Consider the following 136897-nt stretch of genomic DNA (forward strand, 5'->3'; position numbering starts at 1 on the left):
AGAGCCTTTTCGCAACCAACCAGGCTCTTCCTCTTTTAGCCTTGACCGTGACTAGGTCTTTCTGACCTTGACATCACAGGGAGCACAGGGAAGGGGGGAGGGTGGAAAAGGCCTTGATCTTCCGGTGGCCAGAGAAGGGGAGGGCCACTCGCCCCCTTGACGCGTCATCCCCCTTCCCGCCAGAGCCCGCCGCCTCTGTTTACACACAGAGGTGTCGTCTCCAGTCTAGACAGGGGCGCTAATAACGCCCATAAAAGGCGGCCTCTCCAGAGATGCTCTGCAACTCGGCTCCCGCGCGCCTACCGCTGGCGGCAGCCTCCGCCTCCTCCGCCCCGCCCTCCTCAGATACCTCGGCTGGGCTTGCGGGCCGCCTTGGGAGGGGGGACCCAGAGGGTTTCTAGAGGCTGAGAACCCCCGCCCCGCACCCTTCTGAACCTCTTCCGTCTCCAAAGGTAAGTGGACCCCCGCTCTTCCAGCCCAGCCAGCCTCGGGGATAGCGCATCCTCCCACCCCCACCAGCCTCCCCGGGCCCGTTGCCCTTACCCCAATCCGCCCGTGCCCAGCGCCACACCCGCCCCCGCCCCGAACTGGAGGCTTGGATTTGGGTAGCAGTTGGGTAGCTGGGCAGATCAGACCCCAGGCAGAACTCAGCCCCTCCTCAGAGCTAGGCCTGGTCAGAGGCCATGGTCACAGAGAGCGGCTGGCTGTGGGGCAGAGGGCACTCTGGGTAGTTCTCACCCCATACTGAGTTTCGAGGTCCACGGAGACCAGGCCCTGGGCTCCCCATACTTTGCTGGTGACTGTAGGTGTGGCGTTTGTGGAGAAGGTGCTTTTTTTTTTTTTTTTTTTTAATAACTCCCCACACCTTTCCTGACACTCAGTAATTCACTAGGTGGAGGAGATCCTCTGCTGGCGAGGGGGAAAATGTCAGAACCCCGAAATTATTTAACTATTAGTGCGCCGAAAGGACAGTGAAAATGAGGGAAGATGGCTCACTTAGGGATGCTCAGGTGAGGGGTGGAGGGATGGTCTCCCAGATATTCCTGCCTGGGACCACCCCCATCCCTTCCGCATTTCCTGAGTGGCAATCGGGCTGGTATCTTGTGGTGGGAGGGGGCCAAGTGGAGCCACTGAATGTTTGGAGGAGGTTAGGACGCTGCTGACCCCAGGCTGCTTGTGTGAGCCTGAAAGCCTGACTGGGCCCCTCACCCAAGGTCCCTCTCACACCCCGCTCCTCCAGGCTGCAGAGCCCTGGAAGGCAGCACAGGGGAAGGGGCCTCCTAATTTTCTCCTTAAGTCCTAGGCGCCCGTAAGGGGGCCTGGGAGCCAGGTGGGCTCGGACCCCTGGATGAGCTGGTGAAGCGAAGAAAGAGGAGTCTGAGCCCCCCTACCTCCACCCGTCAGCCTTGGCTGAACCCGACAAAATCCTGCCCCAAGCCTAAAATGCCCTAAAGGGGCGACATAGCGAGCCGAGGGATCGGGCTGGGTCCCAGACCTTCCCCACCCGCCGCTTTTCATCTCCCCGCTCCCGCCCAGCCCAGCTCCTGCTCACCTCCCTTCAGAGACCCAGACCCTGCCTCATGTGCATACGCGGCAGAACCGTTTTGTGCAAACTAGGCAGTGACCTTGAACTGGGCCGCCTTGTCCTCTCGACTGATCCGGGAGAAGGCAGCACCGCGCGGTACAATTTCGACCTCGGTTTGTCTGGGGAGCCCGAACCCTGCGGCTCACAGCCACTCCGCGGTGGCCTAAGCCTCCCGCAGCTGCTCTGCCCCTGCCACCAGAGCCGGCGTAGATTTTATAATAACTCCTTTCACCTGGCTCGGCGGTGGTGGGGACTCGAGGACCAGCGCAGAGCCCGCGAAGATGCAGGAGGGACAGAGGCTTAAACAGAGTCGGTGCGGGAGAGGCGGCGACGCATCCAGCTGGTGGATGCGAGGAAGCAAGAGGGCTGCCGCGGGTCTTCAAGGAAAGCCTTGGACCACATCCTGGCCTTCAGTTTTAGTTAACCCCTGAGTTAATGAGCGGGGCATGGTTGAGCCAGGCCAGCTGCAGCAGGAACCTGTGGTCCAGGGGCCAGCAGGCAGTCCACCTCTTCTAATCTCGTAATTTGATGAATGTGCGGAAGAGTGGGCGCGGAGATCGCTCCGCGGGTCCAGAGCCTTGCCAGGCCATTACAGTTTTCCATGTGAGCTGCGAAGTGCCGGCGGATTAAACCCAGCTAGAAGCCGCTGCCCAGCGCCTTGGGCTGCTGCGAGTCCTAAGCATTCTCCTCACCAAGTCCCCCGTCGGCTCCTGGAGAGCAGCTCTCGCCGAGGCTGGATTTAGATCTGAAGCTTTGCACCCGAGCCTCCCGCCGGTCCCGGGGACCCAGGCTGGGAGCGGAGCTCTGCAGCCTGTTAGTCCGAGTAGGGTTAAGAAAGGGGCGCCTGAGCTGCGTGTGCGGCGGGGAGCCTTAAAGGCACACAGAACCGCGGTGGTGCACGAGGAGGCTGGGCGCCTAGATTGCCTGGGTCCTCGCCGGGGTCCTGATAACCCCTAGGTTCCTAGTGAGCCTCGAGTAGCAGGGCACTGGGGATGTGAATTTTGCTGATGGTCCTCGGCAGCTCTCCCCTAGAGGAATCAGGTCGGCTGCACGGAAGGAAGAGGGGGAAGGAAGAGGGGTTTGTGCGTGTGCCAGTGCCCAGGGTCCGAAACCTGGGGGAAATGGTCTTTTTTGATGGGGCCAAATCGGACTGGGAGAAACTGCGTGTCTGGAAGAAGGAAGTCCTCACTCCATCTTCATTTCCCCGGCATTGCATCTGCCGCCCTGCGGCCGCCGCTCTGCGTGCTCAGCGGCCTGGCCGGGAGGGCAGCGAGCACAGCTCCGGGCCTGAGATTTTCGAGCTGGCGAGGGATGCGAAGAGGCTAAGACCTTCCTCCTGGCGTCCCCCTTCTAGGAGATTGGAGTCATCTGGGAGGGAAAAAGAGAATGGGGAGAAACCTCCACCGCACAAGGACTAGTGATTATCTCGCAAAGCTCAACTCGGCCTCCCCCACACCAACAATAGCGGCTGAGCGCGAGGCCTGGAGGCCTGGAGACCTCGCCGCCGGCACAATGTTCTGATTGAAAACAGCAACGATATTAAAGTCACACCCTGTTTATCTTTATGACCAAAAATAACCCCCAAATAAATTTTTTTTAATTAAATATTCAGTAGCGCTCATTAATGCATCTTGAAAAGAGGGCATAAATAAGATGTTGGAGATGCTGTGACGTGCATTTTGCAGCCGAAGGATGCTCCTCTGTGCAGCCGCGCAGCCCCTTAATCAATTAGGCACGAAAAAGGCCAATTCAGGCTGTCTGTCTCCTGCCCGCTCCTCGGCGCCCCGGCTCTCGTGGTTCTGACCGAAGGTGACTGCGCGGGGCTGGCATCCCACCGCTTGGCTTCGGTTCTGGCAAGTGGGCCCGGCGCGGGGCGGGCTCCTGGGGGGGGGCGGGAGGGACCTTGGCCGGCCAGGGCAGGGAAGGGGAAGCAGGGCGAGGGGCGGGTGCTGAGCTGCGAGCTGTGCCGGGCAGGGCGACGCCCGCGCGGACACATTTCTGTCCCAGCTTTGGTTTGGGATATGAAATCGCCCGGGGAGCTGTGGAATTCGAAGAATCTGCGTTTCTCTCTGCCATGTCCTGCAGAAGAGAGAAAAAGAGGGAGATGAGAATCTTCTGCTTCGGTCTGCTTTTGTAGCTTCCGCTCATTCTCAGATATTTAACTTTCACCCACATGGGTTTCTTTCTCCCATATTCTCTCAGACTCACGTCTCTCTAATTTTCTCTAAATCTTCTGGTGTTCTCTCATATTTAGACTTTTGCTGAACTATTGATCTCACCTGGTATTACTTAAAGCCACACTTTTGCTAGGAGCCCGAAGTAATCACATAGAAATCTGAGTATTTTGTCTACTAGACCCCAATAGAATACACCTAGTTTTGAAGGGTTTGTTTCCTTTTTCATTTTAATCTGTTTGGCTGTGTCTGTGGACTTGGTTGAGATCGGATTGTGGTTTCCAGATGTCGATTAATTTCGCCTGTGGCCAGCGTTGGGTTCTCAGCCTTCTGCGGAAGGAGCTGCTGAGGTTAGCACCATAAAAATAATTTTAACCCCCCAACAAGATAATTCTCTGGCATTCTTTCCCTTACTCCCAGCACACCTATTGGGCTGGGCACTGTTATCTGATGGTCCCAGTGGTATGCTAGGCTGGTTCTGGGGTGTGAGTGTCTCCTCCACAGTGGGAATCAGTAGCCTCTTGGGCCAGCCAAGCCCTGCTGGGAGCCCAGAGCCTCTTGCTGCAAAGTCTCCAAGAGACCCCCCCCGCAGAAGCCCCCCTGACCCACAGAAGTCATGGGGAAGAGTAGTTCAGCCCCCAGATTTTCAGGAGCAGGCAGGCAAGTCCTCATGGAGCTGGGCGCTTCCTTTTTCTGCTGCTTCTGCCTCTCTTCTGCATCCATCCTCTGACGGTGAGTGAAGGTGTGTGGCTGGGTGGCTCCCAGCTGGAGAATGGGGAAGACTCAGCGTTAGTAACCCTCCCTGAGCCCTTCCTGGAGGAGAGGACCCCAGGTGTCTCCCTAAATTCCTGGGGAGAAAGAGCTGAGGAAAAGGAGCGCAGCAGCGGCAGGGCTGGGAGAGACAGCGGCAGGGAAACCTGTCTTTACCCCCACTTCGCCTCTACTGTAAATAAACCCCGAGCCAAAGGGCTCATCCGTCTCCTTAAACAGCCAGTAAACTTTATATGACACAATATCTAATAGTAATTTATTGGGGAGATATTGTAAATTCCAACGGTTTTAGTTAATAAAGGAGCTAATTAAAGAGGGACGGGCTGTGCTTGGCCAGCTGTTGGTGAGAAGATAATATATCTCGGGGGGGGGGGGGGGTGCAGGGTGCAGAAGCGTGTATGTGCGGGTATTTTTGGTGTGGCTTTTTTCCTCTTGCCCCGTGTCGGGCGATTGCCTCGATCTCTGCGTTAGGTTTTATATGATTTTTTAAAAACCAGAAGCCAGCGAATAAATCTGCCCCCGCGGTTCGTTCCCTCCGCCCCCCCCCCCATTGGGGAAGGGGGAAGTTGGAGTTGGTGCGGGGTGGGGGGATTCTCTGTCCCCACCCATCCCCCTGGCGGCGGCGCCCACGTGAGCTGGACGGCCAATGGGTGGCCGGTGCAGGTTTAACTATGTTTAATGTCAGATAGCAATAAAGTAGAAGCTGCCGGTCGGGCCCCGCGGAAATGGGCGAGCATAATCTCCTGAATCCCGGGTTTGTGGGGCCGCTGGTGAACATCCACACGGGAGATACCTTCTACTTCCCCAACTTCCGCGCGTCCGGGGCGCAGCTGCCCGGGCTGCCTTCGCTGTCCTACCCGCGCCGCGACAACGTGTGCTCGCTGCCCTGGCCGTCGGCGGAGCCGTGCAATGGCTACCCGCAGCCCTATCTCGGCAGCCCGGTGTCGCTCAACCCGCCGTTCGGCCGCACGTGCGAGCTGGCGCGCGTGGAGGACAGCAAGGGTTATTACCGCGAGCCGTGCGCCGAGGGCGGCGGCGGGGGCCTGAAGCGTGAGGAGCGCGGGCGCGACCCCGGCCCAGGAGTCGGGCCCGGGGCAGCGCTGCTGCAGCTGGAGCCGTCGGGGCCGCCTGCGCTCGGTTTCAAGTACGACTACGCGGCGGGCGGCGGCGGTGGCGACGGTGGCGCGGGACCCCCGCACGACCCGCCCTCGTGCCAGTCGCTGGAATCCGACTCCAGTTCGTCCCTGCTTAACGAGGGCAACAAGGGCGCCGGCGCGGGCGACCCCGGCAGCTTGGTATCGCCTTTAAACCCCGGCGGCGGCCTCGCGGCCAGCGGTAAGGACCCCGGCCCATTCGCGAGGCTACTCTGGACGGGACGTCTGACCCGGGGGGCGGGCAGTGTAGGACTGAGCTAGGGCTTCCTGGGGTGACAGACTGTGTGGTGAGGAAGCGCTTCTTTTAAAAAAAGGAGTTGGGGGGGAAAGCCCTATAAACATGTAAATATCCCCGCAAAAGAACTAGAGATTCCCTTTTTCCTCAGCCTGCAGCTGGAGGGGGCAGGGAGCTCCGGAGAAAGGGGATTCTGACAGACTTCCCCAGGCCTGGGGGGGGTGGGGACCCAGAGCCTGGTCCCCGCCCTCCCAGGGCCTCTCTTTCCACCTTCCCACAGGCCCCCATTACCTACTTTTTTTTTTTTTTTTAAGAAAGACCAGTGGTTGACTCTTGTCACTCGCTCATGTCTGTTCTAACTAATCAGGACCCCATCCTGGAGGATGTGAGAGGAAGGGGCCAGGATATCCTGGAGAAGAAGAGGTTTGGGGAGAAGTGAGAGGATAGGAATTTAGAAGGTTCTGGGATACTGCAGTGAGAAGTAGGGGAGGCAAGGAGAAAGAGTGAAAGGGGAAAAAGAGATTGATGAAGGCAGAGGAGTTGTAGGGATGGGAGTCTTCCTAAGAGAGGAGAGGAAGAGCCTGGGGTCGGGTGTTAGGCCGAGGTGAAAGGGGCTGGGGAAGGACCGACGGTACTGGGCTTGTCACCTCTTGGTCCCCTGGCCAACCCTGCTGGTTCGTCTCCACCCAGGCGCGCCCTGGTACCCGATCCACAGCCGCTCACGGAAGAAGCGCAAACCCTATTCGAAGTTGCAGCTGGCGGAGCTGGAGGGCGAGTTCCTGGTGAACGAGTTCATCACAAGGCAGCGCCGGAGGGAACTCTCAGACCGCTTGAATCTTAGTGACCAGCAGGTCAAGATCTGGTTTCAGAACCGCAGAATGAAAAAGAAAAGACTTCTGTTGAGGGAGCAAGCTCTCTCCTTCTTTTAGGGGGCAAGACACGGGCACCAGCCCCAGACTGAGCCTGTCTCTGGCAGAGAGCAAGAGGGGGCACTGCCTGGGACACAGTCCCCGCTTAGAACGCCAGGAGTCTCTGGCAGGTCCTCCTGGGACGTCCTCTTGTCTGTTTTGTTCGTGGTTCCCTCCCACACACCCCCAGCAGACCCTGCCAGGTCCCAGAGAGAAGGGAAGAACCCAGCCAGGGAGAGAGGAAGCCCACAGCTGCAGGCAGGGGGTAGGGGCAGGGAAGGCTGAGGCGCTGGGGAGGGGCTAGTCTGACGTGGGACTGGGGCGTTGGGCCTCCGTCTGAAGATCTGGAGGAAAGGTGACTCAGGCGTCCCCTCCCACCACTTTCCTTCCGTGGTCTTAGGTCTGTCTGCCTGCAGGAGTAGGCGAGGGTGGGGACAGTGGGACCAAGGCTCTCAGAACTTGCAGTTATTGGGGTTAGGAGAGGCTGAGAGGAGGGAGCAAGAGTGGAGGATGGGCAGAGAGCAGGGAAGGGGTCAGGGTAGCTCTGGGAGGGCAGAAGGAAGTGGGGGAACCTAGGAGGAAGTGTGGTTTGGGAGAACAGAATGATCAGCAATGTCCAAGTCCGCTGGGGTCTGGGTCCTCCAGGCCTGGCTGCAGAGCAGGCCGAGGCATAAGCATTTGGCAGACTCGGCTGTGGACAAGGTGATGATCAGGCTTTTGTCCCCTCTAGGGCAGGCTACCCGAACCGTCTCCTGGTCCCCAGCCCTCTCCCGAGCCCCCTGCGCCCATTCGCTCACAGGTGTGCTGCCATCCACTCTTCCTGCCGCTGAGGCGGCTGCGGACCGGAAGCCGCAAGCGGGGAATTGAGAGCTGAGCGGACGCAGCCTCAGGTTCAGTAGCCACCCCAGGGACCCCCACCTGGCCCTCCGGGAAGCCCAGGAAGCTGTAAAAGGAGCTGCGAAGCGCGGCATTGATTGGCCGAGAGAGTTTCTGGCAGCCGCTGCAGATTCTCCCTTCGCCGCTGGCGTTCACGGTCACGGCCGGCCGGAGGCTGGCCCGGCGTAATTTACGAGGCGGGAGGAGGATCCGCCCCTAAAAGGGGCTACCGGCCGCGGAGGCCCCCGCTCAGCCCGGGTTTCCCAGGCTGGTGACAATGAAGGAGGGGGCGCTGCAGCCCCCCACCCAACTCCTTTCTCTCTTTTACCCACCCCTACTCCACCTGCTCCCCAACGGCGCCCTTTGTCTCAGGATCCGCTGTCTCCGCCCCCAGGCCAGGGAACCGCAGATTAGGAGGACCAGAGCAGAGGGAAGGGCACATCCCAAAAACCCATTGGAGGCCAGAAAGTGGCTTCTCCAGCCGAGGGCCTTTTATTCATAGCCCCCTTCAGGCCTCAGCCCCAGCCCAGTAGATCCCAGGCTGGCTTCCGAAAGAGAAGCTGTGAAGGAGCCCCCCTGCCTTCTTGCACTCTGTTTTTATTCCCCTTGGTGAGAGTCCCCCAACCTCCCATCTGCTGACCCACCCTTGCCAGGAGCAAGAGGGCGAGAAGCAGGGGAATGATGGGAGTTAAGCCCAGCCTGGACAGTGTGAAACTGGCCTGCCAGCTTGGAGTTCTTCCCACCTGGGGAGAGTCTCTCCTTCCACACCCTGGAAAGGCAATCCACTCTCCCACCAGCTTCAAGTCCCTGTGAAAGATTGTGCAGAGGCATGGGCAAACATATAGGCACAGCAGCCCAGTACAGCACTCGGCCCACACCACTCTCCTGACTCTACTTGCAAACAGGCAGCCTCATATCCCCAAATACAGCCCTGCAGAGTAGCCGTACAATCACATACCCTCATCCCCCACTGGGCACCTGACACACTTCCCCACCCACATTAACCTATGTACAAGTTTGCAGAAATCACCACCATTCCAGCTGTCTGCACACTCCCCTGTGGGCTGGCGCTGGGTATGAGGCACTCCCCTCTTTGCCTGGTCACCCATGTACCCCTTCATACAGCCCTGACCTCTTGGTCTCTGGGGTGCTGGATTTGAGTTTCACCACTCCAGCCTGACCCTCCCAGCTTAATAAAGGAGACCAAAACACGCCAAAAGGGGTGGGGCGACAAAGATATGCAATATTCTCTTCCTGTCGCTTTAAACTTGATTTCCATGAGCTTCTCTGTCAATCTGTGTCCTGTTCTCTGTGTCTGTTGCTAGTACCTAGTGTGATCCCTATGGGTAGATGCCCTCCTTTCCTCCCTCCCCGGCTCTCTGTAGTGTGCCCTCCTATGCAAACGTCTGTCTCTAGCACGTTTTCCCTTTATATAGTCCTTGTACAGAGTTGCTTCATCATATTAATATTAATAATAATAATTAAAACATGATGGTATGATGATGTGATTTTTTTGAGAGAAAAATTTTAAACTGGCTCCATACACATGGTCTCCTATGCCCAGAAAGAATGGGATCCCCAACCTCCTAGCTGTTCCCCAACTTTATTTTTTCCAGCCCAGGTGAATAATAAAAATAATAAACGTATAATAATAAAGGAAGAGCGGTTGCAGGGGCAACAAAAATATACAAGCAACCAAGATCTGTTGATGAGCTACCATCTCTAGTCCCAAGCAATTACTAGCAGAGAGAAAATTGGGGGATGGTAGATTAGGGGGGAGGAGAGGGATATCTGAGGAGTCGTGGGGTTGTAAAAATAATGTGGACAGCCCGGAGGAGGCTGAAACTACCTTCAGGACCACAAAAAGGAAGTCTGAGCTGCAAGATCTCCAAGAAGTGAAGCCAGGGTAGGGGCAAGAGCTGGTTGGAGCTGGGATGGTGAGAGTGCCACGGGGTAGGGGCAGGGGTTGGTGGGACCACACTTCACCCTGATGGTTCTAACCCTGTGGCTTCACTCTGAGAGCACATTTTGTGCACTGCAAGATGACTGGAGAAGGTACTAAAGACCCCTTGAAGCTGGTGAAATAGGCTCCGCCTCTGTCAGCTGAGGCCCCTCCAGGCCATGACAGAGAGAGGCCCAGGTCCAGGCCAGAGTCTAGTCCCAGCTGAGCCCATGAGTCCTCTGCACCTCCACCTCACTCCTTCCTTATGGATGGGATGCCCTCCCTCTGCCTCCACCCGTGAGCCTCTGATCCCCCAGTTTCCCTTTCTCACAGCCAGCCTCCAATCACGGAGTCTCCTCCAAATTCCCCCTCCACCCTCCTGGGCCTGCTCCAGAATAACAAGAGCCCCCCACAGAGCCCAGCCTCCCGAGCCACGCCTCCTGCCCTGAAATCTTTCTTTCTCTTTCTCCCCTCCTTTCTTTACTCCTGCAACTAGGAAAAGTAGCAGATTTAGACCAAATCCCATCCTCCCTTTGCCCCAGTCCCCTGCTGAGTGTGCATCTGAAGGATTCAGGCAGGAAGGAGATCTCAAGCTTTGGGAGTCCTCCTATAAAGGGCCCACAGAGTTCAGGGGAGGCTGGGGACTGGATAGCTTCTGGCAGCCTTGAGCTGGTGGTGTAGGGGAGGGACTGAGTGGCTGCCCTTGAGTCTGAATAAAGGTGGGGGGAGGTCTGAATCCCAGTGAATCCAGGCAAGAGACTACCCTCTCCTTAAGCCACATCTATACAGGAAGAGTTAACAGTGAAGGCATTTCTGGCTAAATAGGAAAGAGGGAATTTAGAGAGGTCAGGAATAACTGGCCTTTAATTTATTCCCTTGATTTATTCCCAGAGACACTGCAGATCTGAGAGAGAAGGTTCCTTGTTGGGTTTTGTCTATGCAGGCCCTGAGACTCAATAACTGGGGAAGCTGTCAGAGAAGGAAAAACACTATAACCTCCTCCCAATGGCTGAATAACAAGTCCTTGGGTCTCCTGGCCAAAGAGAAGGTCATGGCTGGAGCCACAACCCAAATACCCAGGACGTGGCTGAGCTCTGGATCTGGGCAAAGATTGCATCTATTTTGCAAGTATTTGGCTTAAGCCCTCGAACTACAATTTACTCCACTGATTTAAGACAAAGCACCCTGTGTCTCTAACTGGGTCTTGAGGAACAAGAAAAGGAGAGAGTTATCTGGATAATTCAGGTAGAAAAATAATTTCACTGTTGTGTATGTGTAAGCTTATGCCGTTCAAATGAGTTGTGTATTTGGCCCTGATTAGCACCCAGTTCTACTCCACTCTGAGCTGCGTAGACGCAGCTAGGGTATTTAAAGCCACTATCGAGAGGGCGGGAGATGGGCCCGGCAGCCCGGGTTCTGTGGATGCTAATGCAGCCGGAAACCGGGCGCGATTGATGGCTCAGACCCAGAGCAGAGCAGGGACCGCCGGCCCCGATCTTCGAAAAATCAAGCCCCCGGGACCTTGGGTCCCGGACCGGCCGGAGCTCCCGCCCATCCTCCCCGCCATTACCAGGAAAGTAGGAGCGTTTTTTAGGCCCCCGATCCGTGCGGGAAACGCACCCCGGAGCCCCCAACCCTCTCTGCGCGGCGGGCACAGGGAGGCGCCGAAGGTCCCGGTGTAATTCAGCGCGAGGTGGGCTGCAGGCCTGGGATCCCGCAGCCGCGTATAAGCCGAGCATTAGGCCCGAGCGGCCGCCCTTCGGTATCTGCCTCCGTCGTGACGGAGCTGCCGGTTTTCCGCGGAGAAGCGTGCGTCCCGGACGCCCAGCACCGCGGCAGCCGGGGGCCGAGCTCGCGATCGCCGCTCAGGGGAGGCCCCGAGACAAAGGCCCGCCGGTCGCTGGTGGCCGACGCGGGCGCCTGGCCGCTCGCTCCCCGCCCCGCGCCCGGAGCGCTCCGTGCCCCGGCCCGGCGGACAGGGTTCCGGGGCCTCAGTCCAGTTCCCCGCCCGCCTGGCCCGGCCTCGGCTCCGGTGTGCCCGGGGTCCCGGGGAGAGGAAACCCGGCGCGCCTCCCAGCCCCGGCCCCGCCGCCCGAACAGCGCCGGCAGCTCCGGTCGCTGCGCGAGGGCCGCCGGCTCCCGCGAAGGACCGGATGACCCCTGCTGGCCAGATCCGCGGAGGCCGCGAAGACCCGGACCCGCCCAGCCGCTCGGCCCTGAGCCCCAGCCCGGGGGCGGGCGGACGCTCCGTGGGTTTGTGGGTGACCTCGAAGAACAGCCCGAGTCCGAGGCGCTGCCGGGCTGCGGGAACCAGGCCTTTCTCCCAAGTGCCCTCCCTCTGCTGGGCACGCGGCGTCCCCACAGCGGCGGCCCGCCCTCCCGCCGGGTTCGTCACCGCCGGCGGCTCTGCCCCAGGCTCCGAAAGCCTGTGCCGCCCGAGAGAGCCTGGCACCGGAGCCGAGGAACTGGACTTGGATGAGACCAAACGCAGCGGACCTTTAGCCAGTGTGACCCAGCCGGTTGCCTGGGGGTGATTTCTCCTCTCTGAGCCGGAGCCGCTTCCTGGGGACTCCGAGATAAGCCTTCCGTTTGTCAGTTTCCCTGACCGGAGTGGAGAACTTCCTTCAAGGACCGGTCTGTGCGGAACTCACCGGCAGTTGTTGCTAGAAAAGCTCCCTGTGAAAGACGCATAGTCCACATTCGGAGCGTGGAAAAGATGTTCCACAAAATGCACGCTTGGCCATACTGCCGACATAACCGATATACTGAAACAGTCTAAAATGCACAGAGATCTATATTACATGTACATTCTGGGCATGGAAAATATATTTCTCTAGAAAATATACATATGGAGGCACTCTTTTCTATTGTATAGGAAAACAACCTCCTGGGAAAAGATTACATATAGCATGTATACCCATCACATGTAAAAATTCATTTACATAGATTAAACAGTACACTTGCACATATCCTGCGCAGGGAAGGTACAGTCCTACATCTATTTAGCTACATGGATGTAGGCATATAAAGGGCATATAAAATCTGTACATGGACAATGCATCCAGATATTAATATATCCACGTTAAAAAACTGCATGGAAAATATACATCATGTTATTATATATACACAAAGTGCCTATCAACCCAGTGTATGAAAAATATATTCTGTGAATTATGTTTGCATACATGGTGTATGTGTACCAAACACATTGAAGTACATACTTTGATTTCACATATTACTGTATTTATAATACACATTTCTCTGGCAATCTTAAAAGCAGTAGCAGGAGGAAGCTCAGGCATCGGCAATGACATTCTCTATCAGCTGAGCCTCTTTTCTGTCCTGTATTTCTATTATTTCTGTCTTTTACAAACCCCCTTCTGTGTCTACATGGATTATTTATATGAGTGGTCTTCTATCTCTATTTAACTGTTGCTTCTCTTGTCTGAGGTCAGGGTCTATATTTAGAGCCCTAGGTCCTGTTTGCGGCAGAGTCTGACTGCATAATCAGTCCTGTATGAAATTAGCATTGTATAATTACGTTACCCCTTCTGTCTCAGGATGTGTTCCTCTAGATCTAATATAAATATAGTTACTCTGAGCTGCCAGTTAGGAAAGGGGGAAAGAAGGCAGCCCAGCAACCAGGTGAAGTGTGCGACAGGCAGGCTCCGGCTGTGTGCTGGGCATGCAAGGGCTTCTTGAAAGCTAAGGTTTGTTTAACTTTTATAAAATTTACTTTAAAAGCTCAAGTCCAGGGAGCAGTATGAAGTAAAGGCTGGACCTTGTCTTCTATGCTCCTCTCAAATCTGAGAGCAGCCCCACTCCGTCCCAGACGACCGGGAAGAGGACTCCGGCCTGCCCTACTCCTCGACTCCAGTTCCCATCCTTAACCTTGGCCGGGTCTACACAAGCAACTGGGAAAGGTTATCCAATAACCCAAGTTTTTCTCAACAAAACCCATTCCCAACGCCTTTTCAGAGGCAGTCATAACTTAAAGTATTTTCTGGAGCTGAGCTAACTCCGATCTGGCCCCCTAAAAATGAGTCCCACTTGGGTCTCTCTTTAGCAGCTAAAAATCCTGGGCTACATGACACAGGCCTATGGAAAAATTCTTTGAGAGACAATACACTCACACCCAACAGAGATATTGTTTATGAGTCGATAGGTTCCATGTAGATGCGGCCATACTTTACTGTCCAAAGAAATCAATTAATTAGTGCCTCACCAGTCCCCCCCCCCACCGCCCCCACCGGCCGCTGCTTGGCTGAGCTCGAGCGGCAGAGATAGATGTGCGTGGCCAGCTCGCTGGTCTTGTTAACAAGCCTCGTCATAAAGATGGAATGATAAGGAGAGCAAGGAAGCCCTGGTGGCCGCGAGGGGGGGCTTCAATGGCCCAGCCCAACGGGCTGTGGGACGGCGGCGGCAAATCGGAACCAGAGCGAGCCCAGTGCAGCTCCTGCTCCAGCACCAGCACCGAGGATCACCAAGGATCTGGTGTATCCAGTGTTCTCCCCTTCTGGGGTGGTCACGCTGTGACTCGAATAATTCCCTCTCCCCTCCCCTTTCCTGAGTTGTCCCTTTTCTTCATGGAGCCCCGAATTAAAAAAAAAAATTTAATAAAAATACATAAACCTCTGTCCATGAGTGCCTGTCTTGCCCTCTGCCACGTTTGTTCCGGAACCTGCCGCCTCCTTCTTTCCCTGCATTTCTCCGCGTGGTTCCTTTTCATCTCCATCTGGCGCTCTCTTCCCTCCTTTGGCTCTCTCTCTGGCTTCATGGTTGCTTTTTCTACCAGGTTGGTACTGGCTCAGGCCCCAATGAGCTTGTAAAAATAATACAAATACCCCCTGGTTATCTCTCGGCAGAGTAAACACATCCAGATAAGCCCAATGGAAAACAAAAAAACAAATAACAACAACGAAACACTCCCCCCCCAAAAAACCCTTGGATATAATCGCTGGTTTGGGTTGCAGCACTTAATTCTGTTTATTCTCACCAATGTGCATACTTAACAGAGAGATATTGATATTAAAAGGCAGGGGGGAATTAATTTTACTTTTATAGTCATCTATTAAGAGCAGAGGATGATCTGGGTCTCCTTTAAAGGGACCGGAAAAAGGGAGGAGGGAGAGAGAGAGAGAAAGGGAGGGGGAAGGGAGAAATATGACTGAAAGGGAACAAAGATCTTTGCCTGAAGAAACAATGTAACACTAGACAGAACTATAAAGTATGGGAATGTAAGAACACAGGACTCTCTCAGCTTCCCCCATTTGGAATCCTGTCCCGTGCACTTCCTGCTGAAATCTCAACCCTGACTACACAGCAATATTCAAGGAAGAATTCATGCAATTATCTGGATAATTGTAGGGGGAGAGAGAAAGAATTTCCCTTTGATTGTCTGATCCTCTCTGGTGTCTGTGCAAAGGAGGAGGAGAAGTGAGATGTAAGGGGGAAAAGGAAGTGGTAGGGTCTCCCAATATGACCCTATCCCCTACAAGATGGCTACTCCTAAATCAAGGAGGTCCTAGGCAGGCTTACAGATTCTGGAACATACTCAAGAATGGACACAGATTCACTTTCATTTTCCAGGATATTTGCTTGGCTTTACATTGTCTGCATAGATCTGCCTCATCCAGTATTGTAATTATCACAAGTAAGTGAATAATAGATAATTATAGGGGTGTCCATAATATCATTTATTTTATAGCCACACAAGATATGATTAGAGTTAATGTCGGAGGCTTTGTTGGAGCCTGGGAGGCAACAAGAGGCAAAGCAGAGAGGCCTGCATAATCTGACTGTTTCCTATTTTCATGTGTGTGGGAATCTCCAGAAATCCCTAATTCTCTAAATTCCTGCCCCAAATGTCTTAAGTGAAATCTCTAGGATTTTAGGGGCTGGAAGCTGAGAGAAGGGCAAACAACAATTTGGTCCTAAGTCTCCCCCTTAGTCTCAAGAGCAGTGGTCTCTGCTCTCCCCATACCGCCACAAACAAGGGCTGCGTCCTCCATTCAAGACCACTAGGGTCACAGAGACTTGGCGGGTGAGGCCAGTGAGAGGAAGACAGAGTCTTACCAAAACCAAATTCACTGCCATCCTCAAGTGGGCACTGGGCCCAGAGTGAAGCCCCTATAACCCCAAATTGGCCTTCTTTCCTGGACCCTCTTCCCCAGGGATACCTGGATGGGGGCAGAGGTCAGGCTAGGGCTGTGAAGGTCACTTGGGGTGGGGATGGGAGAGTATTGAAAATATTTATTCTTGTTTCCGGGATTCAAAAGATCAGGAGAGAGAGAGAGAGAGAGATTGCAATAGAGAGCCGGGCAAGAGAGAATCAAGGGAAACCATGAAACCAGCAGCCAAGAATAAAAGGAATGAGTGAAGGGAAAGGGGCAGGAAGAAGAAAAGCAGGAGAAAAAGAGAAGGAAGGGAATAAAAAAGAAAAGGTAGGAAAAAGGGAAGAAAAGGACAAAAGAGAAAAAGAGGAAGTGGAAAAAAAGGAAAGAAGAGAGAGATTTGACAGAGAAAAAGAAGTAGGGAGGCAGAGGCCAGGGTCGCCTGGGCTCTGCCTGGCTGCCTGCAGCGGTCTGGGTGGGCGGGGGGGCGCCCTGACAAAGTGAAGGTCAAGTTAGCATCGTACCTTATAAGGAAGGCGTCAGTCCTCCATTTCAGCCTTCCTTTCTGCCAGGACGTGGCCGTGGCATTTCTGGTCTTGCAAACACTGGACTCTTTCGGGCCTTAAAAAAAAAAAAATAAAGACCCCCCTCCTTCCTTTATTGGGGGTGAGCTCGGCCGGCTGGGGGAAGCAGTGGACAGAGAAGTCAACTAATGAAGACTCCGGGAAACTTTTCTCTCCTTTTCTCTCTCTCTGGCTCCGCTCCCGCCAGCTGGGGCCCCCTCCCTCCCTCTCTCCCTCCCTCCCACTCCCTCCCTCCTCTCCCCACCCCAATGCCTCTTTTTCTCTCCGTATCTCTCCGTCTTCCGTATCTCTCGCCACCGTCTGTAACTCTGGGCTCCATCTCTCCACTCCCCCCCTTCCCATACGCAGACTTCTAAATCCATTCCATTCCACCGCGAAGCGGAGCAGGACGTAAGAATTGGAGAGAAAATTAGCCGTCACAAAGAAAAAAAATGTTCATTTACAACTTAGATGTCTGACTATTAAGATTTTCTTCGAAAACAAGGCGGTACACTCGGTAAGGAGGAGGGGAAGTGAGGCAGCAGGAGTGGGGAGGGCTGATGAGGCAGGAGCCTTGGGTTTATTTATTTCTCATATCCAGAGGCGGAAAGAATGGGGGAAGAAGCGGCAAAGCGAGAGAGAAGCTGTTGAACCCGGCAACTAGCAAAGTAGGAGGCTGCAGCCGAGGGACGGGGAGCGAAGCGCGCCGTGCTAGGACCCTGTAACGCGGCTGCGATCCCCTAGCGTTGAGCCGGCTCAGCCTAGGCCTTGGGTGCGGAGAGACAAGTATATTAGATATCTGTTGGTCTGAGAAGTGGGGGAAAGGCAGGGATGGAGGGAGGCAGGGAGAGAGGCGGAGTAAGGCGACGCCGCAGCCTGCCCGCTGGAGGGAAAGAGAGTTCTGGAGTGGAGGCGGCGGCGGGCTGGGCTGCGGGAAGCGGGCAGCGGGCAGCGGGCAGCTGGCGGCCTCAGGCGAAGGAAGGCAGCCGAAGAAAGGAGCCTGAAGTGGAATCATTGGCCCTCTCCCTCCAGGGTACCAGGGTAGCACTACGGGAGAGAGAGGGAGAGAGAGGGAATGAATATGACGTGGAGGTGTCTGTGAAGGGCTCACCTCTTTCCAGGACCTCACAGCTTGTTTTCGCCTGCTCTGCGCTCACTCAGCCCTTTTTAGGCCTAATCATTGCTTTTGAAATGGGAATTCTAATGGCAAGGGAAGGGAGGGATGCACTGATGGGGGGCTTCTGGTTAAATCTGATGCCCTACAAACCCCTGCTGGTTGTCACCTACACCCTTCTCAACTGGAAAACCGGAGTCTGGAATCAGTCCCCTCTCACTTGACCTACCTGGTTGAGGGTGCCTAAGAGCTATCTGGGACCTGAAGTGGGGTCTGGGGCCCAGGTGGGAGCTGCCAGGAGCGGTGGGGGCTGCCAGGGAGCTCCCAGGCCTGTATGCCTGGAGCCCTGCCACCCTGTGTTCTGATCATGAAAAACAAAGGGGGAGGATTTGATTATCTCTGCTGGTGTTAAAGGAGCCTGGCTTTCAAAAACAGCCTCTGACCCTGAGATCTAAGGTGATAAGTGTCTCTCCCACTGACGTTTAATCTGGGCAAACGTCCTACTGCCTGGGCTCAAGTGGCTGAGTGGGTGGCCGGGTGAGGACAGTTGCTGCCAGGAAGCCCCAGGGAGGGAGTGGCAGGCCCTCTCTGGCATTATCTGGAGTTCTCTGGAGAGTATCTTTAAAGGTCAGAGTGGACTGGGGAAGCCCTTTCTGATGTCCCCCTCAGCCCAGAGAAGGGGAGCCCCAAGAAGGGAGGGAGTTTACTACGAGCTGGGACATTTTCCCCTAGTGAGGGAAAGGCAAAGATAGCCAGACCTCATCCTGCAAAAATGTATTTTGTGTCTGTGACAGAAAATTGGTAGTCACTTGGGAGATGTAGGGACTTGCAGTGAGTGGAGCAAGGCAAGACGTTGTGGCGAAGGCAGAGGCTGAGGTGTGATTTAGGGTGGTGCAGGAATCTGAGGGAACGAGACTGGAAAGGTATCACCCAAACCCATTTTCTCAGAGAAGCCAAACACACACACACAATGGGCCCAATACTGAAAAACACCAGATGATCTGCTTCCAAGGGACATAACAGGCCAAGCGGATACAGGTTAATAAAACCCGCAAAAGCCCAGACAGGAACACTTAAAATGCCCGAGAAACAAAACATACCGTGACAAATTCTCACCCAACACACAAGTACATGCACCAGAATGTTCCTTCTGGGGAAGGCACAGACAGACCTTCCCCATTTTGAGCCCTCACCCTTGGACACTCAGGTATACCTGCCCAGCTCCAAGGGCACACACACACACTTGCGAACCCTCCTAAACCTACCCACAGAAACCCCTGGGGGCAAGGGGGCAAGCACTCAGCTGCACACACCCCCCACAGAGCCAGGCCCGTGTCTCCTGAGCCTCAATAATGCACGATCCATACCCGGAGATAAAAGTCTAGACAATAGACGGTTGTTTATGACAACGAGGCTCTCCAAGTTTGGGGCCAGGCGATAAATCTCTGGCGAATCTTCTTGGAACTCAACTTCTGGCTGTAGTGACGGGAGAACCACGGAGACCGCAGAGAGGAGAGCAGCAAAATGGGAGAGATTTTTGAATCGTGAGCAGAAGACGACTTCCCCGCTGGGGCAAGGGAGTGCAGGCGGCCACATTCTGCCCCACGTGGCAGGTCCACACTGTGGAAGCTTTCGGATCAGGCTTCAGAACCAGGCGAGTCAGGCTTCCTGGCTCCCGAAACTGGGGAGAAATGGCAGGGCCTGGAGGCTGGGACTGACCCACAGACAATTCTTGCTGCAGGCAAAGGGTCTCTTTTGTGGGTGACTGGAGTCTTCTTGCTATGTGTCACCTGAATTTTTTCACCCCACGCCTGCGCCCTCTGTCTCTCTCTCTCCTTTTCCTTTTTGGGTTGATGGGCTGTTCCCTTTTGCATTTTCGACCCAGGCATCTGATCACAAGTAAAGAGCCACTGAAGTTGATCTCATAAAAATGCCGCCAGCTCACTTTGATCTGTGCGGACTGGGTCCGAGCCTAAGTAGGCGCTGAAGCCGGGGAATGGCGGCTCCGGCCAACCCGGCCTCCACTGGGCCAAGAGTTCGGAGATCCGCGTGGCTCAGCACTGCAGTTCTGCCCAGAAAAGGCATTTTTTGTGTGTGTGTGCTGTTGCAGCTGAGTTTGGAGACCAAGGTCCAATGGTAGTGGCTCCATTTCCAGACTGCTTTTAAGACATTTCCTTGATTTTAGAGCATTTGGTGAGGGGCCAGTGAAACTGGCTCGTAAAATGGGACTTTTATTGGGAGAAACGGGGTCGCGTTGCTAGCCTCCTGGGACAACCCCTCCGCCGAGGAGGAAAGGGGGTGGGGCTGCGGGCGCAGAGGGGCTGCCCTTCTCCCTCCTCCTATCCTGTCCAGGGGCCGGAGGAACCTTGGAGCACCGTCCTCTTAGGTGACCTGACTTGGGGCCTTGGGCTTGGGGCAATGGCCAGGGCTGAGGAGAGATGGGAGTCTGAGAACTGGCGGTCCCTTTCCCTTCTAGTTCCCTGGCTGGGGGTGGGAGGTGTCACGGGGGTGCAGGATAAACCGCTGGCCTGAAAACCCCCAAGCACATTAAAGGGATTATTAAACTCAGTGGCACTGCAAGGGAGAGAGATTTGTGCAAAAGGATTCAATCCTCGCTGGCCCAGCCTCGGATCCACTGAGGGGTGTCCATGCGCTGATTGCCTATCTCTTTATTGACCCCACAGAGACTGAACTTACAGACCAGAGAGCTCTAAGGGCCCCCTTTCTCCAAACTGGGGTTTCCTCCCAGTTCTTGGTCTGTGGGGTGGGCCCCTTTCCCTACCGCAGTCTGCTCTCTCCAGAGCAGCAGCAGGAGGTGGACAAGCTCCGAGGGGGCCCAGTACTGTGTGTGGGGTGCTGGGCTGGGACCTGGAGATACTGCCCCCTTCTGAAGCCACCTCTGGTGTCTGTGTGTGAAAAGGAAGTGTACTAGAGTCTGTCGTGGCCCTGGCCAGAGTACCGAGGCAGCTGCCCAGACCGCAGCTGCCTGCTAGCCGCCGGGCAGGCAGGCGGTGCTGAATGAGGCCACCCAGAGCCAGTGGGGCGGGCAGGATGGCCCTGCTGAGGAGGATTTCAGGTGAAAGCTGGGACTCCAGTAGGTGGAGAGGCTGCAGGCACCCATGAGATGAGGGGGGGAAAGCCGCCTCCTCTCCGCGGCGTGGGGCTTGCCAGGGCTCCTGGGAATCAATTTGGGAACCGATTTTGGATTTTGGGTCTCACGTCGGGGGAGGCAGTGATGCCCAGGGATGCCGGCTGAGGCAGGCAGCTCAGCCTATGCTTCAGGGTGGCCTGGACCTAGGACTGGGCAGGGAGGTCACTCGCCCACACCGTAGGCACTTTTGCCAATCAATGTCTCCCTGACTTCAGCAGCCAAGGCCTTCTCTCCTTGACCCCAGCAGCAACCTCCAGTTGTTGGGATTTTTTTAAGTTGTTAAAAAATTAAAAGTCAGACCAAAACTAGAAAAAAATTTTTTTGAAATTTGTGCCTTAATTTTAGGGGGAAAAATATTAATGTTCAGAAGCCTCTATTGGGAGACCCTAGAATTTCCTGAACATCGACTCCTTTGACATTCTTTCTTGCCTTTCTTTTTTGTTTCAAGGAAATAGAGCCGCCAGCAGCTCCTTGTAGCAGCCTGGCTCACTTTTATGGTGGCCCTGGAATAAACTTTGGTGGTCAAATTCAAGTGCTCAGGCCCACAGCTGTCTCCTCACAGGAAGCGAACCCCCTCCCCACTGTCGGCCCTGGCGGTGCAGAATTTGCCTTGGGGGCTTGGGCCCCACAAGGCCCAGGAGGCCAGGACTGAGGGGGAAGCAGGGCCCTGGGGGGAAGTGGGGAAAGCCAGAGCGGAGACTCTGAACGCTCATCCACACCTCTGCAAGGGATAGGGGTACCTCTCAGCTCCCTCTTACCAGTTCCTATCACTGCTTGGGGAGCATTTTGCCTCCAATAAACTCGAGTTTAATGAGGAGAGCACGAACCCCATAAAAGCCATAGTCCATAGTTCCCCATCATTATAATTAAAAATGCCGGCCCCAGTACACCCTATAAAAAGAGGTAGGGGAAAGAGGAAAAGCAACAGATTTTTTTTTCTTGCAGCCTTCTCATTAGCAAAGCCCTAATCTAGTTCCTTTTTGCCCTTAGTTAAGATCTGGCCCTTAGTTAAGATCTGGCCAGGGCTAAAGGAGAGCTCGGGAAGCAGTGCCCAGCAATGAACGTGTAGAGGGATGCCAGAGACCTATCCCTGGGTATGCCAGAGCCTCCCCGAGAATGGGACCCATGGCCAAGGCTGTTCCAACCCAGGTGTTGCTCTAAAGCAAATTTGAGGAGACAGGAGGGTTGGGAAAGAATGATTTGGGGAGGGGTTGTATTTGGGGTCAAGGTACCATTTTTTGTGTCTTCCCCATCTAGTATTGGGGCCTCAGTACCTTGTCAAGTTCAACAAGGAAAATCAAATACAAATAATATTTTTAAAGTGGAAACCAATTTTAAACAAGAGTTAGGGGTTAAAAGAGGGTTTGGGCCATTTCTGGCTTTTCCTAAGGGTGCGGTGGACTGCGTCCCTGGGGGCTTCAGTTCCTCCTGCTGATCTGAACAGAACAGATCATGCCCTGCTGGCTCCTCCTTGGATGCAAGGTTGCTTTCTGCTTGTGGGAAGTTGCTGTAGTACCTAGTCTAGAACCTTTCAATAAACTGATTTTCAGCTGCCCAGATGTGTCCTGTGGGAAGGAAGGCAAGGGAGTTCAGAACCACTGAGCCCACCTCTGGGGTCACAGCCATCCAGGAGGCTGGCAGGGAAGGGCAGGACTGAGAAACAGGAAAGTGGCACCCACCAGGGCCTGGCTGCAGCCCCCGGGGAGCGGGGAGCGGGGCTGGGGGTTTCCACTAGAGAGTGAGCCCTGGCCCTGCCCAGCCCACCCAGGGTCCTCAGTTCCCTTCCACTGCCCTGCTGGTCTACTCCAGAGACCTGTACCTGGCCCCACCGTCCACCTCACAGCCCCCAAATCGTCCAAGGATAGGAGCCCCAAACCCAGTCCCCCCACCATATCCTTCCTAGAGCCGACACTGGGCTTCTTTTCAGTGAAGAAGCTGAGACTGAGCCCCCAACCCAAAGGGCCCCTGACAGAGAAGACACAGGACTCTCATTCCAACCTTTTTCTTGCGGGTTTGAGACTTAAAAATCCACAGTGGATGTAGCTTTCTGTGCATTGATTGACAATAAAGTCAGGCATGAAATATTCACCCAGGGCCACTCTGTCGTACTAAATATTTAACACAACATTAGAGAAGGTTTTTCCCAGACTTCGCCAGGCACCGGCTGGGCGGCTGGCTCACTGCTTACCACTGTTTATGACTAATCTGAGTCCCTAGCCGCCAGCAGCACAGCAAGCCAGACAAAGTTGGGACACTGGCTTGCTGCTGGGCCGCCTCACCTTTGGGAAACTTCAGATACACTTCCAGGGAGTCTCTCCAAAGGGGAAAGGGAGCCTTGATACCCAGCCCTGGCCAGGAAAAGAATCGACTTCTTCAAACTCTTGTAAACAGGCGCTGTGACCCTCTTCAGGTTGGTGGGGTAAGAGTCCCTGAGACTTGGGGGAAAAGAGTCACATCTCTGGCAGAATCAGGCAGTGGGGAATGAGGTCCTCATCCCTAGCCCTGTCTTGGGCTGATCACGGGGAGGAGGCAAGACCCCCCCCCCCATACGTGAGAACCCTCCTCCTTCTCCCAATTTCGGGGGGGGGGGGAAGAGCAGCAGCTAGAAAAAAATACAATTACCCCCTCCTAGCCCCCGCCCCCGTCCATCCCACCGCCCACCCCCACCCCACCCCACCCCAACCCTCTCTCTCTCCTCCTTTGCTCGCTCTGTGGAATGGAGAGGAGGGGAGTGTCAAGAGAAAAACGAATACAAATCTGCAATTGATTTTCATAATGTTTCTGCGGTGTTTGCAAACCAATCGCCTGAACGTCCCCATCTTACCTAAGAGAGAACCCCTCCTACGACTGCGAAGTGCTCCGAACTGATATATGACAATATCTACTTTGGATCACGTGCTCGGGGAGAGAGACTAAGACGGATAACGGCGTCATCTCGCCTTCCCAAATTTTCCCCCCTCGCTAGATCAGGTCCAAAACCTCCATCTGGAGCCGGCAGGAGAAGAGAACGATGTTTAACTCGGTCAACCTGGGCAACTTCTGCTCGCCGTCGCGCAAGGAGAGGGGCGCTGATTTCGGCGAGCGAGGGAGCTGCGCCTCCAACCTCTATCTGCCCAGTTGCACTTACTACGTGCCCGAGTTCTCCACGGTCTCCTCCTTCCTGCCCCAGGCCCCCTCTCGTCAGATCTCCTATCCCTACCCGGCCCAAGTGCCCCCGGTCCGGGAGGTCTCCTACGGCCTGGAGCCCTCCGGCAAGTGGCACCACCGGAACAGCTATTCCTCTTGCTATGCGGCGGCCGACGAGCTCATGCACCGGGAGTGCCTGCCTCCTTCCACCGTCACCGAGATCCTCATGAAAAACGAAGGCTCCTACGGCGGCCACCACCACCCCAGCGCCCCGCACGCCGCCCCCGCCGGCTTCTACTCCTCAGTCAACAAGAACAGCGTCCTGCCCCAAGCCTTCGACCGTTTCTTCGACAACGCCTACTGCGGTGGCGGCGACGCGTCCGCCGAGCCCCCCTGCCCGGGCAAGGGTGAGGCCAAGGGGGAGCCCGAGGCGCCCCCGGCCTCGGGACTGGCGTCCCGGGCTGAGGCGGGGCCCGAGGCCGAGGCCGAGGAGGAAAACACGAATCCCAGCTCGTCCGGTTCAGCCCACTCGGCGGCCAAGGAGCCGGCCAAGGGAGCCGCCCCCAGTAGGTAGCAGCGGCCGGGAAACAGGCGGGCAGGAGGGAGGGAGCCAGAGAGGGAGGGCGAGAGTAGGGGGGAGGCGAGGGGAGCGGGGACGGCCTCGTGTTTTGGGTCAGTCCGATTTTATGTGGAGTTTTATAAGCATTCAAAGGATTTTATTATAACCTACAAAGCCCTCTCTCCCAACGACTCGACTTTTTACGATGGAGAAGGGGTGGGGCGGGAGGGAAAAGGGCTCTTTGGAAAAGCCGGGTGAACCCCCTCCCCGTTATCTCCCTCGGTCTGTGAAATTTTTAAAAGCGCCACCATCGCGGGCTATATTAACTTTGATCGTGAACTTAGAGGAGCATTTAAGGAAGGATGGGGAGCCCGGCTGCCGGGGGGCGGGAGGGAGGGGAGGGGTGGAGGGGGAGAAAGGGGAGGGCAAGGGAAAGACAGGGAGAAACTCAGAGAGGGGGAGTGGTGGGGGAGAGAGGCAATGGAGCAGAACCTGAGACCGGGGAGGCCAGCCAGGGCCGCTCTGCTTCTTTCAAAAACTATTTTCCAAATGTTCAAACTGTGTTCGCGTGTCCCTGAGCAGAACCCGGAGCAAGCCGGGGGTCAGCGACGACAGGGGGGTGGGGACGAGGCGGCTCAGGGCTCCACTCTGCTCCAGGCCTGGGGCTCAGCGTTTCTCTGGGGCCCGCGGCCTCTGCGCTGGCGTAGCCTGGCCGCAGGGAAGGCGCGGCCCGCCGGGCGTCCCGGGGCGCCAGGGCCCCCGGAAGCAACTCTCGGCTGTCTCTGGTGCCTGCTCGCTCGCTTCTTCCCCGCCTCCCCACGACTCTCGCCCGGTCTAACTTCTTCGCGCCTGTTCTCCGCGGTTCCCCCAGATTTCTGGGGGAGGGGGGGGCGGTGGGTTTTCAGAGTCACTAGGAGGGCAGCGCAGGAAGGGGCAGAGGAGCCCGGCTGAGCAGAAGTCGGGGGGGCGGGTTCCACGGGGACGCACTTGGCCCCGGCTGGCTTCCTTCTCCCCCAGACTCCGCCAGCCCCGGCCGTCGTCCGAGGGGAGGGGACGCGGGTCCCACGGTGGCCCGGGATGGGGGGAAGAGCTCGCCCTGCCAGGGGTCTCGGCTCGGCCCAGCGCTGCGCCCGCGGGAGGGCTGCCCGGCGGTGGGGCTGGGGTCGCCCGGGTCTCACGTGTCTCTCTCCCCCTCTCCTCGCACTTGCCCCCTCCCCTCCCCTCCCCTCCAGACGCCCCCCGCACCCGCAAGAAGCGCTGCCCTTATTCGAAATTCCAGATCCGGGAACTGGAGCGAGAGTTTTTCTTCAACGTGTATATCAACAAAGAGAAGCGGCTGCAGCTGTCCCGGATGCTGAACCTGACGGACCGACAAGTGAAAATTTGGTTTCAGAACAGAAGGATGAAAGAAAAAAAACTAAGCAGAGACCGGCTGCAGTATTTCTCGGGAAATCCTCTTCTGTAACCGCAGACCGGGCCCTTTGGGGGGAGGGGGGAAAGGGGGAGATTATTTTATTTTATTTTTATTTTTATTTTTTATTTTCTAACTCGCCTTCTTTCCGCGGGTGGAAAACTGGACTGTGGCCAGGGCTGGCCCCCACTGCCGTTGCCCGCACTTCTTTCCGGAACCTCCTTCACCTTGGTCTGACTCAGTGTGGGACAGGGACCGGGCCTGCAAAGGGAGGTGAAGGAAAGTGTCTGATCCACGGCGAGTGGACACCGTTGGCGCCGAGGCCAAGAATCTTTATTTAAAAGAAAACACACCTCGCGACAATGTCTTGCTGCTCGGATTGGGTGGGGGGAGGGGCGTGAGTAGTGGGCGCCTGAGCCGAACAATCCTTGAACTGAAAGCCTTCCCTTGCCCATGTGAGAAGATCTGCTAGGACACCGTGTCTGGGAGGGGAGACCTCCCGGGCGGGCTCCCCGTCCCTACCCCACCACGCCCCACTGCTGGGGGGCAGCTAAATGTGATCCTGCCTTGCTGTGAAATTTCTGTTCCTTTGACCTGGTGTTAGGTGTGCAAAGTCGTGTCCTACCTCTGTCTGTGCCCAGGCCCTGCCCAAGCCTAGTTGTTCTCCCCCTTGAACGTGTAGAGCCCTCCTTTGAAATTTCTTAACTGGTGCGTTGAGGTTTCCTAACCTTTTTCCAAGCTGTGCCCCACTCCGCAAATTTATAGCTATAGTCTATGCATTTGTTACCTTCTTTTTTTTAAAAAAAAAAAAGATCGGGGTGGAAGAAGCAGTAGGGAGATGGGATTGGACGCCTCCCCCATGCTGAGGCCTGAATTTTTGTAAATAAATTTCACAAGCATTTCTTTCTACCCGGAGGGGATATGGGGAGGACTCGCCTGGAATGAGATTTGAATCACCCATCTCCTTGTGCGTGAGTGCGTGTGTACGTGTGCAATCCCCACCCGGCTCCTGTCCCAGAGGGATTGCTGTGAATTTTTTTTTTTTGGTGGCAAATAAAGATATTTCATTCTGTTCAATATTATGATTTTATTTGACCCTTTTATTAGCCCCTCTCCTCTTAAAACCCTCAATGCTCCCAAGGCGGAGGAGGTGGAAGCAGGCAGGCAGAGCCCAGCAGAGGAGGACAGGCGTGCGAAGGTGAGGTAGGCTGGAGCTGGCGGGCCTGCACCGGTCTCTCCACGGGCAGGGGCAAGAGTATGGCGGTAGCTTCCTCCTGCTCTCAAGTTGAGGACCTTCCACTGTGACTCCTAAAGCTCTCATTTCTCACGTGCAGCTCGAGCTGCGTCCAAACGCCCAGCAACGCTTTCCGTTTAAGCACACGTTTGTTGTGGAGTTAATTGTAACCATCATCGAATTTAAATTTATAGGAATTTTCTTGGCTCCACCACCCTCCCACCAGATGTCTCCGTCTGTGGCAGTTAAATGTGTAGGGTTGAGGGTAGGGCTTTCGTTTTTTCTTTTCTTCTTTTTCCCTCTATGAGAAGACTGTATTGGAATTTTTATATACAGTTTTGAGGGAAGGAAGGGAGAGGGGGAGAAACCAGCCCCCTCCCTTTCCTCACCGCGCCAGCCCCGGAGGGTGGGAGGGTAGGGCTGGGCCCCTTCCCCTCAAGCACAAATGGCCAGGCTCCTCCAGACACAACAAGACCCTAGGCTGGGGCCACCCTGATGTTTATACATAGGTCTCCCAGCGTAGAAAGCCCCAGAGATTTGTTTTGTAAGAGGTTGGCTTGGGGTGGGGCGCTGGGGAAGGAGGTGACCCATGAGGATGGTCACCACACCCATATATATATTTGGTGCATGTTTCTTCTGCATAAAGATAACCATAGTCCTTTCAGCGCATTCGTTGAGGGCACTCTGGCGGTCTCTGTTCCAAATTCGTTATTTGGGGGCAGAGGTTTAGGACCAATTCTCTCATCTTTCCCTTTTCTTTGGAACTGCTCTTCTGTAATTCGAAGAAAATGTTTTCGTCAATATAATTCTGTTGAGTGAAAGAAAAAAGCACCATGACTATGGACTATTGCATCTAGGTTCCGTCGTTTCTGATGACAGGGGTATCTGAATCTCCAATTTGTAAATGTAGGTCTTGAGACAAAATTTGCAAGCTGGGGTGTATATACAACCCCACAATTGCCTCATGTGCCCACACACAAATATTTGTCAGATGCCTATGGGTGCACATGAAAAGGAATATTAATGTGTACGCTTTTGCCTATAGTATGGAGTAAAACTGACCACATGCACATCTAGGGCTTGTGTCCTCTGAGGTGTGTAACCACTGTCAGTGTGTAGTGAGTGTCAGAAGGAATGCAGCTGAGGATCGCCTGTGTGTGTGTGTGTGCATGCACATTTGCATGCGTGTGCACTTGTGCACGAGAGAGATATCTCTAGGTATGATGTTTATCCACTAGTCATAACAAGGGATATTGGCCTGCCAGCCGTGTTTCCAATAAAATAGGATGGAGATAACTATATAGAATGAACCTGTTTATAAAGCAAAATACTGATCTCTAAATGGCTCTTGATTTTGGAGAAAAATATTTAAAATCCAAAGCTACCACTTTCCCTGCAATATGCAGCCCAGAAAAGATCCTCAGCTCTAGAAGGGATTTCTGAAGGAAGGCGGGGTGTCATGGTGAAAGAAAAATAAAAGCTTTCTATGATCCAAGCCCAGGAAGCTGCCAGTCCTCGGTGACCTTCTAAAAATTAGAAAAAAGAGGTCTCTGTCCCCCCCCCAACAAACCCACCTTCGGGCCCCCGGGATGTCCGACCCCCCTTGGCGGTCAGGGGCACTCTGGGCTCAACCTCTTCGGGTAATCCCCTCCAGCCGTGCTCTGCCCGGGAACAAAAGAGCCTCGTCTAGACGCCGCCATAAAGTGCCCCCACCCCACCCCGCGCCTCTAAACGCAGTTTCATTTCGCCCTTAACGACCCAATCTGGCCTGTGTTAGAAAATGCTTCCGCCCTAAATAGTAAACAAATCTGCAGTGGACAGTCTTGGCTCCCCCAACACACCCCATACCCCCACTCCATTACCCCCTTGCCCGCAACCTCCTTCCCCCCCTCTTCTCCTCCAGCCTTTCTCAGCTCCCAGTCCCCCAATCCCCCCCCCCCCACCAGTAAATAAACCCGAGGCCGAGTTCAAAGTTTCCCGGAGCTAAGGAGGAATGTTGGTTGTAAAAATCCAAGTTTATAGCGCACGTGGGAGTTTACAAGGGTATTAAGTGGTGTGGGCTGAGAGAGCACTCTGGGCCCCTCCCCCTCCCACTATGGGCTTTGGGGGTGCAGGGGGAACCTGGGGGACTTGAAAGGAGAAGTGGGTTTGGTGTTTCTTTGTCACGCAGACCCCCAGGTTGCTGGGGGATGGCGATGCGAGGGCGCCTTGAAAGACGGTTCACAGAGCCCAGCCAAGCGCCTCTGAGAGAAAGCCCGCAGGTTCTAGGTGTCCCAGATGGGGAAGATGGGGAGCTCTGCTTTAGGCAAGCAAGAAAGTTACAGACTAGGTGTCTGAAAGGTGAATGGAGTTGGGGAATACCTGGAGCCGTTTCTCAATCGGAGGAGGAGAAACTACCTGGGGAATAATTTCTCGAGTGGATTGAAGGCAGAGAGGGTTTTTCTCACCAGGACAAAGAACTTTGAACTTCAAGGGAGTCAAGGGCGCCACCCCTTCCCTCTCCCCGCCCCTCTCCGGAATCTGTAGGGCAATTCGTTTCTGGGCCAATATTCCCTCAAGGGGGCAGCCCCTGGGGTTTCCTGTTGCCCTAAGGCTGGATAATGCTGTTTGCTGAACCCTCCCAGCTCAGAGCCCGCCAGAACTGTGTGCACGCGACTGCACTCTTTATTATTCATATAAACCTTTGGAAAAGGCAACGCCCGGGAAGTTTTTATAACTTTGTTTGGCATAAAAGTTTTACAAGATTCCTCCTCTCTTTTTAAAAAACTTAAAGTTTTGGTCTTGCCATGGAACGAAGTCTCAGGGTCTCTGGGAGGTTGGGGAGAGAGAGGTTCTGGGGTCCTGGTGGGAGGCGGGTGTCTGGAGCTGTATCTCTAACTAAGGCAAAACAAGGCTTAAAGGTTGGGATTAATCCTTCCTGAGGCCCACCTTGGATCCAGCTTTGGGGGCTGCTAGGAAAGTCTCAGCCACTCTGCTGTTGAGACACACCCTTACAGAACCCCAAAGTTCGGACAATGTCAATTGGACCAGGTCTTCCCCATCACATCCTCTTGTTAGCCTGTAGGCATCTCTCTTTCTCTCTCTCTCTCTCTCTCTCTCTCTCACACACACACACACACGCACACACACACACACACACACACAGCCCTGCACACACCCTCAACCCACTGCACAAAGTGGAGACCCATAACCTTGACTCAGACTGTTAAGTTTGGGAGAGTCTCTGCACACACAGCCCTGCAACCCTGCCTCCTGCAAAGTCCACAAAAGGTTTGATGGAAGACAGAATTCAAAACGACAAGAAATGCCTGCCCAGAGGTTGCAGTGACTCTAGGACCGACCGAGAGAGAAGGCAGGCCAGGGGGCTGCAGTCCAGAAGCTCGAAGAACAAAGTTGCCTGTATAGGGACGTGGCCTTGGACTGCTAAGCCTGCGAGTGACCCCCTTGGATCTGCCCCTCACCTGGGACCGACGGACCTCACTCCTTCATTTCCCCTAGCTCCAGCCTTGGGGTATCAAGTGGGCTCAAACAGGGACTATTTTAATGTTCATCTCTGGAAGTCAGGACAAAGATGCAGCAACTTCTCCAAAGACGGGCCTGGTGGATGAGGCTTCTTCGGGGTGATGGACTTGAGGATACCTAAGCCCTGGAGCTGAGCACTTCAGGGAGCCAGCGGAGTTGGTCAGGATGTGCCCCAGCGCCTGCTCTTCCTTCCCTCTAATAGTGACTGCTGAGGCCTGGCTGCCAGCGGCTGACAGCCCTACACTTCGCCTTGTGAGGAGCCGAGTTAAGGCTGAAGGCGGGCGAAGGTCAACTCCAAGCTTGAGCAGTGGGGCTGGGAAGGGTTGCTACTAAGCCTGGCGCGCTCCCCCTCACGGTGCCCAGCGCAACAGAGAAAAACAAGAAGAGCTAGGGGAGAAAGTCAAGGGGAAGGAAAGCATTTAGGAGGAAAGAAAAGAGTAAAGAATAAATTGTATAACAAAGAAAGAAAGAAGGGAGAACTAAGGAAGACAAGAAAGAGAAAGAATCAGAAAAAGAGAGGGAAACAAATGAATTGGAGAGAAAAAGAGAAAGAAGCAAATAAATAGAAAGGAGGAAGATGGAAAAAGAAAGAAAGAGGGGGGAAAAAGATGGAAAACAAAGATCTTCGAAAAGGAAGTTAGCCGCTAAGGGAGGAGTGCGATTTTCTCCGAAGTAAGCCGGCAGACCACAGCCCTGACTCCGGCTGGAAACACGACCCACTGGGCAACTTGGGCGCAAACCATAAAGTGGGGAGCAAGGCTTCCCCCCTCCCGCCCGCCAAAGACATCATCCCATCCGTCCTCCTCCCAAAGCTTCTACTGGATGTGTTTGCTGTCTGGTTTCAATTCAGGAGGCAAAGTTAAATAACTGGTTGGCTTCGGCAGGGCAAGAAAGCAGTTGTGCTGGCTATCAGACTTCGGGATGCGGGGATCGTAGGGAGTACATTTTTTGGGTAAAAGTGAATATTTGTGGCCCTGTACATACAATCAAGCTCCAAGTCAGTTACGTGTCTAGGCGGTAACCTCCATAGCATCTGGGTGCAAACGTGTACAACGTCCAGATGTGAGAGCAACTCTGATGGCCAGGCTGCCGCCAGGGTGGCACTGAAATCCGGAGTAGACCAGAGGCCCCTCCAAGCGTCCTCAGCCTCCCACTTTCCTCTTGTACCTGTTTGAAAATCCGTTTGGGGGGCTTCGGTGCATTCTGTCTTTTGCCTGGGATTTTTCTGCTCCCAATTCAGCCGGAGCAGAGCCCGGTGTTAGCGAAGAAAAAGAAAGCAAATCTTTCCTTCAAGTTTTGAGAAGAGAATGATTTATTTGGGCCTCCGAAACAAGAGGGAAAAACCCTGCAATTTTAACCACTGGTGTGATTTTGTTTTCCATTTCACTTGAGATTTCAACACACACACACACACACACACACACACACACACACAGTATAATTATTTTATTTTATTATTTTATCCCAAAGGGAAAGACACTCTTTCTTCTTTTCGCCTCACCTTTGGAATTTCCTAGATGACGTCCTTAGCTTTGTGGGGAAGCTCCACTAATTTTCCTTGGAGAAATCAGGGTGCCTCTGGGGTGCTTTGAGGGCTAGAGCCTGGAAAGCAGCCGAGGTTCCTTTCTGTTCATCGAGCACTAGATTCTCCTTCTTCTGTTTTCACATGGGGACCCCTAGCGCCCCAGTCCTCAGCCTGCCGTCTGGAACCCGCTGACCACCCTGAAGTCTGCGAGGCGCACCCTCCACCTCTCCCTTGGTCACAGTCCCACTGGCGGCAGGAGGCCCAGCTGCTCATCCCTGCTGCACTTCCAGGGTCTAGGTACCGGGAAGAAGGGCACAGGGGGCCAGAGCTCTCGGGGTAGGGGGGGTTGGTCAAAAGGTAGGTGCAGCCTGAGCCCGCTCTGGCCTGAAGCCCCTGGATTTTCACATCCCCCAAGTTGAGGCAAGAAGAGGGAGCCTCTGAGTCAGGCATAGATGCAGCACTCCCGGAAAGTTGGGGAAATGGCTTAACAGGGTGATTTTAGCAACATAGAGTTCTTCTGGACCCCAATCCAATTCCCTTGGGGTGCAGGCCTGAGGGTCTTGGCCCGGTGGGGCTTGGCCGGTAGGCGCCCAGCAGTGGCGGCAGGCGGCAAGTGGGATGGCCGTGGCAGCCTGAATGCCTTTGAACACCAGGCCTGGACAATAGGACGGAAACAGCCTTTGCTCGTGCCTCGGGAAAGACGGAGCCCAAGGGGGCAGGGCTGGGACCCACACCTGACTGTACTTTCCCAGACCCGCACAAATGCTCCCCTCTCCCCGTCCTCACCCTCACGTCTTCCTTCCTTTCGTCTCCACTGGTGCAGAATCCCAAGTCTGCAAAAACCCAACAAGTTATTCAAGTCGGCGTCTTCGGGTTCTTGTTTAACAGCTCCGGGTTTGCGTTTATCCTGCGTAATTAAAGGCAAACATTTGTCCCACCGGGGGTCCCACTTAGGCTGATGAATTTGATTTCTTTTTTCATTAATGGGCCATGTTTATCATACTTCTAATTATTTCAACTTTAAACACTATTCGTTCTTGTGAGGAGATGGGAGTGGAGGCGCGAGGCTCCTTCTCCCAGGGGGATTATTTCCATTAATAATAGCAAGGATTCTGAAAGCGACTCCATCCCCACCCAGGGCTGAGGTAAGGAGTGAGTTTGGGATGGGGGTCGGGCTGGTAGGGGAGACAGGTCTCAAAGCCGAGTGACTCTGCTTCTCTCCCGCTGGTTCCCCAGGTTAAGCTGTGGGGCATGATGTTTTTGAGAGGTTATCTGGAGTTTGTCTCCTTCACTCTGCCGCCTCCCTCACCCCCTCCCGGGCTGGGCTCAGACCCTTCCCCTTCGAGGCTCTTGGAAACCTTCCACAGCCCCAGCCGATCCCAGCCTGGCCTGGGCAGAGAGGCTCAGGGAGTGCTGTCCCGGCCCCCAGCTACTAACACCGAGAGAAAGACGAGGAAAAGCTGAGGTGGTCAACCGGCACCTGGGTCTGGGGGAGAGGGCCCAGCAGACCCCAAGATAGGGGGCAAGGGCAGGAGACTGGGATGCCAAACTCCAGGGACAGGGACACCAGGCAGGAAAATAAAGGAGATGTGAAAGCGGGGGGAGGGAACCCCCCCAAAAGCCATATAATTCTCAATTGCTTTGGTCTTTAATTTCATCGCCCCATAAATGAGGAAATATCAGTTCCCATACTAAATTTTTATCCTCGGCTGATAAATATGATGGGGAATTTTCGTTGGGTCCTCGTAAAAGCGAACAGTTTCGATCAAACTGGCGGGGAAAGACTTACGCAGATAATACAAACAGAGTGGCCATAAAGTCTGCGCGTTTCCCGCGGGGTGGGACAAATGGCTCCCTGGATTGACTGCCACCGGGGCCGTCCCAAGTCTCATCTGGGGCCTAAACAGGCTAACCTTGCCGGGGCCAACCCCTTGTGCCGAGCCCATGGCGACCTCTGTAAATGAAAACACGAAAGCATTTCAAATCTCCCCTGGCTGGCCCTGCCAGCAAGTCACACATTACACATTTTCTTCCAGTTTTCCCGGGGTTCGGGGACCCCTGCGCCTTGTCTCTCACTCTCTGGATGACAGATTTCGGCGGATTTCTTTCCGAAGTCGTCTTCTAGCAGCCGCGGGCTTGGGCCTCCCTAGAAGTGATCCAGCCTCCTCACTCCTCCGCGCCAGGGTGTCTGGAGCTCCGGTCTTTTCCTGGCCAGGCTTCAGCCCTTCGGAAAGTCGAAACCCATGGCTCGGTCCAGGGGAAAATGTGGGGCGACCTGAAAGACAAGTTATACTCCAGATTCCGTTTCCTGAGGAAAGGGTGGAGAGTTTAGTTCGCTTTGTGAGAAAGGAGATGAAGAAACGGAAATAACTATTTGAAACATACCTTGTCCCTTATTTCTCGCTTCCCTTTATTAAAAAAATAACCACAAAAATAGACTGGTCCGTCTTCTCCTCTCAAAAACGCCCCCAGCTCATTCGCTCTGTTAAAGGACACTTCTCTGGGTCGGATTTTGTCGCGTCCGTTGCCCTGGTTTCCCGGTTGATACGTGACTCCCCCAAACCGCCTGAGGCCCCGCGGGTTCCCTCTTTCTCTCTGGGAATGCTCCCTGTTTTCGTGGGGGCAAGGTCAACTGGAAAGCGAGGGCCGCCAGGGCCTGGAGCAAAGCAGCCGAACCGGCTCCAAGGCCAAAGCCTTCCTGCCCCTGAGTTGATAACCCAGGAGCCACCCACCCAGCCAGGCCCAGGCCGCACACCCTGGTCGGGGAGCCGGTGCCTTTGGTTGCCGGCTTCCTCCTCCCGCGACCCCTAAATCCCCTCGGAATCCCCCTCTCCCAAGCAGCCCTTAAGTCATCTTGACCTCCTCCCTGGCCTGCCCCAGACACTGGAGAGTCCCCGTCAATCCCCACAGGGAACTTGCAACTCAACCAACTTCCGTGACGGGAGGTCCCGAGCTGAGCTCCCAGCCCCAAGGGACGAGCGCGACGAAGGAGGACGCAGGAGAGGAGAAACTTTAGTCCCGTTTGGGATTCCTTAACTTTTTCTCTCCCTTTCTCGGCCCGCAGGATCCCTCCCCCAAACCTCACCCCACTCCCATCCCAGGGGAAGAAGTGGGGGCGGGGGCCAAGGCGAGGAAAAGAGGAGGTGAGGAGGGGAAGAAGTACCTGAATCGTGTCTTGACCTTTTAGTTTGAATGTGACTGTTTTGAGCCCCGAGTTGCCTCGCTCTCTCATTCTGTCCCGCATTTTCCCCCTCTCCGCTCCCCTCTCCCCAAGAGTTACAGGCTGCTTCCCGGGTAAACAAACCCCATTCTCCCTAGAACCCCTTCATCCCCCCTCCACCCAACTCCTGCCCCAGTCGCCCCGGGGGCCCTTCCTTTGTTCGCGGGGAAGGGCTCCGGCGCCCCTACCTCGAGGAGGCTGCTAGGTGGCGCTGTTACTCCACGCTGCGCGCTCCGCCTGCAGACAACTTGACCCCGCTGACGTCACGGCCGTCTGAATCATCAAGGCCATTTTCAAATCCCATTGGTCTAGCCGTCACATGGTGAGGGCCGAATGCGCGGATAATTATGGAGCTGATATTTCCCCCCCTCCCCTTCTTTTCCCTCCCGCCCCTCCAACCGCCCCCCCTTCCGGATGGGGAAAAAAAAGATGTCAGCTCCTCCGCAGTAGTATTGCTCCTTAAAAACCCCTGTCTCTGAAAATGACATGCCCTCGCAATGTAACTCCGAACTCGTACGCGGAGCCCTTGGTTGCGCCGGGCGGAGGAGAGCGCTATAGCCGGAGCGCAGGCATGTATATGCAATCTGGGAGTGACTTCAACTGCGGGGTGATGAGGGGCTGCGGGCTCGCGCCCTCGATCTCCAAGAGGGACGAGGGCAGCAGCCCCAACCTCGCCCTCAACACCTACCCGTCCTACCTCTCGCAGCTGGACTCCTGGGGCGACCCCAAAGCCGCCTACCGCCTGGAACAACCTGTTGGCAGGCCGCTATCCTCCTGCTCCTACCCACCTAGTGTCAAGGAGGAGAATGTCTGCTGCATGTACAGCGCAGAGAAGCGGGCGAAAAGTGGCCCCGAGGCAGCTCTCTACTCCCACCCCCTGCAGGAGTCCTGCCTCGGGGAGCACGAGGTGCCGGTGCCCAGCTACTACCGCGCCAGCCCGAGCTACTCCGCGCTGGACAAGCCTCCCCACTGTGCCGGGGCCAACGACTTCGAAGCCCCTTTCGAGCAGCGGGCCAGTCTCAACCCGCGCGCCGAACATCTGGAGTCTCCCCAGCTCCGGGGTAAAGTGAGTTTCCCTGAGACCCCCAAGTCCGACAGCCAGACCCCCAGCCCCAATGAGATCAAGACCGAGCAGAGCCTGGCGGGCCCAAAAGGCAGCCCCTTGGAGAGCGAAAAGGATCGGGCCAAAACCGCCGACTCCAGCCCAGACACCTCGGATAACGAAGCGAAAGGTAAGGCCGCCTGGGCCGTGGCCCGGGTGGGACGCTCGGGCACTTGGTCTTCGTGGCCGGGGCGGGGGCAGGGAGAGGGTTGGGCCGAGGAGGCCCTGGACGGTCTTGGGAATGCGACCCTGGCTTGAGACTCGTGCCTGCTGAGCGCCAAGCTGGTGGCGCCTCATTTGGCTAGGGAAGGTAAGCGGCGAAGTGGAGGTGCCGGCCGGCAGCGGCCGTGGGCGCCGAGACCGGGGTGGTGCGCACGGCGGGCAGCCTGCAGCGTCTTGTGTTGCCCAGGGCGGGGGACCGATCCCCGGCGCGTGCTGGCTTTGGTTTGCTTGCTCTGCGTTGGTGTCCTGGGAGGCTGATGCCCCCCTCCCCACCCCTCCACCCCCACCCCCGCTCAGGTCAGAAGCATGCAAAAAGCTTAAAATGGCGATCTTGGGCCAGGGACTAGGTAAGGCTTGGGAGAAGGGGCATTTCGCTTTACTGCGTTTTCCCAGTTGAAAATTGTTTCCTTCGAGGCGCGATTTGTTGTTTGTGGGTCTGATTTGTGCGTGTGGCTTGGGCTCCTGAGGTTTTTGGCTCGGCCGGGGGCCTCTGGCAGCCGCGCTGGGGCCGGAAGAGGTGGAGGTGAAGGGCTGCCCGCCACGTCCCTCCCTCCCCCAGACGCCCAGGCTGCGTATGGCGTTGGAACAGGGCATTTGGAATGTTTAAGTTTTTTGTCTCCCCTTTGAAAATTTTTTTCCTTTTTTTTTATAGTTACGTTAAAAAAAATTTTCCCCGTTGGTTTCCAAAAGCAGCTTACACATGAGTGGTCGGGAAATTTCTGTGTGCATGGTAAGCGGTTTTCTTCTGAAAGGGAGTGAGGCTTTAGTTGGATTTTATTGTAATTTTGGTGGCGAGGGAAAGCCTAGCCAGAGTTCAAGCTCGGGGTTCAAGATTCATTTCTGCTGCAGGTACTGGGGGCCTTCAGGACCATTCTCTGACACCTGGAGAAAGTGTGGAGGAAACGGGAGCAGTGGAGGGAGGCTGAGGGGACTTTCCCTGAAAAGTTGGAGCAAAAAGCATCAGAAAAGGCCCAACTGGCGGGGTGGGGGTGGGGGGTGCGGGCAGGGGATAAACCTGCTCCCCACAGCACTGGCTACTGGAGGCTGTGTGTAAGAAGGGCTCTTTGGGTACAGAGGCAGATGAAACAGTGAAAACTGAGCAGACTGGGGGCAGCCTGGGTCTTATGGTGCTTTGTATATGGATGCGGTCCACACGTATGCCCGGAGGTGACCTGTGTCACACTCACACACACTCACACATGCCCTCTCATACATGCATACGCACTCTTTTGGCGGGTGAGGGCAGACCCTCGCCCTCTTGGGTCTCCTCTGCAAATCAAAGGTGGCCTTGGCAAATCAGCCCATGGAGACCCTAGCCAGAAGGTGGGCACGGGTGTGTTCATGAGGGGGAGGGGGAGAGAGGCACGCATACCCACGAAGCCTTGGTGGTGGCACATGTGCAGCACAAAAGTTTAATTTTATACCATCTCCCCACACCCCGAGCTTGGTTGGGGTGCAGATTTAGGGTTAGGAAAAGCTGCGTTCTAGCCCCACCAAAAGAAAAGTCAAGGTTAACAAGCCTACCTCCTAGCTCAAACTGCCCCCGTTCCGGTAGGCTCCCCTTTCTCTCCTGCCATCCCCATACCATCTAAACCCTCCCACCCCAACTAATCCCTCTGACTCTGCCTGCTCCCTTCTTGCCTGCCCCCTTCATTTTGGTGCCTCCACCAGGCCAGAGGCAAGAGGGCTTTGGGCCAGACTCCCCATTTGTAATTTCTCCCCTTCCCCCAGACCCCAACAACCCCAATAAAAAATAAATGGCACAGAGTTAGATGTGGAGAGCCTTTAAACAATTTGGCAGGAGGCTGCAGGTGCAGAGGTGGGAACAGAATTAAGGACATTCAAGTGTTTTAAACTGCAGCCTCAAGTTTGCATTTTCTGATGCCTCCTGGTTCCCCTAGGACCCCCACCCCACTCCCCATCAAGCTAAGATCCAGGAACCTGGCAGTTTCATTTGGCATAGAAGGGGAGATAGAGCACAGAGCCAACAGCAGAGTCCTTTGCTGGGTGCCCCTCTCGGGTCTCTGGACTCTGGGTTTTTCCCTAGAAAAGATGGCCAAGGTCTCTTCTGCTGCTTGAGGAGCAAGGCTGGTTCATTTCAGCAAGAATTTGTGCTGGGGGGAGAAGCTGTAGATAAGGGAAAGGGAAATACACACCACACTTATAGCATCTCCTGATATAAATAGACACATGTACATATCCCTGTGTGTATGTACATATGTGTAGGAGTGTGTATCTCTGCAGAAATACACATGAACATGCACGCATACATATCTACATAGACTAGGCAGGAGATTTCCAGGAGGCTGCATTTCCTCAGGATCTCTCTCTCCCTTGACCTTAGGTCTCTGGCCAGGGCAGTTGTCTGAGGACTCCTCAGCATGCCCCAGAGCTGTTGCCCCTGACCTCTGCTGCCTGCACAAGCTCCCTGCCTCAGTTACTCCTGGGGGAAATGGCCGGGATAGGAAAAGCTGGCAATGGGAGATCCAATGGGGTAGAGTCGCTCTGTGGCACTTCAGGTGGGAGCCAGGGCTGGGGATCTGATGCAGAGAGGGCTGCAATGGCCTCTGGCTGCAGAGTCTGGGGCGACATCCCTCCACTGCGTTGAAAGAGGTCAAAGCTCTCTGGAAATTGCTCTGGGCAGCGAGGTGGCCTCTGCCACCCGGTCTGAGGCCTGGAAAACACTTTTCCTTCTGGTTGGATTTTTACAGAGCTGGAAAGGAACAGAGAGGAGGCGGGGTCTGGTGAGGCTTAGAGTGCACACCAGGGTCAGCAAGCCAAGGGAGAGCAGGAGTACTCAGAACATGCTAGGTCAAGGTGGATTGGGTGATTAAATTTAATAGACGCGTTGGAGGCAGTACTTTCTGTCTTTCTCCCCTGTAAGTCTAGACCCCAAAGAAATTCTAAGAGCCTTGAGGCCAAGAGGACCCCACCAGCCAGGCCTGTGGGGGGAGAACAGCTCCTCTGTGCTCCCTCAGCTGCCCCCACTGCAAGCTGGCCAAGGCTGCAGTGCTGCGAGGGTTGCCTCTTCGAGGGATACTTATGTAAACAATGTTATTTTTAACAGAGGAGATAAAGGCAGAAAACACCACAGGAAATTGGCTGACAGCAAAGAGCGGAAGGAAGAAGAGGTGTCCCTATACTAAACACCAGACGCTGGAATTGGAGAAAGAATTTCTGTTCAATATGTATTTGACACGAGAGCGCCGCCTGGAGATTAGCAAGACCATTAACCTTACAGACAGACAAGTCAAAATCTGGTTTCAAAATCGCAGAATGAAACTCAAGAAAATGAACCGAGAGAATCGAATCCGGGAATTGACCTCCAATTTTAATTTCACCTGAGCGAGGGGCCTCCCCTCCCACTCCCCCTCTTCCCCCCTTCCTTCCTTTTCCCCGCCCCTCCTCCCTTTGTGCCTGGTGGTATATATATTTTTTCCTCCCTGAGTATCAATGCAACACGCCTGCAAAAAAGGCAAAGACCTCAGACACTCCTTTCAATGGACCCATGGTTCGTGCTGCGAAGATGTGTCCACCTAAAGCATGAGAAATGGGGTGCTGGGTTGTGGGGTGTGGTGTGCCTGCATAGACGAGGGTGGGAGTGTGGCTGGTGTGTGTGTCAACCCCTCACTCACCCACGCACTCACACATAGCACCCCATTCTTCAGGCAAAGTTAAGGTCGAATCCACCCAATTATAGGGAAAAAAAGGGAAAAAAATCAACCAGAGAAGGTCTGTAATCTCGAAGAGCACAGTCAGAATCGCTCCTTCCTTGCTGTATTTCCTCCTTAGAATAATAGACGTTTTGGAAAGTTCGGCTAGTGTTTGTGTGTTTGTCGTAGCGTCCAGCGCCTGCACCAAACCCTCTCTGTGTCTTCACCTCCCAATCGCTCTGAGAATCTGCTTGAAGTCTCGTATTTGTACTGCTTTCTGCTTTTCTCCCATTCTCCCAGCACCCCTACATCCCCCATGCACTGCCATCTCAGAAATTCCATCCAGAGGAGCAAAAAAATTTTTTTTAATTTAAAATAGAACATAGTGAAGCAAAGACAGAGTGCCCCTCCCCCAAATATCGCCCTGTCCCTGTCTGGGAGTTGTGTTATTTAAAGATATTCTGTATGTTGTATCTTTTGCATGTAGCTTCCTTAATGGAGAAAAAAATCCTAATAAATTTCCAGACTCATAATCCTCAAATGGGTGGTTTTTTGTTTTTAGCGTTTTTTTAGCGACACCCTCCCCCCCAAAGAGGCTGAGTGTGTGGATGTGTGTTTTGTGTTTGAGTCATCTCCTAGAGCCTTTCTAGAACGTCTCTTGGCGGGTTTAATGTAAGTGAGAGACCATAACGTTGATTTAAATATTATCCAGGTGACCACAATAAGTCAAGGTCATAAAACAGTAATGTCAGGACGGTCTTGGTGCGCGCGAGAGGTGGATTTTATGATCTGCAAATATAATGTGGTGCTGCAGTAAAAGATGCATTTAAAGGTGACTGGAGGAGGGAAAGAGGCAGAGAGCAAACTGCAATCTTGAGGAGCAGACGGATCTGATTGCCTGGGGTGCTGGGCCAGGCGCACCCCATCGCTGCTCGGGGGAACCCCAAGAGCCCCCCACCTATCCAAGGAAAGGAATAAACTTAACTGACGGAGGGGGACAAGGAGCTCAGCCACCCCCCCTCGACAGCAGCAGCAGAAGCACGGGCAGCGGCAAGAGGAGGAGGAGGAGGACGAGGCAGCGACAAGGTAAGAGAAGCGGTTTCTTGTTCTTCTCTTGGCGGTGGCGTGGGGACTAGCGGCGTCCCCAGGTGCCCAGCGCGCAGTGGGCAGAGCAGGGTGGAAGGTGTTTCGCGCATCCGCGCTTGCTGAGAGCCCAGGCTTGCCTTGTGGCGGCTCGCAGTGGAGGGCAGTGGCCGTGAGCTCCCCGTCCCCAGCCCGTTGCCGTGGGGTTCGGCGGTCAAAGGGGTAAACTGGTGGTTTGTGGCTTCTTTCTTTACTTGGTCACTTAGGGTCGCCTTGAGTTCGACACATGGGTCTAGATGTCTCTCATTCTGGTCGTCTGCTGGGGGAAGCAGAGGGAGGGTGGGCTAGAGAGTGTTGGAGCTTGAAGCTTAGGTTTTCCTGCTTTCTGCTGGTTTGGACGTGAGCCTTAGCCAGGCTCTCGGTCCCCACTCTGCCTGGCCGTGGGGCTTTGCCAGGCAAGTGGCCTGATTGGAAGAGGCTCTGGAGTGGTTCAGCCACACATAGACGAAGGGAAGCCAGAGCCCAGCTGAGAGACGGAGAAGATCAGAGGGAATCTAGGAGGAGAGCACAGGAGAGCCAGAAGGGCAAGACAGGGGACCCAGCTGGAGAGTGGAAGGACACTCCAGCTTCCCCCAGGGCCAGGGCCAGAGGCAGGGGGGTAGCTCCACTGCGGTGCTGGGGGCGGGGCGGGGGTTTGGCAGCTGGAGGTCCCATTTCACCAGTCTCTCTGAGCGATTTGTTTAGACTAGCAGCTGATGAGGCAGTCAGATCCCCTACCCACCCAGCCACCCAAAGTCTACTCTCTAGTCCTTAGGGAGGTCGTGAGGGCGGAAAGGGGGACGGGGCTGAATTTCTTCCTTCCCCAACCCCCTTCCCTTCTCCTCCTGATAGATGCAAAGCTGAATCTCCCGCCCTGTTTGCTCAGCTGATCTGTGGCTTAGGTAGTTTCATGTTGTTGGGATTGAGTTTTGAACTCGGCAACAAGAAACTGCCTGAGTTACATCAGTCGGTTATCGTCGAGGGCCCCCAACCCACCTATCCTGCTCCTACCCTCCCCAGTGGGACTGCCCCCAGCCCCCCTCCTAGATAGGGCAAAGTGGGTACAGACTGAGGCGGGCTAGCTGTGAGTGGGGCTACACCACAAGTCTGGAGAACCCCGCTTTATCCTGTCCATTCCTCAGCCTGTCCCCATCCCCGTGATTGAGGGAGAGGAGTTTTTCCTGCAGCTATTGTTTCCTGGGCCCACCTGATGGAGACAGACAAAGAAGGTCTAACCAATTCCAAGGAAATTCAGGAATTTGAGTAAGAGGTGGCCTGGCGGGCCAGCTCAGTTGGGTAGCAGGGTGGGGCAGGATGATTAGGAGAGAGAAGACCACAGAAAGAGAAAGGAGTCTCTGGAAGGGTTAGCTTCTCCTACTTTCCACCTCCAAGGAAAAAAATCTGCCTCCAGTCGGCTGGGGCTGGAGCTTCTCCTTAGAAGAGTGGGGTGCCTGGGGTCCTAAGAGTTGGGAAACTCTGAGCACCAGCTCAGCCACCTCGCCTTCCCCTTCTATATCTCCATCGCCAGGAGACGGGCATATTTAGGGTGTTAGTAGGCTGGAGGAAAGCCATCCAGTCCAAGTAGAAACCCCCCACACCTACCCTACTGGGAAACATCAGGGCAAGAATCTGGCTCTGGTCTCTTTTTAGCTGTCTGTTGCCCGTAGGCCTTGGTGTGTTGTGTCTGTGCCTGTCAGGCAGCTGCTTGTCTTTGCGCTGTGTGGAAATGTCTGGGTGAAAGGAGGCTACCAGCGCCCACCATTACCATATTGCTGGGGAAGTTGTTGGCTGATGCCAGGGGGAGGAGGGGAGGGTCTGGGTTAGGGAGAATCCAAGCAATGTGCAACTTTGCAAAGCTTCTTCCCCTCCTTGGCCCCTCTGGTTGCTCAATTCTGGTCCTGGTTACTAGAGAGAGGGCTCTCCAGCGAGGTTTCTCTGCCTGCAGAGAAAACTGAGGAGGCCCAGGGAGAATGGGGAGATACACCCCCGTTCTCAGAGAGACTGGGAAAGAGAAAGCCAGGTTCTTGGTTCTCTTACTTTGGAATTATTATGATTATTAAAACATTATAAACTTTCAGACAAGGGAACAAAATCACGTCCCCAGAACACAATATGTACATGGAGTTCTGTATTCACGCAGTTGTCTGCTGGGGGCTTATATGTAACCTTGGATGAGTGTGGTTCTCTGTTTCTATATCTCTGTCTCCTCCAGGCTCTCTCAGATCCCCTGTATATATTTTTGTGCACACTCGTGTAGTTTTCCCTGTCTCCTGTACGAAGAGACCCCATGGAGACTAGAGGAGAAAATGGGAATAGGGCCTTCCTTCTCCCCAGCTGAAATTGTCAGTCTGTCTTTCTGTCTGTCCCCCAGCCCTTGGTAGGGGAAAAAAAATCTCTTCCCTTGGAAGGAAGTGCTCAAATCGCCCTATGGATCCTGGGGAAATGGGGAGGTTTTCAGAGAGGAAGGCCAGCTGGTGCGAGGCAGGCAAGGGCTTCCCCAGTTTGGGAGCCCCTAGCAGTCTCTGAGTTTTCAGGCTGTCAGAAGCCCGGGGCCAGCTGGAGTGAAGGGAGTCCCAGGCAGGGGCTGGGTGCTCAGGAGTGCCTGGCTTGGAGACAACATCCCTGATGGGCCGAAATTCACCAATGAACGACTTCTGTGCTTTGGGTCTCTCTGCCCCAATATCTGTTTCAGAGCTGGTGGGCTTATGGGGTGGGTGGCCACAGAGCTATGGGTCTGGGTGCCCCCCCATATCCTGGGGAATGGGGTACATTCTCACAGGGCCAAGGTGAGGGCCAGTCTGGTGGCCAGAGTCCACCAAGGGGCCCTGGGGCCGTGGATCATGGCTAAAGCAATGGTGATTATTTATTCGCTTCGCTGGAAGGGAGTCTTCAAAAGAAACAGCGTGAAGAGGAGGGAAAAAATTATCTCTCGTCTGCGGATATTAAGATGGATTTTTATTTCTTAAAGGACCCTCCCCGCCGAGAGTGCATAAGCGTAAACTTAATATATGCTCCGCAGCCCAACTCCAGAAATCGCAATAAAAGTTAAAACCTCCCCTACTGGTTTTTTTTAATTATGATATGGGAAAGAGGAGCAGGATTTATAGAGCTGAACTCTCGGCGTGTGAGTGTTTAAGACTTGCAGGAGAAGGAGGAAAAGGCAAGAGCTCGACAAGGAGAGCCTTGGTCTCTGAGATCTCTCGCCCGCCTGCGGGGGCTCCGGCTTAGCCGGCCGAGCCTCTGTGGCCTCCCTGGGACCTCGGCTCCCCAGCACCCTCCGCCCGGGCCCACCGGCCTGCCTCGGCTCGCCCGGAGATGCAGCCCTTCTCAGGAACAGGTGCAGGGCAGCGGGGCCAGGGACAGGGGGCTGCGGGTGGAAGCGTCAGGACACTGGGCTTTGTGTGGGTCCCGTGCAGGGGAGGAGGTTTGCAGCCCCGGGCAAGGCCGCGGCCCGAGGGTGGCCAGTGGGCGCCTCGGCTAGGAAGGGTGTCCGGCCGGGCGCGAGAGCACGAACAAGGTGGATTGTGTGTGGACTTTGGCCGCAGACGGAGCGGAGCGGGCTCCCGGGGAGAGGCCAGCGGCGAGGCGGGCAACCGGAGGTTGAGTCTGTAGCAAGGACCTTGAGGTCTGTTTGGTGTTTGGGCCTCGGGGGCGGCGGCCCAGAGTGTGCAGCGCACAGTGCGCGGAGCGCGGCGGCCAGCGTGGGCGAGGCGGCAGGCACCGCACACCTCTGCAGCTGCAGGGCCGGGCCCAGGACGTCTGAACTGAGGCCCACCAAGGGTCAGAGCGTGAAAAATAAATGCAGTTAAAGGTCTTTCTTTCTTTCTTTTCCACGTAAGAGGTCCTTTCTTTTTTGTCTCTTTCGGAGATACCTGGATTTGGTCCAGAACAGGTTGCCCGCGGGAGGGCCCCGCGAGCGGCAGCGCGCGAGGGAGGGAGAGAGGGAGGGAGGGCGAGGAAGAGGGAGGGAGGGAAGGAGGGCGGGCAGCGGCAGCTGCGGTGGCCGGGGCTTCCCTCCCCCGGCGGAGGCGGCTTCCCTGCATCTGTGGCCGTGGGGAGCCGAGGAGCAGGTAACGAAGGCGCTTCCCGAGGCGGGATTGGACCAAGCCAGAGGGACCGAGTCTTCCGGGTCTCTGCCCAACGCCCTGGAGGGGAGAGAAGGTAGGGAGATCGGCGCTCATCCGGCCCGGCACAGAGGCCTGGGGAATGTTGAACCTGTATTTGATTTCAGGCTCACACTCATGTTGTGAGTCTGTCTGCCTCCGGAGATGCGGTTTGCCTGCCTGTCTGTCTGTCCGTCCGTCTGAGACGTTCCAAACCCTAGGCTGTCCTTCCAAAGGCTGGAAAAAATCGGGCAAATTCGTCGGAACGTACACTTTCATTCACTGGATTCTCTGCAACTCAGCGGACCTGGTTGGTGCGTGCCCAAGTTGGAGGGAGCTTTCCTCCTGCTTTCTGGCTGCCGGATCCTCTGGTTCCCTCCACCATGGGCTGAGTTTCCGGCTCCAGGTTCGCGGCTTGCCCTGAGGTTTGAGGCCAGACAGCTCCTAGTCTGGCAGGGAAGGCGGGGGAGAGCCTGGCTCTGGCCCCTTAATTGTACTTCGGACCCTTATTGTCTCTCCTTTCGCCACCTCGGCTTGCCTCAGTCTGGGCTCCAAAGTCACTGCAAATTTCCTTGCGACACACACATCACACAAAGATCGGGTAACCAGGCGCCCAAGGCCATGGGGGCTCCAAGCGCAGAGCACCCCTAGCTCTGGGGCCGCTCCCCCTCCAGCCACTCCACAGGCGGGGAAACCGGACCGGGTTGGGGGAGCCGGAAATAGCCCCGTTCGCTGTGGGGCGGCTGGGCAGGGGCCGGTGGGAACGTAGGCCGTGGCGTTGAGAGGGCCACGTTCACAGCCCCTGGGGGTTGCACTCCTGCTGGGTTTAGCGGCTGGACTCCTAGTGTGTAGGGATCGCGGGTACCCACCTGGGGTGGGTGCAGGACGCTGGTCTCCTCGCGGCAGGCCAGGAGATTTCAGTTTCTGCTTCCAGCGCAGGCCTGAGCTAGGAGGAGTTGTGTGTGTGGGTGTGTTTTTCCCAACAAAGAGGGATCAGGAGAGAAAAGGGGGGAAAGTAGAGGGGAACCAAGGAGGGGGCGGGGAGGAGGAGAGGGCAGCGGAGAGGTGAACTGAGCCCATTTCAGGGGGAGAAGGAAAATGAAAGCAAATGGAGTACACACAGCCTCCTCCGCGCTGACGAGCCGGGAGCGGGCGCCCTGCCTGCGGGCGTGGGGATGACCCGCTGGGGGACTGGGAAAAGCCTGTTTTAAATTTAATCCGAACTTGGCGGTGTGGATTGAACCGGAGGGAATTTAAATCACTAAAAGGGAGATGCAGGGCAAGGGGAGGGGATGAGTATAAACTGCCTGTCTTTCTGTCTGTCTGTCCTTCCCACGGTGGTGCTAGCTTGATGGTGGTCCCAGCTGTCCAGGTCTGAGGTGATGCAGTAAGGGTGCTCCTCCCCCTGCGGGGCCTCTCCTGTGCCCAGTGCCGTCTTTTGGGGTCAGAAGAGAGCTCTAAGAACTAGAGTGGATGCACAGCTGCTAGCTAAAGCTGGGGTCCCCCCGCCCGTCCCCAACAGGGACTCCCAGTGGCCTCCAGTCCCTTGGGTTCCCCATCGGTGATGAGGAGAATTGAAGGGAGTGGTGGGGGTGAGAGGGAGGCTGGGAACCGGGCAGGAGATTCAGCAGGCATAACTGAACCTGGGAAGACAAACCCCTCCTTCTTGGTTCTCCCACATCCTTTGTGCCCCGACACCTACAGGCCTGGATTTGGGGGGAGCCTGAAGGTCTGCTTCAGAGCCCTGACCTGCCACCCCATCTCCAAATGCAGAGAAGAGGGGTACTACCCACATGCAGTTGCGGAACCCGAGGGACCTCGGCCTGGTGGCCTGGTGAACTCAGGGACTCCCAGCCTCTTCCAGCCCCCCTCCACCTGGCTGCCTCTCTCAGCAAGGCCTAGGCAAAATGGGGCGTTGGTGGGGAGGGGGCTGTGGGCGAGGCCTGCTTCCTGATCCACAGCTGTGTCTGTGCCTGAGTGAGGAGGGTCTGAGTTCACTCTCCAAAATGAAGGCGCGACAATCTCCCCTCAGTTTGACAGGGAACTTGACGGCAGCGGAGAGCGTGGGCCTGGTGATCCAGGCTGCCCCACTGCTGCTGCCTCTGCTGGGTGGGCAGGCTGCTCAAGAGTTGAAAAGAAAGCGGTGACCGAAGTGGGTAGCAGAGAAAGGGGCATCTGTTTACAGCCAGTATGTCTGGGGGGCTCTCCCAAATAGTAGAGGCTCACAGGAGAGGGGCTGTAGGGGCATCTTTCTTCTAAGAAGACTGAGGTTGGGACAGATGGGCTCTGTTCCCTGGCGAAGATGCAAAGAAGGAGCGGGTGTGAAACCTTCTCCTTCCTCATGTCTTCTTTGCTCCTTGACGAGACCGTGGCTCAGCTCCCAGCTGCCTGGGCGGCTGCCTGGGCCGAGTTAGGGTTCTATATCCCAGAGGCCTGGTGTACCCACCTCAGCAGGTCGCCCGGGAGAGGCAGGAGAGGAGGCCTCTTCCTCCTTTGTGTCCAGACAGAAGTGGCCGCAGCGCCCGGAGCTGGTCCCGCGGCAAAGGCCCGGCCAGCCAGCGGGCTGCACAATGCCACGGCTGCTCGGCCAGCCCGCGCCCTGCCCGGTCCTGCCTTCCTGTCGCCGCCCTTCCTCCGGCTCGCTCTCTGCATGCCTTCCTTTCCCTGCTCTCCCCCTCTTTTCATCCTGCCTCCCCTCTTTTCTGTAATTCTCCCCTCTTTCTTTCTTTTATCCTAATCTGTTTTCTTTTTTCCTTCCCTCCTTCCTTTCTCCCTTCCTCTCTATGGGCCTGGTGCCGTGCTTCAGTCTTGTTGTCTCAGGCTGTCTCGGGCTCAGTCTGTCTCAGGCTCTGTCCTCTGATGTCCTCTTGGTCGCAGTCTGGCCCCAGGCCCTCTGAAGGCTACACAGCTCTGCTCAGCATTGCCAGCAGTCACCCAAGAGCCAGGCAGGGTCCCCAGCCGCCTGGGCTGGGGGAGGTGCTGATGGCGCTGGGGATTTGGAGGAAGCCTAGGCAGGGGAACGGGAATCTCCTGTCTTTTCCTTGAACTAGTGAGGGAGAATTTTTGATTGACAGCTAACCCAACTCCATCAAGGCCAAAGAGGTATGCTGTTTCTTGGTGTAATTTGGATTTCCCAGACCGGTCCAGTCCGGGGCAGGAGAAGATAATCAGAGCCGAGGGTAAAGAGGCTGAGGTCCCGGGTCGTCTCTCCCCAGCCCGGTACTTCTCACGTCACGCCCCCACCATGCGTCAAAATCCCAGCCCTGCTGGACCGAAAAGGACAGAACCGGGGTTGGGGGTGTGTGGGGGGGGAAGTAGGGACTGGGGAGGGGGCCCGGCAGGCTGGGGTCAGTGCTTCGGGCTGCAGATCTATCCTTCCCCCTCAACTTCCCCCCACCCCAAACACACATATTACACTCTCTGGGACACCTATCTCTAGCCCTTCTCCTCCCCAGAGGAGACAGGTCGACAGAGATGTGGGGTGGGGGGGAAGCAGCCTCTGCCCCCCACCCCTGGCATTTGGTCCTTTCCTGGGAACACGAGGGGTAAGAAGGGCAGGCGTCTCGGATCTGGGAAAACTCGTCCTTCCCTGCTGCCTCAGAGCCTGTGTCTTAGCCTCAGCTCCTGCCTATTTCCCCTAGCGCAAACTGGACTCTTTCCTGCTGACCCTGAAATTGTACCCCTCCTTCAAACTCACTCTGCCCTGCCTAGGGTGCCTCTGTCTCTGGGGACATCACCTGCTCTTCTCCCCCGCCCCCAGCCAACTTCCCTGCCCCCTCTCTTGCACCCACATTGAGAATTTCCTGCTTGCCTAAAGCCCACTTTTGCTAAACCACCATGGGACAGTGTGATGGAAAGCAGAGGGCTGGGCAATGAACCCCAGATTCAAGGAGGAGGGTAGCGACCAACTTATTTCGGGGGGGGGAATCCAAGTTGTGTGATCTTCCCTACAATCACACTACCCCTCCAGAATTCCTGTGTCTGACTCCAAAGAAATTGCTTTCTCCCATTCCTCTGTAGCTTTTTTCCCGTTCCAAAAACAGCCTACAATTTTATTTAATGAAAGACACATTTATGAACAATCAAATGATCCTCATAAAATTTTTATTGAAGGACGTAAAAACAAGCTACTTGCCCACGACCGAGGTCGCTCTCTTGCCTTGCCCGCTCTCACCCTGGCTCTCTGCAGACAGAGCCCTGGAGTGACTTCTTTTCGGGGGGCGGGGGAGGGCAGGATGCCTCAGAGATGGAGTTGGGGGCAAAGGAGGGCGAGCAGGAAGACGGGATGGGGACACCCCACTGAAGTTGTGTAGGTCTCTCCTCCACTTCTTCAGGCTGGCAAAGAAAGATAAATAGATACAGACAATAAATTTAAAATAAAGGCGTTTGCATATCTGTGCCAAAGCCAAGAGAGGACTTCTGGTGACAAAGGTGTACGAGGTCCCGAGGTCCTACCCCTCCCACCCGCAGACCACCTTCCCCAAGCTTCCCTTGCCCCAAATTTGGGGGGCTGAGTTGGCCAGTGGCAGAAGGACGCTCCCCTTCCCCTCCTTCCCTCCCTCCACCCCAGCTTCCCCAGTCCCCTCCCACTCTCCCTCCCTCGCTGCTGCTGCTCCTGAAAGAAATACATACATACACACTGTTTAAAAACGTATTTTTAAAAGCCACGTTCGGAACTGACAATCGCTGATCTAGGCTCGCGCAGAGACTGCGGGAGCGTCGGGGCCGACAGAGACGGATTACGTCAAGAAATAGTTCCTCCACCTACCTCGGCCGGCCTCTCCGCCCCTGCGGGGCTCCCGCGCCCAGCTCGGCCCCGGGGGTCCGGAAACCCTGGCTTCGGGGAGTGGCACTTGCACACCATTAAGAAATCCTCCCGGGGGTGGGGGCGGAGGCCATCTGCTTAGGAGTGGACACGAGCCAGGGGCTTCTCTGCTGAGATGCGAGTTGTCCTGAGGGGGTGGCCGGGTCCTTGGGTCCAGAGTTGCGAACCCCCAGGAAAACGCAGGTCGCGGGGATCAGCAGAGAGAAGGGGGTGGGAGAAGGTTAAAAAAAAAAAAAAAGCCAGGAAAAAAAGCCCCTGCGCATTGATCCGCGCCGTATTTTTGGGTAAATACGATCACGTGGGGGCCGGGGAGCCAATGAGCTGCGGGGAAAAGGCTGGAAAAATAATTACCTGCCTTGATTGTTCTGTGAGCAGATAAAAAGTACATATACAGTTCATACAATAATCTTATGTATGTAAAACCCTGTTACGATGTCGGCGACGGGGCCCATCAGTAACTATTACGTGGACTCGCTCATCTCTCACGACAATGAAGACCTCCTAGCGTCCAGGTTTCCGGCCACGGGGGCTCACCCCGCCGCCGCCAGACCCAGCGGTTTGGTGCCGGACTGTAGCGATTTTCCGTCCTGTAGCTTCGCGCCCAAGCCGGCCGTGTTCAGCACGTCGTGGGCGCCCGTGCCCTCGCAGTCGTCCGTGGTCTACCACCCGTACGGCCCCCAGCCCCACCTCGGCGCCGACACGCGCTACATGCGGACTTGGCTCGAGCCGCTGTCCGGCGCCGTCTCCTTTCCCAGCTTCCCGGCCGGGGGCCGTCACTACGCCCTCAAGCCGGACGCCTACCCCGGGCGCCGCGCCGACTGCGGCCCGGGCGACGGCCGCAGCTACCCGGACTACATGTACGGCTCGCCCGGGGAACTGCGCGACCGCGCCCCGCAGACCCTGCCCTCGCCCGAGGCGGACGCCCTCGCCGGCAGCAAGCACAAAGAGGAGAAGGCCGACCTGGACCCCAGTAAGTTGGGAGCAATTTTCCTTTACAACCCGAGCGGGCGGGGAGGGGAGGCCGGGCGGGGGGAGCCGGATTACAGCCCCTCCGAGCGGCGCAGGGAGCGCGGGAGAGGGGGTGAGGACTCAATAAAAGCGAATTACCTTGGGGAGCTTTCAGGGGCAGGAAGGTCTGAGAAGGGGGCCCAGGGAGCAAGGTTGGGAGAAGGCTGATGGGGGCTCCTCTCCCAGGAGCTGGCTTTGATGAGACCCCCGCCCTCACACCCCCGGCCCAGACTTTTTGGCTCAGTCGCTACTTTCAAAGAAATGCAGACAGGGCCAGGGGATGGGGTGGGGGCAAGGTTCATTTTATGGTTTGGGGTGGGATGGGGGAGAGATGGGGAGGACACTGGGGGCAGAGAGGAAATAACCCCAAGGAGAAAAGCCACCCCCTACCTCCCAGGCAGTGTAGGGGTCCTCATCCCACTAGAGATTCATAAAACAGAGGGTCCATGGGCTTCTCCCCCAGGAACCCTGGGTGAGGGGTCTGGGGGCTTTCCCAGCCTGGGAACTTGGAGAGATCAGGACTTCCAGAGTTGGGGGAGAGAAGTGGGGTCCCAGTCTCCTTAAACTTGAGAGCCCTCTTCTGAGCGTCTGCAGGAGAGAGGGGTGGGAATGGGGGTCAGGGATGAGGAGTGGGGAGCGGGAAGCGGTATCTCCCCAGATTAGAGAATTGTACACACACAACACACACACACACACACACACACACACACACACACTCCAATCAGGGAAACAGGAGCCTTCTAAGTATTGCAAAGAAAGGCAGGGGTAGGTGAGGTGGGGTGGGGGGACAGGTGAGAGCTGCAGGTCCAGAGAAAGAGGAAAGAAGGGGAAACAGCAGGGTAAGGGGTGCAGCCCCTGGGTGTGAGGAAGTGTCTGGGGGAGTCCCAGGAGGGGGTTGCAGGAAATCCTTTCCTGAAGCCCCATAAGGGGCCAGGGCCTAATTATACCCCTCTGAAGGCTTCCCTCCTTGCCCTCAGCTACTCCCATAAACCTGAAATTGGAGGCTTGGCTCCTGCAGAGCCTGTCCTGGGGCTGGCAGGAGGAGGGGGCACTGGAAGCCAAACAGGGAAGCTGAGATATAGGGGAGCCTGTCCCCAAGGCCAGCAGCTCCCTGGGGAGAGGAGAAAGGCTTTTCCCATCCCAGCATCACTCTGAGAATTCGCCTCATCAGGGTTGAATTCTGAGAGAGCGGAGATGGGGCGCTGGAGAGGGTAGTGAGGGGCTTGGGGACTCTCAGGGTCAGGAAGCAGAACTGCTGAAATTTCAGGACTTGGTCGTGGGCTGGGAGGATGGGAGGGGGCGGAGGAGGAGGGAAGTGGGGAGGAGAGAGACCTCGCTATAAAAATAAAAAACAAGAGAGAGAAGTGTTTATGGGCCTATGAAACGGTTGGGAATTTGGACTTTTTATGGAGATATTCTCGAATTACTACTCTTGAAGCTGAGGACCAGACTGTAGAGGCTTTGATAGCTTCGATTTCCTATCGTTTTAGGTGCTGGAAACCGAAGAGGGGGAAGATGAGGAGGGGGGAGAACGCAAAAGGAGTAAGGGGGGAAATTCCTCAAGCAAAACGTGTCCAAATTCAGGTTCAATTATTGGGTTTGGGGAGCCTGGCTGAGGCTGGGGGTGGGGTGGCAGGCGTCCTGGACTGGAAGGGGGCTCCACTGACCCCTGCCTGTGTTTGGCCCTCCAGGCAACCCCGTGGCCAACTGGATTCACGCCCGCTCCACAAGGAAGAAGCGCTGCCCCTATACCAAGTACCAGACGCTGGAACTGGAGAAGGAGTTTCTCTTCAATATGTATTTAACCAGGGACCGTCGGTACGAGGTGGCCCGGGTTCTCAACCTCACCGAGCGGCAGGTCAAAATCTGGTTTCAGAACCGGAGAATGAAGATGAAAAAGATGAATAAAGAGAAAACCGACAAGGAGCAATCCTAAACCCTGCCCCAGCCTGCTGCCTCGGCACAGCCAAGGGAAAAACAAAAAACCCACAAAAATACCCCAACCCAGGCGGGAGACAGCACGAAAAAGAAAAGGAAAGAGCAAGATAGAGAAAAGCCAATCGGCTTAAAAAGAAAAAAAAGGGAAGGGGAGAAGGAAAACTCTTGCGATTTGGGAGGGTTCAGTGTTGAGAAATTGGTGTTTTAGTTAGTTCTACCCAGCAAGGAGGAGGAGGCCGGGAGAGAAACCGCGTTCTCTTCTCCCAGCGCAACTGAAATAAATGACACACACAAATGTGATTTTTTTTTCTCCTTTCTTCAGAGAAGCCAGTACTTGAATTCGCTATATTTCTATTTTTTTTTCTCCTGTGTTGTATTTGGTCCGGGCCATCCTTCCCCAGGCCTGGGGTGCTCTGCGTGCAGATTTTGTACAAAAAAAAAGACACACACATATAGACAAGAATGCTTCCCAGCCCAGGAGCTGAGGGGCGACGGCCAGGGACCATGCCGCAGGCTGGGTCCAGCGGCTCAGGCCAGCGCCTCTGGCGTGTACATAGCAGTGTCTCCTCATCCCCAGAGTCCGTCCTGTAACGTGCTTCTGTTTGTTATGGTAGAACAGCTCTGTGTTAATATATCGAAGTCACTTAAAAAACCAGAAACCCAACCGTATCCAGTTCTCGTTATTTCTCCTCCCTGTGGCTCCCAGGCTTCTGGCGTGGAGGAAGCAAGTGCTTAGATCCTTTGGGGGAGGCGGGAGCCAGGCAAGGGGCTCCCTCTGCTTCAGAAGGGCAAGTCCCCGCTGCTTCTCCAGGCAGGGTGCGATGGGGCTGAGGGCTGCCGGGGTGCAGTGGAGGCTGCCGAGGCCCGGGTCCAGCTTGTGCCTGCCCAGGCTGGCTGCCTGTGAGTCTCCTGGTAGCTCGATGGAGTCCCTGGGGGTGGGGGCACGGCATGAATGGTTTTCCCTGGCTGTAATTAATTGTAATAATTTATGAGTACATGAGATCGGAGGAAAGAGATAGGTAAAGATGAAAGTTGGGTGCTGGGTGAGGGCCCGGGCTGGATTCTTGCCCGGCTGCATCGGTGCTTCGAGGGATGGCTTGGGGTGGGGGGGTGGGCAGTGCTAGGGAGGGTGTGTGGCGAATGGTGAGGAGGAAGGCCCAGCAGGCCTCAGGGAGCTGGACAGGCACTGGGCATTGAGAGTAAAAGAAGGAAGATGCAGAGAGAGAGTAGGGAGAGAAGAAAAGGAGGAAGGAAGGAAAGAAGGAAGGGGGGCAAGGGAGGGAGGAAAGAGAAAGAAAAAGAGGGAACGAAAGAAAAGGAAGGAAGGGAGAGAGGGAGGAAGGAGAAGGATGGCAAAACCAGAATCAGAATTAGATTTAGTTTCTACTTCTCAATGTATTCTCAGCTCCTCTCTCTCTCTCTCTCCACCTCCTAGTTCTCTCTTTTCTAATCAATCTCTCTCTCTGGTGCTTAGTTTGAATGTTGATCTGGGGGTGACAGGGTTATGCTGAGCGGCTGCAGCATTCCTGGGAGATGGCGCAGCTAGGGCCCAAGGATGGTCAGGGATTAGCCAGGAGTGGAGGGTTCTCTGGTGGCTGTGGGACCCAAGGGGCAAGGATGTGGGGATGTGTGTGTAACAGCCCAATGGGGCTGGTTGGCTGCATAGCACCCCAGAGCGCCTTCCCCAGAACCGGCAGTTTTAATCTGCTAATCAGAAGCAGACTCAAGCTGCCGGGTATGACTCGGCCCGGCGCCCCCATTCTCGGAAATCCCCCAATCTGGAAACTATTAAACTCAGACTGCTTGAAATATAGCCCTTTAATATCTCGGGCTGCCCATTCTGGGGAGGGTGCAGAGTGTTGCTCTGAATACTTGGGGAATACCACCGTAGAAGAAAATAATTGGGGACCCCAGTCCCTGTGCAGCTCCCTCCATGGCATCACCTTACAGGACTGGTGAGGCACTTGTAGGGACCAGCCCCTTCCCCATCATTTGAATCTCCTACCCCCTCCTTCTACTAAATTCTCCAATTTCGGGGGCTGGAAGAAGGTGGGAAGAGGTGAACATTTTGTTTTGATAATATTTCCTCTCGTCTTCCCCGCTTAAGGAGAGACCTCCCCAAATTCCAGAAGCGATTGTTTTCTCAGTCCTTTTGAAAGGTGCTTTGCCTGTAGTTTTCTCTCTTTTCTCGCTTCCTCGCTCCTCCCCTGGGCCATTTTGGTGTTCCGGGACCCTGGCCTCAGTTCCGCACCGGGCGGAGGACAAGGCACCCGTCTCCCTCGATCCTGACCGCCGGGACTCAGGCTTCTCTCCGGCCCGAGCTCGGCGGCGTTTCCGGGCCTCCACCCCGCCCCTGCTCCAAGGCCCTGTCGCCTCCCCTCGTCCGTCCGTCAGCGCGCGGCCTGCTTCCTGCGGCCCGCCTGAGCCGGCCTTGCTCCGGGCAGGAAGGAGGGCCCTGACCAGAGCGTGGGATCCAGAGCAGGCCCACCCGGTCCAGCCCACTGTTCAGTACCAGCTCAGCCTCCAGCCTGCAGGTCAGGATTGGATTCTATTTTTATTTATTGTCATTTGTGAGCTCAAACCACAACAACACAACACACATCTGGGGAAAGAAACGAAAGCTGGGGAGGAAAGAGGGGCTTGCAAACGCCCCCCTGCCCTAATCTTCTCCTCCCACCTCTCCTCTGCTCCTTTGTCAGAATCACAAAACCCTAAAGGTTGTTCCACTTGGGAAGGCAGAGGATAGGTACATTTCCGCGGCCCCGAAATGCCTCTTTTATGGCGCTGTTTGTCTCCCTGCGCTGGATTCTGAATGGGGCCGAACAAAACAGCAGCGCGGAGCTGGCTAGACGTCTGGGCTTGTTTTATGGTTTAAATAAGGTGGACACTCTTTCCTTTGAAATCGGATTATAGGAATGTTTTGTCTATGGTCCACGGAGAACAGGACCTCACTGGCTGGGAGGGAGAGGTGGAGAGAGCGCGCGCGTGAGAGAGAGGGATGGGCTACAAACCAGGGGCAAAGAGCCGGGAGAAGTCAGAATCCCACCCCAAAGTCCTGCAGGCGGCAGCGGAATAGGCGGTGCGGAGCCAGCGGCAGGGTAAGAGGAGCGAGGAGTTTAGGGTGCGCGCCGCGGGCAGGCGGTCGCGGGAGCTTCGGGGCGTACATCTGCGTGCGCGGAGGTGTTCCGAGGCCAGAAATGAGCCTGAACGCGGGTGAAATCGCGGCAGTTCCATTGCACAGTGTCTCTTAATGCGGGAAGGGAGGATGACAGAAAGAGAAAATAGTGTGAAACATTTGACAAGGTTTATTTCGAGAATTTAGAAAACAAAAGAGCAGCAGTCCGGAGGGAAATCCCTTCCGGGGACCCCTCTCACGCGCACCCATTTGGAAACTCCTTCCTCCCTCCTCCCACCTCCCACCTTTGGGTCAAGCCTGGGGACCTGCTTGCTCTAGCTGTTGGCTTTTTCCCGGCCGGACTGCGTTGGAGCAAGTGGACGCGAGGTGGCGCTGTTGCTCAATGTTAGAGGCGGCGGCGGTGCCCCGGGCCGGCCTGGCCGCACTGACGTTTGAGGCCCGGCCCCGAGGAGCAGCAACGAGAAGGCCCGGCGCCCCGGCCCAGCCCGGCCCCTCTGGCTCTGAGCAAATCAATCCTCTCACCTGTGAGGTGTAAATAAATCGCGAGTGGCGGCGGGAGATGGGCCCTCGCTCTGGCAGCAGACTTGGGAATCTCAGGAGGGCGGGCGCCGAAAATAATCGCTTTGCGTAGGAGATAAGCACGAAGCAGGCAGCGCGTAATTATCACGAAAAGGCAGAATGACCCGGACAAACGAACATAAATCCGTGGTACCTAGTAGGGCGGTGCAGGCCTCGGGGCGAGGGACAGAGACGCCCCAGCAAGGATGGCTGCTTGCGGTTTCTTTATTTCCAGGCTCCTGGAGCGAAATCAACCAGATACGTGTAAAAGAAAAAAAACAATCAAATGAACGAAAGAAAGAAAAGGCGAGGGACGCCCCCCCCTCCACCCCGAAAGGGGAAACCAAGTCCAACCCGGGATTTCGGGACTGGTGGGCTCTCGGAGCAGACGGTGCTGGCAGCACACTCGGGACAGTCGCATTCCAAGACACAAAGGCCCGGAAGAATAGCTCTGTGGCAGGGTTTTTGCTGGACCATAAAGTGTCGAGATATCCCCCCAGCCCCTAAAAGATAAGGCGCAGGCCCCAGAGCGGATCCGGCCTGCCCAGCCTCCTCTTTCCAGGAGGGGAAGAGAAAGTATTTATGACAGTCCCCAGTGACCTAGAAGGTGGGAGCCCAGAGTCTGTCTCGTTCAGCTCAGTAGCCACAGAACAGGCTCAGAAAAGGCAGGGCCAGAACCAAGGCTGCAGCGTGCTCTGGTAGTGGAGGAGACCTCTGTCATGTCCTCTACTGCCCTGGACCCTGGGGAGGCCTGCAGCCCTGGCACGGCCCTCCGCTGACCCTCCCCTCCTGCTGCTCCAGGGCCAGAGTTCTGGGTGTCACAGAGTTTGGGTGGTCCCTAAGTCAGATGGGGGTAGGTTCTTCCAAATTCAGGGGATCCTGGAAGCGTCTCTTGCTGGGCCACCAGTGACTCTCCTTTGGGAATTTGGCCGAGAGTGGCCATTTCCTCAGCAATTATTTAGATACAAAAGGGGGAAGCTCATTCTCTCTACACCATCCTCCCCTGCACTTTCATTTCTTCCTCCATCCCCGGAGCTGGGCTCCGGATGGGGAAGAAAAAGATCTGGTTTTCTAACCGCCTCCTTCCTCATCCAACCCTGAAACCCCAGGATGTGGAAGGAAAATAGGTAGCAATTTTTTTCATGATGCAAAGAGCTAAAGATGCATGTGTGTTTATCAGGTCTTATTTTCATATGTGCCTGGATGTGCATGTGTGTGCACAGTGTCTGTGAGGTGACAGGGGTGCTTCCCGGCATGCGTGATAGCTGAGTGAGCATGCATTTGATGTTCTTCAGAATGGAAGGTAGCACATACAGTATGTGTGGATCCCGAGTATGGCCCCGCGTTGCCCTGTGTATGACAACCTCACACACTGTGGAGGGGGAGGACCGGAAAAATCATTCTTATTGCTCGTCTTCATTCGCCTGCACACAGCACACATATCCACAGCTCTCTGACTTTCTCCCTTTTCTCTCTGTCTGGGTTAAGTCCACATAATTGTACATGTTTATGGCCAGGAAACGGTGCTGATGGAATAAGGTTCCTTTATCCATTAGAATTAACTTGAATTTACCCAGTCTTGGGGATGGGGGAAGCCCCCCAGAGAAAGTGTGGGTAAATATTTAAAGAGTGTCTGTTGACAGTTCCCATCCACATCCTGGCCTGGGCAGCCTGCCTGGGGAAGTGTAGGGGGGGGTGCGGTGAGGCCAGGGGGCCCCTCCTAGCCGAACTGGCATTTCCTATGGGGTTAGGGTATGTGGGGACAGCTAAGAGGCCTGCTTTAGTCTCCTCCAACCCAGATACAAGGGGTCTCCTGAGAAGAAACCTCCTGGATCAGCCCAGCCAGAAGCCAGGGACCCACCAGCTGCCCTCTCCTTCTCTGTCCCCACCAGCAGCTTTGCTCTCCAGCAAGCTCGTGGCTATTGCCCGGGCTTCCTGCCTCAGGCGGGAGCTGGTGTCTGAAGGGTCAGTGCAGCCCTGACTGGGTATATGGAGTGCCCCCTGCCTCTGGCCCTCTCCACTACCCACAGCAGGCAGGCAGGCAAGAGAATCTTAAGGATCTAGGGAAGACAGGGCAGCTTCCCACCCTGGGGAGGGGCAAGAGTCATGGAGGGTTCTGAGGCCTGAAGTGTTTGGGGATATGATGCGCTTGTTCCTCCTCAGAGTCCCCAGACTTAAGGACCTCCCTGGGGAGCCCATCTTTGGGGGTTAGGGGAGCAACTGTTTCTTGTTGGCATTCAACCCCTCGGGGTCTTATACCTGTTGAGGTAACCTGAGTTGACCTGCTGGCTCAGGTATCTCTCTCTGTCTCTGAGAGGAAGGAAAAGAGAAGGGGGGAGAGGCACCTTCAAATCTGAATGCGCACCTTGGAAAAGCTGGCCCTAGTCATTAGCTAGGGCTGGCTCACCACCCCCCGACATACCACACCCCCATCCCTCCCCCTTCCTCCCCTGCCCTTCTTCCAGGTCCCCCCCCAGCCCTGAACCCCTCTACCACCCGCCCGCCATCCCTCCCTTTCTTCTCTCTCTCTCTCTCTCTCCCTCTCTCCCTCTCGCCTGTCTTCATGTCGTGGATTGATGAACGCGAATCGCGTGTAAGCGCCGCCACCGCCGGGGAGTCTGAGGAATTCGCCTGGGCTGTTAAAGGAAAGAGCTAAGTGCGAGAGCGCGAGCTCTACCTACCGACAGTGAAGAGAGCCGCCGCCGCCGGCGCCGCCGCCCGCTCGCCCGCCGCCGCCCGCGCCCAGCCCGGGAGCTGCGCCGCCCCGCCGGCACCCAGGCGCCCCCCACCTGCCCAGCCCGGCCCGCCGCCCCGGGGAGCCGGCCGGCCTGGGGATCGCTCCCGGGGGGGAGGGCAGTTTCGGGGTCCCGGGCGGGGGAGTCGGGAGCCAGAGGGGAGAGGGCGGCGGGTTTTCATGTGCCCAGCATGAGCTCCTACTTCGTCAACCCCCTGTTCTCCAAGTACAAAGGCGGCGAGTCCCTGGAGCCGGCCTATTACGACTGCCGCTTCCCGCAGAGCGTGGGCCGGAGCCATGCGCTGGTGTACGGGCCCGGCGGCTCGGCGCCCGGCTTCCAGCACGCCTCGCACCACGTCCAAGACTTCTTCCACCACGGCACCTCGGGCATCTCCAACTCGGGCTACCAGCAGAACCCGTGCTCGCTGAGCTGCCACGGAGACGCCTCCAAATTCTATGGCTACGAGGCGCTCCCCAGACAGTCCCTTTATGGGGCTCAGCAAGAGGCGAGCGTGGTGCAATATCCCGACTGTAAATCCTCCGCCAACACTAACAGTAGCGAAGGACAAGGCCACTTAAATCAAAACTCGTCTCCCAGCCTCATGTTTCCATGGATGAGACCCCACGGTGAGAAGCCTTTTCTCTTTCCCCCTTGGTCTCCCGCGCTCCGGGGTCTTCCCCCACCCCTTGCCTCCTTTTTGTCTGCCCTCGCTTTACGTCCTGGCTTGGGGCTCTCTCGGGCCCCACCCCCGGGCATGAGTGGGTTGCTGGAGGTTGGGAGGTTCAGCTGGGGGTGGGGCACGGAGTTCGCCTGGGAGATTTGGGGGATTGGGGTGAAGGTGGGGGAAAAGGTGGTGTCTGGGTGCAAAGGGTTAAAAAAAACGTTTTCTCCACTTCTGTCAGTCAGTCAGTCTGTCTGTCTCTCTCTCCCCTCCACCCCTCTGTCTCTCCCTCTCACCATCTCTAGTCAAAGTTGGGGAGGTGGCTGGGAAGGGGCCGGGGACCCTGAGGTTATCAGCCTTTGGAGCAAGCCAGTTTCTCCATAAGGCAGACAGCCTCAGTCCAGGATAGTGGCCAGGCTGTCTTGGGGTGAAGGGAGACCCCTGCTTCCCTCCCCTAGCTGGGTCAGAGGGTGGCGGGACCCCAAGGACAGGTGCTCTGCCTGTCTGGGGCCCCCACCACCTCCTCTCAGAGCGCTAGCCTTAGGGCCACTACCCCAACTTTGCTTTACTTCCCTCAGTTGGAGAGAAGAGAGAGCCAGAGAGGAGAAAAAAATGTCCCGGAAAGGATGGAGGCCATGCAGATTAGTGAGCTCTGAGGTCCGGGGGACCCTCGCCAAGCTGTCCCCAATCAAAGGCTTGCGGGGTCTCCCTGAGACCCTCAGGGCAGCTCAGGTCATGAGCCCCTCCAAGGGTGGCCCCTCAGAGCCCAGTTTCGAAGTAAAAGGGGACGCGAGAAGTCGACAAGTTCCAGCGGGGATGGCGCGTGATTTATTTGCTGGTTTCCAGTTAGCAATCAGGCCAAGCAGTGATACATTCCAGGAGATCAATTCTTTTTCTTCTGGAAAAGCATTAGGCAGAGAGATCCGAGGAAGGGCAGTGAACAGAGCCCCACTTCTTCACCCCCAGCCCTTATGCCTTCCTTTTGGAAACAGACTCTGTCCCCATCCCTGCTCACCCAGTGCCCCTCTGCACTTGTGAACAAAGCTGCAAGGGCCAGTTTTCTGGGACTGCAGGCCTGGGGGGACTCTACAGTGCTCCCCTGGCCTCTGCCAGCCCCTACTTTCCAGACAGACCCCAGCCCCTGCCCCCCCCACCTCCCAAGGTGAAGCCAGACCAAAACAAACCCCCAAACTTTCCTGCCCTTGCCTGATTTCCACTCTTGCCTTTTCTGCAGGAGGGAGGGGAACTGGGGAGACCACAGGGGGGACTTCAGGGGAGGAAGAGTGACAGGGGAAAGCCAGGCCCCCACCCAAACATAACCAGACTGGGCTTCTGTTCTGTCCAGCTCCGGGGCGGCGCAGCGGAAGGCAAACTTACAGCCGGTATCAGACCTTGGAACTAGAAAAGGAGTTTCTCTTTAATCCTTATTTGACACGAAAGCGCCGGATTGAAGTCTCTCACGCCCTGGGACTGACTGAGAGACAAGTGAAGATCTGGTTCCAGAACCGAAGGATGAAGTGGAAAAAGGAGAACAACAAGGATAAACTGCCGGGAGCCCGAGACGAGGAGAAGGTGGAGGAAGAAGGAAATGAGGAAGAGGAGAAAGAAGAGGAGGAAAAGGAAGAAAACAAGGACTGAGCAAAAGAGAGAGACATCCTCCCCCCTTTAGCAACTCCCTTGAAGTTTCGTTTTATGGTAGCGGATAAATTGAGAAGTTTACGACTGTCATTTGCTTTTATAGAGAATAGAATGACACTCAAAACCCCAACTACCTGTCAGATACTTGCAGCTCGGGTTTTATTACCTTTGGACTTCCCCCGATCTTTATTTGTTTGGAGACTGGAGGGGGGAGGCTGAGACACAGCGAAAAGTTCCAAGTCTCTGTCTCAGTCGTTGCCCCAACACACACACTTGTCCATCCCCCCACCCTTCTTAGTCCTGCCTGGATTTTAAGGTCTGAGACCTGGCGTCTTTGCCCCTTCTCCCGGCCCTGTCTTGCCACCCTGCCACCTCCCTGCTTCTCTGGTATTTATTTTAGAGGGGAACCCCCTCAAACTGCAGAAGAAGACTCGTGGCTTTGTTTTCAAGCTAGGATTAGTGTATTAGATTGACTTTTTTTTTTTTTCCCAAAGGACAGAAAATTGAAGGAAGGAAGGAAAAGAAAGGGAAGATGTTCAAAGACATTTTTTAAATGATAGCGAGGAATATCCCCTCTCCCTCCCTGGGGCTCCCCGCTTAGAAAGACTCCCTTGACTTTCTCTAGGAACCTGATGGAAACCTGAAGCAGATGGGGGTCTCCCCCTCCCCCCTCCCTTTCCACGGGATAGATAGGAGCCTGCAGTCACCCGCTAAGATCCTACCTAGCCATCCCATGGTCACTCGGGCCCATGCCTTCCTCCCCTTTCCTGTCTAATTTCTGTTGTTGGGCCCAGCTTCCTCTGAGCTGCGTTGGTGTGAGCGCTCAGAAATCACCATAATCATGAAAATAATAATAATACTGATAATAATAATAATACCAATGATAATAAATCTTTAACATACTACCTAAAGGGAACCTGCAATAATCTTGAAAAAAATAAAAAAGAGAGAAATTTTTAAAAATCCTAATATGGGAGAAAAAAAGAGAAAAAATTTAAAATAAAAAAAAAGAAAGAAACCTCCAACGTATTTTATCACTACCTATAGGAAGAAATCCCGCTTTGAGAGTATTTGTAATGCGGATTTGTTGTCGTTTGTTGCTGCTTATTTCAATAAGAAAAACCCAACAACTGAGACTGCCTAGCCCGACGGTCCTGTGCGCTTTTATTGTGCTTCTAACCCCAGTAGAGTAGAACTAAATTGCACTGAATGTATAGTTAACTCTGTCTTGAATTCTCTGTTTATGCAATGTGCTCGAAAGAAAAAAAAACGTTTAAAATATATCTATAATAATAATTTTTCGTCATTTGTCTTTATGTCCAGCTATGAATGTAGATTTTGTGTCCCAGCAGCCTTGTTTCTGGTCCAAGTACTTTGTATTGTATACGTGAGTCATAATAAAAAAAAAAAAAGAGGAGAAAAACAGTTGAAGCTGCAATGACTGACTTGTTTTTTCCCAGCACACACCCCCCCCCCCGTTCTCTACCCCCTCCCCTCCTTATCCTTCTTTTTCAACACTCTGGTAAAGGTTTCCTCCACTGATTTGACTTGGGGTTGGGAGCACTCACGTGGAGAAGGGCAGGAGAGTTGAGAGGGCAGGCTGGACTGGGAGGGCAGGTGAAAGGGGGGAGGTGAAGAAGAGGAGGAGGAGGAGGAAGAGGAAGAGGAAGATGCTCTTGGGAGAACCTTGGCTCCAAACAAAGTGGGTTTCTGGATGCCAGGATCCCAATGGGAAGAAAGCATCTTCTCCCCACTTATCCCTCTTCTTCCTCCTCGTCCTGGGCTGGGCCCAGACCAAAAATCTGCCCCTGTGCCCCTCTGGCAACTAGGCCTTTTTCTTCCAGGGGCTGAGGATGAGGATGAGGCAATGGGGTGCTTTCTGATCTCCACATGCTCCTCATGGCCAACCCTTGGTACTCAGCACCCAGCACTAGACCATGAACAGGGTGGGAAGGATGTGAGGCTCAAGGCAGTCTGGAGGGCTTGGCTGGAAGAAGCCTGAGTGTGGGGGGGCTAGGAAGCTTAAGCCCAGGGGAGAGGAGAGGAGAAGGTGAGTGGACTGGCATGCCAAGCACCATGGGCCCACAGTCTGAACTGCGAATGCGGCCAGCACAGGGCCATCGCTGTCACCTAGCCTGCTTGCACTTACTCCAGCCTCTGTTCTGGCTGTTTCAAGCCCGCTCCTGGCTTCACCTTGGCAGTTGGGCAGCCTGCCCTGGCCTTACAATGTGGGTCAATTGGCCTGGGTTGGGGGGTGCTACTGAGTGTACAGTCCCCCACCCCAGCCACAGCAGGGTAAGGACAGTCTTCATTGGACTCCTCATTCCCCAAAATAAAGGGTCAAAGGCTAAGGGACTCGGGGCAAGGTGTCTCTCACTCCTCCCTGGAGGGTCCTAGACAGAGAAATCTGTTTATGCCAGTAAGATCCTGGTCAAATAATACCAAATTCCAGAGATACAAGTCGTCTGATTCAGTCATGAGAGGGGGAGAGGGGAGGGGAAGGGATCTTCTGGTCTTAAAAACCAGACCCCCAAAGACTGAAATATTTTTGAGGCCAGATCCCTCTCTCTGTCTCTCTCTATCTCTCTCTCTCTCTCTCTGTTCCCTGGTCAATGATTTTCCCAGACTTAGGCCCAGGTCGACTCTAGTTTTGTGTAATTTCACCCGCATCTGGGTGCCTGGCTCCCACTCAAAGTGGTCCTGAACACAGGATTGGATCAGGCGTCATTAATGGGGGACTCCTGCGGCCCCAGCGAGGCTGCCGATTGGAAGCGCAGGCTGCCGGCAGCCGGGAACAGCTTTGAGCAGCTCTGGGGGAAATGTTTCTCGGAACCTGGGGTCCCTGCTGCCAGCCGCGGGGCATCCAGGTAACCCCGTCTGCTGCGGGAAACACCGGCAACCAGCCGGGGAGGCATTTCGCTCCGACGTCAGGCCTTCCCACAGGCGTCCAGACTCCGAGGGCCGGCGAGGGCCGTTTCATTTTTAAATGTGGACTTCTGATTGCTATTAATACAAATCGCTGGCCCGGTAGCCGAGTGGGTTGACCCTACACTAAGTGGCTTCGAAGAACCTCGCCGAATTTTCCCCACACCCAATGCCCCATTCAACCCCGGCCGTGCAGTGCCGGTGGCCCCAAGCCCGGCGTCGGAGGGCTGGGTGCGTCTGGCACCGGGCATCGCTTGAGATGCGAAGCATCGGGTGGGCAAGACCAAGAGAGCTCCAGCCGCCCCCTCTTGCAGCACCCGACCCCCCACCCCTGGTGCCCACCGCCTCTGTTTTCTCGTTTGGAGAGAAAAAGAGGCAAAACCCGTTTTATGGGGGAACTTAATTGCGAGCGGCTTGTACTCTCTTTAGAAACGCGTCCTCCCAAATGCTCCCGCCGTCCCATTACCGGAATGGGGACCATTCGGCTGCAGCAGATAGGACTTTCTCCCATTCTTTACTTGTTTATTAGCCAATCAAAGTGGCTTCCGAAAGCTATTTGTGATTTGTGAAAAATAGTATCTTTCAAACTGCTGAGTTGAAGCATCTCGCTCATTTCGCCTTGCATTTATTATTCTAATCCCAACCGTAGAGAAGGGATAATGCAGCTATTAAGTTGGGGGGCAAATTCGTTTCTCTGGCATTTTTGAAAATTCTCGGCATTTTCTCTCCCTCCCCACTTCACTGCAGAGGCCAAGGGAGTAGCGGGCCTGCAGGGGATCTGGGGGGTGAGGGAGGCAGTGAGTGCCCTAAAGGGTTCCTTGGAAGAGATGGGAGAGTGGATTGGCCTCCCCAGCCTCAGCTTCCCTAAATGAGATGCCCCAGCGGCCGCGTGTTGGCTAGAGAGAGTCACCCCGCCCCAGTTAAAGCGAACTCAGGACAGGTTATGCCACAGACTAGAAGTAAAATTTCCGGTGAACTGCCCGCAGTGCTGCCCCATTCTCCCCTCGGCCCATTGTGAAAAGCTGGGCCAGCGCTTCCTTGTCGTAATTTTTAACTACCTGTTATAAAATTTATGGGTGGGTTTGTAAAAGGAACGAGGTCTCTGCATCCGGCTGAGGGAACTGCTTCTCTTACTGTGGAGGAAGTTTGGGGAGGGGATGAGGGACCCCCTGTTGGTTGGGGTGGGGGCACCCAGCCACGGAAGTCCCCATGCCAGCTTAATTTGGGACCAAGGGAAGAACTTTGCGCCTTCAGATCTCCAGCTGGTGGGGAAAGTGGCTGGGTTGCGATTGGTTGGCAAATAGTCTCTATGGGGGAATTTATTCTGGGCTCCCCCACGCTGGATTCATTGCCAAAATCAGGGGTCTGGAGTCTCGGGTGCTCGGTGTTTAGCATGGAAGGTGGAATTTAGGGAAGAATTGGTTCTTTTTTCAGAGCCTTCCAAGGTGTGTCCCAGCTGCCCAGATACTAGAATTTTTCCGAAAAAGGCAGGCGGCTGTGGGCCACCCGATAAGACAGAAAAGGCTTCACACGACCATGCACTCAAAGGAAAAAGAAGTGGGAGCCAAGATTGTGGGCCTTTATTTTTAATTCTAGAAAGATTAGGAGGAAGCTGCCGTCTGAACCTAGGAACTGAGGAGACCTGACACTAGGGATGGTCTTGGGGGAAAATGTCATTCGTTTTCTCTGAGAAAGGAACCTGGGGATGACGGGCGCTTTGGGGGTTCTAGAGGCTTCCCCCCCTTCCCATCCCTCCTGCTGCCTCCTCAGGACTGCCCAGGACCGGTCTCAACCCTCTCTGCTCTTCAGACCGTGGCCAGGTCAGGCTTGGTTATTAGGCCTCCAGCCGCCTGCCCCTCCCGTTCCCAGCTGGGGTGAAGTGGGGGGGGGGGCTTCCCGGACGCCCCATTGGGAAGGATGTTGTTCTCTTCCTAGAAAAAACAGGGGTAGGGAGGGAGCAGGGGTAGGGAGTGAATCCCTTCTCAGTCCCTTCACGCCGCCACCGGCACTGCCCCAATGCCACAAACCTTTGCAAAGCTTTGGTTCCGCCAGAGCCAGCCTTAATACCCCATTTATTAAGGAAAATATGTAAAATTCGGTATGGCAAAGGGAGGCAGCTGACTGAGCAGCCAGAATCCTTCCTTCTCTCCTGTCACGTCCTCCCGTTGCCCTTTCCGCGCTACCCAGGAGCAGCCCGGCCCGTGGGGAGTGGGCGGTGGGTGGGGGTGGGGTGGGGGTCTGGGGATGCTCCCTCTGCGAGAGAATTGGGTAAACATGGCGACCGTGGCGCCCATTTGCACACGCTACACAAATGCATCGCATTCCCGGTTGTTTGCAGAAAATTTACAGCTGAGTAATAAAAGTTTACGATCGACTCACAAGTTGGATTGGCCACAAGAAGTCATGTGGATTCCATCCATGAACGTGAACTTTTTATTGTGGTTTGTCCGTTCGGAGCGCTCCGCAGAACAGTCCTCCCTGTAAGAGCCTAACCATTGCCAGGGAAACCTGCGCTGGGCGCTCCCTTCATTACCAGTATTTTTTTTTAATTAATCTGATTAATAATTATTTTCTCCCCTCATTTAATTTCTTTCCTCCCAGATGGAGTTGCTGGAAGCTGGAAGCACCTGGGGAGCGGGGTGGGGGGAGAGGCAGGAGTAGAGGGCACCCCTCTCTCCCTTCCCGACCCTCTAGCCCCCCAAGGGGCAGGAGGAATGCGGGAGCAGGAGTTGAGATAGGGAGCTGCAGATGCCTCCGCCCCTCCCCTCTCCCAGGCTCTCCCTCCTGCCTCCTTCTCGCAACTCTGCTTAAAATTTATTTGGCTTTTTGATTATTGGGACTACTCTTTTTTATTTTTAAATTTATATAAAGTATATATATGTATGTGGAGCTGAAACAGTCTCGGCAGCGGCACAGAATGAGGGAAGACGAGAAAGAGAGAGTGGGAGAGAGAGAGGCAGAGAGAGAGAGAGGGAGAGGGAGAGTGACAGCAGCGCCCGGTAAGTGTTTCCTTATTGGTTCAAATATGTAACTAATGGTCCGTAACTGGGTGGCGGTTTCAAGATAAGGACAGCAGCGGCTTGTCTTGGTTAGAGAGGAGAGGGGGCTGGCGAGAGGGTGAGAGGGTGGGCGCGTGGGCAGTTATGCGGGGGGAGGGGAGGGAGGAGAAGAAATTGGGTTAAATTGGAATATGGTAGTGGGGGAAGTGTGTTGTCCTTATGTCACTGTGCGCTGAAATTGGGGGTCAGGGGGGCAGAGGACTGCACCGGTGGGGCTCAAGGCCTGGGTCTAGTGCGCGGACCATGTCCCTACGTTTTACAGATCTGCGGCCTCTTGGCTAATGGGACTGGGACAGAGGGGGCCCGGAGCTCAAACTCCAGGGCAGGTGAGAAAACCTGTAGGCTGTAACCATTGCTCCCTGAGCAGAGTCAGCCCCCCAACCCCCAAACAAACTTTCCAGCGCCCCCTCCCTGCTCCGCGGCCCCCTCCCTGTCTCCGGGAGACCGCGACCGCTAGAGCTCACACATGCGCAGTGCGAGCCCAGGGCCGGGCAGCTGAGCAGGAAGAGAGCGCAGCTAGGCGGGCGGCTGGGCCTGTTAATTGGCAATTAGGGTGGAGGCTGGTGGCTGGTGCGCGTCGGCGGAGGGGAGAGCGTCTGCCCACCCCTGCTCCCACCCCCACTCGAGCGGATGGAAAGATGGGAGGTGCTCTGCGCTGCGGGTGGACGGGTGGGGGTGGGGCTGGGGGACTCGGTACTCGGTACTCAAAAGCCATCTTGTGCTTGGAGAAAGGGGGCTAATCTGCCTTCTCTCCCCGCGGCCCGGAGTCCCCCACCCCCAGCCGCCGCCACCCCACCCAGGATACCCACTGGGCTGCTTCACCCGCGTCGCCTGGCTGCTCTGGGCTGGGATCTGCCCTGTCTGGGGCGGAGGTGGGAATTGGGGAGGCCCCTGGATGGGTGGGGACAGGACCAGGCCTCGCTGGCGGGGCCTCCTGGGTGAGCGGAGACAGTGAGGACTCAAGGCACGGCTGGCTCATGGGGTAGGGACGTCAGAATTGGGCGGCCTGGAGGGTCCCGGGCGCTCGGGAGCTTCTTAATAATTGGTGCTAATGGCGTGTTGTATAGTCTTAACCCAACACACATGGTTGCATAACACAGTGGCTTAATTTCTTCCAAATGTACGTAGCCCTGAATGTGTTGCAGCTTGATATATGACCCCGCCCTGCTCCCTGGCCTGGGTCCGAGGCGGCACCTATATGTGTGAGCTTCTGTTTATAAAGGGCGGTGATGCACATACAATCGCTTACACACCCAGGCAGACACACCCCAGAGCTGGGGGAGGGGGGTGCATATTCCTGGAGAGATCCAAGAGTCTGGGGGCCAGAGTCCCCTCCAGTCCGAGCCAAGAGCACCCCCCCCATCTTCCTCCAACCGTGCGACTGGGCTTCTCCGCCAAGCCCGAGTGGGGGAGGGGATCACTCCTCGATTTCCTGTTTAAACCCCGACCGGTCGCCTGGGGGGGGGGGGATGGAGGGGGTGGATAACCTGTTTTTATCAAATTCTTAAAAATATAATTCGACTGCATTCAAATCAAACCCCTTGGGCCCGAGTTGACGGTGAATCTTCCCTCCCCTACCCCCACAATCCCCTTCCCTTCCTCTCCTGCCCCCCCAAAATTCCCCTTTCGCAGCCCACATAAAGGCCTCGGAGGTATTCTCCCGGGGAAAGAAATGGCATTTTCTCTACCCCTTCCACCCCCCCACCCCCAGTAGGACTTGTGTGTATCGGCAGAGGCGTCTGCCGAGGGGCTAATTTCGCGTTCCTTGTTTACGATCGAGAACAGCGCTTGGCTCTTCCCAAATGGGCTCAGCCCGCCGCCTGCTCGGGCGGCCGCGCGCTCTCCCGCCGCTCCGGCGCGGCCCAGGGGCTGACGCCCCGGGGAGCCAGGCTGTGGCCGCCGAGGCCCCGAGTCCGTGCAACCTGCAAGGGGCAAGGGGAGTACAGTGGGCCAGTGGAGGGGCCCCAGAAGCCTGAAAATGGGAGCCTTTCTCCTGGCGTACTGTGGGAACCGCCGATCGGTGAGGCCTCTATTTCTCTTTCGCTGTATTTTGTCTGCCCCCACGCCTGCAGATGGCCTTACTGATTTGCGGGGGGGACGGGGGTGGGGTGGGGAGTACGGACAAGTCTCCTTTGTTCACCCCTGAGGACAACAGTTTCCGGAGAAGGCCTCTCAGGCCAGTAGGGCTTCACCTGGAATACTAGAGGGGCCCCCTTCCTTTGGAGGGGTGGGCCTGGGCAAGGCTGGGGTATTCCCCTCGGCCTACAGGGATCTAACCGAACGTGGCTGGTGAGACTTAAGCGTGCTAGGGTTCGTGGTTGTCGGGTTAACAGCACCGTCCTGAAACGTCCTTATATAATATTTTTATCAGTTGATTTTCTGTCCCTTCCTGGCTAGGGTCCTGCAGGCCCTCACTCCCTTCACCCCTAGACTCCTCCTCAGGACACAGAGAGATGCAGAGACAGCATAGCAACAGTGACTGGCCCTGGTTTTCTGTGTTCTAGTCTGGCCAGGGAAAAAACCCAGCCCCAAATGCCAGCCCCTTCCTTCCCTCCTTACTTTCGATTTTCTTTCCCTTCTCTCTTTCCCTTGATGGTGCTCAAACTGAAACACAAGAGGGGCCACCCTTGGCAACCCTCAGCCTCCTTGCAGGCCAGATTCCCTGTAGACAAGGTCCTTAGAGAGGGAGAGCACTGCTGTGATTGTCTAATAATAGCCAGGGCAGCTGAGAATAGCATCAGGCTCAAGGACTCTGCACACCCAGAACTAAGGCTGGGCAGAAGCCCTGAATCCGTGGGTCAGGGTCTGGTGACACTCCCTGGAGCCCAGGGCCCCCAGCAGTCTCCTCTGAGCCCACTCTTTTGGGCACCTCAGGCCTGCCTCTTACGGGGCTTTGTCAGTCCTGCCACGGGCTGTATTTCATGCGCCAGCTCCTAGCTAAGGAGAAGTGGGCAAAGCAAACCCTTTCTCTCCCTGGTCTGACAGTTGTGATCCCCACGAAGAACGAGACCTTGTTTGGAGAAGGCGGCCTTGTTGGGTTGGCTGTTGTGTTCCGAAACCAGGCTTAGTAGCTTTATACATTTATTAGATAGAGGCTGAAATGTACAGGCGCAGACTTATGCATGAATATATACAGACTCATATTTCTTCAGTGGTTAATTGTATATAACCATACCTATATTCGCTCAAACACCGTTTTATGTGCGTGTGAAATTTTGTTAGCCCTCACTAGATGGGCATGGGCTCAAGGAGGCACTGGGTGCCCTCTGTGCGTGCTCTGCTGAAAACGTGTTCGTGCTGGAATCGGAGTATGCGGGTGTCAGTAACCAAGGGATGCCACAAAGGCTTTCTCAGACCTTATTGCCTTCGCTGTCCAAGTAGACGGGCTGGGGAAAGACTGACTCCCTTCTGCTTTCTCTCCACACCTCCCTGCAATCTTCCCCAGCTCAGGACTGTTTTAGCAGGGGAACCCCGTTGTGTTGAAAGTGAGTTCGGTGGGAAACTTTCATGGGTGAGGTAGGCCTGTGAGCAGTTTTGAGCAGTCGCTGGGCCCTGGTGCTTGAAGCCTTGCTGAGGTGGCAGAGGGGATTGGAGTGGTTAAGATGGTGGCCTCTGGGCGGTGGTCTGGGGCGGCTGCCAGCTAGGGTGCCTGGAGAGGCCTCTGGGGAAAGCCAGCCAGACGGGTAGGGGTGCGGTGAACATCTCTCCCCCGCCCCTGCTCGCCCTGGCCGCTCACGGGGCCCCAGCTTTGCCTGTGTCATCTGTAGGGCAGATTAGGGGCTCTCTAAGTTCCCCAAATACCCAGATCTGGTTACCGGTGGGACTTTATTTTAATCCTCTCTGCTACCTACGCCGGGGAGATGGCTGATGGGCAGAAGAAGCTGGGTCTGACCGCCTGCAGGCTTAAAGCACTGAGTGTGGGCCAGGGCTGGGAATTAACCAGCCTTCTTTCTCTCTTCTGGGCCCAGGGAAAGACAGAGCTGGTGGGGGGAGTATAAATGTCCATTAAAATGCCCAGGAAAGAAAGTAAGGACGGGAGAGGGGCTCGTGGGTGTTTTTCCTCCACTCCCTAGGTGATCAAGTTCCTCCCAAGAATCTCCTGTCCAGACTTGCCGTGGGTCCCAAGGCGTGCAGCTCTCTCCCACCTTCTCTCCACCGGCACCAAGGGCGGCCTTGAGCTTTTAGGCCTGGGCGGCCCCCGGGTGCCAGGGTGACATTACCCCCAAAGTGTGCTCCTCACCCGGACCCAGGCCTCTGCCACGGCGCCGCAGCCGCCCCTGTTTATTGTGTCTGTGAGTTGTTTACTTGTTTTGTCTGCTGCCACCCTGCGTCAGAAACCCGCCAAACCAGCAAACTCACCCAGGAGAACAAAGTACAGCGCTATCCTGAACTCCCTCCCCTTTCCGGCACCCTGCTCCCGCCATTACCATCTCCCTCACTCTCCCTTTCCGAGGGGAGGAAGCAGAAATCGTCCTAAAATAAGGCAGCTGTTTATAGGGTGGGGGGAATTATGGGGACACCATAAACCTCCGGGTGTCCTGGTGGTGGAGAGACAGAGCAGCCTCCAGCTTTTCTTCCTTCCCCCTGGCAACTGCTTGGTTAAGGGGGCCACACTCATTGAGAAAGTGGAGTCCCCCTCACCCCACTCCTTTCTGCAGTTTTCCCTGAGACATAGGTTGTTGGGGTTTTAAATCAGGGTAATGTTGGCGGATTCATAAAGCTAGATAAAGCATGTCGCTCTCCCCTCACCCTCCCATCTCCTCAGCCCCCAAAATAGCAGTGAATTTAAGCAAATCCTACAAAATTAAATTGCCCCTTCACTAAAGATCCTATAAATCTCCAATCCCACCAGGTGTAGAGTCGGAGAGGCCGCTGTTTGCCTCTAATTTTGCTCCTGGCTATCAAATCTGAAAGAGTATCATTGAAGTAAGTAATATTCTAGTTTCTGAAATTAATTTCCCCCCTGCCCATCTCTCTCCCTCTTTTCGCCAGCGCAGATTAAATGGTTCTTTCAGGTCTGCAAACAATAAAGGATAAAATTATTTATAGGGAAATGAGGATGATGTTTCATTGTTGGCTTATTGTTCTAGAACATAATATTTTATTTTCAAGTGGGAAAACTTAGACCAGGGGAAGAAAGGGAAAGCGAGGGAGAAAGTGAGGGGAGGCAGGGAACCACACACAGAACCTAGTCGTACATAACTTTTATGACATTTACAATTTCCTCATGACAACTCGGTGTGACGTCATAAATGCCTTGTTCTTGAATTTTACAATTTTCATAAACCTCCAAAAGGGGTCCAAACAGTGCTCGGTGCGGAGGGGTATAAGAGAAGCCAGGAAGTTGGGGATCCTTTGTCCTTATTCTGGGGGCCAAAAATATCCTGAATATTCTGGATTTTCATTTTCCCTCCTGGGCCAAGCATGGCTACTTGCTTTCCCTCCCTGAAATGTCACTCAGGGTCTGAGCTCCCTCCCCATTCCCAGTGGGGATGAGATACAGTGTCCGAAGTCTCTCTGTACGCCCCCACCTCAGCTGATATTCAGCTGCTTGGGATAGAGGTGGGAGGCTTGGGGGCCAGGCCCCCAAAGCCAAAAATGATTTCTTCCAGAGGGAGCCAAAAGGGGCTCAGGGCTGAGTGTAATGGGACAGAGATGCTGAGGACCTATTTTACTTTTTAACCTTCAGCCAGAGAAGTGAATTGAGAAGCCAAACAAATGCCGGTGTGGGAGTTTGTGTCTGCTAATGGTAGCAGCATTGAGTGGAGTGGTGATAAGGAAAGGTCAGGCAGAAATCTGGACAGAGAGAGGGAAAAGAGAAAATATGATGTGAGTTAGCAGTGTCCTTCCAGGTACCTTTCTTCTGTGTTTAATTGCAAATAAAGCAAAAGCAGCTTGGGCAGCCTCTCAACCTCTCAGCTCAAAAGCCCAGGCCTCTGAGGTGTTTGGGGCAGTTCTCAGGCACTTGACATGCCCCCATCTGGCCTTTTCCTCCTTCCCCCCTCCCTGCTGACCCCCAACTCCATTCAGCTAGCCAGCCTGGGCCCTGTCCCCAGAATATCAGCACCCCCAAATGGGATCCATTTCCGGGTTGGGTGTGTCAAATTTCACTTCTCTCCAAGTATCTCCACGCCTGAACTTTGAAAGACGAAAGAGCATTCTTTTTTGCAATGCAATGTGTGTATGGGGAGGTATGAGCTCAGACAATTTCCCCACTGGATCTTTGAGAAGCTGGGGGCTCCTTGCGTCAGCTATGCTTTGGTATCCCCAAGCAGACCCCGTTCCCCGTGTTCAGGTTCTCTGGCAGACTAGGAAACTCTCTCTGCAATCCTTTTACTCCGGATTCTGTGGAGATCAAAGGAGCTCGTACACAAAACACTAGGCATTTGGAGTAGGATTTATTTTTTTTAATTTTTAAATAAAAAAAAATCCAATCATAAGTCAGTCGGGCCAACTGAGCAGTCACTCTAGAACAGCAAAGCCTTAACCAAACAGTGCTATTGTGAGGTGAGCAGAACAATTATTGAAACTCAGCTTTCTCTGCAAGAGGGATTTCAGCCTTCGCCCAGTGGCACAAAAGGGACCAGTGGGGCAACCGCTCCTCTCCCGCCCTGGAAGTCGAGGATTGAGGGGGTGGGTCGGCAGCTATAGTGGCTTCCAGGCAGCCAGGCGCTCAGGCCGAGTGCTGAGTCCTGCGGCTCCAGTGCCCACGTCCCCGAGCAGCCTCCAGAGGCGCCGAGCTGTAGTTGGTGGCGCCGGCAGCCAGGAATGGAGTGTGTGTATCTGTGTGCGAGGCTGGGCGAGTCACAGACATCGGTGCAGAGTTGGGGGATCTGGGGAGAGAGAGAAGACTGGCAGAATACAAACTAAACAGGACCTCTGGAGAAGATTGTCCCCAAATAAAAATTCCAGATCTCATCCCTCTCACTTCAGATACCCTTACCCAAGAAATTAATATATTTCCCAGAGCAGAGTGGAAAGCAAAGGCAGGCAAGATGAGGCCTGCCCATGAACCCCTCCAGGGCCAGCGTCCAGTCCCAGCCACCCTCTCCCCAGTTCAGAGCTACACAGGCCCCCAGCCCCCAGCCTGGAGCGGGGTAAGGCTGGAGTAGGAGCCCTATACTTGCCCTGGGAAACCCTCAAGTGCCCAGCCTCCAATGCAACTTTGGGGACTCCAGACCAATGACTGCCCCCCACTCAGGCCCAGGGCACCTACAGTAAGTTCTCTCCTATAACTAGCACTCATGAAAAGCATGTGTTTTGGATGGGGGTGGGTGGCTGAAGCAGGGAGCCGGGCAACTTTCCGCCTTTATTCCTTTTCTGTGTTTTTGCAATTCTGTTTCTGAATCCACTAATTCCAGCTCTGAAAGCGAACCGCCCTTTCTGCCAAACCCCCTCCGATGCCTGATTCCGGAGGCCGAAGGGGGCAGACCAAGTCGGAGACCTATGGGCCTGATGGGGAGTGTTCTCTGATTTCTCTAGGCTTGTTTTATAGAAACAAAGAACAAGTTCTCACCCCTCCTTCCCAGGACTTGTGCATATTTACAGAGCTCAACTGCAGTTTTAATAAAACATCTGTTCTTGCTTCTGCTGATGAGTTTCCATAATTGTTTTCAGACAAATTTAACAGGAAAATATAAATATATTTAGAAAAACCCAAGTCCCAGCTTTCCCCCCATAGACAGTTGTTCTTTTGCCAAAAAAATAAAATTATCATGAAATGAAAAGAGGAAAATATAATCCAATGGAGGGAAGATCCGGCTCATCTGACCTGCTCTCCCCCCATGGAGCGAATCCTTCCAGCAAATTTCAGCTGCATAATTAAAGATCCACTGAAAGAAGAAGGCTTCATTCCTCAGGAATGAAAGGTGATGGGGGAAGAGTGTGTTGGAAATTAATTTTGCCGAAAGTCTTTAAGCAGTAGGGGAATTTATTTGTATTTCTGCTTCCCCTTCTCCCCCCCCCCCGTCCAGCATTTCTGCCTCTTTCCCCCAGCAGCTGGTTCCTGTTCATTATAAATCGGTGAGACCTTTCAGTCTCTGCCCTCTGTTTAGGGACGTAATAAAACACTTAACTTTCCGGGGCTGAGACTTACATTCTGTTCCTCAGGTCGCCCACCCCCGCGCCCACCGCTTTTAGGCCCTAAAGGAGACTCTCCCCAACTTTGGGGCCCCTTTCCCCTCCAGACTTGGTTTAGGAGGGGCTCAAGGAAACCCAGGCATCCTTGCTGGGGAGCTGCAGCACATGTTTCCCCAGAAGCCCCTTCTTTCTTTCAAGGTCCTTCCTTCCCCCACCCACCCATGAAAGAGATTTTAAAATACGTAGAAAATCAACACTCATTGAAAGCGAAACCTCATTAAGACATCCTATCTTCCATCATTCAATTTGTTGTACATTGCAACAATTTAATATCTTGAAGGAAATATCACTGACATGATTTATCCCTCTAGCAATCTCTCTCTGAAAAGGAGGTGGGGGTGGGGAGGGGATTTACTCTCTCTTCCGGCCTCTTTTACGTGTTACACTGCTACCCTTAGGGCAGAATTGAGGATGGGAACTCTGAGAGCGGCTACTTGTATCCAGGGGTGCACTGACTTGCTCCTTAGTTCAGACTCCTCGGTCTTCCACCCCTTCCCCAGTTCTCTCTCCCTCTCCCTCTTGCCCTCCAGGGGGCCTGGAGCCCCAGCCAGCTGTTGGAAACCACTGCCCAGGCATGCCACGAATGCAATTCGAGGACAGCTGGATGCTAGAGCGAAAAGCAGCTTACGCTGGTGTCTGTTTGTGTACCTGCCATGGCACCCCAAAATGAGACAACTCATCTCAAAATTTCTTCCTTAATTTAAGAATCCTCCTCTACGCTTCACCTTCATCTCCTTGGGGAGAGGAAAGTATGGTCCAAGAGGGGGAACCTTAATAACTATAGGGGCCTTCCCCCTGCCCTTCTAAATACCAACACATTTCTCTCCTTTCTGAAGGACTGGGGCTGTATTTTTAAAAGCCAACACAAATTGTCTCGCAGGAAGACTCTTCCATCCCTTAACGAGGTTCATCATGTATTAAGTAACATGTTGTCTCCATCAGCTCCCACACAGTCTGCTTTTGGGTTCGAAACTTTATTTTTCCCCCCTAGTGACACTCCAGGGAAACCCTTAACGTTACAGAAGATGAATAAACGAGTTTTTTTCCCAGCGTAGTCCCGTTTATGGCTTTATTGCTACCCATTGATTACTCCGCTTTGTTACACAGAAGGAAAAGATCATAAAATCCGGAGACATCCGGGTTCTTGTTATAGCCAGTATCCCCCCACTACCAAAAAATGGTGAGGCGAAAATATGAGCTTCCACTGCTCCCTTCGCTTGCCCCACTGACCCCCGCTTTGTCAACTCAAAGCATTTTCAGCCTATGTTATGATATCAAAATAAGTTTGGATTAATCAGGGGAAAAAAAAAAAAGAACATCTGCACACCTTCCGCTCTTTCTGTTTGCCCACTGCGGCTCCCTCAGAAGCCTCGGACACAGCCGCCTTTTCCTAACCTTCTCTTCCTTTTTCTCAGCCCCCAGGTGGGAAGAAAATGGAGGTAGGGGGCTGCTGAGAGGCACGGCCCCACTAGGTGTGGCCGGCCCTTGGGTGAGAGCACCCCGGGAAACCTTGGCTGGAATCTCCAAGCCCCAGAGCTCAGGTCCAGGGGCACCTCCCTTGGCAGGACAGAGAGTCCGAGGGGGCAGGGGCTTCTGACCTGGGCAGGGGCTTTGAGCCTGCAAGACACACACTGTCCATCAAAACCCCGCCGGCCTTCTCTTCCTGGCTGGATCCTATGTGAATTACCCCAACGGCCCTGGCTGGCTCTAAATCATAAATTCTCACCAACATAAACAGGAGTTGATGTGTCTAGAAAGACTCAGAGTTCTTTCTTCTTCCTTTCTTCCTTTTTTTCTCTCTCTCCCACCTTTTACTTTTTTCTCTTCCTTTCCTATTTATTTTTAAAATAAATCTTCCCTTTTAGGCAAAAATGCTTCAAGAGTTTCCCCCAAAAGGGGTCCTGAGGAGGAGGTAGACGCGGGGGGGGGGTGGCTAGGAGGAAGAGGAAGCAGATGCATGGCTACTTTGCACACCTCAGCTCTGCCACTGCACCCTGAAGTCTCACTCTTCCCTCTTTAGAGTTAGGGACTCCCCACATGCTCCCTTCACCCCAGACTCTCCTTCCTCTGAGCACCATGTTTTATGCAATTTCTTTCCACTTTTGATTTTTTTAAAAAAATTATTGGGAAAAATATACTGGTTTAATGATGTGGACTCACTCCATGGAGTATCAAACCAGGATTTCCTGTAGGATTTCTGGGGATCCCCCTGAGCTGGGAGGGAGTTCCTCCCATGGAGAAATCAAGATGTAATTTTAGAAGGGGGCAGATATAAAAGATGAAATCAGATTGAAAATACAGGGATTTCTCCAGCCCTGGCTGTGGCTACAGCACAGCAAAGTTAGCTGGAGCTGAGAGATTTCCTGGGAGTGCAGCTCTCCTTTTCTGGGCCCCAAGGCCCTGCTCGGGGACATTCACCCTTCCTTCACCTTCAAATCAGTTCCCTTACATATATATTTTTAAAAGAAATCCAAGTCTTACTTTCAAAGCACACACTTAGTCTCAACTAGGGAATCAACAGAAGCAGAAGCGATTTTTTTCCCCCTTCTTGACATCTGGCTTGCGATTGGCTGGGAGGGGGTCAGCTGACTTTGTCATTTTGTCTGTCCTGGATTGGAGCCGTCCCTATAACCATCTAGTTCCGAGTACAAACTGGAGACAGAAATAAATATTAAAGAAATCATAGCCCGACCAGGTAAAGGCAAAGGGATGAACTCCTACTTCACTAACCCTTCCTTATCCTGCCACCTCGCCGGGGGCCAGGACGTCCTCCCCAACGTCGCCCTCAATTCCACCGCCTATGATCCAGTGAGGCATTTCTCGACCTATGGAGCGGCCGTTGCCCAGAACCGGATCTACTCGACTCCCTTTTATTCGCCACAGGAGAATGTCGTGTTCAGTTCCAGCCGAGGGCCGTATGACTATGGATCTAATTCCTTTTACCAGGAGAAAGACATGCTCTCAAACTGCAGACAAAACACCTTAGGACATAACACACAGACCTCAATCGCTCAGGATTTTAGTTCTGAGCAGGGCAGGACTGCGCCCCAGGACCAGAAAGCCAGTATCCAGATTTACCCCTGGATGCAGCGAATGAATTCGCACAGTGGTGAGTTTTACAGCTCTGAGATATAAATTAAATAAACTGAACTGGCTTTATGACCGGCTTCCCTAGAAGAACGGGCGGAGAGAGTTTTTTATGGCCCCATAAAAACAATCACGCTCGTCTCCTCGCCGACGCCGAGACAGGGCCCCCTCTTCTGCCCCCTCTGCTCGCCTCCCGCTTGCTCGCAGGGGCCTGGCCCCCTCGGCCCCTGACGGATTGGAGGGCTCCAAGGCAAGCTGAGGGGGCAGGAACAGGGCAGGGGATGAGGGGAGGGGGTGGGGGAGCCCCCCCAAAGTCGAGTCAGGCTGAGGAGAAGGGAGGGGGAGAGGAGGCGACAGAGAAGTGGGGAGAAGTTTCCAAGGAGCTAGGGCGCTTGGGGAGATGGGGGAACCCAGTCGTACAGAAATGGGGCCCCATCCCCCGTGTTTGGGATTTTTCAAAAATCAGCCTTTAGACTTGCAGCTTTCTGCCTGGTTCTGTCCCCCACCCTACCCCCACCTTTCTTTGGGACCCACCTACCAACCTGGGGGGGGGACTGAATGAAGTTGGGATCCTGGCTGTAGTACCCCCAGTGGGGGTGGAGGCAGGGCAGAGAGGAGAAGGCTGGAGCCCGAGGGGGCCCGTGAGTTGCTGGCCAAGTTGGGAGGGTCAGGGCTGTGCTAGGCTAAATCGTCTGCGGAGGATGCCTTGCTGATTGTTTTTAGTGTGTTTTGTGCCCGGATCTCTAGGGGTCGGCTATGGAGCGGACCGGAGGCGCGGTCGCCAGATCTACTCGCGGTACCAGACCCTGGAACTGGAGAAGGAATTTCACTTCAACCGCTACCTAACGCGGCGCCGGCGCATCGAGATCGCCAACGCGCTCTGCCTGACCGAGCGACAGATCAAAATCTGGTTCCAGAACCGCCGGATGAAGTGGAAAAAGGAGTCTAATCTCACGTCCACGCTCTCAGGGGGCGGCGGAGGGGCTGCGGTCGACAGCCTGGGCGGAAAAGAGGAAAAGCGGGAAGAGACAGAAGAGGAGAAGCAGAAAGAGTGACCAGGACTGTTCCTGCCACCCCTCTCTCTCCTGCTCCCTCGCTCCCCCCAACTCCCTCCTAATCACACACTCTGTATTTATCACTGGCACAATTGATGTTTGGACTTCCTGAGACAAAATTAGGGAGTCAAATATGGACCTGAAAAGTCAACTCTGGACCCCCTCCCTCACCGCACAGACTCTTTCACAAGGCGCCTCCTCCTCCTGCTCCTCCTGCTCCCTCGCTAGCTCGTTCTCGGCTCGTCTGCAGGCCCCTTCCCTCGCCCAGGCCTTGGGGCTCGTGCCTGAACCTCGCTTCAGACTCCACAGATCTCCCTCCAAACGAGGACTTGGCCTCCCACCCTCTCGGCGCCCCCCACCCCCGCCCCCGCGCAGACTGCCAGCTCCCGGGCCCGGGGGCCTCCGCTCCCAGGCCTCAGGGCCCGGCGTGGCAGCCGGGGAGGGCGGGAGGCCCAAGTAGGGTGCGTGGTGGTCCCACAGCAACCCCCAGGGCCTGCCCGCAGCCCCCGCCCGGCCCCTCTGCCCCAGCAAATGCCCAGCCCAGGCGAATTGTATTTAAAGAATCCTGGGGATCATTATGGCATATTACAAACTGTGACCATTTCTGTGTGAATATTTTTAGCTGTATTTGTGGTCTCTGTATTTATATTTATGTTTAGCACCGTCCGTGTTCCAATCCTATCTTAAAAAGGAAAAAAAAAAAAGAGGGGAAAGTACAAAAAGAGAAAAAATAGTGAATGACGTTTGTTTAGCCGGTAGGAGAAAAAAAATAAAAAAATCTCGTCGTGTTACCCTCCTGTATAAATCCGACCTCTGGATCCGTTCTCGAATATTTAATAAAACTGATATTATTTTTAAAAGTTTATATCGGGATTTCTGTTACTTCGCTCGCCTGCCGGCCTCGGGGTGAAACTTGGAACAGGCTCCGAGCGCTCCCGCGTCTGCCCGCCCCCTGCGAGCCCCCAGCCCCCTGCACGCGCCTCGCCCGGCCCGGCGCTGAGCCCTGCCTCCCGGTTCTCCCGGGGATCGCGCTGGTGGCTGAGAGGCCTCTCCGGGTTCCCCACATAGAGCAACGCCCTCGCCCCGCAAAAAGGGCCGCACGGGGTTTCGCTGGGGGTAGAGTGGGAGCCCGGGTTGGTCGGTGTGGTCTCCGGCCCCACACAGGCCTTTCTTCCTGCCTTTGGTAGTCTGGGGTCCTCGGCTTCTGAACCCCGGGCCCCAAAGGCCAGAAAGGACGCATTATCCAGGCCCCAGGTCACCCCCGCCCACTCCCCGGAGCGAGGAGGGAGGCGCAGCCGGAAGCCAGCAGGGCAGCCCCCGGCCCGCGCCAGGCCGACTCTTGCGAAACGTGGCGGAGGCGGAGAACCGAGGGAAAGAGGAGACCGCGGGACCCGAGCCCTTCGGCAGAGATTGAGCGATTCAAGGACATCTCGGAAAAGAAAGCCTGGAAACTGAGCTCTCGCCTGCTCTGGGACTCCTGACGTGGCCGGGACCAAATTCCTTCCTCCTTACAGCGCCAGCCCCAGTCTGGTTCCTTACTCTTTCTTCTGCCCTCAAACTAGGCCGGTGAGGAGCGCAGCCAGAGCCTAGCCCTTCCCCAGCTCAGGCCTTCTCTCCTAAGCCCAGCCAGAGAAACCTGAGTGGACCTAGGGGGTGAGGTAGTGAGGGGGTCTCCCAGAGGGAAAAAATCCGCCCGTTTTCCAGACCTTCCAGATCCCCCGCCAGCGCCCCCTCCAGCGCCTCTGCCAGCGGGGGCGGGAGGGGGGCTTCTCCTGGCCGGGGCGGATATTTCCTGGGGAGAGGCAGGCAGGAAAGAATAAGACTTGGGGCTAGCGGAGGGGGGATGTAAAGGGGCCGAATAGCTGCGGAGCCCCTGGTCACAGGCTGTGAAGGTGGCCCAGGCGCCAGCCCTGCCTACCCCCATCCCCCCACCCTCAGCTAGATCCTTTTGGACACCTCCAGAAAGCTCAGAAATTGCTCTCCTATGGACCTTTTGAACCCAGGTCCCTGGAAATCCTGGTCCAGAGGCCTTTCCTCCAAAGGGCACAAAACAGGCCTTTTCCTCTGCCCTGCTCATATAATATTTGTGGAAGCTTGAATCTTGCTTCTCCATGCCCTCAATTAACATCTATTTTCCATCCAAAATACCTGGCATGGGTACCACACCAGGGTCATACACAGGGATGCAGAGCAGTCCTCCAGTTCATTGTGTCTGGTTCTTTACCCACCCAGCTAGCCATCCACCCACTCACACAATTGAAAATTGCCTTGTTGCTACTCTGGGGTCCCTGGCACGATGAGGAGGCCTACTCATCTTCCCCTGGCTCCTCACCTCCAGGCTCATCCCAGAGTCCCCAGCACTCTCAGTCCCATGAGCCTCCTATCTAGTTCTGCCCACCCGGGACCCCTCCTCCTGGGCATCCTGCCTACCTCTGCAGAGGCTGGGTTCACTTTCTCAGGCTGACAGGCACCTCCTCAGCAGTATCAGGGCCCTGGGGCCTCAAAGGAAAGGGACCTCGACCCTTGGTTTAGAGAACCTGAGATAAGCCCCCTCCAGCCTGGGTAGGGGCTCTCCTACCTCAATCCCCTTCCCTCAGCCATTTTTGAACATTGAAAGACCCCGGGGTTGGGGAGGATGGGGCCATCCGTTACCCAAGAAAACCCCGAAAAAACAGAAAACAAAAAACCAAAAAGCAAAACAAACCCTCTGTGCATCCTAGTGAAGCCTCATCTCCCCTTAAAATTAAATACAATTTAAAAGGCCATTTCAGTGGTTTGTTGCAGCAACACCCAGCTTCTCCTCTACAGCGTGGAAAATCCAGAGTCCTGAAGGCCAGCCAGCGAGCCAGGCTGCAATTCCTCCAAGGAGGCACCAGGTGTCGCTGTGGGCTCGTTGTCCCGCCTACCCCCCAATTCCAAGGACCTTTTTTTTTTTCTCCCCCTTCTCTCTCTTTCTCTCTCTCCCTCACTCCCTCTCCCCCTTGGTTGGGCTTTGCCAACATATCAAGATGCGTTTCCCCGGCTTCCATCACTAACCTCCCGGAGGTCATCAAGCCAAATTTATGAGTGGCCGCTCGAGTCACGTGACTCTATTTAAGGCTCCCTTATTTGGGAAGGGCGCATAGGATAAAGAAAGAGATATCTCCACCTATAAATTGTGCACTTTGGAGAACACAAAACCCCTCAACTTCAAAGAGTCACAAATCACCCTTAATCAAAAAGGGTGCAGAAATTTTTTTCGGGCCCTCCCCGCCATGAGCTCCTACGTAGCCAATTCATTCTATAAGCAGAGCCCCAATATCCCTGCCTATAACATGCAAACTTGTGGGAACTATGGATCGGCCTCAGAGGTGCAGGCATCCAGGTATTGCTACGGCGGATTGGACTTAAGCATCACTTTCCCACCGCCTGCGCCTTCCAACTCTCTCCACGGGGTAGACATGGCTGCCAACCCCCGGGCTCACCCCGACCGCCCCGCCTGCAGCGCCGCGGCCGCTCCGGGACACGCTCTGGGCAGAGATGAAGCGGCTCCTCTGAACCCCGGGATGTACAGTCAGAAGGCGGCTCGCCCAGCGCTGGAGGAGCGAGCTAAGAGCAGTGGGGAGATCAAAGACGAGCAGGCGCAGACAGGGCAGCCCGCCGGACTGAGCCAGCCACCGGCCCCGCCACAGATTTACCCGTGGATGACCAAACTGCACATGAGCCACGGTAAACTTTAGGACTTCATTTTGCGCGCTCGGGTCCGCCTGGGTTTTATAGGCCATGCGGGGCAAATAAAGAAAAAAAACCTGCGGCCATAAATTTTACGATCCAGGCATCAATGGCTCGTAAAACTGTCCACTAAAAGGCTTAGAGGCTGTGTGCGCCCAAATTTACGACGACATAATTGGATCATAGGAACAAAACGTGTATAAAAGGCAATATTCAATTTTGGGGGGAGAGGGAGGGAGTTAAAAAAATAGAGGAATCTGAAGGGTGAGGAGCGCGGGGCTCCAGAGCGGGGATCCCCCCGCGGTCCTTCCTCCCTCCCCTGCGGAGCCGGCTCGGCCGCCGCTTGCCGCTCCGGAAGATTTCAGCGACTTGGGAGGGGCGGGAGGGGGGTCCCCGGTGCTCGGATCTCGAGGGTGCTTATTGTTCGGTCCGAGCCTGGGTCTCCCTCTCCCCCCCACCCCCTCAGCCCCTCCGGCGGCTTCTGAGTGCAGGCTGCGGCGGAAAGTTTCCTGCCTGGGCGGAGGCGCCTCTCCCGGGGCCAGGCTGGGCTGGGCTGGGCCGGGCTGGGCCGGGCCCGCCTGCGGCCCGCCGGGCCTGTCCTGCCCCGCTCGCGTCTTCTCCCTCCGGCTGCGGGTGGGGGCCTGGGGCTGGGATGGGGAAGCTGGGGCGCTGCACGCTATTCACCCCTTCCTGGCTTGGGGGGTTTATATTCCAGAGACTGACGGCAAGCGGTCCCGAACCAGTTACACGCGCTACCAGACTCTGGAACTGGAAAAAGAATTCCATTTTAACCGCTACCTCACTCGCCGCAGGCGCATAGAGATCGCCAACAACTTGTGTCTCAACGAGAGACAGATCAAGATCTGGTTCCAGAACCGCAGGATGAAGTGGAAGAAAGATTCCAAAATGAAAAGCAAAGAGGCTCTCTAGAGGCAGCGGGGAGGCCCGCCGAGAGCACCCCGAGCCCGCTTCGGTCCCTGCGCCTTTCCTTTTCGGTTTTCCTCTCTCGGTATAGGGCGGGGGCTTGGAGCATCGGCTCCCCGGCCTCACAGACAAAAAGCTCTTTCCCTTGGCATTCCGCATCCCCACCGACCCCAGGTTCCCGCGTGGCTGCCCGCGCTGCCCGGACTCCCCTCAGTTCTGCTCAGCACCGAGGTCCCAGGGCAGGCTATCCGCAGGATCCCCAGAGGGCTGTGGCATAGGGGCTGGTGCTGAGCGAACCCGGCCTGGGCTGCCTCTCAGGATTCCTGCCCCAGCGTGGCCGCCGGGGTTCAGGTGGGCCCTGCAGGCGCCTCAGGCCCCGCGCCCGGACCCTCCGGCCTCGCCCTCTCCTTTGTTCCAGGCTGCGGGCTCGGTAAGAGGATGGTTGTGCCTGGCGGAGTCCGGCACCAGACTCGGGGTGCTTCCTTGTAGCCACTAAACTCGATGTTCATTTTTTAAATGATTTGCATATGAAAGGGGGAAGATGACTGACTGTCTGCCTAGGGCCCCCTTGGTTGCCCTATGCTCTCCCAACCTGCACCCGCCACCCCAAAGCCCGGGGACTTGTCCAGCCTGCGCTCTCTGCATGCCCTCTCAGGCCCCCAGCCTCAGACCGCTAGCTAGCTCAACTATTGGGGTTCCCTGCTACTGGACCCCAGCAAAGGTCCTAGAGGCTCCTGGCTGCCCCAGCAGTCCCTGCTACGACTTCCGGTGTCCTTCTGCTCATCGCTATTGTCCAACTATTTATTGACTCCAGGTCTTTCCTGAAACTATATTTTGTCATATCAAATAAAGACAAAGAGAGAACAGGACTAAAGATGCAGCGGCTCCTCTCTGTTTGGGGGGCATGTATTGGGGAAAATTGTCTAAATGGGCTATGGGTGTTGGGGGAGGCCCGCAGCCTTTAAGCCTCTCCTTTAAAATAATCTTTAGGAACCTCTAGGAGTATTGAGAAGAAGAAGGTCAAACTAAGCTTCTTTCCCAATCCCTGGCTCCAAGAAGGACCTCTCGGGGAAGGGGAGGGCACCCAAGCCGTCTGTACTGGCTTTTCCCATGCTGTGGCTGTCCCAGGCATTCAGGCCTCTGCACCCACTCCCACTTTGGCTGGATGGATCTGAGGCCTCTAGACTGGCAGCGGCCCCACAGCATGCCAGAGCTAATCTGCAGGGACCAAGGACCCATGGCTCCACGGTGCTCAGACTCAGGCCCTTCTGGGCCTGTGCAGAGCTCTCTCAGGGCTATGTGGTCCCCGGGCCTCGCTGGACATAGAGGAAGGGCTGAGCCCTCAGCCTAGGGGCCTATTTGGTCCCAAAAGGATGCTCAGAAAGAGTTGGTACTGCTCAGTAGAGGGGCGCTGTGGGAGGAGGTGTGTGAGCTTTCTAAGGTTGGGGGGAAGCAGTGGGGCAACTTGCAGTGTGTACCTGCCTGGCAGGAAATGTTCAGACTGTCTTCCCCACCTCCTAGGGCCTAGGGCTATGCAGGACAATTAGCTGGGAGAGGAGTTGCATAGACCAGTGCCTGAGTTGCGTCTGTTTGCCATCGTTTATCTCAGTCTTTGGGATTTTGTGTGGAGGGGGAGGGGGAGCTAAAGGGAAGGGGAGAAGGCAGATAATTCAGGTGGTGCCTGAGGCTGGCCTAGGCCAAAGATCTGCTCCGCCCCAGGCTCCTGGGATGGGATGGGGGAGGAAGTACTTTATAGGAGAAACAAATGCGGGAAGGGTTCATAAAACTTTACTGCATTTCCTCTCCCGCCTCCCACGACGGGGTGATTTCCTGGAGCCAAGCCTAGGCCCCCCACACTGGGGGCGGGGGCCAGTTCGGTATCTGGGCTAGAAGTCTATTCCAGCAGCCAAGAGGGAAAGGGAGCAGAGAGGCTTTGGGGAGGGGCAAGGAGAATATTTATGATTATTAATGCTGATGCTCCTTGGATTTATTATAAGGACTGACTTCTCTGCATCCCACTGCCTAAGCTGCCAGTCTGTCATTTTTTTTTTTCTGAAAGACCCAAGAGCCTTGCCTCACCCCATGCCTAGCATGTAGGAGGTCTCCACACATGTTTCTTGAACTGCACCCATGGCTACACCCTTCCCCTTCTCACTGCACTCAGGCCAGGTTAGGGAGCCTGTAATGTCTCTCTTCCACTGGCGCTCAGCAGTCAGCCCAGCCCTGCACCAACTCATCTGTCTCCTTTCTCTCAAATAAAATGTGTAATTTTCTTCAGGGAGTTATTTTAATTTTTTCTCCATGCTGAGTAAAACTATTGGGCGAGCAGTGAAGTGTGGAGAAGCACTGGCGTCTCCAGTGGGTAACAGTTAACTAAGAAAGAGGTCGTGGTGCCCACCATCACCCACCCCAGCCTCCCTGACTGCCGAGGCCCTGCGCTTCCTCCTGGGGGTTGAGGTGCGGTGGGGTGAGGGGATGCATCGCCCCGGGAGGAGAACCAGGAGCTTGGCCAGGGGTGGGGACAGTGTGGCTCAGACCCGCTGGGCAGGGTACACCAGCCCCACTGTGCACTGATGCCTCCTCCCCGCAGGGTTTGGGTCTCTCTTTCCCTGGAGGAGCTGGAGTAGTGACTCCAATCGGCCAGACTTGGGTAGACACAGCCGTGCCTGCCAGTTTTCCACCCTCTGTCACAGTCCGCAGACCTGCGCTCAGGGCCCAGCCTCTGCTTCAGCGGCATCAGCGACCACAACCTAGACAGAGGCCTCGGACATACTCCCTTGCACTGCGAGTGGGTACGGCCCAGACTCTTGCGTTCTCCCAGAGCAGAGGCTTCTGCTTCACCAGCCGGCCTCCTGGAACAATCTTCAAGTACCAGGGTTTGGCATTGCTCTTGGGGAGTTAGTGGAGGGGCTTCTGGGTCCCAAACAGATACCACGGAGCTTGCTTCTTCACTTTGCCCTGGAACCCACCCCCTCTGGCAGTGAGAAAGAAGGGGAAGAAGCGTGACTTACCTTCCCGGGGGAGTGGGAAGAGGGGGACACGGCCCACTCTGAGCAATTAGAGGAGAGAGGAGAAAAAAAATAGGAGGAAAAAAAATATCAACATGACCTCGAAGGCGACAGGTCCTTATGGAAGTAAGTAAGTAAGTAAATAAATAAATAAAGATCCACCCTCTCCCCTCTCCCCTCTCCCCACCCTGCAAGGGGGGTATGGGGGTGAGGCCAAGGAGCAGCACAAGGGCTTTTTAGTGTAACTGAGCATTAGGGAAACACGCACTGCTTCTATGTGAATTTAGGAGTTTGAAACTTTTGGAGGTTATTTATGTGAATGGCCCGAAGGCAAGCCCATGAGTGGCTCTTGGGGGACCACGTGATGTCATTAAACCAAGTTTTATGGTGTAGGGAGAGCTGACAAACCCACAATATATTTACATCATATATAATCTTAACTGTCCAGCCACGCAGCTGCTGGTGAGGTTTAATGCTAGGACAGAGGGCCTGGCAGTTAAGAGGGGATTACGGCGCTGGGGATGATGGTGAGAGAGGTTACATCTTCGCAAATGAATCCCAGACGAACGCTGTAAGTTAATTTTCTCTATCTCTGACCCTTTCTCTCATTTACCTAATCCCCCCCCCCTCAAAGAGGAGGCAGTTCCCACTCATGAAGGGAGGGGAAGAAGGCCTCCCCAGGCCTCCCCAGGCTGGGGTGGGAGAAGAAGAGGAGAAGCCGCTGGGAGGTAGGAGGATGGGGGAGCTTGTCTCCCCAGACCAGTCCTCTCCACCCCCAGCCCCTCGGTCCCTCCAGCTGCAAGTCGACTGGGGTAAAGAGAGACCTGGGTCCTGTAGAGCTTTGCCAGGTCGCCCTGACCCCCTCTCCCTTCTCAGCTGGGAAGAAAGACAGCGGCAGACACAGGGATGTTTGGTGTTTGTTAGGAGTGTGTAAACTCTAGGCACAAGTGCAAAGGGCCTCTGGGGCCCTTGTTCTGGGGAGGGGCCAGTTCAGCCCTTGGCCAGTGGCCCAGAGTCCAGGCAGTGCAGGCAGCTGGGGAGGGGGACAGGGAAGGAGGCCTTTGGGACTACTGAGCCCACAGGCTGTGAACTGAAATGGCGGAAGCATCTTAAAGTTGGCGGGTGGAGCCCAGGGAGTCCCGAAACATTCTCTCTCTCTTCACCACCAGGCCTGGGTGGGCAGCTGTCCCAGTCTCCAGTCTGGGGTCTTAGTCTGTCTGGGGCCAGTGTGGTTTCATGCCTCCCCCTCCCTCTAACTGTCGGGGTCTTTCCTGGCATCCCTAGCGCTGGCCTGAGGTAAAACTAGGCCCTGGAGGCCTAGAGGCTCCTGCTGTGAGTGGAGTATAAATGGGCATGGGAGTGGAGGCAATGTCTTTACTAGGCTGGCCAGGAAAGTCCCCTAGCCCCGAGGAGAGAGTGGCCTCTGGGCGATGGAGCCCTCAGGACCCAATATGGGCATGGTGCCCTGGGGCCAATCTCAGGCTGGGACTCCCTTCAGGTTTCTAGGAAGGAACAGCAGAGGCGTTGGGCACGGAGGCACGTGTCCTCCACACGCAGGTGTGGAGGACACGTAGTGTTCACCTGCCCGTGCTTCACTGGGAGCTAAACCAAGAAAATGACAACATAGGAACGCAGGTTCTCTGAAGGGGCCAGGGATTCCAAAGCAGAGTGGGAAGTGGGTCCTTAGAGGGCAAGGCATCTAGGCCAGGGGAAAGGGGGAGGGGAGCGAGGGGGTGAGCCAGAGCAGAGGGGGAGGGAATGCTTTGGGGGCAAGGGGCTCTGGGCGCCCACTGGGTGGAGAGGTGCAGTTGGGGGACAGGAGGAGGACGCTGTTACCGTGCCCCTGTCGCCCAAAAGACTGAGAAAGAAACAGGAATCAGGCAGAGGCAGGGAGCCCAGGCAGACTCTGGCAGGGTGATGGGGGACAGAGACCCAGGGACACCTGGTGTCAGAGCTGGAGCCCCATCCCTCGCTCTAGGGGACTGTCGCATGCGTGAGGAGCTGAAGAGCGGGGGATGGGGGGCTCCCAGGTGGAGAACTCTCCAAAGCCTTCCCTCCCGGGCCTCAGCCCCTCACCACCCGCCTCCCCCTCCAGCCTCCCACCCCTTTATTTTCTGGAGAAGCGTTAGGATCCCAGCGGACTCTTCCCAGTAACTCATTGGAGAATTAACTCTCGTGTTCTCCCTTTCTCATTACGGGCCCTCCCCGACTCTACCCCTCCCTCCCAGTCTGATTTTGAGGATTTTTGGAAACTTTCCATCCAAGCAGCAGGGAGATGGGAGTTTCCCTTGGTCTATAACTTGACTCCCCCACTCCCTCCAGCCTCCCTTGGGTCTGGGGGAGCGAATCTAATGGTCTTCAATCAAGAATTTAACCAGGGCCAAAGTCCCACACCCAGGCAAGACTCGCTGCCTTCCCCCACTCCTGGCCAGATCTCAGTCCCAATCCCTTCAGCTCTGTGTAGCAGGGTGAGTGAGTGTGTTTCTGTTTTACAGATTTACACAGCGTCTCTCGGAGGGTTTCTATGACTCCCTCGCCCCCTTTTCCTGTTTCTTAGGCGCAAAAGTTCCATGTAAATATCACCCCTTCTTCCCACCGCAGTAATTGCAGACTGTCTTTCCTCTCAGATAATTTGCCACGGCGTTGTTGTTGTTGTTTGTTGTTTGTTTTTTTGTTGTGGTGGTGGGTTTATTTATTTATATTGCTGTTTTGTAGGACTAATACAAATGGCAGTAGTACAAATACAAACGGGCCTTGAGATTCTTGGTTTTCCCACCCCTCCCCCATTCTGGAATTTGAGGTTTCTCTGGCGTAGGGGGATGGGCGGTCCATCAGGTGCCAAGGTGCCCCAACTAACCCGGAAAGCTTTTAATTTTGTTCCTAGGTCTTTAACCCTAGAAGAGGTCAAGCAACCAATCAGAAATGCGCTAAGCAGGGTCACATGGCCTTTAGCAACCAATCAGCCAAAAAGTACTGGGGTCTCAGTTTCGGCCTTCCCCACACTCCTCTTCCTCTCTCCCCACAACCCTCTTTAGTTCTTGGGTCCTCCATGTCTCTGATGTGAAGGGGATAAGTGATGCTGAGAATATTCTAGCCCTCTTCCTCTGTCCCTGACCCAGCTCTGGGGAGTCTTTGGCTTTTGTCCTCCAGTTCTAACAAAGTTATACTTCGAGATCAGTCTCAACTGTACTGGGATCTGAGGTTGTGGGGTATCCTCTGTATTATTCTCATGTTCTCCTGTGTGATCTTACCCAATTCCCTGGACTTTATAGATAATGCACTCTAGATTAGGCTGTACAGTGGGTGTGGATACAAACTCCAGCCCTGAATTCAAATTCTGACTATGATTATTCCCTATACACTTACCTTGCACACCTTTTCGTTTTCATTCTCTTCTGATCCTCTTGGGGACGGGTGGAGTGATTAGAAGAGACCTCTTTTGATTTATCTTTCTGGAAATGCTCCAGAAGCCATTAGCTTTATCAAAGTGTCTCTGGCATGGTTGGGGAAGGGAGCAAAAGGGAAGGGAGACTTTTTGAAAGTTGTATTTGGTAACTTTAGTTTGTTGAATAACTTCAAGTCAGTTGAAAGAAGCATTCTGGAAAAGGGAATCAGCACAGAAAACCAGGACCCTTCCCCCTCCCTGCCCCCATACTAAACAGGTGATGGATTTAAGTCCCCTTCCTTTCCATTCTTCTAACAAGATATGATGATGATGATGATGATGATGATGATGATGATGATCCTTTGTCCTGGCCAATGGTTATCAAAGGACACAGCCACCGAAGGTGTGGATTTTGGTGTTTGTGTTTATACATGGGTTAGGTCAGAACAAGCAATGGCTGATAAACTAGTTCTGAGCAAGACCATCTGATGGCACAGAGAATGTGCATGTATGGCAGGTGTGCTTGTCCTCATGTCTCCTGAACACTTGACTTTCAGGTCCAGACCTAGGCATTTCTCCCCCCACCCCCATCCCCCAGTCTCCAAGGCTTTGTTCCAGGGTTAATTTTCCGGTTGAGTTCCCCTCCCCTCCCCTCCCCTCCCCTTCTCCTCCTCCTCCTGAACTCGTGCCCTCCTTGAACTGACTGAGGAGAAAGAGTTCTGATGGGCTGTGCCACCCAGACCTCTAAGCCCTCCTCTGGGGGTGTCAAGGGATAGCCCAGATTGAGCTGGGCTTTGTCAGCACTCCCCTGTCAATTTGCCTTCTGGGTGGGGCTGATTTGGGGCCAATGCCACAGGTCAGGTGGGAAGGATTAGAATGAGAAGCCAGAGGGAGGGCAGCTCTTCTCAGAAACCATTGAGCCCCCACTTCCCAAGTCACCTTCAACCCCACCACTCCATTGACCTCTATCATGAATTATTAGAGCACACAAACTTATCTTTCCCTGGTAGATGGTGTGGTAGTCTTGCCTGAGACCAATCCTCATCTCTATGTGGATATCTCATGCTGGAGTTTCCAGACTCTAGGAAAGCAAGGAAAGAAAAGGCAGGAGTGTTGGCTCATTCTAAGCAGGCACTGGGAAGAGAGAGATTTTATTGCCTCAGCCCCTCTTAATATCCAGGTCAACTTTATCTGTGTCTTTGACTCTCACTCTCTTTGTGTAATTGCTTTGGGCTGAGTTTCTGAGCTGAAACATCATTGTCCTGGGCTTTAATTCTGTGCTTTCCTTTCCTGGAGAGACAGGCACTGCTCTGAGCCTCCTCCTCAGTGGGATTGGAGACCCTGGAGCCCTTAGAAGTGGAGAAGGGACAGAATCTGGATTCAGGACCCCAAGCTAGGGCTTTTTGGCTTTTTGAGGTTCAATTTAATGAAGAGGCTAGCTGTTAGAGGGCCAAGAAAATCACATCCGTTTTGTCGGGTCTTTGTAACCCAGAATGGTGGGTCTGTTGTGATACCTCCCTTCACTGCTTTGATGGGGTCCCAGGAGCCCAAGGAGTCTGGACTGAGGAACTGAGGTGATAGAGATCTCTTTGTCCTTGAGTCCTACAGAAGAACCCTGGGATCCATTTTCTTCTCCCACTCCTAGGAAGATTCACTGTGTGGGGGTGGGGGTGGGAAGGAGATGAAATTTGGGACTTAGGGAAGTTGGGCTAGGTTATCCAGGACCTTGTTCAGCCTCTGATGACCAGGCCTTAGAAGCTAGAATGAGAGGTTGACCAGAAGGCTCTGGGCATGCTGCAGAGCCGGTGCAGGACGGAGGCTACTTCTCTACACCTGACACAAGTGCATAGAAAGTGCCATGATCTGCAGCCCCATATTAGGAGGGGGGTGTGGAATGTGTGGGCTCAGTTCCCTGGGATCCCTTCAGCTCTGCATGTGCCACAGCTCTCAGAGAGGTAGAGGAGGCTGGGCTCTGCCCTTGAAAGATCCCCCGTTCTCTCAGCCCCCAGCCCAGAACACCACACCTGAACAGACAAAGTATATGTATGTGTCCAAGTGGGTATGAAAGAGGTCTGAAGCCCAGGCTGGACACAGTAAACCAGCCGTAAACTAACTTCCCAGTAGCCCATGATTCTTCCCATCAGCCCAGCCTGAAGACCATTTGTCCTCCCCTCCCCACTCATGCCCTCGAGCCCTAGGCATCTGTTAAGTTTCTTCCCTTCTGCCTCCCCGGAAAACCAACCCCCTGGAGCAGCCCCCACAGATGGGGTCAGCCAGGCTCTTGGTGACCTTTAGTGTCCTGTTGGCCTGTTGAGTTGTAGGGGGTTGGAAGGTAATGTGGGACTATGAGGCCAGATCCTTATCTGATCAAATCTGCTCTTCAGGCTCAACTCCAAATATCTCAGGGCTGCTTCCCTGCTCAGATAGTGGAGAAAATTTTTGTCTAGTAAATACTTCTTTAAAAAGTCAACTTTCTGGCTGGAAAACCCAGTGTGTGTGTGTGTGTGTGTGTGTGTGTGTGTGTGTGTGTGTGTGTGTGAAGCGAGTAAGGGTCAGGTCCCTCATTTTAGATTGTGTCTCTCCCCCTCCTCTGGGTGGAGGATGGGGGCGTGGGCTGAGGTTTTATTGAAGGTGCTTTTCCTGTTGGGAGTAGAGATGGGGTCATAAAGCCTAGAGGAGGCTGTTTTGATCTGGTGACTTCTCAGGAAGTAGCATTTGAGCTTTTGCTTTGTAAATCACTCTCCCCCAAGCTGGCCAACTAGATTGGATTGCACTTCTCCAAGCCCACCTGGGGCCCTCCTTACCTCCCTTTCCCCAGTAAACCAAAGCAGAAAATTCAAAGGAAGTCCAGGGCCCCCCAAATCCTCTGCCTCCCATAAGAAAAGGGCTCATTGGTGATTTTTCCCCCTCAAAACTCCAGATTTAAAAATCATGCCATCTTTTATTTTCTTTTGCCCACACAGACCTTGGTTCCCCCAACCTCTTAGTTAAAAAGGAACTAACATGGAAAGCAATCAGCTTCTGAGCCTGGTGGTAGATACCATGACTCCTGGGGGCTCTGCTCTCTTATGGGGCCACTGTCTCCCTGTGATGTCTTTCCTGAGCCCAAAACCCCTTCTTGACAGGGTGAGAATTCAGGTGTGTAAGAGTGAGCTCATGAAGAGAGGGGATGGGAGGGGAGCATATAAACGACCCCATCTAGCATTGTATGAATAGAGGAAACTCTCCGCAGTCAGTGACTGGGTTTTATGTAATTAAGATGGGTGCAGGGTTGTGTGTGAAAGCCCACAGCTTTCTCACATTTCTCTCTAACCAAGCTGTTGCAAAAAAAAAAAAAAAAAAATCATATTTTACCTAAATGGCTCCATTTTGTAATGTTAATGAGCCTTCCCCTCCTAAAGACACCCCAGCTTCCCATGGATCTGTCCCCCAGCTTTGGGTTAGGGAGCTAAAGGGAAAAGAAGTAAAGAGTCCTCTACCTCTGTCTCAGTTCGGGCTACATCAAGTCAGGATGCTTTCAGGCCCAGTTGTCAGGGCTCCTATCCATCGCCAGAGAGATGCCCCATATGCTGGAAATAAGGCCATAGATTATATGAGTCCCTGGGCCCTCTTAGCACTTACTTGCACAGGCTTCCGTTTACTCTCATTTATTTCCCAGAGAAGTCTGGGCTGGGGCATCCCAAACCCACAAGCATCAGAGAATCTCCCTCATTCCTAAGACTCGATGCAAATACACGTGTCTTTACAGAGAGCTGAGCAATCCCATAGCTGTATACGTGAAAATGTATTTCTAGATTGCCCTGCGTATAACAGGATGTATGTTTTACATCCCTCTCTACTCCACATTTAAATGCAGATTTATAGATATTTAGATTTATAGATCCACAGTGAACGTAACAGTCCTCTGTCAAATTCCTGTGTGCACGTTACCAATCTCTCTATAGTGTTGGATGTATAAGCTGGGATGTATTGGTATAGCTCTCCCTAAATACCTGGATGAATAATTGGTGAGTTTTTTCCCTCCGTTGGAAAGAACTCTGCGTGTGCTGCTCAATCTCTATTTTGAAAATTTTATCTAGATTTATGCAAAAGTCCCAACTCATAAAATAGCTACATATTGAAGCTACATATTTGGAGATCTTTATAGTCTTTGCAGTTTTGCTGCAAACTTAAATATTTGAAAGTGTGTTTAGAGATGGTTCCATAATGCCTGTATCTATATGTAGGGGCATAGATCTCCCTCTAGAAGGACTGAAACTTACTGCATCTCTCTGTCTCTCTATCTATGTGTCAATAAAGATATCAGGTGAGTGGGGATAGGGAACAAATATCTTTGGGCTGTTTTGCTTATTAAAGGGAGTGATTCTGTTGCTATCTCCAAGGCTGAGTGCAAATGAATTATTTGCCTCCGAAAACCTGCTCTAGGGACCACAGCCCCCTCCAGGCTGTCCCTGTGACCTGAAATCCCAGCCCAGGCTCCCCAACCTGCAGTACCTCCCAAGACAGCCACTAAGAAGGGAGAGAGAAGGGAAGAGCCCTCTAGCTCCGCTCCCCTTGGCTCCCAGGGTGGAGAGGCTGACGGAGGCGTTGTCCCCCCACGCCAACTGGGCCTTTGAAATTTGGGGAAAAGAGCGTTCAAGTCCCCCACTATTTTTGTAGGGTGCCCAAGTGGTGCCAGAGTCACTGCCCGACCCATAGATGCCCCCTCCCCAATTGTTCTTGGTGCCCAGGGCCCAATTAAGCGGCCGCCTCACTCCCGGCAGCCGAGCTCTTAGCGGCCGGGATTGATGCCTCCGCGGCTCCTGTATATCATTTCCAAGATTTTTTCTGTCCAACTCCTCGGCTCCTTTGGCTTGCGCGGCTTTGACTAATGATTGCTACAGATGCCAACGTCTCCAGAATCCTAATAGCCAGGCAGGCGGACTCTTATTTACCCGGCAACATTTCTGCGGGAAGGGGTGGGGGGAGAGGGGGTCTGAGGGAGCTGGGGCTGGGGTGTTGCAGGTGGGGGCGGGGGGACAGGGAGAAGGTTGTGACCAACTCACGTTTCACTGAACTTCTTCCCCAGTGAGAAAGACATTCCCAGCTCCCTCCTCTCCCTGAGGGAAAAGCAGAATCATAAAATAGTGCTAACAGTAACTCAGAGCTCGCCTCATTGAAAAGGATCAAAGAACGAACAGGACATGGGGAAATAATCGAGAAGTGTTTATTAGTTGTAAATAGATGAGAGATTAAGCGGGAGACCAGCGGTTTAGGGAGGAAAAAGAGGGATTTTTTTTTTCTTCCGGAGGAGAGAAAGGGAAGGGCAGCCACGGTGGGAGAAGGGGCTCCTTTTTAAAATTTCACGTCTTCCCTGTCCTCTCCGCACCCCGCATCTAGTCTTCCCGTCCGTGGAAGTGCCTCCCCTCCTTCCCTTACTTCTCCTCACCTTCGGTCCCTCCGGTGTGGGACCGCGGCCACTCCCCAGAGGCTGCTCCGGTGCCCGCTGGGGCTGCCGGGGTGATGAGGCCTCGATCTGGGGCTGGGGAGCAAAATCAGACCCAACGGCCAACTGTGGGCTGGGGGCCGCCGGCCCTGCGGTCCCACTCGCGCCGAAGTGGTGGAAAGTTGCGGCCGAATTCGCTTCTCCCGGCGCTTCAGGGTCGCCGGCGGGCCCGGGTCTTTGGGGGAAGCGTATGGAGCTCCCCGCCGAGCCTGGAGCCGGGCGTCGTGCTTCCCGGGGTCTCGATCCCGACCTTCCCATACATACACACCTCATTCGGGTGAAGAGAAAACAAAAACGCTGAGCAGCCCGGCTCCGTGCCCAGGCATGGAGTGCTAACTCCAACGCGGAGCATTTTTCTATCAGAGAATAACGGAGCACAAAATAATTCAGCAAGGCGGATGGGCAGGAGCACGGTGTGAGAGCCCCGCGCGGTGAGGCGGCTGCAGAGCGGGCCGCGCCGCATAGCCCGGGAGGACCATTTCGTTGGAGTGTAGGGCGAGGCCGTAGCCCGGACCCGGACCCAGCCGCCCGAGGGCCAATCTCTAAATTACAGCCCATCAGGAGGACTCGGAAATGCAAAACAGGGAGCCGAAAGATTTAAACAGTCGGAGGCAGAGGCGTCCCGACGCGGCCAAAGCGAAAATCAATCACGTAATTAAAACGGGGAGAGGGCGAGGCCCGAGCTTGGGGGTCCGGGGTTCGGAGGAGGCGGCCAAGGTGCGGGCCGAGGTGGGCGAGCGGCCTGAGGATGGGGCTCTCCCGCCGCGGCCGGAGCGCGGAGGGGCTGCGGGGAAGTTTATAGCAGATCGCTATTGATTCCCGCTTGGCTGGAAAGAGCAGGCTGTGTGTCCTCTTGCAGGCCGGACCCTGAAGCCGCCCGATGGGCCCTTCCCGGGCTCCCCCATTTTCATGGGGTTGTGGCGTGTGGTGATCCCTGGGGTGCCCCGATCTGTCCAGGCAGGTTTGTCTTGAGAGCGCAAGTGGCACCAAGACATTGCCTCTGGGTTTAAGGGGATAGAGGGAAGTGGCAGCCTAGTTTCAGGCACTTACATGTTGCCTTCGGACTGGATTCCCTCACCCCAGGGATCAAGGCTTGCCTTTGGAATGACTCTCATCTAGGGATCCAGGTTTGGAAGGGAGGTGAGTGGGCTTATTAAGGGGAAACTTGGGCCTGAGCTAACTGGACCCCTTTGGGCAGGGAAAGAGAAGGAACAGTTCCTGGAGGAAAAAAATAAGGCACGCAGGGAGCTCTGTTTGTGAGGGAATGATGTTCTTGTTATTACTGAGGTTAATGATGGTAATGATCGGGTATGGCTGGGTCAGCCTGGAGAGAACGAGCTCTCCACAGCCCTTTCTCACAGAGGCTTCTCTGGAGAAGTCACCGGCTCCCCAACTTGGGTGTGATTGGGGTGAATAAAATGAAGACCTTTCCTCCCTTTCCCTGCCCTTTCCTCTCCCACTCCTTAAGAACTCCAGAAAAAAGGGGGAAACCTTATAAACTCTTCAACTCCCCCCATCATTCTCCCCTGCTCTCTCCAGTTCAGTAAAATGCATCATCTTTGGGCACTGGGCTTTCGCCGGGCACCCTTCTTAGGAAGTTCAGCAAGCAGTTACCGGGCCAAGTCCCCATGACTTCTGTTTCTGACCCTGGAGGAGACCCAGGATTCTCTTGCCTGCTCTATTGGAATCCTCCCTCTATCCTTAGCCTTTCCCAGTCTCTGCCTTCCTTGGTCCTGGGTGTCTGATCCCATGGGTCTCTGGCAGCTCAGAGGCCAAGAGCATGTTGAGATGCCCTCATCAGCTCCCAAAAGGGATCCCACCTTCCTATCGGCTTCTTAATTCTGGGAGCACCAGGTCAGGGAGCTCTCCGTAAGCTCCCCTAAGCCAGCCTAATTCCTAGATCTTTCAAAACCACATTTAGAGAGCTTTAAAAGTAAAAGTCCTTTCCCCCTCTAACAGGAAAGTTCAGGTTACAAATCTTCAGCGGCGCAAGCTTCCTGCAGCCATAAGTCAGAATTTTCAACAACAACAACAACAAAAAGAAGAATTAAAGCTTGCATCAAAGGGAGAAAGGGACACCCCAACCCCAATTTTAAAGGGGATACAATCCAGCAGCCTTGGACAAGAGCGGGGGCCTCACTTGACAAGAGTCAGTGAGGCCAGGATGGGCAAGGAAGGGGGTGGGGAACCCAACCTCTAACTAACAATTTCTCCAGCATAAAAATGAAACATCAAATTCGTTAGCCCAGGGCCTTCATTTTTTTCCCCTTCCACATTATAACTAGTTATTGAACTCGCTGGAAGATCTAAAGGCCATTTGCGAAGAGACAAATTTCAATGGAGTTTCCCCATCAATAACCCCATGGCAGTGACCTATTGGAACAAGTCAAACACCCGAGGTGAAATGCAGGTCACTCTGTCTAACCAATATTAAAATGCAGCCACTTTTTAAAAAGCCACTTTAAACGAGATTTGAGGAAAATTGAATTCCAAGGAAGGCAAAGCAAGGAGGGGGAAATCCATGAGAGGACCTTGCCTATGGTCTCCGAACAAACAAGAGAGATTCATCTTTAATATTTAAAGGGGGGCAAATTAACATTCCATGATTGCTTTTTTTTTTTTTTTTTTGAGACTATAAGCGATTCCAGGAGAAAAAAAAAAGGTTGAGTATTTTCTGGTGACACTTCTGGGTTATTAAAATCATTTTAGACCAATTCATTACTTTTACTGACAAGAGATTTAAGAAAAAATCAATTAAGCATTTGCATATTCTTTTGCATACATTAGCCCTGCCTGCTGGCATTAGAAAGGGACAAAACACATACATATATACATATACACACACAGGGGGAAAAATGGGAGCCTTGCTTTAGTTTGGGGTTTTCAAGTTGCTCAGAGAAAAAATAAAAATGAAATGAATTACTTGATTGTATACCATCTAAAAGTCAATTTATTTGAGGAAGAAGAAAGAGACATGTTGCAATTTTTAATCTCTAAAACAACAACAAAAACCACATACACACACGGGCGCGCGCGCCCGCACACACCCACATCCTGCACTTCTGAGAGTGGGGAATGGAATGACCCTCATTTTCCTTCTCTTTGCCCTCCAAGTCCTGAGTTGGTTCTCCCACTTATTTTTCTCCCTAGGAAAATCCAGGGATTCTGAGAGGTGAGATTTTAAGGCATCGCAGAATCAGTGGAGCCGCTGAGGTCTCTCAGCCGGCAGCTTGTTACTGGGGAGGGGAGGAATATGGGTTATCCAACGGTCAGTATGGTAATCCGGGCACAATAAGGCCTCGCACACAATGGACACATATTTTTCTTCAGCGGTGTCAGAAGGAAAGCGCTTTGTACTGAAACATGTTTCCGAAAGAGAAACCAGATCAAGATTTAGAAAGGATATGGGGTGAGGGGGGCTTTCAGACAGTGATTGCTTAGAGGCTGGCAAAAGGTGATCAGAAAAAATAAAAAATAAAATTGGGGCAGAGAGAGGTGGAGGGCAGAGCAGGGGTTGGAGATCCCTGGGCTGAGGAGACAGGAGGGCGAAGCACAAAAGGAGATACAAGGATTCATCACGGGCAAGAACCGCTTTATTGCCCCCCTCCCCAACCCGTTAAGCCAGTGCTAAGTACAGAAGCCCTCCGAAGGGATCTTATTTCTGTGCTTGCAATAATATCCTGGTGAAAATGTTCTTATGTGTGTGTGTGGTAGAGTCTGGCTTGCTATTTTCCCCATAGGCAACTTTCTTGCTATTAAGATATAGGAGCCCAAAGAGAGGGTTTTGGTAAATGATGTAGATAAGTGTGGGCATACTTGGGGGAATCTCCCAGATTTCACTTTCTGGATGTGCATATCGAATTAGCTGTGAAAACCTGGAATGAAAACTCCACAGATTTATGGCTGCATAAGGAGGCATTTAATACATTAATAAATATTAATAGTATGAATGCATATATATTTGTTAGCAGTAATAACCAAAGACGGATTTGACATGTGGTTGGAGGCATCTGAACTCTCTGGATCTACTTACACATACTGGCCCGAAGTGGGTTTCCTGCTCCCGTTCCCTCGACCCACCTGCAGGAGCTCAGAATCCTGGGGAGTGGTGGTGTAAGATGTGCAATGCCTTGGGAAGGACTCCCTAATAAGCCCAAGAGGGTGAAGAGATGGAAGAAAAGCGAGCTGAGGTGGGGGCAGGGCTGGTAGAAGGTGAATGTGAGGACTGGGAGGAGGGGAGCCAGGTGGAGCAGAGATTATTCCCTGCCAGGATGAGGTGGGGCAGCCTGATCCAGGTGCAGGCCTAGAAGGGAGGATGGGGGTGGGGCTGGAAGGCTTTCTCCTTCAGCAGCCTTCCTCCCACCCTACCTGAGCTCTCAGGAGCTTTGCCTCTCCCCAGGCAGCAGTCTGGGGCTGGGTTCAGAATTTTTATGTAGATCAGCAGTCAGCATTGGTTTCCCTCTGCCCCTTCCAACAACTTATAATTAACCTACCCCCCTCCCACCAATAATAAAACCCTCACGCACTCCAAATCACTGTCAACCAAGCAGCAGCCTTCCCCTTCTCACAGTCTCAAGCTCCTCTTCCAGCCAAACCAGCCAGCCCTCACACGCAGAGGGTCCTGGACAGGAGTGGGCAGGAGTTCTCAACCAACTTTGGAAATCTGAGAACCTCTTCTAAGAGATGGTCAACCTCCAGGGAATTCCGGTTCTCTCACCCATCTGGTGGCAGGGGTCGGGCACTGACCTCTTGGGGAGAGGGTATCCAGGGACCCCCAAGCACTGGCTCTCGGTGAGCCTGGGGTGAGTGTGGGGGGCTTGAGCATTGCAGAAGGGAAGGCAGCCAGGGGCCCAGGCAGGGCGAATCAGTCCCTCTGGGCACCGGCTGTGGCCCAGCTCTCATTCCAGCCCTCAGGGTGAGCCCTAATTTGGAAGTGGGGACCCTCTCTGACATCCCAAAGGTGGTGAGAGACAGATTGGGAATCTCCCGCCTTCAGCCTCCCCTCTCACAAGGGTTTTATTTTTTTTCCCTTTCCCCTCCTCATTCCCTTAATTGCAGATGTTCTAATTAAACCCTCAAATAGTTGTTATGCCGTTTTAAAAGGTACTTATTCAAGTGTCAACCAGGCTGGGTTGGGAGGAGGCAGCGTAGGGCGGCGAATTAAAGGTAGATTGACTAATCACAGCGGCGATCATAATAATAAAATCAGAGGGGAAAAAAAATCACATTACGACTTTTCGTGGAAAGGAGGGAGCAGGCAGCCAGCGGCCGCCAGCCCTGCACTGCCGCCGACACAAAGAGTGCGGGCGATTCCTCGAGACTGATTTATGACGTTTTACAGCCCTATAAAAGCTGTAGCGACGAGGCAAGCGCTTCTACCACCGCTGGCAGATTTAGTCTAATAAATAAAACATAAACAGTTAACTTTATGTGTCACTTTTATTGTTATCAAGTAAAATATAGCCGAGCCCCGGCAAGCTATGATTTTAAACTATAATTGTTATCAAGTGCAACAAGGGGACCCGGCTCCCTCCCTGGGCTCTCCCTTCTGCCACCCCCCCTCAACTCTGAGTTATGGGATCAGTTAATTGGAATTGGTGCAAGACGTGGCCACCCCTAGCTGAGGGGGGTGTGTGTCAGAAAGCAGCTCTTCCTTGCCCCCTCCCTCCTCCATGGCCCTGCCACCCCACCATCAGGGTATTCCTGTGGGTGGGTAGCAGGGAGAGGGGAGGGCGCAGGAATGGGCTGGAGACCCCCAAGTCCCGCCCAGCATCCCCAGCTTCGTGAGCTCACCCTTCAGCTTTTGGAAGGCGGCCTGGAGCTGGCCCTTGGGGATGCGTGTTTACATGTAAACACATGTGTTACATGGATACAATCCCTGGCCGGAAGCAGGCTCTACAGACGCAGGCCTCCCCCTTAGCTAGGTCTGCCCTCTGTGGGGATGGAGAAAGAAGAGCTCCCTGGGCCTTGGCTGGGCACCATCCCAGGGCACTGGCCCCTGGCAGAGTGCTCTCCTCCCTGCTCCAGGTCCTTGGGAACCAGCCTTGGAGACAGTTGTCAGAAAGCAGCAGGCCAGACGGAATGGAGAGTGGAAACAGCGGCCAGCAGGAGAGATGCTCTGCTCTGGGCTGGGAAGGGAGGGTTAGTGGGTACTCGGGGAGGGCAAGGCTTCTGAACTTTGCTTTTGCCAACCACTTCCTGTCTCTCTTCAGCGGGGGCTCAACCCCCAGACCTCCAGAAATGACGTCAGAATCATTTGCATCCCGCTGCCTCTACCTGCCCTGTCCAGCTGGGACCCTGCCTCGCCGGCCCCATGGCCAGAGGGTTGGGTGAGTGTGTATGGGGAAGGGGGCTGGACTCCGGTCTCCTTGGATGGGGGGCATCCCAGGCTCACCAGCTTCCTGGGCTCAGCCTGGGCCTCTCCCCATCCAACCTCCACTCCAGTCCTCATTCAACTTCCTCTTCCTGCGAAAGAGGGGCGCTGCCACGGTGCCCTACGCAGACTGAGACAGGATCGCCATGAATGGAGACCTCTAGAAAAGCTCGGGAGCCGAAGCCCGAGGGGCCCACCGGAGGCCCAAGGGGAGACCCTGGGAGGGGGCTGAATCACAGCCCCCCGACAGCCCCCCAATGCCCAGGCTTTGGAAGGGAGCTGGGGGCTTCCCATCTCCTTTTGCAGGGGAGGGTTGTCAGTCGGCGGGGTGTGCATTGGGGGCACCGCAGCCCCTGCCAGCTAACCCCACATCACAGCCACCCCCCCCCCACCCCAGCACCACCACCACCACCACCACACGCACAAAAAAAATTGGATACATTTTGAATAAAGCGATTCGGTTCCTTATCCGGGGACTGGGTTGCTCCGTGTGATTGGCCGGCGGAGTCACATGGTGAAAGTAACTTTACAGGGTCGCTAGCTAGTAGGAGGGCTTTATGGAGCAGAAAAACGACAAAGCGAGAAAAATTATTTTCCACTCCAGAAATTAATGATCATGAGCTCGTATTTGATGGACTCTAACTACATCGATCCGAAATTTCCTCCATGCGAAGAATATTCGCAAAATAGCTACATCCCTGAACACAGTCCGGAATATTACGGCCGGACCAGGGAATCGGGATTCCAGCATCACCACCAGGAGCTGTACCCACCACCGCCTCCGCGCCCTAGCTACCCTGAGCGCCAGTATAGCTGCACCAGTCTCCAGGGGCCGGGCAATTCGCGAGGCCACGGCCCGGCCCAGGCGGGCCACCACCACCCCGAGAAATCACAGCCGCTCTGCGAGCCGGCGCCTCTCTCAGGCGCCTCCGCCTCCCCGTCCCCAGCCCCGCCAGCCTGCAGCCAGCCAGCCCCTGACCATCCCTCCAGCGCCGCCAGCAAGCAACCCATAGTCTACCCATGGATGAAAAAAATCCACGTTAGCACGGGTAGGCAACTTTGCTTTTTGCTCTCCCCCTCCCTCCCCTCTTCCCCAGCGCTCCCCACCCTCCTCGGCCCCCTCCGGCCCCCGTCCTCCTTTCTCTCCTAACCCCCTCTCTCTCCAGGAGCGACTCTGGGTTAGCACAATTGAACTGGATTTACGAGCGAGAATGGGTAATTACATCCCCCATAAATTTTATGGCTTAGCTACTCTGGGCAGTCCGAGCCATGTGCTACGATCTGTTATGTATGTGTGAAAACTATGCTCGCTTTCTAAGGGCGCATAAATAATTCAGTGTCGTTACAATGAGGATTCCCCTCTTATTACACTACAAAGTCTCCAGCTCCCTTCAACTTCTTTATAACCCCTTTAGCTTGATGACTTTATTTCCACCGCCCCTCTCCTCCTGTTACAACAGAGCTGAGGATGGGGTGAGGGTGGGGGGCAGGGAGCCTGCTGCCTTTGAACCCCACTATTTGCTTTTCCCCTCCCCCTCCCCCAGTGAACCCCAATTATAACGGAGGGGAACCCAAGCGCTCGAGGACAGCCTACACCCGGCAGCAAGTCCTGGAATTAGAGAAGGAGTTTCATTACAATCGCTACCTGACCCGAAGGAGAAGGATCGAGATCGCCCACTCGCTGTGCCTCTCTGAGAGGCAGATCAAAATCTGGTTCCAAAACCGTCGCATGAAATGGAAGAAGGACCACCGACTCCCCAACACCAAAGTCAGGTCAGCGCCCCCGGCGGGCGCTGTGCCCAGCACCCTCTCGGCAGCCACCCCGGGCACTTCTGAAGACCACTCCCAGAGCGCCACGCCACCGGAGCAGCAACGGGCAGAGGACATTACCAGGTTATAAAACATAACTCACACCCTGCCCCCACCCCAGGCCCCCATCCTCCCCTCACACACAAATTGACTCTTATTTATAGAATTTAATATATATATATATATTTTGGTTCTTTTCTCTCTTCCTCCCACCTTATCCCTTGTCATTTCCAAACAGACAAAACAGATAAACAAACAAGCCCCCTGCCCTTCTCTCCTTTCCACTGTTAAGGATCCTTTTAAGCATGTGATGTTGTCTTAGCATGGTACCTGCTGGGGTTTTTTTTTAAGGCCATTTTGGGGGGTTATTTATTTTTTAAGGAAAAAAAGCTGCAAAAATTATATATTGCAAGGTACGATGGTCTGGTTTAGGTGCGTTTCAGGGGAAATGAGGAAAAGAAAAAAGGAAAGAGATTTTTAAGCCAATTCTCCTCCTTCTTCTTTCTCCTCCTCCTCCTTCCCCGCTCTTTCCTTAGGCCTTTTGCATTGAAAATGCACCAGGGGAGGTTAGTGAGGGGGAAGTCATTTTAAGGAGAACAAAGCTATGAAGTTCTTTTGTATTATTGTTGGGGGGAGCTGGGAGGAGAGGGGGGAAGACAGCAGACAAAGCTAAATGCATCTGGAGAGCCTCTCAGAGCTGTTCAGTTTGAGGAGCCAAAAGAAAATAAAAATGAACTTTCAGTTCAGAGAGGCAGTCTATAGGTAGAATACCCCTCATCCCCCCATCGTGGTTATTGTGGTTTTGGACTGAATTTACTTGATTATTGTAAAACTTGCAATAAAGAATTTTAGTGTCGATGTGAAATGCCCCGTGATCAATAATAAACCAGTGGATGTGAATTAGTTTTACGTCAATGTCTGATGGTTTCTTTTTATCCCCCTCCTCCTTCTGACCTGGTAACATCCCACCTTCTCTATATAGTTGCCGAAGTTTACTCTAAGCAAACACACAAATCTTAACTCTCAACTCCAGTTTCCCAAGGTCCTTAGAAGAACCAGCAAAAGGTTTGGGGCAGAGGATCTCAGGAGAGGGGATGTGGAAGATTAGGGCCAATTTCTCCCTGAGTCTGCAGAGGCCAGACTCTCCTGGGGGTACTTAGAGTGGAGCTGGGAAGGGAGGGTGTCTCACTTTTCTAGAGTTTAGCACAGTGCCTTCTTTTGTCTATTTCCTTCTCCTCTCTTCTCCTTTCTCTCTGATGAGTAGGCCTGCCTAATTTGCAGACTAGAAGGCAAGTTTAGGGAGTTGGGAGGAAGAAGAGTTTTCATCTTTGGGAAGCTCTTTGGGAATAAGGGATTAAGGAAGATGCCCACTCAACATGCCTGTTCTCCTTAAAAGAAGAAACATTTTGAGCTGGTGACTCTAAAGCAGCAAAGTGACCTGTCAGGATGGCTTCTCTGTTTGTTTAGACTTGGAAAGAAGGGTGAAGTGGAGGCCAGAGGCCTGGGAGGCCCCCTTGCATGGGTAGGCCTCAAAGCCTGATTCCTGGAGATAATGAAGCACTTTTATTTTTTCCCCCTAACTTTTATCATGGACCTGCCAGGTGTTGAGAAAAGACACAGGGAGAGGCAGGGACCACCCCTCTTCCTACAACTTCCCAGGTCCCCGCAGGGCTTGGGATAGGCAGAACAAGGCTGCCTGGTTGTAAAAAAAAAAAATTTTTTAATTGTTTCCTTGGGGGCTAAGACAAACAAACAAACAAAAAACTGAGCTGGATTACCTGAATGATTAATTTAAGCCAAAGCCTCTAAAGAATTCTGGTCCTGGGGACCAGGCTCTGAGCAAGGCCTGCTCAAATTTTTGCTTGTTCGTTGGGAGAAGGTGAGGGGGTAGTTGGTGAGCTTCTCAGGCAGTTTAACCAAATTTCAGGATGGAGGGCTATCAGAAGTAGAAGAGAGAGGGAGAAGGTATCTGGGGTAAGTAGGGGAGACATGGATACCACTGTCCTCTCTCCCCAAATTCTGGAGTGAAAGGCAACAGAAGAACCAAGTTATGAAAATCTGTTTGGTGTGCTTTGGATTTATTTCCTCTTGAATGACTTGCTGGCTGGTACTTAGTGTGTGTGTGTGTGTGTGTGTGTGTGTGTGTGTGTGTTGGGGGGAATCAGTCCTGTAGGTCTACTTTCTCCTCCCTCAATGGTGCCCTGGGGACAGCAAAACAAGCTGCCTACAGTGTGAGGAAGCAGGGCCAACAATCATCTGGAGTGATTTTATGTAATCAAGTGAATTAGGGGCCAAACCTGACTGTGGCTCCCATCATCTTGAGGCAATTGACTTTGGGGCAGGAAAAGGGGGTCTAGTTGTGCTTGGGGGAAGGGAAGGAAGGTCTGAGGGGTGGACCTGGGTGTCTTTCCAATCCTGTAAGGAAGCTAAGATGGAAAGAGAGGGGAAAATGGAAATTAAGATCCATAGTCCTTTCCTAACTTTGCTCATTTGGTTTCAGGGGAATTTATTCCCTCTCCTCCCTAAAGTGGAAGAGGTGAAAGCAAGGAGGGGAAAAGTCACTATCTTTTGTGTCTTACGCTTCTTCCTGAACTTGCTGAAGGGACACGCTCTTGCTCTGGAAAAGCAGCATAAAAGGATTGGGACAGTTCTTTTATTTTTCCTTCTTCAGGGGCTTCTGTTTTTAATTCTTCTTCCCACACATACACACATGGTCACTCTGTCCTTCCTCCCTCTGTCCTCCTCGGTCTGAAAAGGGGAAACATCAGACATCCCTAGTTTGTAACAAATAAAACAAAGCTGAACCCTCTTACACTTGATTTTTGGAAAATTTTGGCCTCTGGCCTTCCCTCCAGTGAGCTCCATTCTCTCCTCTTTCCCGAAAACTCTCCTTTGCCTTGGACCTGGCCACCCAGAATGCGATCAGGCTGGCGGGGAGGAGTAGGATGTCGGGTGTGGGGACCAACCTGGGCCGGGGCCCCTAGCTCCAGCTGTCTTGGTCCACTGGATGCTGCTACAGCCTCACTGGGAAGGTGAGGGCCAGAGCTCTTATTGAAGTTGGGTTGAGCAGTGGGAAAAGGCTGCGGTGGCGGGGGTGGGGGGGGGGAGCGGGGAGGATGCAGCCCAGGTTCACGGGGAGGACACAGCATTTTCTCTCCCATTGCCTTTATATTCGGCAGCGCCTCTGACCTCTCCCCCACCCCCATCTCCGACCCTCCCAAGCCAGCCCTTGCTCAGCCCCCGGTCTCCAGATAGGATGCCACTGCTTTTGTAGGGCTGGGGATTTCTTGCCCCGAGTAATGGGAGAGGCAAGGCGCATGAATGCCTGCTAGCGTATTGTGTGTCTCTCCAATGGCTAAGTAAAAAACGAAGAAGACGGGGTGAAAACGGCGACACCAGTCTTCCAAGGTCCTTCTCTCCAAGCACCAGGAGATTCCCCAGAGGTCAAAAATCCCCTTGACGTGTAAGTAGTTAGCACTGATCTGCTCTGGGGGCGAGGAGCACAGCAGTTTCAACTCTATCTCTGTTTGCGATGCAATTTTTATCTCAACTCCCGGTCTTGGGGAGGGAAGGCGGGAAATCCAATCAGGAGCAGAGGGCTTCTGCTTGGGAAGAATGGAGTTTCTGTGCAGAGTCGTGTACCTGAGGAGTGAAGAAACTTGGCTCAAAAAGGAGAGAGAGAGTCGAAAAAGTGAGCCTGGGGGGAAGGACTGGGGAACTTTGTTTCTCTGAGGGCCTCTCACTGCCACTTGTGTGAAGTTGCCTACAAAGTTTTCTCTGCAATCTGTGCATCAGCTTTTTTTTGAGCATGGACTGGGCGGATTGCAATCCAGAGACATCTTCCTGCTGTTAGATGTATGTATATGTGTGCGCGTTTGGGGGAGTGCTAGGGAAGATAAACAATTAAGGGGTTCTCTGGAGCTTGGGGCCAGGGTACGCTCTGCTAGGCACAGTTTGTCTGCTTTTCTGAGATTAAAGAGACTGAAGGGTGTCCTTGAGATGGAGGGTGCTATGATGGGGAGGAGCAGCGTGCTGGGGCAATTTCACCATCTTTTTCTCAGCTTTTTGCCCAGTCCTGGGGGAGCGTGGTTCACAAAGCCACTTCTCATGGTTTTCCACAGCTTCTACCTGGCACTCCACTTTTGGAGAGCTAATTCTTATGAAAGTGTTCCCCTTTCAAGAAAGCCTTCTCTGACTTGGAAAAAGAGATGGAGGAACCCCCAACTCCAGCAGCCATCAGTGCCGAGGGAATATTTATTACCTCTCTGGATATCATTACCTAAGAATACAATTTTATGAACTTCCTAATCTGTTAGCTTGATTTATCTGGATGGGTAGGGGCCCAAAATAAACATTTGGGAGATTTAGTAGGAAAAAAAAGTCTTTGCCTGTAACCAATCTTTCTGATGGAACTGACCACCCCCCTCAGCCTGCTTTTTCTGCATCCCATCTCGCTAGCCCCATTTCAACTTTTCTCCTGTAGTGTGTGGCTGCTTTGAGTGTCCGAGTTTTAGCTGCTTCTTGAGAATTAAAAATGGTAGGGTGCACTGTTTGAACCGGAGACCTGAAGGGCTCCCTCAGCCATCTTAAAATCTGTGCGGCTCCAGGAGCTCAGATCCCCTTTGGACTTGGGGAGCAGAGAGAAAACAAGGTCTGCTCACTGCCCCCCACGTCCAGGAGCCTCTTCTCAGGCTTGGCTCTCCCTCTATGCCTCGGGATTTTCCTGCTCTTCTCTCTGGTGTCAGCTCTGTAGCTTCTTTGAACACAGGATCCATCCAGAGGCCAAGCCCACAACCATGCAAGCAGGGGTAAGGTCCTCTGCAGCACTGTCTTCCAGCCTGCCGCTTCCTGCAGGCCCAGCTAGCTGATGAACTAGGAGGCAGGGGAGACAAGGATGGGTAGGGAGGGTCTCAGAGTATGTTTGAGTGTAAATAGGGTTACATAGTCTAATAAATGGAAAGGGACTATTTAAAATTTCCAGTCCCCATCAGCAATTGCCAGATTCCCTAAGATGCAGGGTCCTGTAGGATCCGCTCTGCTAGCTGCCAGGGGTGATGGTGATGGGCTATGGATCCAGCCCAAAGAAGTGTCACCTCTACTCACTCCTTTCTGACCCTCTCTTCCAGCATCAGAGATTGGGAGCGGGAAGTATATTTGAACTTCTGGGCGGAGAAACCCTAAATCACAGCGTATCTGAGGCACGGCCAAACAGCCCAACCCTAGGTTCCCGCTCCTGGCCTCTGGCTTCCCAGGAAGCCGGGCGTAAGACAGCAGGGCACAGAGCAACTGCCTGCATGCGGGCCGGGGCCGGGGCCGGGGCCGGAGCCGGGGTGGGGGTGGGGGAGTGGGGGTGGTCCCAGCTCCCCTCCTCGCAGCGGCCAGGGTCTGGAAGATGGCGAAATGTGACCAGCCCGGGCAAAAGCGCGGTGCAAGGGCGAGATGCGAGAGGCCGGCGGCGGCCCGGCTCCTCCTCCGGGTTCCACGCCGCGTCCGCTCCGGGTGGGTGCGGTGTCGCCTTCAGCTGGGTCACGACCCCGGGCTCGCACGGAGGACAATAGGGCGCGGGGCGGGGGCTTCGGGCTGCGTGGCCGGCCGAGCGGGTTCACTGCGCGGTGAACTCCGCTCCACCTCCGGGGACTCGCCCTTTAGAGCCCAAGCTCCCTTTGCTTCCCCCTATTCCACCTTCCATTTTTTCGTGGAAAATGGAGCGGACTCTCGATTGCTCCTCTACCGACCAACTCCCCACCGCCAAATAAGGAGATTTCATTTCCTGGAAATGAAAGGATAGTTTTCTCTGAGTTACAAGAGCAGGAAATGGGACCCTCTCAAGATTTCTGTGTGGAAGGACGGAGAGGAGAGATCTAGTTAGTAGTAAACATTCCCAAGCCGGGACTTGGTGACTCTGAAGAATCCAAGTCATCAAACCCACAGTCTCCTCCATCAGAGGAATTCCAGGCAGAGAGTGGGTCCTCCCCCCACCTCCACCCCAAATCCTAGGGAGAATTGCCTCCCTCTTTCCCTGGCCTTTGTCTCTGGATGTCAAGTTAGGATTAGGGCTCTTACGAAAGGGGGCGGCACCTTCTCCAATCTGATGGATGGGGACAGGGCTGGGTTATCCACGGGGGTGTGGGAATGAGTCACTTGGGAGATGTCCCCCAACCAGTTTGTTCTTGTTCTGAGGTGTTACCCCCCCTCCGTTGATTGCCTGGCTCCTGTTTGTGACTCTGTCCCTTTGGGCGGTAACCCAGTGTTTGTAACTTTGTACATGTGGAGTCTTTCCACTCAGCTGGAACAGACCTTAGTAATTAAGGTTACAGAACAAGGGTTGAGTTCTAGCTGGAGGAAAGGAAAGCTGGGGAGAGGAGAAAATGCGGGAGGTATGGAATATTCCCCATGTGCATTTGCTCCTGCCTTTAGCTGCCCTTCTCCAGCCCCCCACCTCACCCTTATCCTGCCTGATCAGACTCAGAGGTGAGATGGGGAGATGTGGGCCCCCAGCTGGAAACCTCTCTTCTTGGACTCAGTCTCTCTGATGATTTTGAACCATTTTGGAATGTGACGGCCTCCAGCTCTGTCTGTCTGTCTGTCTGTCTTTGCTCGGCAGTTTCAAGGAAGCCTCGCATTACTGCTGCTTTCTGTGCTCCGTATTTCCTCGAATTCTTGCTCCTCTGCCCTGTCATCTCCTAATAATCTGCCGGGACAATCCCCAGGCCCAGTGCTCCTCCTCAAACTCCCCTCCAACTGAGAAAGCAGAAGAGGAGCCAAAAGGTAGGGGCGACAACCTGGGAGGCACAGCTGAGGTTCAAAGGTTCCTGGCTGAGCCTTCAGTCCAGGTCACTTCAGGGGCCCATCTGACCGCTCCAGAGTGGCCCCTTGGCCAGCGGCAAATAGAACAAGGTTTTATAGCCCGGGGCAGATGTTGGTTTAGCCGTCTCACCCGGATTGCCCTTTATCTCTCCTCCACCAAAGAGGCTCCAATCTCCACTGTACCTTTGTTCTCTTTCCTTTTCCCCCTCCTCCCCCTCGTCTTCCTCCGTTTGATCCTGCCTTTCCCCCTCAAATTATTTCTTTAGATCTGAAAGCATCTGTTCCTGACTGCCCCTCCCCCGCACCTCATTCCCTCTTCCCCCCTCCTTCCCCCTCTAGCAGTCAAAGAAGCCCCCAAATGGAGGGCCTCTGGCTTCTCGTCTGTTCTGCTACCCCAGAGCCCAGAGACCTTTGAGGCCAAACCTTGAGACCCTTCCCCAACCCCCAGTCCCTTTCATTTCATTCTCCCAGCTGGACAGGGTCCTGGAATTGCACAATTTGAGTCTTGGCCCCCAGGGACCAGTCTCTCCTCTCACTGGGACAGTTACCCATTAAATTCAGGTAAAAGCGCGGAATCTGAGGTCGAAGGGTTTGGTGCTGAATTATTTAGATAATTGCCCCAGTTCTCTGCTGGGCTTTTTTGGGCTCCAGATTTTGAACATACCTTCATATTCTGACCATAGAGGGGAGATGGCCTTTTCTAACCTCTCTACCTGGTCATTCTTTATCACCCTCTCCTGCCCCTTCCCTTGGTTGCAAAGTCATTTTCTGAGAAATTAGAATTTCCCTCAATCCCCCCCAGAATTCTGTAACCTAACTGAGGAGGCCAAGGCAGTGTCCACACTGTACACATTGGAGGCTCTCTTTTCTTTGTCTTCCAAAAAATAAAAAAGAAACCAAAAAAAGACTCCCTCACATCCTCCTTCTCTCCACTCATATCCAGGAATATGTGGTCTCCAAAGCTTGATGGAGAGGGTGGTAAACTTAATCAGGGTGAACAATAGCCTGCCTTATCCTCTTAGTCCAGTTGGGTCTCAGTCCACATCATTCAGGCCCAAGACTCTTGAACTCTGTCTGGTAGACCTGTCTCTAGCAAGAACCCACCTTATATTCCAGAGCACCAGACTGGAATAATCCTGAGGTCTTTGCCCTAGTGCCCACAGTTGAAAACTGGTAGAAAAGAGTAAATCCTCCTCCCTCCCTTCCCTCCAGCTTTGTCCTGAGATTCAGCCCTGCCTGGGATCCTGCCCCTCTTCTCTCCTTGAACATCAGTGGTTGGCCAGGAGCCCCAGATTCATGCTCCCCGTTGCTCTGCCACTCAGTTTCCATGACAATGAGCGGCAACTGAACTACCAACCCACCCCTGACTGGTTGGGTAGACCTAGACCAGCTAGGGTGTTCTCTGGGGGAACCTGATCTAAGAAAGATACAGGAGACGGGAGCCCGAGCCCGTATTTTGTTATAGCAGCTTTGCTAATTAGTCAGGATGGAAGAGGGAAAACTGCGGAGAGAGTCCCTCCCTGCACCCTATAACTCCACACAGTCCTTTCTTTTTGCATACGTGTTTACCTAGAGGTACACCCTCAAAACACGCATGAGGCAAGGACCTTAACACATTCATTTCTTCTGTTCATATATGCATGGGAGGTGAATTTGCTGAAGGCGTGCGTGCGTGTGTGTGTGTGTAGGCTATGAGTGACAGAGAATAACATCCCAAGTAGAGCACCTATGAAGTAGGTTTTTTGACTTATCACTCATATCACTGGTGACAGAGGCTTTTGCTGTCCCCTCTTCCCCATACACTGCTTTAAAAGGCCTGCCCATTTGCTGAAGGCCATGTGGCCTGAGGGGTCACTCTTGATCCTACAACTTGGCTCCATAGGCCTGGGGTGGCTATATAAAGAAGGAGGCAGGAGTCGGAGGCATCTGGAAGATCAGATTCCTCGCTTAATACCCTCACTTATATGCCAAAGTTAAATCAAACCCACAAACATTTATCTAACCCTCCAATCTTCGCTATTCTGCCTATAGGCGGGACCTGGGAAACCACCACCACTACCACAATAGCAGCAGCAACTGCAGAGTAACTACCTCCTACCAGTGTTCTTAATTGCCTTGGGGTTAAGTGGATTAATGTATGAAAAGCACTTAGATGAGTGCTTGGCATACAGTAAGCTTTCAGTAAAAGCGCTATCTATTATATTATTAACAATAATAGGCATTTTCTTAAGTGTTTACTATGTACCAGGCACTGTGCTAAATTGATTTCATTCGAGCCTTACAATAACACTGCAAGGAAGTTGTTATATCCCCATTTTACACAAAGGGAAGCTGAGTAGCTACTGATACGCCCCAGTGGCAGAACCAGGACTCCAATCAGACTTGCCTGACCCGAGAGTGGGCACTCTGAACCAATTCTTTGCTCATAATGGACTTGGCACTGGCTGTTAGTGTGGGACTGAGTTTGGCAGGGAGCGCTGCTGAGGGTGTAGGGACAGCACCAGCCTGAGGGCGAGCAGAACCTAACCTGGGTTTTGCTAACTTGGCTTGGTCTTGCCTTGACAGGTTCTTGTCTTCATCAACAACAGACTCTGACCCAGTGGTTCACAAACTTTTTGGTCTTAGGACCCCTTTACACTCTTAAAAATTATTAGAATCTCAAAGAGCTCTTTTTATATGGGTTATACCTATCAATATTTACCTTACTAGAAATGAAAACTGGAACTTTAAAAGTCTTTTAAAACAATGATAAATCTATTATGTGTTATCATAACTAACTTTTTATGAAAAAATAGCATTTAGTGAGAAGAATGTCACTGTTTTACATTTAAGCATATCTTTTAAATGTCTAGCTTAGTAGAAGATGACTGGATTCTTATATCTGTTTCTGCATTCAATTTGTGGTGATACGTTGTTTGTTTGAAGTATATGAAGTACATAGCCTCATGCAGATACATATTGGGAGAGAAAGGACTTCACAGAGCTCCTGAAAGGGTCTTTGGAACCCCCAGGGATCCTTGGACCACACTTTAAGAGCCACTGATCTAACCAACTGAGACAACCAGCAGAACTCACTTCATGATAACTATATTGGACACCTTTTTAGCTCTTTAATGGTGCTTCTAACTCCAAGACTCATCATCATTTCACAAGTCCATGCTGCATTTGAATTGTGTTATCTTAGGCAAGTTACTCAATTTTTCTGTCCCACAGATTAAATTAGAAAGATAGATGATAGATAGATGATAGATAGATAGATATGCATACATACAAATATCTATATGCTATGTATGTTATCAGTGCATATTCATTATTTTATTGTGAATATGTAGAGTAAAATATAGATTTATAGATAAAATAGTTTTTATGTTAGCATAGTTTGACATGGGCAGCTTAGCTATTCATGTCAATCTTGTTTTTCCAAAGGGGAAACTGAGCCAAAGAGGAGTGATGTGACTTGCTGAAGATGACATGCACAGCAAGTGGTGGACAGGAGACCAGAACTCCTGTCCTCTGACTCCAACACTTGTGCTCACCTGCTTAGGATCCCCCCCCTCTGAAGACGTGGCCGCGTGACACGCACATGAAGGTGGCTGGGTGCCATGCGCTGTTTATGGAAGTACATGTGGTGGTTTTATTTATCTGAACATATCTATGTATGAGAGGAAAAAAAATATCTTGTATCCCTGCATGTGAAGTTGCAGCTTTATTGAGAGGTACAAGGCACCAGCTTACCAATGTTTTCCCTTCATCACCAGACTCTCTGTGTCTGTGGTCTTGGTCTTGATCTGCCTAATTTCAGGGACATTTCTTCCTTCCAAGTCCCCTATTTGTACATTCTCACCGGGGGTATGTGGATAGCCCAGTTCTTCACATGAGCACACAGAACAGGCACACCTGGAAGTAACGATCTGATCCCCTTCTTTTTCTTCCTGGACATCACGTGCAACATACTTTTTCAAAATAAGTGATCTACACGTGTACAACTAAGGGAAGGATAGCTGTGTGAACTGAGATGTATATGTGTTTCTGCAGATGCAAATGTGGAACCCTTGGGTGTCCATATACTTGTCTAGGTAAGCACCATGCAAATGTATGAGCAACTGGAGCCTCAGTAATTTCATTAATCTGATAGGAATTTATTCACAAATTCTATATTTTATGACTGCATGAGGCTCATGTTTATGCACGGTCCAATGAGAAGAACCCTGGGTGGGAAGCAGGCTGCCGGAATTCTAGTCAGAGCTTTCTGCTCCCAGTTACCTTAAACAAATCACTTACCCAGTGAAGGCCCTCCACTTCCTCATCCATTTAATGGGGGGAAATAATTAGAGTTTCAGCTACATCTCCAGATGGAGAGTGTAATGGGGAAGAATAGGAGATGCCTGCATGAATGTGATTCTAGATGGAAAAATCTAAACAGAATCATGGAGAGAATAATATAGTCAAACACTCATGTACCCATCACCTCACTTTAACAATGATCAACCCACAGCCAATCTAGTTTCACCTAGATTGAACCTAACACTACCTCATATACTTTGAAGCAAATCCCAGACATCACATCATTTCTTCTGTGAACAATTCAACAAATATCTCTAAAAGGTAAAGAGATTTTCTACAACCTAACTACAATATGATTATCATACCAACCTAAAAAATTTCAGCAAAAATTTTTTTAGCTTTTAAAGCATGAAAAAGTTCTAAAAAATGCAGAACGGCTGACTTCCCTGTGCCTCATGCTCAGCATTGATGAATGTCAGTAAGGGAAGATGAGGAGAATGGGGAGGAAAGGATGAAATTTCCTTTTGTATTTCCCTCTTAAAATCCCAGTGCACCTCCAGAAACTCCCCTCTACTCATTAGGTCCATTAAAAATGGACTGAGAGGGGACCCTGGAGGTCTAGATGTGCTGGAGGCAGCCAGAAGGGGCCCTTGGAAGGTGCTGCAGACTTCATCGTGGAAGAAAATAGTTGTTGAGCCAGAGGAATCTGAGCAGAGGGCCTGCCCAACCATTCTCCAGCATCAGATTTCACCTTTGGCTTGCCAGGCATTTGAGAGATGTCTGAAGTCTCACTGGAGTCATTGATCTCCAAAGACATGCAGATACATGTAATAGCATCCTCATACAGAAACCCAAAAAGATATGCACAGAGGCACAGGCAAATCCACCCGTTCATATACAGGTCATGTACAAACACATGCAAACATTCAGAGACAGATGCAAATGTACAAGTAGACGCAAACTCAGGCATGTGGGAAAACACAGAGACACAAACCCAAACACTCTGACATATGTGAATATACAGGGATACAAAAACATGCAAGTCCTGGAAGAAAAATACAAAAACACAAACACAAAAACCCAGAGGCATGCAAATGCATGTTGGGTCATTTTTACTCACGAGCAGTTAACATGGTCAAGCCCCATTCCAGCTGGCTCCTTCCCTTTCATCCTATCAACTGGGCCAAATATTGGCCAAAGCTACAATCTGAGTCACATTCACGCACATATGTGCCTAAGAGAAGTCATCCCAAGGTCTTCCCACTGTTCCTGCCAGCACAAGTTTTCTATCTCTCAGTCCTCTCTCTCCCAGAAAGACAAGACTAAGAGTAGAGTGGCATGGTATGTATGTGTGCATGTGTCCATATGAACACATGTTTCTTTGTCCTAATAAGTCAGCTTGGTGAGAAGGGGAAGGATGCTGGTCACGTACAGACTGCAAGTCACCTCAGGCTGACAAGGGAACATTGCTTTGCCTACACTGTGCCACAGCTGTAGGTTAGACTGATTTTTCACTGAATTGATTGACCCAAGTGGGTGTTTTGGCATCTTATAGACATGACCTGAGAGTGCTTTCTCTGGGCCTGAGTGAGGCTGTCAGTTGTCTGGGTTTGATTTTTTTGAGTGAACTTACCAATCAATTCAAAGAATAACAGTGATGGAACTGAGTAGATCAGGTGGTTGACTAGGCCTCACATGGCCACAGAGTGATTCTAAGTCAAAAATGATGGGCGGATCTGACAGTTTAAAAACAAGATCCATCAGTTAAGCAGAGATAAACCAGTGGGGCTGTGTGGCACTGTGTTCACCAAAACTAGTCAACAGACTAAAATGTTCTCATTTCAACCAATTTTTGCAAGATGCACCAGCAGCACCTGAGAGTCAGGGATGTTGTTTGCATTGAAAGTTGGATCTACACTGGCATTTAGGAGAAGAAAGGGCTGTGTTTGTGGCTGTACATTTGGAAGAATAAAGTTGTGATGCAAGGCTGTGTGTTTGATTTCATGAGTGCATCTATCTGGAGCTGTTGTCTATTTACAATTAACATCACTGGTAAGATAATAAAAGTTGTGTAGCGTAACCGGGGATTTCCTTTAGTATGGAATCACAGAATGTTAGGTATTGAAGAGACCTTGGAGACAGACCACCAAACACTGGGAAAAGGAAGTTTCTAACCAGAATCTTTGGCCTGGAAGGAACCCTGTGAGGTTAACTTGACCGTCTCAGGGGGATGAGAACTTACCTGGTGTGTTCAGAGAACACAGGTGTCTGACAACTTTCATGACTGGCAAATTCTTTCTTATGTATACTCGGCATTCCTCATGCTAAGCTCAAGCCTCTTCCCTTGCCTCCAGTCCTCAGAATTAGACAATAAGAGAGGTGGTTGTTTTTTTTTTTCCTTTGGACCTTGAGGAAGGCTTGACAACATATTAAGGAAAACTTTCTGTTCAAGACAGCCTCTTTCCTTATCTGAGGCTGGAGGTAGGATGTGAGAGCAAAAAAAGGTGTGCTTACCCCTTTGCTCTTTGCCCTGAGACCTTCAACCCCTCTCCAGGTCTTGACCAGCTCTAGGGAGTGGATTGAAGTGAGCTGACATGTAATGTGGCACAGAAACAGGGTCTTCTCCTGCTTATTAGAGAGGCCCTCTAATTTCACAGAAATCACAGATGGGCTCCAGTGGGATTGTGGAGCATGGTGTGGGTATAAGGCATGTGCCAAAAAAGTGGCCATAACCAGGCAAGAGAGTCCACATTAACATGATGGTTGGTGCCTGTGTTCTCTGCCATGGAAAGCAAGCTCAGATCCTGGGTTTTGGAGGAAGCAGTTCCAAAAGTATCTAGCTGAAATGCAAAGCGAGCCAGTTGCAGTGTGACATTGGCAAGAATACTGGTTTGGGGAGCAGAATACCTGGGTTCTGGTCTCTGTCTGAGCCTCAGTTTCCCTTCCTTCACAATGAAGTGGTTCAATTAGGTTATCACAAAGATCCTTCCAGCTCTGAGACTCTAAGCAAAAACTAGAGGATGCTGTGGGGCGGGGAAGGAATACTCTTTGTAGCAAATCAAATGATGGACTATGTGTCTCTGTGAACCAAACCAGGCACAGAAAACTCTCCATCTTCATTCCAGAGGTGGTGGGGGTTGGAGGAGTGGGGTGTTAGCTGTGGTGTCTCCTCATTTGACGACTCAACCTTTCCTACAGGGCTCCTGCAGACACACCATAGGGAGCTGTCTCCCTTAAGGACTCTGCCCCTGAAGGGAGGGAGGCAAAGACAAGATGGGGCAGGACCATGGGGAGGGTGTCTGCAGGATGCCAGCAGCCAGGTAAAAAGGGAGAAATCCGCCCACTCTCTGCTTAGTCTCAAATATCAGAATAAAGGGATCCAATTTTATAGCTTTCAACTGAAGTTAATGGATAATGAGATGCAGGATCAGCCTTATGCAGTGGTGCAGTTTAAAGCCCCTGGGAAGGCTCTGTTTTCCCCCTCCCCAATTATCCTGCTGCTGAAATGCCTTAAGTTCCACCATTAGGGCACATGGTGTTAAGTGCAGTCCTCTGCACATCACATCCTTTAAAATACAAAAGCACCGCTGGGATACTTTATCAAACAAGGATAGAATCAGAAAAGTAGTGCTTAGGGGGGATGCTCAGGGAAACGAGGGGCTCTGAAGATTAATCTCTAGATACTTCTCAGTTTCACGTTGGCTAAGCCTTAGGGGAAAACTAGACTCTGCCTGGGGAAGTGGGAACTCAAGGATTCCCCTAGAAACCAGGTGCCTGAACTCTGGGTATATTTCCAGTCTTGGGAAAGGGCTGACTCTAAGTGTGGAGGCTAGTCACCATGCTGAAAAAATCACAGAGGCTGACAGAAAAGCTGAATTCAGGGAGATGAAAATTCTGAGTGTACGTGCACTTGGATCGGCCAGCGTAGAAGTGCCTCGTGGAGCTGCCTCTGTGTGTCCAGATGATGTAAAACTATTTCAGAAAAAAATTTTTTTTCCTTTCCATGGTTATCTTCTGTTTACTTAACCCAGGAGGCATGATTTGGAACTGTTAAGACCGAGCAGATGGGGAAACACACAGCCAGGGTTCAAACCTGGCTCAGCGACCTTGGGCAGGTGACTTAACCTTTCTGAGATCACATTTCCTCATCAAATTCAGTATAAAGCACCTGGCATATAGTAATCCTCTATAAATGGCAGCTATTATAGTTATGAGTATTGAGAGGGCTTCATGACGCTACCCATGAATTGGAACTGAGTCACGGAATGAATAATCACCATATTCTGAACAAATCAGAAGCCCAAACCCTGATAATTCATGCATAATCTTCTCACCTGAATGGAATCCAGTCTTTTTCCAACTTAATTTGACCCCTCAAAAACTGGTGATAAAAGAGGAAGAAAGAGTTCTGGACCCCTCAAAGCAGCCTGGAAACCTTAGGTTTGGGGCAAAAATGGTCTTCCCCACAGACAGGATGGGCGGCTGCCTTCATGATATGGTTTAAGAAAAATCATATACCACCCTCACACAAATCTATACCATGCCACTTGCCATGGATCTGAAGTTCCATCATTATAGCTATTTCTTTCCACCTGGGCAATGGTCCCTGCAGATCCCTACCAAAAAGCACACAATTTCCTGGGAGAATGTACATGTGAACACATTAGTTAAGGTTTCCTAATCTGGCAATCTGGCTTTTACCCAGTGGATACTGGGCTGGGACTCAGGACAAGTAAGTTTTTTGATAGGACTGGGGATATGGAAAGGCCAGAGGGATACAGTGGAAAGTGTGGGCAGCAGAAAGACATGAGGACTAGAAAAAGAAGAAAAGACACCAAATGGGCTATGGGACCTGCTGAGAATGTCAACTATGCCACCTACGGTTTAGAGAGGCTAAGAAGTAGATGCAATTCTAACTTTTCCAGTTCACCTTGATATTGACTTTACCTGGCTCTGGCACCCTCCAGCCCAGACTGGCTTCTTTCCAGGAGCAATTGTGTACTTGGGCAGAGAGGTGGAGGGCTGGCCTCAGCATCCTGGTGGTCTGAGCAGCAACACCCAGGACCTCAATGACTGGCCAAGCAGCTCTGTCTCTGACCAAGACTACCATGACAGCAGCTTCAGTTCCCCACCCTGGACTGGGGCTGAGGAATGAGTAACTAGGAGTGTACTCTGCAGATCACTGGGACTCCAGGGGGCCTTTTAGATGGTCCAAGCTTCTGGGTCTACCCAGAATCTGTCATCCAAAAACATGTGTCTGGTTTTCATTTTAATTATAATCTCTGAGAAGATAGGAATTTACATTTAAAAGTACAAAGAAATATTTTAAAAAGTATAACCACTGTCATGGTTATTTACTCAGGAAAAAATATGTGTATGAATATGTATGTACGGATAAATTTATATACATATGTATATACACACACAAACACACATATGTCTTCCTTCTTTCCTTCTTTCCCTCCTCCCTTCTCTCCTCCTTTTCTTTCCATTGCCAAAAGAGGCCAATAGATGTTTGGGGCCTGGCATCTCCGAGGTCTGGCCTGAACAGTCTGAAGGCCACTGATGTTGTTACATTTGTAGGACGGGCCACCCGTCTACACTTGATTCAGATGTTTTGGCATCATGGCATCAAGTACCCTCTCTAACCCAGTCTGCCTGGGAACCCTGTGCAGGCAGTTTCTGCCCCAAAAGAGCAATCAGAGAAGTTAAGAATTTGGTTCCTCCCACGTTATCCTAGATACTGCTGTGATGTCAGGGAAACAATATTAATACCTACAACTCTCTGGTAGTACCTCAGCTACTCCCCTCCCCGGCCTTTCCTCCTCCTAATTATGGGGAAACTTCCCTAACAGGGATGGAAAAATCTGGGAATGGGAGAGGAGAATTGGGACTGGGGAGACTGCTAAGCAGGTGTAAAACACCAGGAGGGGTTCTGTAAATGCTCCATCTCTGAGAGGGTGACTTTGTGGATGGGAGGAGGAGAAGGAACTGAAGGGTGGTAATTAGCTTATTATTGTCTCCCCTGGGTGTTGTGAGACTTCCTTAGGAGACACTTGTGAAAAAGCTGAGGGAAGACAATAAATACACATCTAATGATATGCTAAATAAATTATTATTGTTATTATTATGACTATTATTATGGCAATTGCAACTTGCTCCTCGCATCCAAGTTTCCACTAGAGATGGGAATTGGTCCCCTTATAGCCAGGCCTCCACTGCTGCCAGGATGCCCCCAGACTCCCCCACCCTCAGGAATTAGTGGAGTAATTGGGCAGTGGAGACCAGGCTTCAGTTAACAGCCACTTGCCCGGTTTCTGCAGGGGAGCAGATAAGGAGCTCAGCAGAAACGCGTAAGGCCTCTGCCTGGTACCTCTGCTCATGAAGGAAAGCAGGAAAAGCGCTTTGCCAAGAAAGGCAGGGCTTATACCTGGGGAGGACTCAGTGAGGGCAAAAAGCAGACCACTGGGGATGGGTCACAGAAATAAAGGGTAAATAAATATATAAATTAGGGACACCCAACCCAGAGATCCCAGGCTTCCCAGCCCCATATAATCCCGGCAACTGTCTACACTGTGTATGTGCTTGGCTGGGGACAGAGCAGATTGTTTTTAACAGCCTCTCAAAGGGGTCTGGTACCCAGAAACAGCTAAGAGCCATTCCAGCCCAGGTAAAGGGACCCAGCCTCTCCAGGCTCAACAGCGTATGGCCAGCATCTCTTCATTTCCTGCCTTTTGGCCAAAGACAATTGTTATTTGAACCCTGCAGGTTCTGCGGGTTACAGCAAACCATCTCCACCTCCTGGCCCGAGCCCAGATACCTGCCCAGAGTCCAGCTACCTGCCCAGAGTCCAGCTTAGGCAAACATATGCAAATGCAGGCCCGTCAGTTCTCTGTCTGCATTTCCATAGGGAAAGCATCCACCAACTGGGTGGGCATTGGGTTTTTTTGGGGGGGGGGCAGGGGCGGTGGGGACCGGTTATCTGCAGAGGAAACTGTCAAAGGCTGGGGGACTAGAAATGAGATTCCAGGTTTAACTTGGCCCCCTCTCCGGACCTCAGTCCCTCACCCAGACACCGGGCAGATGGCCTCTAAGGGTCTTTAGGAGAAAAAGGAACCAAATTTGGGAGGGTTCTCCCTGCTTCAAGCCTTGATGGGATCCTGCAGACCTGGATCCTCGCTAGATGAGGAAACTCTGAACTTGCCTATCTCACCCCATGCCAGTGACTGCCTGTCCCCAAACTCCCAGAAGGAACTATTCTGCAGGGACCAAAGCAAGGGGGAATTAGGACAGTTAAGAAATAACTATATGAAACAACCTGAGCAGGGGGTATGACTGGATCAGAAAATTTGTGAGCCCTTTTACAGTTAAAAAAAATTTTTTAAACATTAATTCTGATCAGTTTGGTAGCATCTCTGGAGCAGGGCTGAGGCATAGAGGTGTTTCCTCAGCCGGGCTAACTGCCTCCACTGATTTATGTTTGTTTCATTTGTATATTTCTTAATGGATCAATTGGGGGTTCCTCTTTGGGCCCCTCAGGCCCACTGGCAGCTCCATCCCAGCCCAGGTCTCAACTCTGGTTTAGTTTTAATATATTTGGGGGTCTGGGGAACCAGGAGACTGAGGGTGGGGGGCAGAGCCTGCCTTGCCCCCTCCCCTATTTCCTGGCTCCAGGTGCCTCACTCCACCCCCTAATCCCCCATCTCAGGGCTCAAGCTACCCTCTTGCCCTGGCACTAACCACTGGCCCCACCAGAGGCCACTGCAGCCAGTGACCACGTGGCCCCCCAGCCCGGCTCCAGCCCGGACACCCGGATGCCCTAGCCTGTGGTGGCCCGTGGTCACGGAGGGTGAGACTCCCTCCGCCAAAAGCTTTGGAATTGATTGCCATTCAGTTTACTGCAACAAGTAGTCATATGTATTGGACGACCCCTCTGTGGCAGGCAGCAGAGAGAGTCCCTGCTCTAGAGCTCCATTCCAGTGGGCAGGGGTGGGAGGCTGGCTCTTGGCTTTTAACCCCAGCAAGGGGTCTCCACTCCCTTCCCAGCATACTAGAGATCTTGGAAGCCCTGCTGGCCACTAAAACTAAGCGGGGAAACGCCTTCACGCAAACCATTCAGCAAAGATGCCTGTGACTCCCCAGTTAAAAAAAAGGAAGTGGGCTTGAGGGTGTCTTTTTCCCAGGGGATGGTTGGTGCAGGAGAAGAACTGTGGAGCCTGGGCTCAGCGGCACCTGGAAGGGGGCTGGCAGGAGAGCCATGTGGATGTGAGTAGGAGAAGTGAGGGACAGAGGTTCATGTCTCTGTTCATTAAGGTCAAATTCTCCCCATAAAGGCCCAAGGCAGGGTTATTAGGGAGCTGGAGGGGCCCCTTGAAACCTCAATGTGGGAAGCAACAGAGAAGAAGTGGTCCAATGGAGCAGCAGAATTAGGCCCCTGAAGCCCAGGCCTCAGAGAAGGGGGGATGAGGCAGACCTTCCCAAACTCCTATCAGAATAGGCCCAATACTGGAAAATTCATCCCTCAATCCACCAGGGTCCCCAGGGGCACAGGAGACCCAGGGTAAAGCAAGCTTTATTGGGTCACATTACCTCGATTTTCTGGCCATAAAACCAGAGAGCAGAAGTGGCAAAAGTGCACCCCACTTCCTGCCCTGTCCCTCCTATATTTCTTCATCGCTAAAGCCTACTCTTTGAGACCCCAAAATTAGGGTTCAAGAGAAATGCACCAGGATTGCGAGAGGGGTTGGGCGGTAGCCGATCTTTGGTGCATTAAAAGCCAAACCGAAGGCCCTTTAAGGCCTTCTCCCTCCCTCCCTCGGTGGAGAGTATCTCTGGGTGGTAGGACAGTTCAATGCCTCCCCTTCCTTAAGACCCATGCCCGCCTGCGCCAGCCCCTCACAAAGCTGGTTCCGCTTTCAGTGGGTGCCCGCTGTTTACCTCTTTCCTCCCTAACTATCTGTGCCGAGCACCAATCTCCTTCCTTTTGCCTCCTCTCCTGGAGGCTTCCTATGCTCTGTTTACCCTCTTGTAACTCCATCCTCCATAAGTAAAGAATTCTGGTAGCTGGTTTCCTTGTTGGCCATATACAGCCTCTCCGTTGGCCCTCCGGAAACATTTCCGTGAACAAGTCTCTCCCAGCCCCTGCATATAAATATGCCTGTGCAGAGATAGACTGGCCTAAGCCCAAATACACACACATCATGAGATAATTACACCCTTATATACATACAGATATCTCTATAGAGTTATATTCGCAAGTGTCTATAACTCTAGCGAGATAGCAGCATGTACATATAGGACTATAATTACTTATGTCTATTTTTATAACTATGCAGTTATAAATAGATATGCCTATATATAGTGATAATAATATAGAAATATCTCCGTAGCCATATATGGCTCTAAGTGAATGCTCTAACTACTCTATATCACAATCAATAAGTATATATCTCCTGATACATAATTCCAACGATATACATTTATCTATATAGCTGCTCAGAGATATTAATCTGTCAGGATATCAAATGTCCATAAAGCTGGATGGCTAGAAAAGAGTCGTATATTTTCCCATATATAAATCTGCTCTTACAACTACTGTATATGTACAAACACAATGGTAACAATTATATTTTCCTCAAGCATAAATCTGTAAATACAACCACAGCACATTTAGGTATGGTTAGAGATAGAGCAATATTTTCTAGACATCAGTCTGTCAACAGAGCCACCAGTGCCTCCAAACAGAGAGAGTTATAGTGGGAGTTATAAATAAACTCTCCAGACAGGAAGGGATCTGTAGAACTAGATGTAAACAGGAATCTAAGCCGCCTTTCTTCTTCTTCTTCTTCTTTGTAAGATATTCCTGATGAGAGCACGGTGCAGAGGTGCCTGGGCACTGCTGTTTTCCCCCCAAAGAGAGCTGGAGGCCGCTGGACTTGGGGAAAGCAGGCAGGAGTTGGTGGGGGGCAGCCCAGATGCGCCTTCCGCGTCAGTCTCCCGGTGGCCGAGAGCTCGGGCGAGTGGAGAGGGCCTAGGGGGAGAAAAATGAAGCAGAGTCTGGCCTGAATCACTGTCCCCCGTCTTAGGCCCCAAATCCTCGCACCAGGGAAGCCCCCGACCGGGCGACGGGGCATCCGAGCCGAGAGAGCCAGGAGGGTCTCGGAGGCTGGGAGAAGAGGGCTTCCGGCCGGGCCAGGGAGGCCGAGACCCAGCGGGGTCGCCCACCACCGCCGGTGCCCAGCCCTCCCGGCGCCCCATCGCCCGGGGCAGCTGCCTCGCTGGGCGGCTGCCTGGAACCCCAACCTGGGCCCTCTCGGCGCGCCCCGCGCTCAGCGCTTCGACCGCTGTTCTTTCCTTTTATTGTTATTTTGCCCGATTGGGTATCACAGTGTCCTCCACCCCGTGTGGTTTTCAAATGAGAGGACGCCCAGGGGTCTCTTTCGAATTTTTGTGTGTCTACACTGGCCTTAAAGAAGTGTCTCAGTGGAAAGTGTGCTTCTCGGTCTCTTTTTCTGACCAGATGGGTCACCAGCTGCTAAAAAAGAATCCAAACCTCTGACCAGGTTTGTTACTTAAAATTTTTTAAAGTTCTCACGCTCATTTGTTATGATCATTTTATTTTATTTCTCTTTTTAAAAGTTGGCTAATTTGCATTTTTATACTTCCTGTTTGGTTTTTTTTTTTTTTTTTTTGGATACAATTATTTTTAAAGGGAGGGAATTTCGTTAGACCCGAAACTGTGGGGCAGCTTCCTCCCCCGCGAGAGTGTCGATCGCATCTCTACACGTATGACTCCATCCTCCCCCCAACACATAAATTAATAAGATTATCAACAAATTGTACCTGGATAGAATGAGGCGGACGTGGAAGGAGCCGGGACCGTGATCTTCTCTTCCTTTACGGAAATCCGCTCCGCTCCAAGCCCGCGAAGGAAAATTCAACGCGCCTCAACCTCTCCCTTCTTTCTGTCACTCATTCTCTTTTTTTTTGAAAAGACCCCAGGAAGGCAACTTTCCCTGGGCTACCGGAGCCCCGACCTCGCTCTCCGCTCTCTCCGGGCGAGGCCATAAATGTTTTTAGATCTCTGCCCGGCGGCTGGTCCTCCCGGGCACCTCGGCCGCTCTCCGGGCCTGGACCCCGGCTGTGGTCATCGCCTCATCCCTCTCTGCCGCTGCAGGGCCTGACCCTGCACGCTTTGCCTCCTCTTTAAAACAGGGTCTCCAAAGAGTCCTCAAAGCCACTAACCATCCCGGTATGGAGGTTCCTCCCCTGATCGCACAAAGCAAAAGCCGAGAAAGAGAAGCAGGACAGAGCGGCCTCCGGGCTCTCCTTCTCCTCCTCTGGCCGGAGGACCTCATCTGGGGAGGGGGTTCCCCAACCCAGCCCCCCAAGGGCATAGGAAGAAGCTAACTTCCTTCCTTCCTTTCTTGTCTGCCCTCGGTTGCTGTGATCATGACTCCTTCCCCTGTCCCCTCCTCAAAACATCTCCTCTCGCATTTTATTGCTATCCTGCTAGGGAGGGACTGTTAACTACTGTTTTTATTATTTATTGTTATTATGATTGTTGTTAGAGATCTGTTCACCGGGTTGGGGGGTAGGGGACAGCTGCCTGGCCCAGAGGGAGGCCTGCTTGTCACACGTGCACGTACACACACACACCCCTAGCGTGGTGCACACACTCACAGGTACATGCCCACAAATTCCTGCTATATTCACAGGAGGCTGGCATCCTCCTACCTCAGCGCACAAACACCACACTGCCCACGCACACCAGCATTCAGGCGCAAACACCACCCCCAAACCGATTTCAAAACCCACACAACGCGCTGGTAAGGAAAGGCAAGTACGGAAGAACCCACTTGCAGAGATCCCTTCTCTCCCACAACCTGGAGGGGCGAGTCAGGCCTCTGTCTCTTCCCCCCCCAGTCTCTCTCTTTCTCTCTCTTTTTTTTTCTCCTTGTTTACAGCTTCAGAGAGCTCAAGGCCCATAAATCTTGAGGGGCCTACAGAGGCAGAGCACATTTGTATGCATCGTTAGGACTCGCTAATACCTAAGCCCATTAACGAGCGTGTTTGCGCGTGGTTTCCGGTGTGTATTAACTTATAGTTAAATTCTGGAGGAAAGGGCATTGTGAATTAACATATACCAAATCCATCACGGGCTTTTGTCATATCAGATTAGTCAGCTATGGGTTTGGGGGAGCGGGTTGCCTGCGTCGGGGGGGAACCCACCCTCTAAACTTGCTGGTGCAACCTGAGGGTCTAGGGGAAGACAGGATGCTCCGATCCCAGCCCCAGTCGTTCAGATCCCCCAGGCCAGCGGCTGCCCACCTGCGGGACGGTGGATGGCCAAGGGACCCGGGTCCGGGAGGTCGGGAGGTCGGCGCCGGAGGCGGAGGGAGGCGGGCGAGGGGAGGCCCTGCCGGCGCGGCCTGTGGTTACGCTGGGACCGCTCAGCCCGCGGCTGCTGGGCTGTCTGGTTTCCGCTTTGTGAGAGAAATGAGAGGAGAGGCAAGTGGAGTCGCTGAACTTTAATTAAACCGAAGAGAAGACAGTGGGGGGAGGAAAAAAAAAAAACGATCAGAGAAGGAGGAGGAGGTGGAGGAGGCCGAGGAAAGGAAGCGAGTCCGGCTCGGGAGATCTCTGCGAGGGCCTGAAAGCTGGGCCTTGTGTGAAGTTCTTCCTTTTCCCCACCCCAGCTTCTCCGCCCTAGTCAAGGAAGGTCATTCCAGCCCTCTTTTAAAAAGAAAGGAAAGGCAAAAGGAAAAGAAAGAAGAGGTAAAAAAAGAGAAAATCCTTTGTAATTACAGGGCATGTTTCAGCCAGGTGGTCCCGGTTCCAATGACTCAGATCCTATTGGAACCCCAAGTATCTCTATAATTGGCCTGTATAGACAGAGAGGAAGGATGCCAGTTGTAGAGGGAGGACGAGGAGTGGAGGGTCCATCTCTTGGGGTCCTGTAGAAAATGCCAAAGGCAAAACCAACTAAATTATTGTGTCCGTGTGGATCTAGTAGCCTATTTAAATAAAGCAAGCGGGGCGGGGGGTTGGGGGGCGGAGATACACGGCGGCCGGGACGGAGCGGGCTGGCGGGAGAGAAAACGCCCCCCTCTTCCTTTGCCAGAGCAGCTCAGGGGCCTCCCCGGCTGGGCTCGGGAGGCCGCGCGGGCCGGGCCGGAGGGGGGAAGGGTAGGCGGGGGCGGGGCGGGCCCTCCTCGGGCGCTGTGAACTTTAGCTGGGCCGCCGCCTGTCAGCCGCAGAAAGCGTTAAAGGTGCAGCAGCCCGCGCCAGCCTCCGCAGCCGCCTTTGTACGTGTGATTTATGACTTCAATCTTGGTTCACCGAGAGTTCACACGGCTTTCGCTGCTGTTGAAGGTTAAAAGATGGTCTTCGCTTGACAAGTGGGACTATTGAAAATTCCTTCTTCTTCGCTTTTTTTTTTTTTTTTTTTTTTTTTTTTAGAAGCGAAGAGAGGAGGTTCAGGAGAGAGAAAAAAATTTGGGGGGCGGGGGGACAGGGGTTGCAGGTGGGGAAAACGGTAAATCAGGAAAGATTGCCCCTCTACGTTTAGGATTTTTTTGGAGCTAGGACTTGGGAGTATACGCTGGGGAGGCGCGTGGAGAATAGGAGGAGCTAGGGAAAGGATTTTTTTGGCATCTTTGGAGGCCAAAGGAGTGGCATTTTAAAAAACACAACTCGTGCTTCCACAGTTAATTATCTGGATAACTTGGATCACACCTAACTGATCCTCCTCTTGACACCAAAAGTAGGGCCAGGGCAGGAGAGAACTTGGGGCGAGGGGGGGTGTGTGTGTGTGGTGCCAACCGGTATGCTTGGCTGACCATCCGCCTTGCCTGTAGCAGCTTTTCAAGGGCACCATTATGCCCACAGATTTGGAAAAGGCTTTTAGGTCCCAATTTTCCAACTCCCTTCATCCTGTAGATGTAGCCTCACATGCATATTTGATGCCTATGATGAAACTGATGGGAAAAGTCTAGAATTGGAATTGGAAGACCTTTCTAATACCAGATCCCTGAGGCCCCCGATCCACTCGCTCCTTCTTCCTTCTAACACTTTGAACAAGGTGGGTCCACGGCAGAGATGGTGGTCAAGGATCTCCTAAGGGCCAGAAGATAAGGCCCCTTTATGGTCTAAGACATTGAGTGTTTGGAAGAACAAATCTCTCCTCCTTTTCAGATTCCCTGAGAGAGAGAGACGGAGATTCTCTGGAGCTGAGAGTTTCTGAGCAGCCTTTTGAGGTTCCTTTAAGATTTTTTTAAAAATCCCCTGAAGTGGGAATTGGGGGCTGTGGGTGCTGGGGAGGGGAGCAGCAGAGAGCTGGGTCTGGTGCTGGGTATGCCTCCCTACCCCTGTTTAGGGCCCACCACCATGAATGATGCCATGTAGATGTCTTCTCAGGAGGTCAGAATCAGCCTCTCTAACCCAGATCCTGGAACCAAGGGCATCCACACTAGAAGGGGTGCTCCCTGCTTCCCTTCCTGCACAGAGTTGGAGAAGCCTTCCGTCACCATTTGAGGGCTCCTAGGCAATCCCCAGAAGAAGGGAAGGAAGAGGGAGGAGAGCCAGATGACCACACCCCCTGGGACACCCAGCACCAGCCCCTCCCACACCCTATATATAAACAGTAGAACAGGCAGCAGGGAACAGAGAGACCCCAGAAATCCAGAATCCAGGTTCTAAGGTCACTTTGGCATGGATGGCCTCTGGTATCAAGGCTGTGTGGCACTGTGTTCAGAGGCTTGGGGAGGGGAATAGCTGTTGGGAGGAATCAGCCAAAGAAGCTAATGAATCTCTTCCAGATTTGGGTTGGGAAGCAGAAGAATGAACTTAAGGGCCTCTAGAGGTAATGGCTGCACTGAAGTCCCCTTCCCACCCCCTCCGACTATGTTCCTCCCTGGGAAATAATTTTAGCGGGCTTATGCTTATCTGCAAGTCTGGAATAATTATGAATTATTAATTCATAATTGACTGTTGCTTGTGACCATTGCCCTCCAGTGGGCTCACTGATTTCCTTCTCCTCTGTGAAACACAGGGCAGCCTCTGTTAGCCCCTGCCCTCAGAACAAGCAAACTGAGGCCAGCCCCTTGAACTCGGCCCCTATGTGGAATGCTTGCCTCATTCCCAGTCAAGTCACGTTGCACCTCATAGAGTATTTGCACTCAATAAACCACCTCCCATGAACTTCAGATTTCAAAGTGCTTTGTAGGCTTGGCTCCTAGAAAGACAGAGTGGGGACTGGACGTGAGACCCCAACAAGGGAAGCAGCTTGGCCAAGCTTTGTGTGGAGACAGGGATTAAGGCCTGGTGGCAGGACTCCCAGGCTCAATGCTCAAGTGATCTGGGATCAGGGATGAGCATTCTGCCTCCCCTGCCCTGAGGGGGTGCTGGCCTCCCTCAGCCCTCTGGGGACCCCTGAAGACACACCAGGCTCCTTTTCCTGACCTCCTTTTCCCCCACCCCGCTCCCCTGTAGGAGGCACACACCCTGGGGTGATTAGGGGTTGAGAAGTGGAATCCGCCAGTTGTTTCACATCTGTAATGGCCTAGCGAAGGAGAGAACTGTATCCCATGAGATAATCTGCCTTTAAATCCCTGCCTGCAGCTCACCTCCCTCTGCACTGAGACAGTTCTCTTCACCCCCTCTTCCCTCCTTACCTGCCCTCTGAAAATGCCGGTGGGGAGGTCGAGGCAGCTCCCACAGCTGCACCTCCTGAGGGACAGAAGTAGTAAATGAGGAGGGGGGTTCAGACCTCCTACGTCCCATGACTTTTCCCTCTATTCCTCAAACCCAGCTCAACCCCTTCATATCAGGGCCCTCCCTCCTTCCTCCCCCGACTCGACTCTCTCATGGAAAAGGAACCCTTCCTCCCTCCCTGAGGTGAGGGCTGCTCTAAGAACACCACCAGCTTCCATAGGACATCTGGGGACCCAACCCCCAGGGGAAGCCAGTGGCCCAGCCAGCCCATCACTGCTTCCTGCCCCAGTGGAGTGGTCCACGGAGTCATCTCAACCACCATCCCAAAGCTCACTCGCTCTTCCTCCAGGCCACCCCAGTGTCCCTGGGTCTCTCCCAAGCCAGTGTCCCTAGGAAGCCCATCCATAGAGTCCTCTGGAGCTGGCGAATATATTTTAATTTACTGTTTGATGGCAAGTAAGTAGACCTTGGGAAAAAAAGGGAAGGAGCAACCGTGCCCGGCTTCCTCCCCACCCTCCCCTCCTCTGGACATTGGCTTTCTCCACGAAACAGTGCACTGTTGTTCTTGGACAACCATTCCCCGCCATCTCCTTTCGAAGGGTTTGAGTTTCACCCTCCGTTCACCCCCATTAATCACCCCAGCAGCTAAACATCACCCAGCCCCCTCTGGCCCTTTCTCTTCTTCTTGCCCTTAGTATTCATGGCGGGCATTCCTTACTTCTGCATGCCTCACAAAGACCCCCTCCTCCGACACAAGGTCCCTCCCCCTCTCCAGCCACTCAGTCCGGGTGGGCACTACTCACCGGTCCTGCGGTTCTCACTGCCAGCTCCCGCTCCTGGACCCCATTCCCTCACCACACCCTCCTTCAGGTACCTCATCCCATCCCCACGTACCCTGTCCAGTCTCTCCCACCCATCACCACTCTTTCCTTCATGCCCCATCCACGTGTAGCCCCTTTCTACACTTTTCCCTTCCCCTCCCCCAAGATATTCCCTAGGCCCTTCAGATACTAGCTTTCAAGCACTTCCCTTCCAGCCTTGAGAAACTGAGAGGCAGCGAGCGTAGCACAGTGGCTAAAAGTATGGGTTTTGTATTCAAATCCCAGATCTGTCACTTGCTGGTTGTTTGACCTTAGGCAAACTACTTAACCTCTCCTAGACATCCATAAAATGGACACACCCACTGACCTTATGGAGCTGTTGTGTAGATCAGATTAAATTTTATTTGCATAGATCCAAGCATTCAGCAGGAGCTTGATAAATGGTACTTATTAATATCAGAAGCTTCTTGTAAGGGGAGAAAAGGATGCTTTTCAGAGTCCAATAAAAGTGAAGGAATTGCCTCCTCCAGCATCTAAGAGGGAGGGATAACAATGACAGAGTCTTGCAGATAAGCAGGGCCCTGGACCAGCAGCCACTCTCTTCTGTTAGCTCTCTAGGTTCTCATCATTTGCCTCACACTGGAACCCCCTGGGGAGCTTTAAGAAATACTGATGCCTGGGTTCCACCTCCTGAGATTCTAATTTAGTTGGTTTGGAGTAGTACCCAGGCTTCTGGACTTTTAAGCACTCCTCAGGTGATGCTAATTTGCAGCCAGGGGTTGAGGTATGGGCCCTAGGATACAAGAGGTGCTAGGAGGCCTGGCACGTTGCCCTTTTCCTGTGTGTTAACAGGGAGCAGAGCAGGAAGGATACTCAGCCGAGAGCTTCTTCTCAATGTGGGGCCCCATCGGCAGCCACACTGCTTCAGGGGGTGGAGAGCTGTCACTTAGGATTGGCTTCTCTTGAGATCGCAGAATTTCAGACTCCCATCCTTTTCGTTTCCTACAACTATTGGGATTTATAAAGGGGCCACCCCAAGAGGAAACAGGGGAATGGACAAATTGACCTCTTCAAGGTCCCTCCCTCATCAGAAAAGTATATGATCCCCAGACCACCAGTGACAGAGGCAGAGGCAGCTAGTGGGGAAAATCTGTAGTTACATAGTAAATGGAGTTTCTCCCCGGTTGCTACAATAATAGGCTAAGCAATTAGGATACAAGTTTCCAGGATCTTTTCCCATATTTCCAAAAAGATAAATCAGCCCCAGGAACAGAATCTGCATATTATAATTAACTGATAAATATTTCATGCTTGGTTCAAACTTTCTCCTCTTCTATTTAATGGCCACAAACTTGAGCACAGAGGAAACTGGGGAAGAGGACTGGGAAGGGCGGGAGGGAGGCCCCACATTGGCTTTGGGGGAGGGAGAAACTGTCTCAGTCGCTTCTTTATTTACTTTATTTATTTTCCTCCTGTTCCTTTAAGGAAACATTGCTCACCTGAGAAAATCTGGTCCCAGGTGGTAGAAGGTGTGACTTGGGCTTCTTGGCCTCAGCCCTGACCTCCCCCAGGAGAGGCCAGTCTCTTGTGACCCTGGGGCACTGGGAGCCGCATGCTTTGGAGTCCAAGGGCCCAGTGTTTGAATATAAGCTTGGTTCTGCCATTTATTAACTGGTTGGCTTTAAGCAATTTACTTAATTTATCTGAAACTCAGTTTCTTCTTCTGTAAAACAGGCATAACAATCTTTTCCTCGTAGGGTTGCCTGTGCCCAGTAGTATTATACATGATAACTATTGTTATCAACAGTAACAATTTATAATGATTAATCACCCCATTGCATTGCCTTGCATTGTACCCTTTCCCTTGGCCAACCCCACCCCAATGTTTAGGGCACTTAAACAATGAATGCTTACTGTGAATGGGGTGAATACCTTACCTCATTTAATCAACACAACAACCCTGTGAAGGGAGTATAGTATTATCCCTATTTATTATGTGTGTTATGCAAATAAGGGAACTGGGGCCTGTAGCAGTTAAGCATCTAGCCCAGGGTCACCCAGGGAAGTGCTTAAGAGCGCCGGCTCTATGGTCTGACTGCAGTTTCAAAGTTGGGCTCTACCATTTAATAATAGCCATAGGATGCGGAGTAAACTACTTAACCTAAGTCTCAGTTTCTTCATCTGTAAATTGGGACTATTAATGGTACCTACCTGGAATGTAATTGTGAGACTTAATTGTGAAATGCACGGGAAGTGCCTAGCTCAGTACTGGCACACGTAGGTGCCCAACAAGTATTAGTTATTGTCATCATGATCTCGGCAACTCGGCCCTGGTGTCTCCTGCTCTTTGGTGCTGCTTGGAGGTTAAGTGTGTGAGGTTCTCCACAAGCCACAGAGCTGCTCTCTCATTAACTCCCCCTCTCTCCCCACACACACTTCAGTACCCAGGACTTGGGGAAAAGGACACTAAACAGATTATGACTCCATTTCAGGAATTAAATCAAAACTCAAGACTAACTCAATTTGGCTTCCGACGAGAAGGAAAGGTTAAAAGGGAGTGAGGAGGCGTCTGGGTGTGCTCTCAGAATTGTAATGGGTTCTGGGTCCTTGCTCCCAGCCCTCTGATGGGCCCTTGCCCAAGGGGGATCCCCTGGGGTGGAGGAGCAGAGGAGCCTTATAACTCTAGGTCACCTGCAAGCGGTGAGGGGGTGGGAAATCATCCAGGAACATTTCCCCAAGGGAGACCCTCTCCTCACAGCCCTCAGTCAGCCCGGCCCTGGATTGAAGGGGATCCCAAGACTGGATGGGACTGGGGCTTAGATGGGTAGGTGGGCCTTGAGGCCGTCACCTCCTGAAGTGATATCTGTGCTGACCTGCTTCTCCCTGAAGACACCTAAGCATACTGATATTGTTAGACAGCCCCAAACACTATGACATGTGTACTTGTACAGACATATAGTATGCATGTGAATAACCACCCAGCTCTCATTCAGCTTCGTATATTAGCCCAGATTGCTCTGAACACCGTGAAGGAAAAAGTAAAAATCGATTTCTACTTCAGAGAGAGTGGTAACTTTCCTCAGTATTTTCTCCTTTGCTGTTGACACTCTCCATCCAGGCTTAGAAAGACCACATTTCCCCTTATACAGAAGGGGAAAGTGAGGCTCAAGGAGATGGGTAGCTTGAATCAAACAGAAGCGGTGTAGGATCCAAGGATGAATCCCAAACAGAAACCAGTGCTTTGGGGGAGACAGGGCAGGGAAAGCCCCTACCTCGGCTTTCCCCTGGAGGCCGCAGGCCTCCCCAGAGCCCAGTGGGATGGGGACAGCGCCTGGGAGGCAGTCGCTCCGGAGGGAGGGACTCCGGGGCTCGCCGAACAGCGGGGCCTCGGGCGAGAGCGTCGCCAGCGCGTCCTCATTCTGCGATTACTGTCAGGGGACCATCCATCAGCGCCGCCCAGGACGCTCGGCCAGACTGCCCGCCGCCCGCCCGGGTCTCTCCAGATCGCATTAGCGTGGGGAGAGGGCGCGCGGCGGCACCGGCTGCTGGGAGAGGGGCGGGCCGGCCACGCTGGGGGGTGGGGGAACCTGGGCACCGCGGGAGGGCCGCTGCGGGGCAGAGCAGAGGCCGCTTTAGGGCCCCTCTCCTTCCAATCTCCCGGCTCTGGCGTCTAAGGTCGAGGAAGGGGGCGCTAGAACCGGGGAGCAGTGGGGGAGGGGAACCCAGAACACAAAGGGCTCCAGGGAGGGGGCCAGGTAGTGGGGGAGGAATCACCAGAAGCAGAAAGCGAGAGAAACACCTGCAAAGCGGAAAACAGGAGGAAGTTGGTTGGGGAGGGGAGGAGATTGAGAAGGGGAGGGCAGAGAATGTGGGTTAAGTGGGAGACGGGGACTTAAAGGGGGAGAGAAATGAGGATGTAGAGAGAATCGGAAAGGAACAGATGAGCGAACAGGGGAGCAGGGGTGAAAAAACCTTAACCTAGCGCACCCCCCTCCTTCTACACGTGGAGAAAGTGAGGCCCAGAGAGGGGAACCCTTATCCAAAGACCCACTCCAGCTGCTGGTCTCATTTATTCCTTCAACCCATGTGTTTTGAGTATTTGCTGTGCGCTGGGCACGGGCTGCTGAAATGCTGCAGGATCAGTTCTTTCTCTCCAGAAGCTGCAGTCTTTTCTGGGTGGGGTGGTAGAGGGGCTGAGTATCCAGAAGAGCTCTTCCACCCCCAGCCAGGTGGGGTTCACCTGAACTCAACTCCCCTTGCCCTCTGCTGTTCTGCTTATCTCCTTGCGGAGTGTGGCAGGTGCATAGAAGAACCCCCTCCTCTCTCCACGGGACTCCCCAGAAGCTGAGACAGGTGCTTGAGAGTTTGGCCAACTCTCCCACAGCCTTCCCTGCTCAGTTTGTCCTCTGGGGATGGGCAAACTCCAC

The 136897-nt window shown here is 53.4% G+C and overlaps 7 protein-coding genes and 4 long non-coding RNA genes across 29 annotated transcripts; 7 read left to right on the forward strand and 4 right to left on the reverse strand.

The window, feature by feature from the left end:
- Nucleotides 1–3177: 3177 nt before the first annotated feature.
- LOC137775467 (uncharacterized) lies at nucleotides 3178–16527 on the reverse strand. Its single transcript, XR_011076026.1, has 3 exons — nucleotides 16283–16527; nucleotides 14278–14467; nucleotides 3178–3664 (listed from the first exon to the last, which is right to left on the reverse strand). It is a non-coding gene; the product is annotated as an uncharacterized lncRNA (long non-coding RNA).
- On the forward strand, nucleotides 5256–6898 carry HOXC12 (homeobox C12). Its single transcript, XM_068561050.1, has 2 exons — nucleotides 5256–5865; nucleotides 6610–6898. Exons 1-2 carry the CDS (start codon nucleotides 5256–5258, stop codon nucleotides 6846–6848), a joined length of 849 nt encoding a protein of 282 aa, XP_068417151.1. The 3' UTR covers nucleotides 6849–6898.
- A 6136-nt stretch (nucleotides 16528–22663) lies between the features above and the next one.
- Nucleotides 22664–26759, forward strand: HOXC11 (homeobox C11). 2 transcript variants are annotated; one of them, XM_068561369.1, is made up of 2 exons: nucleotides 22664–24282; nucleotides 25504–26759. In XM_068561369.1, the coding sequence occupies exons 1-2, from the start codon at nucleotides 23597–23599 to the stop codon at nucleotides 26021–26023; spliced, it is 1206 nt and encodes a 401-aa protein (XP_068417470.1). In that variant the 5' UTR covers nucleotides 22664–23596; the 3' UTR covers nucleotides 26024–26759. The 2 variants fall into 2 exon arrangements, with proteins under 2 accessions (XP_068417470.1, XP_068417471.1); XM_068561370.1 differs by having other exon boundaries at nucleotides 22664–24278; nucleotides 25504–25814.
- A 5004-nt stretch (nucleotides 26760–31763) lies between these two features.
- Nucleotides 31764–35220, reverse strand: LOC137774989 (uncharacterized). Of its 4 annotated transcripts, none has more exons than XR_011075959.1 (3): nucleotides 35127–35220; nucleotides 34349–34445; nucleotides 31764–34238 (listed from the first exon to the last, which is right to left on the reverse strand). It is a non-coding gene; the product is annotated as an uncharacterized lncRNA (long non-coding RNA). The 4 variants fall into 4 exon arrangements; XR_011075958.1 differs by lacking the exon at nucleotides 35127–35220 and having other exon boundaries at nucleotides 31764–32870; nucleotides 33753–34238; nucleotides 34349–34880; XR_011075957.1 differs by lacking the exon at nucleotides 35127–35220 and having other exon boundaries at nucleotides 31764–32040; nucleotides 32750–34238; nucleotides 34349–34880.
- Nucleotides 35221–35585: 365 nt separating this feature from the next.
- HOXC10 (homeobox C10) lies at nucleotides 35586–40693 on the forward strand. Its single transcript, XM_068560432.1, has 2 exons — nucleotides 35586–36415; nucleotides 39575–40693. The coding sequence occupies exons 1-2, from the start codon at nucleotides 35665–35667 to the stop codon at nucleotides 39850–39852; spliced, it is 1029 nt and encodes a 342-aa protein (XP_068416533.1). The 5' UTR covers nucleotides 35586–35664; the 3' UTR covers nucleotides 39853–40693.
- A 471-nt stretch (nucleotides 40694–41164) lies between these two features.
- On the forward strand, nucleotides 41165–105709 carry LOC137775366 (homeobox protein Hox-C6). 12 transcript variants are annotated; one of them, XM_068561176.1, is made up of 4 exons: nucleotides 41165–41246; nucleotides 102875–102991; nucleotides 103640–104084; nucleotides 104580–105709. In XM_068561176.1, exons 3-4 carry the CDS (start codon nucleotides 103646–103648, stop codon nucleotides 104933–104935), a joined length of 795 nt encoding a protein of 264 aa, XP_068417277.1. In that variant the 5' UTR covers nucleotides 41165–41246; nucleotides 102875–102991; nucleotides 103640–103645; the 3' UTR covers nucleotides 104936–105709. The 12 variants fall into 12 exon arrangements, with proteins under 12 accessions (XP_068417277.1, XP_068417278.1, XP_068417267.1 ...); XM_068561177.1 differs by lacking the exon at nucleotides 41165–41246 and adding an exon at nucleotides 45383–45443; XM_068561166.1 differs by lacking the exon at nucleotides 41165–41246 and adding an exon at nucleotides 67242–67808.
- Nucleotides 49473–50438, reverse strand: LOC137775368 (uncharacterized). Of its 2 annotated transcripts, none has more exons than XR_011076008.1 (2): nucleotides 50154–50438; nucleotides 49473–49720 (listed from the first exon to the last, which is right to left on the reverse strand). It is a non-coding gene; the product is annotated as an uncharacterized lncRNA (long non-coding RNA). The 2 variants fall into 2 exon arrangements; XR_011076009.1 differs by lacking the exon at nucleotides 50154–50438 and adding an exon at nucleotides 50022–50116.
- HOXC9 (homeobox C9) lies at nucleotides 50411–53456 on the forward strand. Its single transcript, XM_068561178.1, has 2 exons — nucleotides 50411–51180; nucleotides 52910–53456. Exons 1-2 carry the CDS (start codon nucleotides 50643–50645, stop codon nucleotides 53152–53154), a joined length of 783 nt encoding a protein of 260 aa, XP_068417279.1. The 5' UTR covers nucleotides 50411–50642; the 3' UTR covers nucleotides 53155–53456.
- Nucleotides 55692–60642, reverse strand: LOC137775293 (uncharacterized). Of its 3 annotated transcripts, none has more exons than XR_011075997.1 (5): nucleotides 59788–60642; nucleotides 59110–59160; nucleotides 57005–57089; nucleotides 56598–56814; nucleotides 55692–56402 (listed from the first exon to the last, which is right to left on the reverse strand). It is a non-coding gene; the product is annotated as an uncharacterized lncRNA (long non-coding RNA). The 3 variants fall into 3 exon arrangements; XR_011075995.1 differs by having other exon boundaries at nucleotides 56577–56814; XR_011075996.1 differs by lacking the exon at nucleotides 59788–60642 and adding an exon at nucleotides 59532–59572 and having other exon boundaries at nucleotides 56577–56814.
- On the forward strand, nucleotides 59126–63299 carry HOXC8 (homeobox C8). The gene is made up of 2 exons (XM_068561027.1): nucleotides 59126–60211; nucleotides 61592–63299. Exons 1-2 carry the CDS (start codon nucleotides 59776–59778, stop codon nucleotides 61882–61884), a joined length of 729 nt encoding a protein of 242 aa, XP_068417128.1. The 5' UTR covers nucleotides 59126–59775; the 3' UTR covers nucleotides 61885–63299.
- On the forward strand, nucleotides 83404–85587 carry HOXC5 (homeobox C5). The gene is made up of 2 exons (XM_068560816.1): nucleotides 83404–83857; nucleotides 84576–85587. The coding sequence occupies exons 1-2, from the start codon at nucleotides 83404–83406 to the stop codon at nucleotides 84788–84790; spliced, it is 669 nt and encodes a 222-aa protein (XP_068416917.1). The 3' UTR covers nucleotides 84791–85587.
- Nucleotides 105710–136897: the final 31188 nt, after the last annotated feature.

Source organism: Eschrichtius robustus, chromosome 13 (assembly GCF_028021215.1).
Source record: "Eschrichtius robustus isolate mEscRob2 chromosome 13, mEscRob2.pri, whole genome shotgun sequence".
NCBI lineage: Eukaryota > Metazoa > Chordata > Mammalia > Artiodactyla > Eschrichtiidae > Eschrichtius > Eschrichtius robustus.

Coding starts and splice junctions, on each gene's coding strand:
- HOXC9 (XM_068561178.1), top strand. CDS start 50,643: ATGTCGGCGACGGGGCCCATCAGTAACTATTACGTGGACTCGCTCATC. Junction 51,181..52,909: donor GAAGGCCGACCTGGACCCCA/GTAAGTTGGGAG, acceptor TTGGCCCTCCAG/GCAACCCCGTGGCCAACTGG.
- HOXC10 (XM_068560432.1), top strand. CDS start 35,665: ATGACATGCCCTCGCAATGTAACTCCGAACTCGTACGCGGAGCCCTTG. Junction 36,416..39,574: donor CTCGGATAACGAAGCGAAAG/GTAAGGCCGCCT, acceptor TATTTTTAACAG/AGGAGATAAAGGCAGAAAAC.
- LOC137775366 (XM_068561165.1), top strand. CDS start 69,847: ATGGGAGCCTTTCTCCTGGCGTACTGTGGGAACCGCCGATCG. Junction 102,992..103,639: donor CCCCATGGCCAGAGGGTTGG/GTGAGTGTGTAT, acceptor TTTCCACTCCAG/AAATTAATGATCATGAGCTC. Junction 104,085..104,579: donor AAAAATCCACGTTAGCACGG/GTAGGCAACTTT, acceptor CCCCTCCCCCAG/TGAACCCCAATTATAACGGA.
- HOXC12 (XM_068561050.1), top strand. CDS start 5,256: ATGGGCGAGCATAATCTCCTGAATCCCGGGTTTGTGGGGCCGCTGGTG. Junction 5,866..6,609: donor CGGCGGCCTCGCGGCCAGCG/GTAAGGACCCCG, acceptor GTCTCCACCCAG/GCGCGCCCTGGTACCCGATC.
- HOXC5 (XM_068560816.1), top strand. CDS start 83,404: ATGAGCTCCTACGTAGCCAATTCATTCTATAAGCAGAGCCCCAATATC. Junction 83,858..84,575: donor CAAACTGCACATGAGCCACG/GTAAACTTTAGG, acceptor TTTATATTCCAG/AGACTGACGGCAAGCGGTCC.
- HOXC11 (XM_068561369.1), top strand. CDS start 23,597: ATGTTTAACTCGGTCAACCTGGGCAACTTCTGCTCGCCGTCGCGCAAG. Junction 24,283..25,503: donor AAGGGAGCCGCCCCCAGTAG/GTAGCAGCGGCC, acceptor CCTCCCCTCCAG/ACGCCCCCCGCACCCGCAAG.
- HOXC8 (XM_068561027.1), top strand. CDS start 59,776: ATGAGCTCCTACTTCGTCAACCCCCTGTTCTCCAAGTACAAAGGCGGC. Junction 60,212..61,591: donor TCCATGGATGAGACCCCACG/GTGAGAAGCCTT, acceptor TGTTCTGTCCAG/CTCCGGGGCGGCGCAGCGGA.